Source organism: Acanthochromis polyacanthus, chromosome 18 (genome assembly GCF_021347895.1).
Source record: "Acanthochromis polyacanthus isolate Apoly-LR-REF ecotype Palm Island chromosome 18, KAUST_Apoly_ChrSc, whole genome shotgun sequence".
NCBI classification, from domain to species: Eukaryota; Metazoa; Chordata; class Actinopteri; family Pomacentridae; genus Acanthochromis; species Acanthochromis polyacanthus.
Genome location: NC_067130.1, coordinates 20506088 through 20650266, shown reverse-complemented (window position 1 = coordinate 20650266; position 144179 = coordinate 20506088). Strand labels below are relative to the sequence as shown.

The 144179-nt window shown below is 40.7% G+C and overlaps 5 protein-coding genes across 6 annotated transcripts; 3 read left to right on the top strand and 2 right to left on the bottom strand.

The window, feature by feature from the left end:
• Positions 1 to 6582: 6582 nt before the first annotated feature.
• cldn5b (claudin 5b) lies at positions 6583 to 8272 on the top strand. Its single transcript, XM_022202879.2, has one exon. It carries the CDS (start codon positions 6598 to 6600, stop codon positions 7396 to 7398), a length of 801 nt encoding a protein of 266 aa, XP_022058571.2. The 5' UTR covers positions 6583 to 6597; the 3' UTR covers positions 7399 to 8272.
• A 4276-nt stretch (positions 8273 to 12548) lies between these two features.
• On the bottom strand, positions 12549 to 25215 carry acads (acyl-CoA dehydrogenase short chain). 2 transcript variants are annotated; one of them, XM_022202859.2, is made up of 11 exons: positions 25059 to 25215; positions 21736 to 21896; positions 21137 to 21286; positions 20397 to 20508; positions 20023 to 20174; positions 19737 to 19907; positions 17838 to 17975; positions 15649 to 15744; positions 15515 to 15571; positions 15276 to 15430; positions 12549 to 13004 (listed from the first exon to the last, which is right to left on the bottom strand). In XM_022202859.2, the coding sequence occupies exons 1-10, from the start codon at positions 25084 to 25086 to the stop codon at positions 15278 to 15280; spliced, it is 1218 nt and encodes a 405-aa protein (XP_022058551.1). In that variant the 5' UTR covers positions 25087 to 25215; the 3' UTR covers positions 12549 to 13004; positions 15276 to 15277. The 2 variants fall into 2 exon arrangements, with proteins under 2 accessions (XP_022058551.1, XP_022058552.1); XM_022202860.2 differs by having other exon boundaries at positions 12549 to 15430.
• Positions 25216 to 28204: 2989 nt separating this feature from the next.
• crybb1 (crystallin, beta B1) lies at positions 28205 to 32513 on the bottom strand. Its single transcript, XM_022202878.2, has 6 exons — positions 32446 to 32513; positions 32022 to 32165; positions 30673 to 30791; positions 30334 to 30466; positions 29457 to 29599; positions 28205 to 28600 (listed from the first exon to the last, which is right to left on the bottom strand). The coding sequence occupies exons 2-6, from the start codon at positions 32142 to 32144 to the stop codon at positions 28423 to 28425; spliced, it is 696 nt and encodes a 231-aa protein (XP_022058570.1). The 5' UTR covers positions 32145 to 32165; positions 32446 to 32513; the 3' UTR covers positions 28205 to 28422.
• Positions 32514 to 41468: 8955 nt separating this feature from the next.
• cryba4 (crystallin, beta A4) lies at positions 41469 to 44031 on the top strand. Its single transcript, XM_022202877.2, has 6 exons — positions 41469 to 41540; positions 42113 to 42156; positions 42495 to 42613; positions 42762 to 42903; positions 43498 to 43640; positions 43791 to 44031. Exons 2-6 carry the CDS (start codon positions 42118 to 42120, stop codon positions 43936 to 43938), a joined length of 591 nt encoding a protein of 196 aa, XP_022058569.1. The 5' UTR covers positions 41469 to 41540; positions 42113 to 42117; the 3' UTR covers positions 43939 to 44031.
• Positions 44032 to 48868: 4837 nt separating this feature from the next.
• Positions 48869 to 143758, top strand: grk3 (G protein-coupled receptor kinase 3). Its single transcript, XM_051938761.1, has 21 exons — positions 48869 to 50930; positions 71053 to 71129; positions 100703 to 100776; positions 100924 to 101025; positions 104153 to 104227; positions 106944 to 107005; positions 107103 to 107154; positions 109423 to 109514; positions 109612 to 109711; positions 112878 to 112956; positions 113494 to 113624; positions 115937 to 116031; positions 116529 to 116636; positions 122121 to 122187; positions 127796 to 127896; positions 128276 to 128342; positions 130608 to 130703; positions 134102 to 134264; positions 134340 to 134476; positions 138785 to 138898; positions 139715 to 143758. The coding sequence occupies exons 1-21, from the start codon at positions 50818 to 50820 to the stop codon at positions 139874 to 139876; spliced, it is 2067 nt and encodes a 688-aa protein (XP_051794721.1). The 5' UTR covers positions 48869 to 50817; the 3' UTR covers positions 139877 to 143758.
• Positions 143759 to 144179: the final 421 nt, after the last annotated feature.

Here is a 144179-nt window from a genome sequence, read left to right as displayed (position 1 = left end):
ACTAAAGGGAGATGCAAAATGACAGTAAAAAGACCACAAAGTGATGCAAGATGATGACAATGACAAAAAGACACTAGATTGAAAGTAAAAAAAAAAATCACAAGATGTAAAATGACAATAACAAGGCACAAAATGACGATAAAGAGATGCAAAATGATGAGAAAAAAAGACACAAAAAGATCACAAACTGATGTAAGATGGCCACAAAAAGACACCAAATGAACACAAAAAGAAGTAATTTGACCACGCAGATGCAAAATGACAAGAAAAAGGCCCAAACAGACCACAAGGTGATGCAAATGACAATGAAAAGACACAAAATGACCATATAAACATGCAAAAGGACATGAAAAAGACACAAAAACACACAAAGTGATGCAAAGTGATGATATAAAGATCACAAAGCCAAACAAGATGAACACAAAGACACACAAAATGACCACAGAGACACAAAACCGCAGCAGACAATGTTGTTTGTCTCCAAATGGAACTGAAGCTTTGGTGTTTTTCTGTTTTTTCTTTCTTATGTTTTGCTGTTGCGCAGAGAATGCACTTTTACTCTGCAGAAAGTCAGTCAGAGTTTGTTGGATCAGAACTGATGGTCAGCGTCTCAGCGGTAAGGAGGAGCTGGAAGTGTTTTTGTGTAGCTATAAACACTCAGCCACAGAAAGAAAAGAGGAAGCATCTGGCTTTCTGGGGAATTTTACATGCAGACACAGCATGTACATAGAAACACACAAAGATGCATGTGCACACAGCACGTTGTTTCAATCAGCGTCTTGGTTCTGCTGGAGCATTAGCTGTGATTAACAGCTCTCATGTTGTTGGGCCAACAGGGACATTGTTGTCATGACCTTACTTACCACTACGTGACATCATGACTTATGCTCCTGCACACGCATGCGTGTTTGTGTGTATGGTTGTGTGTGTGTGTGTGTGTGTGTGTGTGTGTGTGTGTGTGTGTGCGTGTGCGTGTGTGTGTGTGTGTGTGTGTGTACTCATGAACTAATGATCTTTCCAGGCAGTGAGCTGATTGTGTTTATCTGAAAGAATGTTGTTTGTAGGCGTGTTGACGTCCATGCAGGACAAACACCTGCCACCTCTGTCCCAAATGAGAAAACATAGATCTGGCTGCACATTATCAACAAGAAAAGTGTTCAGAGAGTGCAGTACTCTGCCAAGGCTGCTCAGTTATTGCATCATTTCCGACAGCTGAAATCTTGAAAAAAAGTTTGTGGAGGTAATCACAGCACTAAAGAATGTGGCTATTTAATATAGATGTACCCACGAATAAAATGACCTTGTACACAGGTGTGTGTCATTCCTGTGCACGTTATGAACAGATACCGAATTGAGTGACCTACATAGTGGGCGGTGGGAATTGATGGGACTAGGAAACAACCCCACTATTTAACCAATTGTTCCTTGTGTCATTTCTAACGCATAAGTCCCAATAAGTCCGCAGCAGCGGATTTTTAGTAGAATCGCAATCATGTGATCATCAGCAGGCAGCTGACGCAGTGTTCATTTGTAGTCATAGCTACAGTGATGCCATGCCACTATTTCGCAATGATACAATCTTTAACAAATCCGTAGATCCAGACTATAAGCCACACCACTGTCAAAATCTAAACAGGTGGTTCTTTTGTCATTTCTGACCTTCCCTGAAAATTTCATCGAAATCTGTTAGCCTGTTTTTGAGTAATGTTGCTAACAGACAAACAGACAGGCAAACCAACTCCAATGATCACATAACTCCTTGGCAGAGTAATCAGCTCAACTTCTATCTTCCCTGTTAAAAGGGTGTTTTTCCTTGCCACTGTCGCCTTTGGGCTTGCTCTGGGGGTCAGGCATATGGGTTCTGTAAAGCGTCTTGAGACGATTTGACTGTAATTGACGCTATATAAATAAAATTGAATTGAATTGAATTGAATTGAATCATAATGTGAACTTCATGGACTTAAAACTGTCAAAAAACATGCAAAATGTACAAAGGAGACAGTGATTTATGCTTCCGTATCCTTCAAGCTGCAGGGATTAGTTCTTAACATTTAATTTATGACTCATTTTAAACAGAGACACTTTCACAGGACACATAAAATTTGTAAAAACTGAGACATTGCAGAGGTGTGATGGGAAAGCTGCCTCGAAACAAGTGCATTCTGTCTTGCTTTGAGACTTTCAGTGTGAAAAACACTTTGGATTGTTACCACATGCCAAAATGGTGTGAATAAGTCTTTACTGGAAGATTCTCAATATCTCCACAGACCTTTATAAATCAAAGACTCAAGTGCAGAAGTAGAATACATTTCTTGACAGTGTGTTCACGTAAACTGTCTGTAATAGCAGCAGTGCAGATACAGTATACAACAGAAGTGAGTACATTCCTGTGAAGAATTTGAATGCCATATGATTCAAAATTAGATAATTTCTTTTGAAGCTGAACGGACGAGTATTCCTTCTGTTATGCTTCATAAAGATGAATAGTAGGATACAGGAAGATCAGGGGCTATCTAAGAATCTGTAAGACACAGTTGCAGCAGAACTCAGGAAGCACAGAACGATCCACAGTACCACTAATCACTCAGTCCTCGTGTTATTTCTGGCCTTCCCTGAAAATTTCATCCAAATCCGTTTGCCCATTTTTGGGTAATGTTGCTAACTGACAGACAAACAGACAGACAAACCAACACCAACCATCACATAACTCCACGGTGTTCCTTGGCAGAGTAATTATGATGAGTCATAATGATGTTTGAGATATCTGCAGCTGCTGATCTGACTGGCAGGACAAAACTACAGACAAAGATCCTGATCTACCACATCAAGAATTTCAACTCGAGGTTTTTATCAAAGAATGAGTGTCTGGTCTTAATAAACCTCCTGAACTCTTCAGTTTGATGCAGCAGAAGTAAAGCACATCTCTGCTCAGCAGCCGTTTCTTTGTCCATTTGGAGAACTTAGAAGGAAAAAAGAAGGACTTTATCTTGGCACCACAACTCTTCCTCTTTGTGTTTATCTGCTGTGGATGATAAATAGGTGAGTCAACAGGCCGCCCTCTGATGGCAGCGCTCTCATTCAGTTCTGTCTTTGAGGGAAATGGAGTAGCTTTGTGACTAAAACATTGAGATTGTGGGTCCTCCTCATTAGCAGATTATAGAAGGTGTGGTCAGCTTCTATCAGCATGCATCGCTTTCTCTGCAGTAAACACTAAGAGCAGACACACACACCCACACACACTCTCTCTCTCTCTAGAGGGCTGACCTCCACACGTGATGCCAAGGCTGCTCAGTCATTGTAAGCCACATCACTGCCAAAATCTAAGCACTTGGTCATTGTGTCATTTCTGACGCCGATGGTCACATAACTCATTCCTTGGCGGAGCAATGAATCTCAGTGCCTCATGATACGCACACATCCAGCATGCTAAGACATGTACAACACATTTCCACAGTCAAACCAATTACAATTCAAATAGTCTCAAGATGCTTTAGAGAACCCATACGCCTGAACCCCCAGAGCAAGTCCTAAGGCGACAGTGGCAAGAAAAAAGACTCCCTTTAAACGGTAAGAAACCTTGGCCGGCGGGTTGAGAGGGATAGAAGCGGTAGAGTAACCTTGCCAGCAAGTTGATTTCTCGCAATATTTGTGAGTTCACAAATCTCTCAAGAAACCATCTTGCACCGCTCCCGCATTCACTGTTCGTACAGAGCCAAGTTGGCACGGGCCAATCACGCAGCAGTATTCGTGTATGGGGCGGGATATCCGGGTGTGAAGACGACACCAAGCGCCAGTAGATCAAAACAAACACGGCAACGGAGGACAACGATCGTGTAGATGCTGCTATTAAGTCAGTTTCAGCTTTGAAGGAAGAACAACGAGAGGCGCTTTGCGCATTTCTGGATGGTAAAGATGTTTGTGCTTTTTTACATACGGGTTTTGGTAAGAGTTTAATCTACCAATTGGCTCCGCTCGTTGTGAAGATCCCGCGATTGGCTAAAAACAAACCTGTCAGAGGCAGGACATACTGTTGCATTGCCCAATCCGTGCCTCTTTCCTCCGAACGGATTTACATGGAGCGGTCTGGCTATTGCCAGGTTAGCGGTAGAGGGGGACAAGGAAACATACAAAGCACATTGGGATACATGCATGATAAGAGTAACATAGATGATACATACAAAGTACAAGTCAATATTGAAACTGATTCATAGTTTACTGTTATGGTGTACGGCTCTGGCATTAAATATACTCCATATATAGCTGGTAGTAAGATTCAAAGAGTGTGTAGATGAGTAAATTATGTATGGTTAGGGCGATGCAGAGTAGATTGGTGGAAATGGGCAGCTGGAAGCAGTGGACTGGAGGAAAGACAGCGGCAGCATCCCACAGTGGACATGATGGAGACTAGGTTGTGTGGGACAGCAACCGCAGATCTGATGCTTCCAGTTCCAGGACCAGGGACACTCGGAGGAAGAACACGGGGGAAACAGAGTGAATGCAATGCAATAACAGTATATAGTAAATATAAAGGTAATTAGAGAAGGGCTCAGTGCGTTAAGAGAGGTCCCCCAGCAGCTTAGGCCTACAGCAGCAGAATTAGGGGCAGAACTAAGGGACATCAAAGAAGAAGTCAGTTGTGCCCCGTGCATGCAGACTCCAACTGACGCCCTCAGGGTCACCCGAGTCAGCCCTAACTTTAAGCTTTGTCAAAAAGGAAGGTTTTAAGCCTGGCCTTAAAAATATTCAATTCAATTCAATTCAATTTTATTTATATAGCGTCAATTACAGTCAAATCGTCTCAAGACACTTTACAAGATGGTGGAGACACCTTTGTGTCTGTATTTGTGTCGAGAAAAAAAAAAGATTAATGCAACAAGAAGGAATTTTAAAAAAGAACCGGCTCCATCTCGCTTTTTCAGATGCGCCGTTAAATCCAGGTGCACGTTTCACTTTTCTGTGTGGGAAGCAGATTGAAGGTTTCCACCAGGACAGATGTTTCCTTCTTGGTAGAGCTGTGTAGATTGAGTTATTACATTATTATCGTTATCACTATCTTGTTGCACACGCACGCGCTCCTTCAAGTCCAACCTCCCATTCTACTTTTTGAAATTCTGGGAACAACAAGAAAGCCTGCAGTCTGAGAGCAAAGAGTTCTGCTCGGATGATACGGTACTGTAAGGTCTTTACGACACGGTGGAGACTGGTCGTTAAGAGCTTTGTGATTTTAAATTCTGATTTCACAGGAAGCCAATGAAAAGAAGCATAAAGCTTTTCCAAAAATACAAAGTTCACTGACCTATTTAAATGGAACATACTGGGATGTGTTTCACTTTGAGCAGGGCGTAGTTGGGTGTATTTTTGTACCAGCAACCATCAGTCAGCAGCGCTTTGAGGATATGTTCCTTCCCTCAACTCAGGCTTCACCTCTCACTGGCTGACTCCACTTAAAGCCCAAAAACACAAAAGGAGATTGGACTTTTCAGCAAAGCAGTCAGAGCACAATGGAGCCAGTCAACATGGTCGCCTTGTTCTCGGCTCTGACTGCATCCTGCATTCCTCTGAGTGTTTCTGAAGCAGAACAAAATGGGTTAAAATATCAGAAAACGATGATGGTGGCAAAATCATTGCCACAGTTTTAAATGCACTCTCAATGTAGCAACTCAAAGACACCCATCATATGAATGAATGAATATTTGGACTAAATGGATCTGTTTTCCTGTAAAAACTTATTCTAATGTTTGGCATTAATAACAATTAGAAGTTGTTGGATTCATGAGAAAGAGAGAAAGTTCTGTTAACTTACTAAATGTGTCAAAAATCAAGATGTGTATCCCTTGTTTTTGTCATGCTGGGATTTTTGTGTCTCTTTTTGGTAATTTTGTGGGGTTTTTTGGGTCAGTTTGTCCATTTAAGTTGTCATTTTTCAGTTTGTTTCAGTGGTTTTGTACCTCTTGTTGGTAATTTTGTGACTTTCTGGGTCATTTTGTCTATTTAAGTTGTCATTATACAGTTCTCTTCAGTGGTTTTGTCCCTCTTTTTGGTCATTTTGTGTCTCGTGATGCTTCTTTGTAGTTATCTGTCTCTTTGTGATGCTTTATGTCTATAGTTTTTCTGTGCTGCTTTGCAGTTTTATAGCTCTTTATAGTTGTTTTGTGTGTTTTGTAGTCATTATTTGAGTCAGTGTGATGATTTTCTGTTTCTCTGTGGTAGTTTTGTGTCTTGTTTTGTTGTCATTTTCATCACATTTGGCCATATTTTGTGTCTCTTCTTGGCCATTTCGTATGCTTTTGTTGCCCCTTCATATTTGTTATGAGTGTTTTATTTTACTTGTAAGGAGCCACAAAAGTAGAAAACAGTAGAAACTGAGATATTTGCATATTCTATATAAAAAGGGGTCCAGTTAGTTGAAAACACCAAGTTTCTGTTTCCTCCTGGAGCCTAAAGCTGTCCTCATCCCAGACTGAATCACAGGAAGGCACCGCGCAGTGCGCGCTCCTGCTCAAACTGCTCTCACCGGTGCGCACACACGCACGCGCTCCTTCACGTGCGCATTGAGGCGCTGGTGCTCCTTCACGCTCCTCATTGGCTGATACAAAGATGCGCTCACCTCTGATTGGTCTAAAGTTTGTGTGGAGGCGCAGCAGCAGCGTCAGTGTGATAAATGAGGAGCCTCGGAGCGCAGCGCCGTCAAACCCACTTCTGAAGACCTCACCTGTCGGTCCGGACCATCAGAGCTGTAGAACCGGAGCCATGCTCGCTGCCTGTCTGGAGTTCCTGGGCCTGGCGCTGTGCGTCACCGGCTCCCTGCTGGTGATGGTGGCCTGCGGGATGCCCATGTGGAAGGTGACCGCCTTCATCGACACCAACATCGTGGTGGCTCAGACCATCTGGGACGGTCTGTGGATGTCCTGCGTGGTGCAGAGCACCGGCCAGATGCAGTGCAAAGTGCACGACTCGGTTCTGGCCCTCACTCAGGACCTGCAGACGGCCCGAGCCCTCACGGTCATCTCCGCCGTGCTGGGCGTCGTGGCGCTGACGGTGACGGTGGCCGGCGCGCAGTGCACCAACTGCATCAAGGACGAGACGGTGAAGGCGCGGGTGGTGCACGCCGGAGGGGTCATCTACATCATCAGCGGGCTCTTCGTGCTGGTGCCTCTCTGCTGGATGGCAAACAACATCATCGTGGACTTCCACAACCCGCAGATTCCTTCATCCAAGAAGAGGGAGATCGGAGCCTCCATCTACATCGGCTGGGCGGCCACCGCGCTGCTGCTGCTGGGCGGGACGCTGCTGTGCTGCTCCTTCTCCCAGGGGGTCCGAGGGTCCTACCCCATCAAATACGTCCCCACCAAGACGATCACAGCCAACGGGGACTTTGACAAGAAGAACTATGTATAATATGGAGGTCCAGTTTGTTCCGGGGACGTTAGTTTGGGGACAGATATGAATCTCCACTGGACGCTATGCCGAGTGGAGCTGTGAGGTGGAGCTCAGATGACATGAAACTGTCTGTGGATGCAACTGTCAAATATGTGCTTCTCAACTGAAAGTATGTTCATATTTGTCAGGCAGCAGCAGTTTATTTATGCTCCTAACCGGCTTTTACGCATCACAGGGGCCACTTCCACTGTCAAAAAACTTTAAAAAACATTTTTAACTGCATTTTTAAAAAACAATGTCATTTTAAAAATTTTCCATGTAACAGCTGTCCACACCAAAAATCTGTATTTTTACAAAAAGAATTTTTTTGTTTTACAAAAGGTGACTGAAAAATAAATTTACTGTATTTAAAGCAGCTATAAATATCCTTATTTTCTAAATATTTGATATTTTTCTTTTGTTACAATTTTTGAATGTTACAGTATGTCATCGCATATTTTTCTGCCAGATTTTCTAATTTTTTTTAAACAGGATTTTTTTGTTGTTGAATCAAAACAGTGTAGAAATTGGACAGAAGCTGTGGTTTGTTGCCAGCAGGGTTTTCTCAGGAGGTTGCACTGGGGTTGTTGTGCAGGTTGAGGCTCTGAGAGCTGCGGAGCTTCTTTGTAAATAGTTTTTTCCTCTCTGTCTCCCAGCGGACTCATTGTGAAGCTCGTTTGATTGTTTCCCACAGTGAAACGTGCAGCAGGCAGTGAAGCCTTTTCACACCGATGTGCACTCATGTTGTGATCAAAGAAGGGAATTTGCATTTGAATACATGTACAGTGTTTTGTACTTTCTGTCATGTTTTTCTACTCTTTTAATACTTTTTCTAATAAACAGTTGAACTGTCTGCCCTCGTTATTTCTGTCCTGGTTGGTTATATGTAAAACAGAATTAAACAGCTGGTTTGACATACAGCTAATCTCTATTAATTTCCTGCTATCAATGAGTCAGAGAGTACAGTACAAAAGCTTTACTTATTCAATATGCAGAGACAAGCAGAAAAAGTGCTGATGTCTTTCAGCCATGTTTTCAGGTATTTGCATTCCTACAAAACGGAATGAAACCACTTTACATAGATGTACTACCAGTCAAAAGTTTGGACACACCTTCTCATTTCATGGGTTTTCTTTATTTTCATAACTATTTACATTGTAGATTCCCACTGAAGGCATCAAAACTATGAATGAACACATGGAATTATGTATTAAACAAGAAAGTGTGAAATAAATGGAAACATGTTCTGCAAAATAGCCACCCTTTGATTACTGCTTTGCACACTCTTGGCACGTACAGACCATCCCTTCACCCTTCCTGCATCTCATAAAGACATGGTGGGTGGACCCAAACATCTCAAATTTGGACGTATCAGTCCAAATCACAGATTTCCACTGGTCTAATGTCCACTCCTTGTGTTTCTTGGCCCAAACAAATCTCTTGTGCTTGTTGCATTTCCTTAGCAGTGGTTAGCAGCTATTTGACCATAAAGGCCTGATTGGTCAGTCTCCTCTGAACAGTTGATGTAGAGATGTGTCTGCTACTAGAACTCTGTGTGGCATTTATCTGGGCTCTGATCTGTGGTGCTGTTAACTTGTCATTTCTGAGGCTGGTGACTCTTGGCCTTCCTTTCCTGGTGTGGTCCTCATATGAGCCACTCTCATCGTAACACTTGATGATTTTTGCGACTGCACTTGGGGATACATTCAAAGCTTTTGCAATTTTCCAGATTGACTGACCTTCAATTTTTAAAGTAATAATGGACTATTGTTTCTCTTTATTTACCCGATTGGTTCTTGCCATAGTATGGATTCTAGCAGTTGTCAACTGTGTACCAACCTGATTTCTGCACAACACAACTGATGGTTCCAACCTCATTAAGAAGGCAAGAAATTCCACAAATGAACCTTGACAAGGCACACCTGTGAGGTGAAAACCATTTCAGAGGACCACCTCATGAAGCTCATGCAGAGAATGCCAAAGGTTTGCGAGGGAGGGGGGAGTTCACTCCTCTTCAGTGGCTGTGTGAAGTTGTTGGATATTGGCAGGAACTAGTACACGCTGTCGTATACGCCGATCCAGAGCATCCCAAACATGCTCAATGGGTGACATGTCCGGTGAGTATGCTGGCCATGCAAGAACTGGGACATTTTCAGCTTTCAAGAATTGTGTACAGATCCTTGTAACATGGGGCCGTGCATTATCTTGCTGCAACATGAGGTGATGTTCTTGGATGTATGGCACAACAATGGGCCTCAGGATCTCGTCACGGTATCTCTGTGCATTCAAAATGCCATCAATAAAATGCACCTGTGTTCTTTGTCCATAACAGACACCTGCCCATACCATAACCCCACCGCCACCATGGGCCACTCCATCCACAACATTGACATCAGAAAACCGCTCACCCACACAACGCCACACACGCTGTCTGCCATCTGCCCTGAACAGTGTAAACCGGGATTCATCGTGAAGAGAACACCTCTCCAACGTGCCAGATGCCATCCAATGTGAGCATTTGCCCACTCAAGTCGGTTACAACGACGAATTGGAGTCAGGTGGCGACCCCGATGAGGACGACGAGCATGCAGATGAACTTCCCTGAGATGGTCTCTGACAGTTTGTGCAGAAATTCTTTGCTTATGCAAACCCATTGTTTCAGCAGCTGTCCGAGTGGCTAGTCTCAGACCATCTTGGAGGTGAACATGCTGGATGTGGAGATCCTGGGCTGGTGTGGTTACACGTGGTCTGTGGTTGTGAGGCTGGATGGATATACTGCCAAATTCTCTGAAACGCCTTTGGAGACGGCTTATGGTAGAGAAATGAACATTCAATACACCAGCAACAGCTCTGGTTGACATTCCTGCTGTCAGCATGCCAATTGCACGCTCCCTCAAATCTTGCCACATCTGTGGCATTGTGCTGTGTGATAAAACTGCACCTTTCAGAGTGGCCTTTAATTGTGGGCAGTCTAAGACACACCTGTGCACTAATCATGGTGTCTAATCAGCATCTTGATATGGCACACCTGTGAGGTGGGATGGATTATCTCAGCAAAGGAGAAGTGCTCACTATCACAGATTTAGACAGATTTGCGAACATCATTTGAGAGAAATGGTGATATTGTGTATGTGGAAAAAGTTTTAGATCTTTGAGTTCATCTCATAAAAAATGGGAGCAAAAACAATATTGTTGCGTTTATATTATTGTTGAGTGTAAGAAGCCAGTGACTGAACTAGCTGTGACCAACAGTCATGGGATAAAGATTTAGAGAGTTCTGAGATGAACTGCAGGCAATGTAAATTATTTATAATATGTAAAGCCTTGGGCAAATATGGTGCATGTATTGAGAGGTGCATGCTTTATATTAGAGTGAAAAATTAGCCTACAGTCAGGAAAAATTATATAAGGAGAAAAATCACTCAGAAACAGCTCATACAATTAATTAATGCAGACATCACAGTTGGAAAGCACAGATTTTTCCCTGCTTTGCCACAGCATAAACATAATGACCCAAATCTAATGCTGCCTCACTTTTATAACGAGGGCAAAGTTCACGTGACAAGTTTACTAAAAATAGGGGTACATAATATAATGCATTCGTGCACATGCGCTTGTTTGTATGTGAGAAAGAGGAAACAATTAAGAGCCAGAAAATGACGTCAACATAATCATGTCCCTGGTTCACACACCCCAACGGGGAGCTAAACGACCGGTGTGGCCCTGCACGGGAGCAAGCGAGGCTGGGTGGAACAATGCAGCCAGCAGACTATCACCAGGATCAGCACAATCAGCAGGGTGCACCTCCAGCCTCAGGAAGCTTGGCCTAGATGTGGACCAGTGGAGCAATCAGTGCCCTCACGTGGATAAACAAAGAAGAAGAGCGTGCACGGGCGCACACAAACACAATCAGGCAACAACAACACACAGTGAAGTGGGTGGCGCCTCGCACACAAACAGGGAGATGTGCAGCGAATGGAACAACTGCCTGGGCTTTTCAAAGAGGCTGATGTTGTCGTGGGTTTGAGTTTAGTTAAAGATCACACAAACTAATTAGACTGCAGAATGTTTGAAGTTTGTAAAAATGAACATCCCCTCCTGCCTTCACCCTCTGAAGCCAAAAACCTGCCGACAGGTTTGAAAGAACTGTCTTTTTCTTTTTTAAATCACCAAAATGGCATCCTTTATCAGCCAGAAACAGTGAAAACTGAAAGAATTATCAGATAACGTAGCGTGTGTGATGTATAGTTTCCTTTAAAAAAATCAACCAAATTTTAGTTTAAAATCCTGACGTTTCATCAAAATCATGTTTGATTTATTAACACTGACCTACAAGCAAAATGATTCCAGAATAAAACAAGGAAATAATAAAAATAAAGAAAAACCAAGTCAAAATTGATGGTTGGCTCGAGTTATCAAGGTACAGTAAAACCTCAAATATTGAAATTCTTGACAAAGTAATGAGAGAGCATTTAGTAACTGAAAGGAGATGTGTGTCTGAGCTACAAGTTCTGACTCAAAGCATTTCTGCAATGCAGAACATATTCATGTATCCCTCTTTGACATATTATGCACTTTGTTACAATTCATGAGCCACGTCGAGCATTTGTCTACGTCATATGTCGCAGCTTTTGTTAGTGTGTGACACTTTAATCAAATTGTCTCACATTTGTTTACCTGAGGAACCACGGATGCCTGGAAATTGTTTTTTCAGATTTTTACTACGGTAAATAATAAAATAATCAAAGAAATGTCTTTTTTCTTTTTCATTATTTGACATTGTCACACTGCACAGAACATATTTTTAGTTCCCTCTATGGCTGTTCTGTTTCCACAGAGGTGCAGGACTTTTATTATATGTGCCCATAGTGATGGACCAAAACAAAAAAAAAACATCCAAAATAATTCTTGGTCTCCCACTAAGACATGACAGTGAGCCACTACAGGTATCCTGGAAGTAGTTCAGATAAATAGACTGCTGTCATTATTGTTGTCAGTGCTTTTTCTGCTCTGATGACACAAACTATGTGAAGTGAAAAATGTCCGTTCAGGCCTGATGATGTGCTGTAGAGGCTATTAAATGCTTCCTGTGGCATTTCTGCGGTCTGTCGCACACACAAATATAATCATTAAAGTTGCTCATGTTTCATTTTTAATGTCGAAAATCCATAATTTATGTGTAGCATCTACAAAGCATTTTTATTGTGTTATCATTATCAGCACACAATCAGTCACATTAAAGTATGTACAAGATATTGAGGCACTGACATGCTGCATTTCATTACACAGCCTTGCACAGCATTTGACAAATTCACATAATTGGCACCAAAACTGCATTGACCAAGAATTTCCTCCAATTAACTACCATCTCCAAATGAGTTACACTGCAGAGCAGCAAGAGCGTACATTCTGAAGATGAGTGTTTGATGAATCAGACTGCAGGTGATGAGACAGAAACGTGAAGGCACAGAGTCGCCCCCTGGTGGTGGAAGCTCCTCAGAGAGCACAGAATGGGACGGGAAAATGTAGATGAGTCAGTGTCCGGACTGTTTGTAGCGTTTATCATCTCAAAGGGTCAGTTCACTCTAAAAAAACAAAAAACAAAAAAAAAACAGAGTACTTTGAGAGGGGAATTCATTCTATTTATCCAACTGTGATTGAAAACTATTAAACACCTGCTGCTGAGTTTCTTATTCTGTTCAAGAAAGAGTTGTTTTTTTTAAAAGTCTGCATTACTTTGAGCCTGATCTCATTTGAAGCCAGTCAGGTTTATTTCATTAACTGCTGTGGAGTGCATTAACTAGGCTGCACAGTGTTGTCAGAAGGTGGCGCTGTAGGCAATACAACTGTAATTAACAGTAGAAGAAACTGGAAACAAATTTAGTTGTTTGATCTGCTGAAAAAAATTGAAGAAACACGATGTCCATCTAAGAGAGAAAAATGAAAAGTCTTCAGTATTTGTTCTCCATTGTTAAAAAGTGGTCATTATTCTTTCATGTCAGCTGGTATGTGCCAGGTTTATGTTGTTTGCAAAGACAACAGCAGAAAGAGCTGTTCAGTAACTTGCTCAGTAAAGATGTTGCGACCTCCCACAACGCTCATTAAGGCTTAAGAAAAAGCAGAAAAACACCTCAAGCAAGTGTAAATTAGAGAAGTTTTTTTTTTAAATTTGGCATTTTCTAATGCTATACTTCAAAAGCACATAAAAATATGAAATGTATATAAAATTACTGTTGCTTCTTTTCAGGTAACTAGAAGTGTGCCTTGTAACATGTGGTCAACATTGTGAAAAGGTGTATTTGAAGCAAAACCAGGTGCCTAAACTTAACCTAACAGCAAGTGGAAACCAAGCTTGAGTCACAAAATATAATGAAGCTAAATGATAAAAATAAGAACGCAAACCTCAGTGTCCTTGGTGAAAGTACAGTTAATTATGCCACATTGTGCCACGTGTATATACACCCCCTCTCAAAAGTTTTGAGACAATTTCTCATTCAAATAAATTAGAACCCATCTCAAAACTTTTGACAGGCGGTGTATATATATATATATATATATATATATATATATATATATATATATATATATACATATATATATATATATATATTGAAAAGCTTGGGGTAATCCAGACAATTTCATGGTTTTCCTTAAAACTCACACTTTTATTCATGTGCTAACATAATTGCTCATGGGTTTTCTAATCATCAATTAGCCTTTCAACACCATTAGCTAACACAATCAGCCGTTTCCAGCTAGAATAGTCATTTACCACATTAACAATGTCTAGACTCTAGACTGTATTTCGAATGAATTTAAAGTTATTTTCATTGGAAAAAAAATGCTTTTCTTTCAAAAATAAGGATATTCGAAGTGACCCCAAGCTTTTGAACGGTCGTGTATATGTATATATATATATATATATATTTATATATACACACACACACGAGAGTCAAAAGTGGGTGGCACCAATGCCAAACAGCACTTTGTGCGTATTTCTGTGATGCCAGCGACTTAGACAACATGGCAGCATGAAAAGGGGTTGGCTTTAACAGTCCAGATTCTACACATTTACAGGTTTATAATTATATTTTGGAGTCTCCTAAAACATATTTACAGGCTTTAATGTTCAAAAGCACATTTTTTTGTGTTGTACACAATGAGACTGAAATGCTCAGTCTCTTCTGATTGGTTCGTTTGCCCATGAGGAAATAATGGTAGATTACATGGCAGTTGCTCATTATGTGTCACATGGTGGTGTCAATCAGTGAAAGAAAAGCCTGGACTTCAAACACGGTGTTTCGTACAGAGTTTTCTGTGGGAGTGAATAGCTCCCTTTGACCCGAACTCTGGGCGGTCTAAGTTTACAGACCTTGTACACGCAGAAAAAGCAGCTATATAAGACTGAAGGGAGGAACATAAAAGCAGAATATGGACTCTTTAATCAAACTGAAACTATGACTTTATGTGCAGACTCAGCTCTGGCCAGTGGAGGTCATTGCAGGTCCACTAAGGAGCAGAGATGTGAACCTGAGCTTTAGTAGGGAACAAATTGAACTGACCCTTTAAACTGGCAAAGTACTGATATCATCTCAAGGCAGCGGAGGTAAATTACGTAGCTTTGAATCCTGCATTTTCTTGAGATGCCAGACGATGGAGACGTAAAATCAAGTGAATTTCCTCTGAATCTTTGCAGCGTCATCTTCAGTCTAACCCTGATTCGATGGCTGGTCGCCAAAATGTGTAAAAGCTGCACCTTGATCGCACTGGCTTCCTTATCTTTATGGATGAGGCGAGGTCTCTGACAGATCTGGGATTGTGTGTCCGTTTTATACCAAAGTCACCAACAGAAGCACCTTTATGACTGGTACTCCTTCAGAAGCTGGCCGGCGATAACCAGTCTCTGGATCTCACTGGTGCCCTCGTAGATCTCTGTAATGCGAGCGTCTCGGTAGTGCCTCTCGGCGGGCATGTCCGTCACGTAACCCATCCCACCCAGAACCTGGATCGCCTGATTTGAAGCGCAAATAAAAGAAAAGTTAAAAAGCTAATCAGAGAGTTTGGAGTTTTCCTTTTGTTGCTTTAGGTTTGTTACCTGATGTGAGCAGTACGTGGCGGCTTCAGACGCTGCCAGCTTGGCCATGGCTGCCTCCTGTAGGAAAACAAGAGCTGAGTTGAATGTATAATTCTGCGAGAAATGTCAAATTTAAATCAGAGTTGACTGTGTACCTTAATGAAGGGTTTGTTTGAATCTTTAAAAATGGCAGCCTTCCAGGTGAGCAGGCGAGCGCTCTCCACTGCCACAGCCATGTCAGCCAGTTTGAACTAGACATGAAGAGAAAAATACAGTTACTGCTGGTACGAAATACTAAAAGTAAAAAAGATGATATCATTATGGTAGAAGCTGTTAAACTGAAGAAAGTGCGTGTGAAATACATCATGATGAATAGTCTAGTAATGACTGATGTTTTGATGGTATTGTGCATAAGTCTGTGGAGGACACACACACAGCTGGAAGATCATATAGTTTATTATATTTTTGGTGTGAAGACAAATCATATGCTTTGTAGAAAAATGAAACACGGAGTACTGAACACAATGGTGTCAACTTAAAGTGATATAACTATTTAAAATGTATAACAAACTTAATACATAATGGTATAATATGCATTAAACCTGTCACAAATGTGCAGGGGGCTAAGGGAGAGTCTGAACATGTCTGGGCATGCTGTCTCTAAAACATGACTTAATGATAACCTAACTGAATCAAAACTGTCTTTCCCATAATAAGCGCTATAGGCGTGGCAAAAATTACCAATTCTCACAGCATAAAAGACGATGCACAGCTCAGTATCTGCAGTACTTTCTTCTTGTGGTGTTACCACTGCTTAGAAATGCTCCTAGATTTTCTGTCGACATTAAATACCGCTACCCTCGAATGCAGACTTCTCCTGGTGATTTGTGAACACGGTCAAGTCTTAGACTTTGACCTATGATTTGGGACTTAGTTTCCACATCACAATTATCTCATTAATTCTGAAGCTTCAGTCCTTTACGCGTGATGTTTCACTGTTTTCTGTCTAAATGCCAACGTCCTCTGATTGCCATCCGTCTTTTGACAAACCAACACCAAGTCTGGGAAATTCATGACCTTTTCACCATCTCATGCCTAATCAACAAGAAAAGCACTCAGAGAGCGCAGTATTCCGCCTCGGCTGTTCAGACGTATGAAATTTTGAAAAAAAATTGTGGCAGAAATCACGGCAACATATTTAACATAGATGTACCCACAAACAAAATGATCTTGCAACGAGCACAGGCGTGTGCTATGCATGTGTACGTTACATACAGATATCGAATAGCGGGACGTAAACATGTAGCGGGAATTGATGGGACCTGGAAACACCTTCATAATTTAATCAATTGTTCCTTGTATCATTTCCAATGGATAAGTCCCAATAAGTCCACAGCGGTTTATTTGTAATAGGATCACAATCACGCGATCATCAGCAGGCAGCTGATGTAGTGTTCACTTGTCATAGTTACAGTGATGCCGTGCAGCTATCTCTCAGTGATACAGAAATCTATAACAAATCTGTGGATCCAGACGATAAGAGGCATCACTGCCAAAAACTAATCCCTTGTGTCATTTCTGACTTTCCCTGAAAATTTCATCCAAATGTGTTGGTCCGTTTTTGAGTAACGTTGTACGCCGATTGTCACATAACTCCACCGCTCCTTGGAGCCATTAACGCTCTAACTATCAAGCCATTCTAGGTCTTTTTTTTTCTTTTTTTTTTGCTGCTGACACCATTTTTTACTTACTATAGGCTCTTTTTCTATTTAATATAAAACCCTACACCTCTGTGGAAATAAAAGAACCATTGACGGGATCAGAGAGAACTGTCTTCTGTGCAGTATGACATGGTTAAAATGCCAAGAATCTTAAAAAAAAGAAAGATGCAGATGTTACCAGTAGTGGGAAAAATCCATGGCTCCACATGTTATAAATATTTAACTTCACATTTTCACACCACTCTGCTCATGAGCTCTGGAAGATGCGTCGCTATGCAGAATGCATCTCCTAACAACATGCTCTTCTGTATACTGTTTGAGCCGTGGTCCAGTAGGTTTAATTTCCTCTCAGTCTCTTTTGTTGTATCCAAATACTACAATTTCAAGCTGAGATTTGATCATGCTTCCTGATGAACACATCTACCACAAATGATACTATCAAGGACTTCCAGAAAGCTGAAAAATCAATGATTCCTTCCTTTTGACAGTTTCAGGCTGATAAATGGTGTAACTTTGGTGATATTTTTTGAAGATAAAATGCCTTTCACACCTGTGGTTCAAAGTCCAAGGAGGCATTGTAATGTTTAACGCGTCATACAGTTTTGAAGTTGAGGCCGTGTTACCTGTATGGCCTGTAGTTTGCCGATTGGGGCTCCAAATGCAGTTCGTTTGTGTGCGTAGTCGGCAGCACAGTCCAGAGCAGCCTGGGCGATACCGAGAGCCTGAGCAGCAATGCCGATCCGTCCACAGTCCAGGGTTTGCTGTGGGGCAGAGACAAAGATGTTGAGTTACTGTTCAATGTTTAATGCTCAATGAGATGTGACATGAGTGTTTGCTTGTGAGATTACCAAACAGAAAAGAAGCTGCAAAACGCTTTCTGGAGTGTTGCCCTCTGAACAAAGATGAACTACACAATCGATGCATCATCAACGTACAAGTCAAGTCTCATTTATTTCATTTTTCAGGAAATATTTTCAGGAAGTGACTTTTGTCATAAGCTGCACATTCAGTCCTTGTATCTCTCCGGCTGTGTGGGTAAGTGATAGAAAAAGACTTCTTTAGATTGCTTTTCAAGTACACAAATATTTGCTTCAACCAGTTTCACACATATTGAGTGAAAATGACAAATTCAATTCAATCAATATACAATTAATTCACAAATCAGAATGTGACAGATCGCAGTAATGTGATCATCAGCAGGCAGCTGATGTAGTGTTCACTTGTTGTCATGGTTACAGTGACGCCGTGCCGCTATCTCACAACGATACAGAATTCCTAAACAAATCCGTGGATCCAGACTATCAGCTGCATCACTACAAAAATCCAATCACTTGGTCCTTCTGTCATTTCTGACATTCCCTGAAATTTTCTTCTAAATCCATTAGTCTGTTTTTGACTAATGTTGCTCACAGACAGACAAACCAACAGCGATCGTCACATAACTCTGCCGCGTTCCTTGGCGGAGTAATAAATAAGACATTAAAGCAATCTTAAAATTAAAGTGGCTACAAAAATGCCAACTCCTCCAGTGAACAGAATTTCAGTGTTTCCCTGTTATATACGACTAATACAGCCACATCTTAACAAAATGAATGAAACTTCTGGCTGTGAAATGGAGAAACAGCACTGGTGTGAACATGTTTACTAGTTTGGACAAATCGCATTGATCAAACCAACTGTCAGCAAGCAGTGCTTGTTTGAGAGTCTTTCACATTGCCCTTAGACAGCGATAAATTCTTGTTATGTCAGTGTGTCACACTGAACAACTGCAATGTTTTGTCACGATGGTTGTTGGTTCTTCAAATTCCATTCCCAGACCGTATAATAATGATGTTACTTTTCTTGCGTAAAACAAATCTAAATATCACATTCTGCAGGTGTCTATATTAGAAGGTTACTTTATTTTACTTTAACCCTTTAAGCTTCAGTCAATTCCAGCCGTTTTCAGTACAAAAAAATCGCTAATATTCTATTTTTAAATAAAAAAAATTACGAAAAATACGGGGAATATTGGACGCGCATCGGGAGGTGCATTTCCTTGAAAACGACCGATTCGGGGATTTTATACCGACTTCAGGACATGTTTTGGACAAAATAGTTTACTGGCTTGTGTCATCTGATGTAAAAGGTTGGATTATGGCCGTTTTTTGTGGAATCTTTTTTTTGTGTGTAATAATAAACCCTGAAATGTGAGTCGCGCTGTGTGCTTTGAAGCCGTGTATAGAGAACGGATGGATGAATATTTGTTTTTGTCGGACAAATGTGTTTTTCTCACCCGCTGCGGTAATCGCATCTGAAAGTGGTTTATACCGGCGGATTCATGAGAATCTAAGCTTTCCATCGGTGTATAGTGTTTGTATAATCGCGTTTGCACCCGTCGGACATTCTTGAAATTCCTATGCAAATTAGTAGGTGTACCGCCGGCGGTACACTGAAGCTTAAAGGGTTACGGAATCATAATTAGAAGATGAGTCTGGTATTAAAAATAAAAAGACCTGACTGAACAAAATGCATTCAAATACCATGGCAATTTTGAATCCTGTACCACGTGGGCCCAGCATGTTTTCCAGAGGTATCCTGCAGTCCTCCAGGATGATGTTGGCGGTGGACGAGGCCTTGATGCCCAGCTTGTCCTCCTTCTTCCCCAGAGAAAGTCCTGGGTGTGGCATTGGGACCAGGAAGGCGCTGATACCCTGCAGACATGGAACACAAACAGCAGCTCTAGGAATTAAAAAGCTTTCACTATTGTGCAGCTACAATCCACTTCTCGTCTCTGCCGTAAGAGGATTAAAGCGCGCTCTGTCTTGCCTTGTGTTTGAGCTTCTTGTCTGTGGTGGCGAATACGACGGTGGCAGAGGCGTCCCAGGAGTTGGTGATCCAGGCTTTGGTTCCGTTCAGCACCCACTGGTCTCCTTCCTGGTGAGCTAACGTGGAGGCTGCACCCGCATCACTGCCATTCCCTGGAATTTAAATTGGGTATTTTAATAATTATCTTCGAAAATAAATTCTTCTGAGGGATAAAATATTGCTTCTTTTTTACATGTCGTTATATTTTCATGGAGAAGGTTGTTTGTTTTCTAGTACATAAATAAAGCACAATTATAAAAAAATGTAAAGGTAAAAATGGGCAGCAGGACCCTTTAGTTGCTGTAGCTGAACACACGGTGAGGAGATATATTTACCTGGCTCACTGAGGGAGAAACAGCCCACCTTCTCTCCGGTGGTGAACGGAGTGATCCACTGTTTTTTCTGTTCCTCTGTACCAAACTTCAGTATCGGTCCGATATACAGAGACTAAGAACAGAACCACAGGCCATTAACACACAATCACCTGAGCTGTCACACCCAGTTCTATGCATGATCTGTGCTGACTAAATATTGGCATTACTGATTATTGAGGCCGATATTTGTCACTTTTTTGATTCCTGAATGTTTGAATTGACAGATTATTGTAACACTTACATTAAATGTGCTCCTTTAGCTCTGATGCAGCAGGCTTTCTCACACTGCACTCTGTGGTCTCAAGACAATTTTTTTTAAACTTTATTCATTTAAAATAGCAGCTTTACAAGAAATGCTGCTGGCAGGTCCCTGCACTTTTTGCTTTAAGATAAATGTCAAAATAGTGTCTTGCATTTACACATACACTACCAGTCTTCAGTGAGAATCTACAATGTAAATAGTCATAAAAATAAAGAAAAGACATTAAATGAGAAGGTGTGTCCAAACTTTTGACTGGAAGTCTATGTAGAACATAAAAACACAAAAGTGTTTCAACAAAGATGCCAAGATTAAAATGTTTGCTGCAGGTTCCAATTATCGGTTATCGGCCTCCCTGATTACCAATAATCAGTACTGACATCAGGGAATGAAAAAACAAAAACAAATCAGTGGATCCCTACAGCTGACACACTGTACTTACATTGTTAACAGAGACTACAGCTCCTGTGCTGGCGCAGCCTCTGCTGATCTCCTCCATGGCCAAACTGTAAGCAAGATAGTCCATCCCAGCTCCGCCCAGCTCCTCCGGTACCTCCATCGCCATTACGCCCATCGCCCCCAGCTCATGAATCTGGACAGAAATATATAGAATCTGAATTTTCAAATCTGCACTAAATGATTGTTTAGAACACCAAATTCAATGTTTTTTATCCTAAAAATAAAGAGAAATATCAGGCTTTGACCTCCTGACACAGTTAATCTCGGTCCAACATTCACCTTTTTTGTCATTTTTGGGCTCTAACACTTCCTCAGCAAATCATCTGGCTCTTTTAGCTGCAAATTCAGCTGATAATGTATTGTAAGTCACATTATTATTTCTTACAATTTTATCATGAAAATGTCAATAATAGTTCCTGCACAGTGGTCTTGCTCTCAAGGGTCATAAAACATCTCCATGTTCTTTTTATTTTGACCTGCTTAAAAACTGGTGTGCAACTAACAGTAGATTTCAATTTATATCCAACTCAGGATTGAGGAATGTCCATCGAAGCGTCACACTGTGCAGCTGTGTGTGGGTACCTGTTTGGCAGGGAACACATGCTCTTTGTCTAGTTTGCCAGCGATGGGCATCAGTTCTCTGTCCGCGTAGTCTCTGCAGGTCTGTCTTAGTAGCTGATGAGTCTCTGGTAACTCTGCGAGCTGAGTCAGACTTCGACAGCCACGGAGACACAAGCCAAGAGCTGTGGGAGAAAAGTAAACAGGTTTCAGAGCTTAACTACCATCCATCTTTTGAGATGTGACTCTATGGATCTGACACTTTGGGCCAGACTAAAAAATCTCAAAAACAAATGGGTTATTTATTGTATAGAAATATTTATGGTCCCCAGATGATAACGTCAACCACCTTTGGTGACTTTTCCTGTCTATTTGATGCTACTGCCATGATATTTATGCCACCAAGGAAGGTGGTGGAGTTTTGTGACGATCGGCATTGGTTTGTCTGTCTGTCTGTTCACAACATTACCCAAAAACGGACTAACGGATTTGGATGAAATTTTCAGCGAAGGTCAGAAATGACACAAGGGCCAAATGATTAGATTTTGGCAGTGATACAGACTATAATCTGGATTTCTTGAAGATTTCTGTGTTGCAAAATAGCATCACTGTAACTATGACAACAAGTGAACACTACATCAGCTGCCTGCTGATGATCACATGACTGCGATCGTACTACAAATCGGCCGCTGCGGACCAAAAATTTCTTAATGATTCCATCTGTCTGAAATCATGCAACAACTTAGCAGCCTTGGTGGAGTACTGCTCTGAGTGCTTTTCTTGTTTAGTTTGGATTCAAACTTCTCCACAACTATTGGACGGACTGTCGTGAAACTTCACTGAAACATTTGTGTTCCATTCAGGATAATAAGTCTGTGTGAGATTACAACTGAGAGGAAAAAAAATTCTTTTGTCCAAGACAAAACCAAAAATGTTGAATTTACGTTCAATAGCTATAGAAAAAAAAAGGAAATTATCACATCTGAGAGGCTGAAAGCAGGATATTTGTATTTTTAAAACCTGTGTATGCATGAGTTTCTTATTGATTGCCCACACTATCAACACCAACTAATATCATTTTGATCTTGAATACTTTGGTGTGATACCAGTAGCAATCTGACGGGGAAGACATCAAATCAACCTTTGGTTCACCTTGAAGTTTTATGACTTTTATACAAGTCCCATTGAAGCAGCGTGATTGTTTGATTCTATATTTTTTTCTCAAGCTATAAAGACAAGTTACATGGTTTATAATATCAGACACTTAAATTTCCCATTGGAATTTTGGAGAATACACATAAAAATTCTACAGTACAGTATTCTTTCTCTGTGTAAGCCATGACACAGTGGTGAGTCAAGTATATTTCAGAAAAGCCATGACTATCTTTTCACTGTGCTCTATTTGCAGAAAAATTTTTGCAAGGAGCATTTAGTAAGTAAAGATTTACTGTATACAGATAGACATCTATACAGTCATTGGTCTATTCCTTAATATACTGCAAGTCATGTGATCCTTTGATTAATTGGTTTGATGATGAATCTGACGATGCCCAATCAGCCAGAGGCTAAACAAGAAGTTACTACACCTGTAATGATTCACAAAATTCACAGTTAGATGTGATTTTTTTTGTCATGGGGTCTGATGTAATGTGCTGTTAGAACAAAAACTTAAAGCGCTGAAACTGAGCACCTACACACAGTGGGAGAGAGTATAGATTATCTGTGTTTGTTACTGGAGCAGTGCAACACAGGGTGACGTAGATTTGTTTTTTTGAATACTGTAGTATTACAATGTAGTACTGGGTTACACCTGAAGAATCGGCACTTTGATCATTCTAGATGAGGCCATGAGAACCACATTAGAAATGATGGTCATTTAGTGCTAAAGAAGGACACTTATCAGTTTACATACGACATGAATGAGTGACATCTTTCAGCACTGGAAGAATAGAAAAGGAAGTCAGTGATGTGACATATTAAAATATAACTGTAAGATACAAAGGCTTAGAAAATGGTTATTTTCATTATGAACTAATCCACTGACAAAATTTTGATGAACTCATTATTTGTTTGAACTATAGATTGATTTTAAAAATTCAGCTGAGCTCAACAGTGTGATTAATAGTTATCTAGATGTACAGGTGTGGATCATTCCAATAAAAATACAACTACAGAAATTTAACATAAATATTTAAGTATGTATTTATCAGTGTATTTCCTCAGAATAAAATCTTATTATCACTCTTTAGTCTTTAAAATGACTGTAAATGGTTAAAACTGACTAAACAAAGCTTCATTACTGATGCATTTCTATTGCTGTTGCTGTCGGTTCAACACAACAGAAGACAAAGTTAAGTGATCATCAAAGCTGAAACTGTTTACCAATCTTAATGGATTAAGTACTTTCTCAAGAAAAAAACACTCTAAAATTTGGAGATTTTACCATCACAAATTTGAAAAAGTTGTGACTTTTCCTTACCTTATATTAAAATAAATCAAAGACTATGGTCTCCTGAACTTTTAAGACAAAACAAGAGATGGATGTCTTCGTCTTGTACTCTGCGAGCCATTTTCTGATGTCTAATCAATAAAATAACCAGCAGATTATACTTGAAAGCCTGAATGAAACTGGTATAATCAGTTTTATTTCAGGAGATGAGGATTTTTATAATTTGTTGTGTGAATGATTTTGTACCTTAATTTAAAAAAGGGCTCCATAAATTAAGACTATTATTATTATTATTTTTTACTATTAACAGTAGCAGTATAACTATTATATGGCATATTTACTTTCCAGACGGTCATGTTCTCTTTATTCTGCAGCACTGTTGAGAAGCTTTAGTGTCTTTGAACGCAGCACAACTCACTAGTTAGCTTCATGTTATTCAGGTGAAAGGTCACCTTCACCTCAGTGTGACACATTAAAAACCTCTCAGAAACAAACACACTTCTTAGACTGCTTCCCAACACATCCGCCTGATGTTTTCTCTCATAGTCAACTGGTATTATTGATATTTTTGTTAGCAGCGAGCTAACCTGTCACTATATTTAGCCAATGAGCTAACAGTCAGACACACAAGTATCATTTAACTAACCAACGAAATGACCAAAAGATACAAACATTCGTATTTTTTACAGCTTGGTTAACAGTTGTGACGCTGAATGAGACTAGTCACGTTAGTTTAAGAAGGTCATGTAACTGCTGGTTATGTAGGAAGCTAAGCTAGCTAATAAGACATTTCCATCCAGCTAGTCTGAAGCTCACATCGGCTTCGGGTCATAAATAAAGTTTCTCATCATCAATACGCATTGCATTGTTCTGTCGTTCCTTTGTTAATTGTACTCACCTTTTCTAGCTTTAAACAGTGCAGCCATGACGCCTTCCTCTCTGCTTCATGCACAAACCTCCAACTGACAGTTAAACAAGGGCTGTTATGAAGCTAACTGCTGCATTTAAGGCCTGTCGGAATTTTTGTAGATTTTTGACAGGAGCGCACTGTATGTAGTCATTAATACGCTGTAAATATTAAATACACTAATTTAAAGTGTCTTTCATCACGTTATGTTGTTACAGAGTCAGTTTTGTTGCTACTAACTACACAAACGGCATTACAACGTCCGACCACAGATAAAAGGACTTTCAGAGTCCATAAAGGCAGCACGTGGCCCAAAATGACATGATGGTCAGAAGTGGAGCAAAAGTCACGTTTTATTCAACAGTTTTAGGCTGTTGCATGTTTTTGTTCACGTAAATGATAAATGGTTTAAAACTTCAGGTTCCAAAGTGCTTTCCACTGAGTTTGCCATTCACCCATGTACACACACTAACAATGACAGCTGAGCTGCAATGCAATGCATGTAGTAAGATAGTAGATCCTTTCACAACAAAATGTGTCTTTTTGAATTGAATGTCTGAGTAAACAATATGTAAGACTTAAAAACCTCTTTCATTTGAAATTACACACAATACTGAGGTAATGCAATTACCAACTTTATTATGTTGACCCAACAATCAAAATAATATTTCATACTTAAAGTTTTTTTTTCACTCAATCAGTCAATTAGATGTTTTCTCTTGACACCACACCTTTAAGTAAGTGGTGGAAATGGGTGCCCTGAATGACTTTTTAGAGTGGACATAACTACAGTTGTGTCTGATATAACACTTTTTTGAGTCCAACATCTACAATGACTTTTTTTTAAATAATTAATGATGTTAATATATTTATTAGTGTAGACTTTAAAAATAAATAAACAAGGTCATAAAATAAAAACAACAGCCAAATATTATATAAAGCCCAAAAACACAGTAAAAGAGAAAAAAAAAGTACTAAACAAACCGCTTTCAAATTATAAATGCCAAAACCAATAAACCAGATTTTCTCAGATCAAAGTCAGAGAAAATCACTGAAGGCGGTGCTGTATAAAGCAAGTTTGGAACCTAGGTTTAAACTCTGCCCGCTGTATTTATTGGTATTCAAGAGCCTCCAGCTCTCATTTTAGCCAAGAGACTGGAACAGATCTCAAAGATCTCTTTCAAGAAGTACTTTTCAATATGTTTCAAAGCAATCATAAATTATTTTTAAATACCAAATGAACTTTCTGTTTTTGTTAAACAATTCCCTCGTTACTATGAGGGAACATCGAAATTGCATCCTTTGCTTAGCTTCATGCAAGATGTGTTGGTTTAATTGGTTTGAAGAAACACAAACAAGCCAGAGTGTTTTTCTCCCGATAGCAGAATTATGATGAGGACCCTTAACAATACTACAAAACTGGATTAGCTCCACTTGTTTAATGTTTATGCCATCGAGACATAGTACCAAACATTGGCACCTTGGATGTGTTATTTGTTTTACTGACAGTTCACGAGAGAAAACTTTAAAAATGCTATATTAGGTAAAATTTCAAGGGTCACATCACTATGTGGGTTAGATAGTTGGTTAGAACAAGGTCAGGCAAGCAGAGAGCATTGTGGGAGTTTAGCTTGCTATGGGTCAAGACTTCTATGATGCTTCATGACATCCAGTCAGCGCATATGTGTTAAATCAAGTCAGGGTCATATTTGATTGCCTCGTTTCCTCCTTTTGTTATTAACATGTACTGTTAACATGTTGTGACTGCACAGTGGTTCAGTGGATAGCACCTTTGCCTTACAGCTAGAAGACCTCCCTTCCCGGGATCTTTCTGCATGGAGTTTGTATGTTCTCCCTGTGTATGGGCGTGGGTTTTCTTTGGGTTCTCCAGCTTCCTCCCACAGTCCAAAAACATGCTGAGGTTAACTGATGATTCTAAATTTTCCGTAGGTGTGAATGTGAGTGTGATTGTTTGTCTCTATATGTAACCCTGTGATAGACTGGTGATGTGTCCAGGATGTCCCCTGTCTTCCCCCGAAGTCAGCTGGGATAGACGCCCAGATAGCAAACTATGGGTGAATCAATGTTGAATCTATGTTGAGACCTAACGTCGAAATTATACAGAAAGCGCAAGGTTGATAAAGTGTTGAGTCAACGTTTGCTTACATAGATTACATGTTTGCAAACATAGATTCAACACTAATTAAACATTGACCTGTCAAACATTTTAATTAAACCAAAATACAATGTAGATTCAATGGTATCTTTTAAACACAAACTTCAGTGTTGACAAAATGTTGTTGAATCAACGTTGATCCAACCATCAGTCTTCAACCGTAACCACAATTCAACCTTCTTAACCCTAATTCAACATTGATTTAACATCTTTTGCTATCTGGGTAAAGTGTGATTTATGGTTGAAAAGCAAACGTTGACTCAACATTTTATCAACCTTGCGCTTTCTGTATAATTTCGACGTTAGGTCACAACATAGATTCAACATTGATTCACCCATAGTTTGCTATCTGGGACTCCAGCCCCCCATGACCCTAATGAGGATTAAGCAGTGTTTAGATAATGGATGGATGGATGTATACATGTTGTGATATTTTGAAATTTGAGAAACTAAATACCCCCTTTACCTATGCAGTGCACTTGTTTTCTAAATTGCTTTAAAAGAAAGGCCGTCAAAAAAAAATTTTTTCAGAAATTCGAAGGCCCTTTAATTTCAATAAAAGTGATAACAAGCCACCTACACTTCACAAATTTGACCTACTTAGGAAATTTCTGTGATTTTACCTTTTTAGTCTTCTATGATAAGAGCCCTTTGTATTTTCCCCATACACAGTACTAATCAGTACAATGGCCTAGTTTAATTACCGTGTTTCCCTTTTGTTGTTCTCGTACATATTTGCTATTTGACATTTGGGAAAACAAGATACACTAATTAACTAATAAACATGTAACTATGCTGTGCAATTATTTTTTTAAAAATGCTTGAAATATCACCTCAAAATTGAATTATGTCAGACCAAAGAAAATCTTAAAATAGCGTGAACAGGTCCCTTAATTTCAGTAAAAACCACTGACACTCCCTAAATTTCTCAGTATGAATAAAGTTGATCCAGCCAGAGAGGTTTCAGGTTTTTCACATGTTTATTTTTAGCACCATAAAAAGTCACTTAAGGTTGTCCAGTGTATTTGCTCTCATTCTGTCTTTCCTGTGGGATGGAGCGATGATGGTGGAGATTCAGGAAAGGACTGGAGATTGGAGAAAGGGCTCGTTTGGAGAGATAAAAAGCTGAGAGGAGCTGCATGGCGGCTACGACAGCACCTGGCGACCAGCAGGCGTCGTTCACTTGCTGGCGGAGGTGAAGGTGAAGCATCCTCTCTGGTGGAACTGCATGTCCCTGATACGGCGCATGGACTGGATCTGGGGCTGGAAGGCGCAGAAGTCGTTGTAGTGTCTGTAATCACCGCACTCAAACAGGTACTGGTAGCCTCTGTATCCAGGGTACTGGTAACCCACCCAGCTGAGGGAGACATGGAGAGGGACACATTCATTTTCTGCACAGGCACATGTCATAGTTTGCAATAGCAGAACTCGTGGTTTTTACTGTATTTAAATGTTCTGTATTTGTATAACTTCTGTTCCTATAGGATGTTCCTGTAGTGGTATTTTTGGTATGAACTGGTAACTCTATAAACATTCTCATATAACTGCTGTTGCAGGATTAATTTGGTGAATGAGAAAGTTCTAGGCATCATTTAGGAGGCTCTTCATGTTCTTTCGGCAGGCCTAGAAACATTCTAGCAGATTTAATGGTGATTGAACAAGTTTCCAAAGTTGTCATTATTAGTTGTCACTTAAGAGGTTCTTCAGGGGTGTCAGCAGTCCTTCATGGAGGTTCTATTGGTCATCAGTGAGGTTCTACTGATCACTAAACAGCTTCCAGGGGTACCTTAGAGGTTTCGATTGAGCCATTCAAAGAAGTGTGAAGTCTGGGAATATCCTTCAAATGAATGCAGTAAGTTCCACACATGGAGAACCTTTAATTAAGAACACTGGGGCTACGGTAACAGTAAAAATGAACCCTGGAGACATAATAATGTGAAGAAAATGTTCTGTATAAAAATACATGTTTGTAAACACAACAACATGCAGTTAGCCTGAAGCCTTGTCATCCTTCTTTTTATGAACCACTACATTGTAGTGGAACTGTGGAGGCCTGAGGGTTCCTCTCAGGCTTCATCTGAAACAATGTTTACAGCACAGAGCCTTCACTTTGTTATTATATATATGGAAAGTGAGCAGATGGGCTTATTGGGCAGCTCTGGGCTGTTTTCTATCAATTTCAGCAGCTACATATAATAAATGTGTGCACTTACGCTCCACCAGGGACCCTCACGCTGCCCACTCTGTCACAGAAGCCGTGCGCCCAGAGGGTGGGCACATCATCCTCTTGGATCTCCATCTTGTTGCCCTTGAAGTCGGAGAGCTCATACAGGCAGATCTTGTGCTCCATGCTGTCCTGCAGGGTGGAAGCAAGCACAGTCAGTGAGAGTAAATCACATGAACCACGTGGAGACCCTGTTGATGTGTTGTAGTGACACTGTGACTCTGCAGGTGGCAGTGTTGATCTGTGTGGCCAGCTGTGAAACTCAATGCAGACATTTGCAATACTGGACTTCATAAATCCCTGCTCTCATCTGCTGCACTGCGATGTGAGAATTTAAATGATGATGTTATCATATAAAATGTCTAGTATAGTATTAGCATATGAAATTAACTATTTTATCAAGTAGATGAATTGACATCTAAATTAAAATTAATAGTTTGGGGGTCACCCAGGCAATTCCATGTTTTCCATGAAGACTCGTACTTTTATTCATGTGTTAACATAATTGCACAAGGGTTTTCTAATCATCAACTAGCCTTTCAACACCATTAGCTAACACAATGTAGCATTAGAACACAGGAGTGATGGTTGCTGCAAATGTTCCTCTGTACTCCTATGTAGATGTTCATCAAAATCATCTGTTTCCAGCTAGAATAATCATTTACCACATTAACAATGTCTAGACTGTAATTCTGATTCATTTAATGATATCTTTGGACACAAAGGATTTTCTTTCAAAAATAAGGGCATTTCTAAATGACCCCAAACTTTTGAACGGTAGTGTATATTAAATAAATTATGTTCTAGCCTTCTTGCTGGGGAAATGATCTCTCTCTACTGGGAAGCACTTGGGCTCATGGACGTACCATGCGGATGGGCCTGAGGGACATGAGGCAGTCACTGCGGTAGGAGTTGCTCCAGGTATCCCAGCGAGGATACTCTCCCTTCTCCAGGATGAACATCTCCCCACGGAAGTTAGTCTGCTCAAAGGCAACAAAGCTGGAGGAGTGGGGGGGGGGGGGGGGGGGGGGGGGGGGGGAGGGATGCAGGACACAGGGGGAGGCACAGGGGTGAGGAGAGAGAGAGCAGAATTAGCGGAAAGACCACAGTAAAGAACAGTGGAATAAAAGTGAAGAGAGGTAAATCAGAGTTGGTCAGATTGCACTGAAGCTGCTTAAATCAGGTTTGTTTACGTGTCCACTTACGGGCCGCACTCCACAATGATACTACGCACTCTATCCATGCCACGGTCACACACGTTCATACACTCATTCTGGACCTCGATCATCCTGCCCTGGAAGTTCTCCTGGTCGAACAGCATGATCTACAAACAGGACACATAGAACACATGTTACGGTCATGAAATACAGCATTGTAGAGATCTTTCTTGTTCAGATAGAAAGCCGTGTAGAATAAAAACAAGAAGAAATATCATCATCTTTCTCTTATTTCTGACCATTTGGTAATAAAAATGTCTGCTATGTATGAGTAACTGAAACCAAAATTTTAAAAACAGGTTAGAAATCATGTCTGTATTTACAAATTGTCAGTATTTATCATATTGTTGTTGGCAATTTTCCTTTAAAATGGGATTAAATCTCTTTAGAGGAAACAAACAGTCCCTCAGTGCAGGTACAAACTCTGCACATTGTTCAACTATTTCAAATGAATCTGTGTTTTTCAATTTTCATTTCAACAATCACAGATAAAGATTGGAAGAAAGACAGAAACAGTGTTATTTATCACAATTCCTATGAGTAATCATGTGGCGCTTTGGTGGGGCCCGACCCTTAGGTTGGGAACCAGTAGACTAAACTGCATAACATATTAAAAGCAGTTCCACCTAAAGCAGTATTATTAGTTTTGCAGATTGAATACATTCTGCTGATATTTTTTTTAACTTTTACTTAAAGTTGAGTATTTATTGCCGAATTTTTCCTTGAGTCTTTTAATGAGAACAGATTAAATAATGAAATCCATCTCAAGTAGTCTGATATTTTCATTTATATGAGGCATTGTCACTGGATACACTGTAGTATAGTAAGTTATTCAACATGAACTCCACCTCAGTTTGCAGTAACATTAGAATAAAATGTGTATGACAATCAACGAATAAAAACATTATGATTATATAATAATCGTGCTTGTTTTTGACCTACAGCTGAGCATTCCTCTATACATAAATGGTGTTGCTGTTGTTTTAAAATCCATGTCATTAATAAAAGCACTATTGAGGAAAAACAACAAGCTCCCTTTTCTACAACCTCAGTGCAATAATGGTGAATGTTGTTTGTGGTGAATCTATAAAAAACTCTGTGTCTATAAAATGATTCTGGTCACAGTTTTCCATACTTAAACCAGGTTTCTACCAAAAAAAAGAAATAAAACTTACTGTTTTTCATTCACCACCATCTAAAATCCTATGTCTATGTTAAGCAAATAAATTAAAGATCATGCTCTTTGTAATTTGTGTTAACAGACCCTTCAGATAAAATGAAACAAAATGTTCAGGCAGTGCAGAAAGCAGCTGTCTGACACTGCAGCAGTGACTCACTCTGTAGGATCCCATGCCAGGCTCTCCGGTCTTGGTGGCCTTGCTGGAGGCAGCTGGAGCTGGGGCTCCCTTGTCCTTGGCATCGGTGCCCTGGCTGGAGGCGGACTTGGCAGTCTGAGACATGGTGAGGGGCTTCAGGAGAGTCTGGGCGAGAGAGATGGGATGAACAGAAATAGAGGTGTAAATGGAAGTGACAGGATTACAGACGGGGAAAGAGAAATGGAGGTTTAACGTGGCCCAGGCAGCGAGGTGTCAACACTGTCAGAGGGGTTGGAGTGTTTGGGGGGTTTATGTGCTCATTGGCTTCTGTTTGGGCTGCCTTTCCCCAGGCAGAGGGAGCTTTGGCAGGGACTGAGCCCTGGCTCTGGATGTGTCCCTCTGCACTGTGCTGGATGTTCTGCTGCGTATGTCTGTGGGTCCTTACCTGCGTTAGTCTAGCTTGCAGTGCCGTGTGAGGGAGGCTGGCTCGTGCTGGTCCCGTCAGCGCTCGACCCAAGCTTTTATACTCTGGCAAAGGCCAAACGCAGAGGCTCACAGCACAATAGAAATCCTCTCGTCATCACAGTTGGCTTGCGCCAAAGCCACCGGGTCATCGCATCGCCTAGAAACGCCGCCGGCCCCTCTGGCCTGCCCGTAAGCATTTCACTGTCAAAAGAAACCACTGACTGAGGCATTTTTCATATGTGTTGGGCTGCTGGGCCTGTAAGCTATGGTTGTATGTAGAGACGAGGAATGCAAAGGTCCAGAGGACACAAAGAGGTAATCCACTCTCTGTCACCTACACAACAATATTCTTTAGCTTTGGACCTGAAAACAAGTCTGCGCTATTTAAAATCATTTCCATTTCTGAGAAAAAACAAGCAGAAAACAGGTAAAAATTCACCTATTGACCACATTAATGTCTTAATTAAGCACATTATTAGTGACATTGAAAACAAAACATAGCACTTTGATTTGTAGGCGTTTTAGTTGCTTAAAAATAAATGAAAGCAAACTCAGACAGCTATGGCTTTCCTCCACTTCAGTTAAAAACATTAGAAAGGACTTTTCCTAAAGTTATGACACTAAAAGGTTTTGTCACTACTGATTAATGGTACCAGTCCCGTCTCCCATAAACGATATTCCTGCTTAACCAAACTGCATTCTCAACTTAAGTTTCTACTTCCTCCCTGATTACATTGGTTTGGGACAAATCCCAAAATGTTTCTTACCAATATATCTGTGCCATTTATTCTATTCTTTTACTGTCACTCCTTCTCAGTTGATCATTAGATGTTGTTGGATAATATTAGATGTAATGTGATTCATCACCCTGGTAACCCAGAAAATGTAAGAGAAGAATCAGAATGTGTTTTCTTGTCACATCCAAGGAGTTTAATGTAGTGTTTTGGTGCATTACAGTAAAACACTAACATGTGGGAATATGTTAAAGAAATATACCCGTAAAAACTATAGTTGTAGATTAAACATACAGTAAGTGTTACAAGATGATAAGAAAGAAGCGGTAAAAGTCAAATAAAAGGCTAAATCAAAGCGTGATATTTTCCTAACTCTAACCAAACGGAGAGTGAAAATGGAACTTAACCCTAATAGGGTGACTGTGTGGATGTTGAAATTAATGTGAATGCTTCACTGAAGGCTGCTCCCAGATTTCAAACCAACATCATGTAGAAACTTAAGGGTTTCCACAGGTGTTGAGATGTGCTGGTTGCCCCTGAATAGCAACCGTGTAGCACCTCAATTTTAAGGAAATGAGGAAGTGCAGAGGAGAAGCTCCCTCTCTTCAAACACAACATGCTGCTACCAGAAAGTATTTTACAGCTGCTTACATGGACAAGAATCTAAAGAGTGGAAATCCTAAGGACACACAGTGTCTGTGTGACGTAAATTTTGTCATCTCAATAAAGTCTGTGGACCTTATGAAAACCTCTACAGAAAATGAGTGTCTACGCAGTCAGTACTCTACAACAGCAGTAATGTGCATGGGCAGAAGACACAGATGCTGGTGTACTGCAAGTGAGTGAAACGGATTTTTTAAAGTGGGGAAGAAAAGTAGGACAACAATGACAACTATGCGTCCATGGTGTCCTCTGACGTCCCATGTGCTCATCTGCAAGAGGCCGCTATTATACGTTCCATGCCTCAGAGTCTATATGACATAGATTTTGTTCTCTCCAAGTTCACAAGAGTGCCTTCTACTCCTCGCACATGTACACTATACTGTTCAAAAGTAGTAGTCATTCACAATGTGCATGACTTATCAAGGCTTTAATGGCCAGGGCTATATCGTCAGTGTCCCTAATAAAAAAAAGACTGAACCAAAGTTTGTGTCTGCATAGGGACTTCACTACAGGCACAGCGCATATGGTCGACAGCATTGTGCATAATGCTGAGGAATATGTAGACATATAACAAGAAAAGCACTCAGAGAGCGCAGTACTCCGTCAGGACTTATCTGGATGGATAAGTCCTGGTAAGTCCACAGCAGTGGATTTGCAGTAGGATCGCAATCATGTGATTGTCAGTAGACAGCTGACGTTGTGTTCACTTGTTGTCATAGTTACCGTGACACCGTGCTGCTATCTTGCGACGATACAGAAATCTTTAACAAATCTGTGGATCCAGACTATAAGCCACATCACTGCCAAAATCTAATCACTTGGTCTTTGTGTCATTTCTGACCTTCCCCGAAAATTTCATCCAAATCCGTTGGTCTGTTTTGAGTACTGTTGCTAACAGACAGACAAACATACGCCGATCGTCACACAGCTCTGTCACGTTCCTTCCTATGTAGCCATGGTGTCTGCAGCTGTCCATGTGTACATCCACACCAAAATATAATAATGGCTTTAGACCAGTGATACTTTCATTCGTGCGCAGCCCAAATTTGAGTCAGCTTCCCTACAAAGGTTGTGGTGTACTGGTATGGATTATGTAGATATCATCTACTGTACATTTACAGACTACAAAGTAGTTTATTAACAATAACTATGGATCTGTGCCCTCATCCACAAGAGAGTATAATGAAAGACACTTTCCATATTTGTGAGTTTGCTAGTGTCCACGAGACTTAAATGAACTAATCTCCCCAAGTCCACAGAGCCCAAAACTTGTATCCCACAGTGCAAGTATTCTACAAGGTCAACAGTGCACATGTGTGGCATTCATAAGTTAGGTCTATCGTGAATATAATGAACAGAGTCCTCAGAGCAGGCAAGAAAAACAGTACAACAACAACAGCTGTCTGTTTGCACATCTGCACTGAATAATGGTCCAACATGGAAAAGGGGGAAAGTCCTGTGTGCACATATGCTTAGATGTTGACCTGCAGTGCATGTCACACCAAAACACAAATGAGAATATAGTTCAAGTGTGCAGGAATGTCAATTTTTGGAGACAGGATTGGCTTAGCTGACATTATTAATTAAGTTTGTGGATGTTATCACTATTCTGCTGTCGCTGTTTAACATCTTTCCAATTAATGGGTAGCAACTTACAACAATTCCTGTAATTATCCCAAAATGTCAATCCAGCACTCACAAATGTCTGAAAGCCTATGCTACTATCCCCATATTTAACACACCCTCTCTCTATGACCGCTGGCTGTTCTTCCTGCCTCAGTGTGTGACAGTTTGAAACAGTTATGAACATTTTCGCAGAGAGGAAATTGTATAAACTTTGCCTCTGCCAGCATAACTCCACCCTACTCTCCATTTTACCTACTGTATGATCACAGTTGCTGCTTTTCAGCCACACTAAACAGAGCACAGGTACGTTTTACTTGTTAAATGAACAAATTATAGATGTAACTGAAGCGATATATACATGTAAGTGTCATAGTTGTAACGCGGTTCTAAATGAGAATCCTCTTCATTGGATTTTGGAGGTTGTTGATGATGATGACGGTGATAATTCTGGGATTACATCTGACGGATTATTTCTGGATTATCTCACCTCAGCTGTGATTATTTCCAGGATTAAATTGACATTTGATATGTGCAGATTAGGTGTGAACTAATCCTGCTGTGTAATCTCTTTGGCACCAGTTAGACTCTGTGATGTAACCTGGGCTGGATTTCAGACTTCAGGGATTTTTTTGGTGATAATGTGTCCGTAGTCCACATCTTGTTCTCAAGCAATTTTTCTGTTTTTTATTAATTTTACTTTTGGAAGGACAGTGCAGTATTGTTCCTGGGCAGGTAAACAAAAACAATCATCGATTACATAATATAAATCAGCAAGCAACCAAGCAATAAAAAACTGGTGCAGAATGCCTTTGCAGATTTGCAGTCTTGTGTACATGTCTTAGTTTTGCACTGTATTTACAGATAAATTTAGACTTGATGTTATTGAATCAAAAGCAAAATTCTTTTTCAGTTTGGTTTAAAACAACAAAAGCATTTAATTTGTTAAAAGCCAGGGCTTATTAATACATCACATAGAAAGCCAGCAGTGTGTTAGTTAGTTTTTCAGTTCTTTGTGACTTCCCTAGTCTGGGTGGAAATCTTTAAAACACTGCAAAACAAAGAGTTTCATTCACAGCAGCTGCTCATTGTAGTTTGAGGCAAATGATCATCAGATATGAATAAAGAGTGCATATGTTGGAGATTATTTACGATGATAGGTGATTGATCCATATTTTCGGCTCTGACAATAATAATAGAACTGAATTATTAATAAATAATGCATTTGGGGCAGCAGGACATGGATGTAGGACTGAGTTTAAATAAACCATAGCGTTTACTCACTCACTGATCTATTTTCACTAGCTTTCGGACAGGGGGCTGCACAGTGGTTTAGTGGTTTGCACTTTTGCCTTGAAGCTAGAAGAACTACGGTTCATGTCCAGGCCTTAGCGGGATCTTTCTGCATGGAGTTTCCATGTTCTCTCTGTGCATGCGTGGGTTTTCTCCGGGTACTCCGGCTTCCTGCCACAGTCCAAAAACACGCTGAGGTTAACTGGTGACTTTAAATTGTCCGTAGGTGTGAATGTGAGTGTGATTGTTTGTCTCCATGTGTAGCCCTGTGATTGACTGGTGACCTGTCCAGGGTGTTTCCTGCCTTCCCCCTAAGTCAGCTGGGATAGGCTCCGGCCCCCCCATGATCCTAATGAGGATTACAATGTATAGACAATGAATGAATGTCAATGAATAATATAGATTATACCAGAATATCAGATGGGTTTTCCTCAGAATTATGTTCTCAGAGTGTTCTAGTTTAGTAGCGATGCTTTCAGATTTAAAATCAGGCAGCATCTTGCCGTGGACATTGAAGACGCCTATTGATTTATAAATCCATTGATCCCTGTGGCCTTTCGTCTACTTGCACTGCAACAAAATGTTCAGCTCACGTTTGAACTCCTAAATGGAAGCAGAGTATTGATTTCTGACACCCAGTGACTTTTCCTTTCTCCACAGTCTGTTTTCTGATGCTGTTTCAGAGGAGGAGTTCTTCGTCATTACTGATAATCCCTCCGTCTCCTCCTACCTGATTATGTTTGTCAGACAAGAACGTTGTCCTCTTCAGCCACCAAGACATCATGTAATCCGGCTTGTGTTAAAATCATCCTGCCGACATGAAGAGGATATTGATTTTTCTGACCCTGTGACCTTTCCTTGCATTTGCTGTGAATAGACTTTTTAGGTTTTTATTTACCAGGATTCAGGATGCCGAAATGTCAGCTGAACAAGAATTCATTCATCCCATCCACCATCAAGACATTATATACCATCAAGTGTTAGCACTATTTCAAATCTTTGAGTCATTTCAACATTTACGTGTTTTTATGATCAGGTTTGATTATATCTTATTTATTTGTTTAAATAGTCTCTTATTTTCAGAATCACTGATTTGACCATAGCGGCTTTTTGATGATACCTATACTTGTCATGGCAGTTTTTAGTACCTGGAACTGGCATACACTATTGCTCAAAAGTTTGGGGCCAGCCAGTGAATTTCATGTTTTCCATGAAAACTCACACTTTCATTCATGTGCTAACATAATTGCACAAGAGTCATCAATTAGCCTTTCAGCACCATTGGCTAACACAATGTAGCATTAGAACACAGGAGTGATGGTTGCTGGAAATGTTCCTCTCTACCCCTATGGAGATATTCTATTAAAAATGATCCATTTCCAGCGAGAATAGTCATTTACCACATTAACAATGTCAAGAACGAATTTCTGATTCATTTAATGATACCTTCAATGAAAAAACTGCCTCTCTCAAAAATAAGGGCAATTCTAAGTGACCCCAAACCTTTGAATGGTAGTATATGTGTGTAATTAGACCAGTTTTTGTGTATGAACTGTCGAATTGTTGTACATGTATTGTACTCTCATGAATGGACATCAAGATGTTGTTGGCAGTCACTGTGCTGTGTGAGGCGGTAGCATCAAGCCACAGAATAGACAGTAAAGTGTATAATTATCTAGCTATCTACCCATCAGTTCTTTTCATTTTGAGAAGCTACTATAACTTTTACTCTCAAAACCCGATTTTGTGTTTCATTTACTGTTTGATGCTCCAAATTTCAAGTGGCAGTGAGAATTTTTTAGAGTGTACTAAACTATATGTAGAAGTGGCTGAAATTCCTTTGGACTGGCTGTTGTTTAGAAATTGTTGCTGCCCAGTTGAGTGCCTCTGCTCCCTTGTTCACAAGTGCATGATTATGTAAGACACACACACACACACACACATACGCAGACATCCGTGAGTGCTGTTTGGTCACACAGGATAACACACACTACAACAGTCTTGTTCAGACCTGGTGGACTTCGATTTTTTTGTTCATTGTGTGATAGGAACAATAACGGATGGTATTTTGAAAATTTGAGATGTTTAGGGGAAAACATTTCAAGCACTGAGCTGATCTTGTGTAATCTGCCAGATATTGTTGCTGGAACTAATTTTCTCATATTATGAAGTTTGCATTTAATAAGAGCAGAGACACAGATAGTTTTGCTGCATTCAAGTATTGGTGAGCAGGCCTTTTCACAGAGGAATTAAATAATGTCCTACATACAGTGTCAGACAAAGTACTGATAGATCAAAACATCTTCATGAATAACCTAGACATTAATTTTTCTGATGGCATATATACAGTCCTGCTTCAGCAAACACAGTCTGCACAGGATTTTTCCTTAAATAAACATCGCACAATGTATTTTCATATTTTATGCTGCCATATAAGGTTTATGTTCATTTCTGTGGGTTTGGTTGATACAAAAACATTGGTAGCTGCATGGAATTTAAACTCATGTATACGCTTTCGTAATTTAAAACTAATTGATGAAATAGAAACAAGAAAAGCACTCAGGGAGCGCAGTATTCTGCCAAAGCTGCTCAATCGTATCATTTCCGATGGCTGAAATTTTGAAAAAAATTGTGGCAGAAATCACAGCTCTTTAGAATGTGGCTATTTGATATCGATGTACCCACGAACAAAATGACCTTATGCTGAGCACAGGCATGTGGTATGTATGTGTGCATTATGTACGGATACCGAATTGCGTGACCTAAATATGTAGCGGTCGGCGGGAATTGGTGGGACTGTGAAACACCCCCACAATTTATTCAGTTGTTCCTTGCTTAAATTCTGAGTGATAAGTCCCGATATGTCTGCAGCAGTCGATATGTAGTAGGTTTGCAATCATGTGATCATCAGCAGGCAGCTGACGTGTTGTCATAGCTACAGTGACACGGTGCCGCTATCTCAAAATGATACAGAAATCTTTAGCAAATCCGTGGATGAAACGGACGGACAGTTAAACGTATGCCGATCGTTACGTTACTCCACTGTTCCTTGGTGGAGTAAAGAAACAGGCTTATTACTTTAAATTTCTTTACCTTAATTTCAAAATTTTGAGTCTCCTCCCCTACCTACTAACCATCCCTAGACAATTTCCTTATACTCACAGTTAAGACTGGTAAATAAAACTACTTTTATTTTGAATAAAAAACAAATTCATTTGATATAATAAATAACATCAAATGTATAATTGTTCAAAAAAACTGAATACGAAGTATTAATTCTTAATTTTTTGTTTGATTTTTGTACTTTTTTATGTTACCTTATGTCAAAACACTTTACTTAAAAAATCTAAATTTTATGGTTATTTACAGATACAGGTTTTAAATGTTATTTTACATTAGACATAAAAATATGCTGTCCATTGCTCGAATTTTATTATTGTTATTACTGTGTGTTTCAACAATATGGAAAGATCTGTAAAATAAAAAAGGGAAAATTCTGTAAAATTACAAAATTATTTTTAATTTCTTAATTAAATATATTGTTAATTGTATCAATTTGTGTATTCATTTGGACGCTTTCTCATCTGTATTCTATTAATTCATTCATTTTGCTGCTGTGAAAATTTGATCTAGTTATGCCTGTGGTGTTTCCTCGTTGCATTCATTGAATAAATTACTGCAACGGACAAATTATACAAAATGTTATTTATAAAATAAAAAAAAATGTAAAAAAAAGGTTTATATATTCACAAGCATGAAAATGTTGTAATTTACAGGCGACAGTTGCAGTTCACGTACCAGTATTTTGCAATACATTTCCCATTCAAGAATACAATACAGGAACACTTTCATTCAAAAGTCTGAGGTCACTTAGAAATGTCCTTATTTTTAAAAGAAATGCATTTTTCTTAAATGAAGATAACATTAAATGATTCAGAAATACAGTCTAGACACTGTTAATGTGATAAATGACTATTCTAGCTGGAAACAGCTGGTTTTTAATGGAATACATAGGGGTACAGAGGAACATTTCCAGCAACCATCGCTCCTGTGTTCTAATGCTACATTGTGTTAACACATGAAAGTGCGAGTTTCCATGGAAAACATGAAATTGTCTGGATGACCTCAAACTTTTGAACAGTAGTTTATTTCACAGGGATTCATTGTTTAATACTTGCAACCACAGCTGCTGGTATTTAGCTGTTATTTTACAAAAAAAAGTTTGTAACAGTGTTTATTTATGACAGTTTCCATAGCGGTTTCTTATTGGATCCTTTATTTATGACATGAAGTTAATGGGATAATTGGCAGTATTTTTTTTTCCATATTAATTTTTTCTCTGTAAACCACCAAAAATTAAGATAGGAATAAAACAATAAGTGATGAGCTTGAGCTCTGGAAAATATTTTTATACCGTTTTATGACAAATACTTGGAACCCGACACTCAAATAAACAGCTGCATCTTTTCTCTCCACCCTCCAGCCGTTCTCACATCCTTGGCCCTCATATTTTCTCATCCCTATCTTGTCTCTTATATTCCTGTGTCCTCCGTGGCCACTGCCCTGGGTGATAATGTGGTGTCTGCACTTCTGCCCCTCCACAGATTAGCCACGCTTTTGTCGGGGGGACAAAGAAAAGCCCCTCCCTGCTGCTGAGCCGGGGCTTTCAGCATGGCCCCCTGCCAGGGGAGGCTTTAAAAGGGTGGGGGCGCGTGGCTCCTCTCACTCTCACGGCAGGACAACCCAAGGGCATCAAAGCAAGGTGAGTCCCTGTCCCTCACCCAGCACAGCACAGCACAACACAGCCAGGGTACAGCAGCCCCCTATATGCACACAGCTGCTCTGGAAACCCCCCAAACACAGGAGCCGCCTGGGCTCTGAGGCCCAAAGGCCATCACTGCACCCAGTGGGTGACATAAACCAGGGAGGAGATGAGATGAGGAGATAGAATGGGCGGCAGGAAGAAGCCTTGATGAAGCCTGCGGCATCTTTGACCCTCTTCATTTTTGTATACAAACTATAACTAGACGTTAATGCTTTCAGTCCAGGAGTTATACATCAGACTAACTTTGGTATTCTGGCTTTTCATCTGAACATACACACTGTTGCACTTGATCAGGCCACTGAACAGGCTATGCAGCAACTTAGGCGCAGAATAACACTAAAGTTGCTCCATTTTTGGATTCCAGGCTCAATGCTGCACCTTTTATTTTACTGGTTAACTATGAATGTCATCATCAGCCAAATTTTGTTTCTGCACCAGAATCAAATGCTTGTTTTACAGCTTGTGAACACAATCCTTTCAGTCAACTGTCCGATGTTTCTTCTTTCCAGACAAGATGACTCACCATTGCACCAAGTTCTCCGGCCACTGGAAGGTGAGTCTACAGATGGAGGAACAGATTTATACATCATCTCGGTGGCAGGCCTTTCAACCTTCAAGTGTTCCCTAAGATGTGACCTGTTGCTTCTTATAAAAGATGAAAAGGCACACAGTTTAATCAGCAGAGAGTGCTGCCAATAAAAGTACACCACATTAGGACACAATGACAACTAAATAAGCATTTTTATATCACTTGGTGGTGCCTTTAGCCTTGTTAGAATTCTTCCAGTTTGGTGCACCTCGCACTCAGAGCTAACTCAGTTTAATGTCTGTCAACTGGGCTGCTGAAGCGATATCTGACAATAAGTTTGTGTCTACACTTTCCCCCATCAGATCATTGTGTTCGATGAGGAGTGCTTCCAGGGCCGCCGCCATGAGTTCACCTCTGAGTGCTGCAATGTGATGGAGTTCGGCTTCGAGACCGTTCGCTCCCTCAGGGTGGAGAGTGGAGCGTGAGTGAAACAGAGAGAATGCTTTTGTTCAAGAAACTCCGTAGGGAAATAGACACAATGCTAAATATACCATGACATGATGTTGACGAGCTGTGGATCGGTGAAGTTGGGTAGGTTTCAAACGAGTTTCTCTCCTTCTTCTCCCCAGCTGGGTGGGCTACGAGCACGCCTCCTACCAGGGACAGCAGTTTGTCCTGGAGAGAGGAGAGTATCCCCAGTGTGATGCTTTTGGAGGTAGCAATGCCTACCACATTGAGAGGATGACCTCCTTCAGACCTATTGCCTGTGCTGTAAGTCCAGCTCCTGAGTTAGCTTCACAAAATGGAGTACTGTTTCTGTGTAACCTATCTATCTATCTATCTATCTATCTATCTATCTATCTATCTATCTATCTATCTATCTACCTATCTACCTATCTACCTATCTACCTACCTATCTACCTATCTACCTACCTATCTATCTATCTATCTATCTATCTATCTATCTATCTATCTATGTACCTACTTAGCTATCTACCTAGTTGCTAGTTATCTACATATTCAGCTACGTATAGCGAGATAGCTATCTCTAGCTATTTAGCCTCCTATAAAGCTAGCTACCTACCTACCCAAATATAGAACTATATATTTATTTTAAATAAATATCATAGTTCCTATCCACCTGCCAACCTATTTAAATACTACTGCTTTGTACTTTATACTTAGCTTTGTGTTTTTCTTTCCATAAATGAAGATAATTCCACCATAAACTAGAGCGCTGAAATTCACCAGAATGCCTGTGGAACTTCCAGCGCTGTCTTTGGAACTCAGATAATCAATGTGGTCTTGTCCGACCAGAAAAGCAACTTATTGTTTGCTCTTTTATTTTTTTGTCCCCTCCTCCAGAACCACAGAGAGTGTCGTATGACTATCTTTGAGCGTGAGAACTTCCTTGGCCGTAAGGGTGAGCTTAGCGATGATTATCCCTCCCTCCAGGCCATGGGCTGGTGCAACAATGAAGTCGGCTCTCTCAGGATCCAGTCTGGAGCGTGAGCAGCTGCTTTCCTTCCACTTTTCTGTTTCCTATTCACCTTCTTTTTTTTCTTTTTTTTGTCTGCAGCTCCAAAACAACAGCAGTTTATTGCAACATTTTATCTGTACTTCCTTCTCTTTCTTTCCTCTCTGGTGTTTCTCAACAGATTTGTGTGCTACCAGTACCCTGGTTATCGTGGATACCAGTATATCATGGAGTGTGATCGTCACTGTGGGGAGTACAAACACTTCAGGGAGTTTGGCTCCCACTGCCAGACCCCTCAGATCCAGTCCATCCGCCGTATTCAGCAGTAACAGCCTATTCCAAGCCCCTTTCTCCCATGTGACCTTTCACCTTCAACCCCTGCTGCCTCCCAGTGCTGAATAAACTGTTTTTCTTAAACCTTACTGACTTCCACCATGTATCGGTTTATCTAATACACAGATAGATACACTGAGGTGCACACTTCACGTGCTTTTTCTGAATTACAATCACTCCAAAAAAAATGCTAAAAATAGCGCAAAATTTGGCATCAATCTTTTGTTTTCACAATTTTAGTCAAAATGATAAGAATGGAGATTTTTTTAAATTCAAAATGTTGTTATAAGTTTTGTCGATTGGGGTTTAATTTATTGAAGCATAACAGGCATTTCTTTTCCTGTATGATCATGCTAGAAAAGAAAGCTCTGTGTAGTTTACTCTCTGCCCAAAATACAAAACTAGAAACTGTGCAACTGTGCTGCTAGAACCTCAAAACCCTCAGCATGTCCTTTTTTTCAAAACCCAACTCCACATTTTTTTGAATTTATTATTATTATTATTATTATTATTATTATTATTATTACCTTGAGTCAAAAATGCACCCTGTAAAAATGACTGTGTGGAATGCTTTATTGAAAATAATCAACATATGTAATTTATTTTACATAATAGAATGTTTATCACAGATTAAATTATCCACCTCGACCAGCCACAGTTCTTAAGTGCTGCTTAAATTTCATGCATTTGCTTTAATCAAAATAACAAAACAAGATCCATTTTTTCAGCAGAATGAGCGCTTTTCATGCTTAATACATGGTGCATACTTGATATACAGATGCATAGGCTACTGCTCAAAAGTTTGGGGTCACCCAGACAATTTCATGCTTTCTGTGAAAACTCACACTTTTATTCATGTGCTCGTCATCCCATCCACCATCAGGACATTAAACACCATCAAATGTTAGCATTTGAAATATTTGAATCATTTCAGTATTTACCAGCATTACTAGCGGGTTTTATTATATCTACCTGTTTTATTTATCTATTTATATCGTCTCTTATTTTCCCATTAGAACACAGGAGTGACGTTGCTGCAAATGTTCCTCTGTACCCCTATGTAGATATTCCATTAAAAATCAGCTGTTGCCAGCTAGAATAGTCATTTACCACATTAACAATGTTCAGACTGTATTTATGATGAATTTAATGTTATCTTCATAGAAAAAATGCCTTTCTTTCAAAAATAAGTAAAATAAGTAAAGTTTATTCATATAGCACCTTCACAGATAAAAATCGTAAAATGTTTTACAGTAAAAGAAAAAGTAAGTAAGACATAAAAATACAGTAAAAGATATTGTTGATTGTGATAGTGATAAATCTGAAATTACATCAGAGAGGTTATGTTTGGATAATCTGATCACTTCAATTGTAACTATTTCCTAGATGGACTTGTCAACTGGTTTAAAAAAATAATTGCTTTTGTTATTGTCAATGTTCCTTATTTTGGTGACGGTAATTTTTCTCTGGTGCTGAGTAAAACCTTTCTGGGGGAACAAAAAAGTTCTTTATGGAGGGAAAACGCCACACTGAACTGAGTAGTGCAATCACTCCTGTGCAACATCACCTAACTGCCAAAAAACATAATAAAATAAAATAAAATCACAATTGCATCACCACAAACTAATTGCATTACATCTACATCATAATAAAAAAGATAAACAGAATTTGCTCACATGTAACATTAAAGTCTAACAGTTTAGATTTTTTTTCATTGAAAATTAAGGTCCTTAAAGTGTAAACAATGGAGCAAAGGTACAATCACTGAAACCAAACTGAGTGCACCTTTGACTTCAGTCAGCCTAACTGCACAGACATAGCTATAAAACAAGGTGTGAACAGCAGAGCTTCCTCAGCTTTGGACCTGGTGTCTATGTCTATCCACGTCGGCATCATGGCTCCAAATAGACAAGAGCAGTCAGAGGAGATACAAAATCTGACTATGAAACGTCACAAAGATGGAAGAGAATACAGGATGATCAGTAACCAACAAAAAAATGAGTGGAAACACAGTGCCAGCAGTTATCAGGAGGTACAGGATGAGTCATAGTACCACTGATCAGAGCTGCAGTGGTCATGTTCCTGAAATGTCACCAGAGACAGAGCTGTATTTGTACAATCTAGTGCTGAAAACCCAGCTGCTTCAGACTTAGCCGCAAGAGTTAACAATGGAAATCAGAGTTGCTGTGAGAGGTCAGTGTGAAGGACAGTTCATAACATCAACCTCAATGGACAAAATATGAAAAAACAACAACTTTGCTTACCATTTGTTACAAAACTGCAGGATGAAACTTTGCTAAACACCATGAAGAGATGCCAGTTTCATTCACAGATGGCACCATAAATGTCTGTGGATATAGTAGAATACTGTCTGACAAGATGATTTCCAGTCTGCAGAAGCTTGGCAAAAGAACAATATTCAAGCACTATAACTATCCAAAGCACAAATTCACACAAAAGTTTCTATAGAAGAAAAAAAGTGAAAACAGTGACCTTGGCAAGTATGTTGCCTGACTTGAATCCAATAGATCAGCTTTGGGGTATTTTAAAGAGAAAAGCAGAACAACACAACCTATCCATCAAAAAGCAGCTGAAAAATGTAGACTTTTGGACTCATTTTGAGTTTTTCCTGGCTTAGAAGGATCACAATCAGATCTACGTACAGTAAAAGCAATGAGTCTGTGTTACCTTATTTGACTGAAATATCAGCATTCTCATACCATTTTTGATCATTTTATCGTTGACTAAAACCTCTTTGAGGATGAGAAAATCTCTGCACTGTATTCAGTGTGCTATCGTGGATGACAAAGAAAATGATCTGAGAATGAAACAAATTAAATAAAATGAATAAAACAGCAAAGATTTGCAGATTATCCTTCTGTTCATGGATCCTGGTGATTACTAAAAGAATATGTCTTGCACTTCTGGTGTTGCTTTTTCTGCACTGCCACAAGCTATCAGACACGCTTGTTGTTCATGTCTGACAGTGTGTAGGCCTACTGCAGCCTGTAGGCTTTTCCAGTGCAATGCATCAAAACAATGTAAAACAGAGGAACATTCGCTTGTGGTCTCAGACTTTTGTACTTCACTACAGCATTTATCTTGTTTCAGCATGCTTGGTAAGAATACTACATACAGTAAAGACGATGAAATCTGTGTATGGTTCAGATATTTCTGGCCATTAGACAAACCAAAATGTCTTTCGTGTCTGAGTAAATGTAACCCCAATCAACCAAACCGGGTCAGGCATTAAATTAATATGATCATTTCCAGTTCTGGACTGCACAGTGGCACTGCCGCCTTGCAGCTAGAAGATTCCTGATTTACGTCCCAGTCTTTCTGGGATCTTTCTGCATGGAGTTTGCATGTTCTCCCTGTGCATGTGTGGCTTTTCTCCGGGCACTCCGGCTTCATCCCACAGTCCAAAAACATGCTGATGTTAATTGGTAACGCTAAATTGTCCGTAGGTGTTAATGTGAGTGTGATTATTTGTCTGTATATGTAGCCCTGTGACAGACTGGTGACCGGTCCAGGGTGTCCCTTGCCTTCCCCCTAAATCAGCTGGGATAGGCTCCAGCCCCCTACGACCCTAATGAGGATTAAGTGGTGTCTAGATAATGGATGGATGGATTTTCAGTTCTTATCAGTTGGCTCAGGTTATTTTCCTTTGGGTCTTCCGAAAATCTCTTTGGAGGCACCAAAAGTTAAGCTATGCAGGAAAATCTGCGCACTTTATTCACTTTGCTTACATATATGAAAAAGAACTGGAGAAAAAATTCTTATTCCTTGGAACAAAAATCAAATCAAATCAGCTTTATTGTCATTTAGCTGTACATACAACAGTAGTGCAATCACACACACACACACACACACACACACACACACACACACACACACACACACACACACACACACACACACACACACACACACACACACACACACACACACAAACATCCCTAAGATGTTGTTTTACAAGACTGACAAAATTGACAAAATTGGCAGTTGAATTGTTCTTAAGTGTTCATAGCAGCAGCCTGTCATGTGAAGTGCACAACAGTTGAAGTGAACTTGTGGTATGGTAACTCATTTAAATACTGAAACTAAAACTAAAAATACTAAAATTAGGTTAAAGTGCAGAAGTGTGCGCAAATCCAGATCAGCAGTTCAGCATTCTGCCAGCTTGGGGGATGAACCTGTTTGAACAGTCTGGTGGTTCTGTTTTTAATGCTCCGGAAACTGATGGCAGCAGTTCAGAGAGTTTTTCCAAAGGGTGTGAGGAATCCCTGACAATGTTGAATGTTGAAAATGACGAAAATGAATAAATTATGAACAAATGTATGTTATTTTTCTGTTGATCAACAGATATGATTACTTGATTACTTGATTCCTGGTGCCTTTTCTGCACAGTCACAGGTGTGACAGTGTGAAGGCCTCCAGCAGCATTACCACTGCTGGCCAGGAAACGGCACTGCGTTTCCACCAAAACAACACGTCCAAGCATCCCAGTGGAGCAAGTCAACGGAAAACGTAGTGTGTTGTAATATTAATTGTGAGAAGCTGCTGCTTCGTGACTGCTCGGATACAATGTGGAAAAACAACTTATAGATGGAGCATGAGGGAGATAAGGGGAGCGGGTTTGTGTGCAGAATTTGCTGCAATGAGGCTGCAGCTTGCTAAAATCCAAGACCTTAAACTGTGCCTGTTCCAAGTGTCCTCCTCTGGGAACGCTTCTGCAGGCTCACTTGGGCGATGCTGCTCCCACAACATCTGCAAAATCACACAAATCTAAAAGCTGAGGAGATCATAATGTGCTTATATGAACATGAGGATAGCTTAAAGGGGTTATCATTTCAAAAAACAGTATCATAATAGTAAAAATACAGCTAATAATGTGCTCCGGCTCCGGCCAGTTCCGAGCCGCTCCGGGTTTTACGAGCCTCTCCCCGCCGCAGTGGGAGGAAGTCGGACCACAAAGCAAGCAGAGCCACTGTGCTAGCAAAAAAACACAGAAAAACACTTCGAAGGGGGGACTCCAGCGAAACATGTGCTATATCGGAGCTGAAAACGCTTAGTCGAAAGCAGCGGACTGGCAGCATACGGCTCCGGAGCCAGCGTACGGACACTAGGTGAAAAGTAGCCGAGTGTGGGCTCCCCCAGCGCGGAAAGCCTGGTAGGCAGGAGTCGGTCGGGGCTGGCGCGGAGCACGACGACCTGCTTGGTTTTTATTCCGCCTCCAGCGGGGTGTCGTGTCACTTGTTCAACATCTACCCAGGCTGGTTGAAATCGCCCCTCTCGCCTCGCCTTCCCGGTTAACCGCAGTTTACGGAGGAAAAGTTACCGTTTAACGAGCGAACTACCAGGCGATCTTCATCCCAGCGCTCCCTCCCCCTCCTCCGCCATCAAGCGTCACCGTCAGCCCACAGTCGGTAGCTCAGAGCTGGGTCTCCAGGAGAGGAGCGGAGAGGGAAGAAGTGGAGGATTCAGCCCTTCTGAGTGATAACCCAACTAGCAGCCACGGATTATATTTATCTCCATTTTTGAGTCCGGCGGACGGTTGAAGACTGATTCTCGGAAACGCTGCGAGACTTCCCCAATAGGAGTCGCAGCCGTTAGCTTGAATTCGAGCCAGTGTTAGTGCTCAGCTAGTGTTTGTGACTGCAACCAAGCTTATTTTAATGAAAAATCCAATTCGAAACAGTCAAGCTTATTCAATTGTAGAGTGTTTACCCGCTCTGGGGCTTATTAGCCTACTAGCTAGCAGGTTGGATTTCGCTAGCTAGCGCGGTGGCTAACTAGCAGACAAATATCGATATCGCCAGCAGGCTAAAACTAGTTAGCGCTCTCTCGGACGATTTGGCTACTGATTAGTTAAATACAGCCTCTCTCCTGGACTGGATTAGGTGCTAAACCTCTTAAGGTGGCCGTATTTGCTTTTTACTTGCTTGTGTGTGTGTGATTAATGACAGGAAAGGAAGGCAGCCAGCAGCATAAACAGCAGCGGCGTGTGGATTTTACGGAGTCCTGGCTCGTCTTGTGCTTTTATTTGTGCCAAAACGCGGCTGTCGGGAGGGATTTGCATTTCACTGGTGCACCAGCCAGCCGAGACATCGAGGACAGCGACCCCCGGCACCCCGATGGTGTACATCTCAACCTGTCCACCCCACCAGCGTCCTCCCTCCTCAGTCTCCCCCTTATTCTCTGATCGCTGTTGGAGAGGCAGTTACACGTGTCCCTGTTTTATTCCTGTAATGTAAAGCTGGTTTTCTGCAAAGAAGAAGCCAGTCATTGTTTTTTCTTCTGACTGCCACTGTCTTTTACTAAAATTAGAACATTTCCCCCCCTCCCTGCTGCACAGTGTTTACATTTTAAAGGAAAACCCCTTGAAATACATGCAGCTCTGGAGACAAACCAGTCGTTTGGACACATTTCCACTAAAGAGGACCAGGGAAGTCCCCGGAGACCTGTCGGATCTGACAGCTGCCTTCAGACACATCACAGTGCTACAGAGCGAGGCCCTCTTTTCCTGTATTTATTTGCTCACCAACGCGCGTAAAAACCTGCGTTTTTGCACCTAAATGGGATTACAAGCCTGGTGATCTGTTTCTAGAGTACCCTGTCACCCAGATGTCTTCCCTCGTGAATTCCCTTTTTTGTGTCACAATGCTGCTGGTTTGAAGTGCACAGACTGTACAAGCCGCCAGACAACGACGCCTCTTTCCAGCGGATGGTCAGCCCCGCCGTGCGCCAAACGCACCCCGGCCCTTGATGTTGGTGCTATCTGCTGGAGGAGGACATTGTTTTGTAATTCCCTGAAACAAAAGCCATCCCCCGCCCGGTTGTTCTGTCGATTTTGGTCGTGCCAGGGTCGAAAGATGGCGGACCTCGAAGCAGTGCTCGCCGATGTCAGCTATTTGATGGCGATGGAGAAGAGCAAGTCTACTCCAGCGGCCCGGGCGAGCAAGAAAATCATCCTTCCCGAGCCCAGGTAAGCACATTTACAGGGGAGCTTTAACGCAGCGCTGCGGCCAGGAGCCCGTGTTTGTTTGCTTGTCAAATGGATGGATGTTTAGTGCAGGCTGTGCAGCCATACAGGGAGATGAAGGCGTGCTTCCTCTCAGACCTGAGACTTACTGTAGATGCTTCAACTGAAATGACTGTGGAGCTTTTTGTCAGGGGAGATTTCTGCAGACATTCAACAACCGTGCAGCCACTTTATTTATACTTGAATTCGCATCCTGCAACTTACCAAGAAGTTAAGCCAGTGCTGGCCTTTCACAAAATCTTACTACCAAAGCAGGTTGTGATGCAGCAGCCACTTTTTTCATGGTAGCAAGTGTGAGTCAGTAATTCTCTCAGAGGGCAAAAACTCCAAACCCTCTGACTGCTGATCACTGTGTTTGGGTGTCTTTCCTTCTCTGTGACAGTAAACCGAATATGTTTTGGTTGTGGCCAAAACAAGACATTTGTCAGCTTAGGTTTTGACTGACATTTGGCCAAGCAAATATTGATTAATCAAGAAAATGATCAACAGAGTCATCAACAATGAAAATAGCTGTTGGACTTGATGTGCTTTTCTTGATTTCTCTTCTATCAGGTCTTTTGAATTTGCTCACAAGCTTACCTGACTGACATGTTCATAAATATGAGCACCACAATGAATAAATTGTGAGCTCATGAATTCCTAATCACTTATTTTGATAACCCAGTACTTAGTTTGAGTCATTTCTAAGTGAAAAAGTCAACATTTTCTGATTGCACCTTTATTAAATGTCAATATTTTGCGATGATTTCCCACCTCTGTGAGCGTAAACAGACTGTCTTTCTCATCGTGGGCATTCAGTGACAGTTTCCACTGTTTTCTGACATTTTATAGAGCAAACAACAAAGAGAAAATAATCTGTTGTCGCAGCCCTAGTTGATGATGTCCTTTCCGTGATATGTCTTTTGTCAAGCACCTTTTCATTTGCTCGCAGGCTTGCTCAACTGTCAATCCATGCATAAATATGTCTTATGCGGCCTGTGCAAGACATTTAGCGAAGCTCGACTGTTGTGTTGTGTTGCTGTAAGCCCCTCTGATGCAGTTACACTATCAGTATGTGCAGCTCTTGATCCAACCCCCCTCCTCTCTCATCCATGCTGTTTGCAAGCACCCAGCACGAGTAGGCCATCAAACAAGACTACAGGCATGAGCTGATTCGAATACTACACCCCCACTCCCCCCAACCTTTACCATCTACACATAATTGCACATCCTTTTGTCCCTGCTGCGCAGCTTATCAGAGGCTTGAAAGTGTCTCTTCAGACCTGGTTTATGGCATGTAGCGTGCAACTTGATTGAAGAGGATGTGGTTTAAATTTGGTTATTGAGATAGTTGCCGTTCATGCGGTACTTGTAAATTTGACGTCGCCATTTGAGTTTAGTCAAATGTTAAGCCATTGTGTGTGCAGAGGGGATCTTAGCCGGTGGCTGGCACCACTCTCCAGTTGTGTTTTCACCTTTTCTTAATCACAACCGTTACCAGCATGTGTGTAGCAGCTCTGCTTGGTTGCCTGCTGTGTGTCAATGTGGGCTAAACTAAAATAATATTTAAACCAGGAGTGATGTTTGGAGGAGGAGGTCTGGTAATTTTAGTTACTCACTGACTTGTCTTTGCGGATCAGCAGAAATCAGTGATCCAGACAGTTCATTACACACAGTAATGAACGTGTAGCTGCTGATTATTTCAACTGAAATGATGTGATTAAAGGATGTTCTGTAATAACTAATTAAATGTGCATGCCTCGATAAACTGTTATTCATTCATTAGAGGTTAGTATGTTAGAAATGAATATATATATTTGTCAGAAATAGCAGAAATGCCCTGCCCACTGACAGCTTTCCCACACAGACAAAGACTCTCAGGGTTTGTAATGAATTCTCACCTCTGGCAGTGCTTGACAGCAGCAGCTGAGAGCAGCTGGTTATTTCCCTTAACTGGAAGCTGTCAAACGTAACTAGTTAACATCAAAATGCTCAGCATATATCATATTTTCCAGAACAAAAGTTAACAACCACAGCAGGATTTTCACATTGTTTAGTCCATTTCATTGAAATCGCATTAGCTTGACATCACTGCTAACCATTAGTGAGGCTCTGCAGGCTGATAAATGTGTGTTTCCTTCCTTCAGGCTGCTACTGGTTTCACTTCACGTCAGTGTGGTACTGAAATGAACCTGCAGAAATCTGAAGCTCGTTCAAGACCGCCAAATCCATTACAGTGAACATACTGTCGCATTTAATGGTCGTCAAAACAAAATTGTGTTAATGTTGCAGGATAACACAGTTGCGGTGTGGCAGCTAATGCATTTCCTGGGCTCTATAGTAAATATGACCACCACTCTGCCTTCAGAGTAGAGGCGTAGCAAACACAGGAACTTGGTCAGCGTAGCTAAAGAGACTGACTAGATCAATTGAACGAATTCTAATAGGATAGTTTTCAGCCAGACTTGAGTTTCAGAGCACAACTTTGTTGGCTGGTTGACTGACTCAAACAGATTTCCCCTAAAGGAGGAGGAGCATGGCTGCTGGTGGGCCTTTTGGCCTGCTTTCAGACCTCAAAGTTTGCTCTCAAAGGTTTGTAACTTGCATGTAAATGCAGTTACAAATGTATATTTAGTAACATTTTGGCATTTTTGAAGGGCTGAAAAATTGATCACGATAAAATGTTTAATTTCAGTCTGTTGAGACTTACTGATCATTTTAATGATCTATTTTTGATTAACAGGATAATAAAAGCGTAGTCTGAGTATAACTATTTGAACATGGGTTTTTGTCATGAACTTTCAAGGCAGTTTGCATCTGATGAATTTAAGCGAAACTAGGAAACCTTCTATTGAACAATTTTCTTACTGTTATTATTGGTGGAGCGTCTGTAGCTGATGCGAGTTGTCCTTTGCTCTTACATAGGTTACTTGCATAGTGAAGGTGTGTATGCAGTATCAGTTTTGTATAGTGGTGCAACGGATCACTAAATTCACGGATCGGATCGATCCTCGGATCAAGAGTCACGGATCGGATCATTTTTCGGATCAGCAAAAAGCAAAAAAAACCTCCCTTTCTCCCTCATTTCTGCTTCTATCTCCTTATCCCTTTAAGCTGCAGTCAATTCCAGCCATTTTCAGTACAAAAAAATCGCTAATATTCTATTTGTAAATAAAAATATGACGAGAAATACAGGGAATATTGGACGCGAGATGCATTTCCTTGAAAACGAACTATTCGTGGAGTATATACAGACTTCAAGACATGTTTTGGACAAAATATGTTACTGGCTTGTTTCGTCTGGATGTCCAAGGTTGGATTATGGCCGTTTTTTGTGGAATATTTTCGTCTGTGTGTAATAATGAACCCGGAAATGTGAGTCGCGCTGTGTACGTTGAAGCCGTGTATAGAGAACGGATGGATGGATATTCGTTGTTTGTCGGACAAATGTGTTTATATTACCCGCTGTGGTAATCACATCTGAAAGTGGTTTATACTGGCGGATTCATGAGAATCTAAGCTTTCCATCGGCGTATAGTGTTTGTATAATCGTGTTTGCAGTTTCAGACATTTAGCAAATTGCTTATGCAGATCTCAAAGTTTACCGCGAGCGGGACACTGAAGCGCAACTGAAGCGCAACGGGTTAAAACACTCTGCATTCCTCTGCTGTTTGCTGTCTAGTATGGCAGTGATGTTTTTCTCAAGAATAATGGCAAGAAAGTCTCTGTCTCCTCTTCTGTCCACACGTACCGCGCCATGTTTACTCCGAGAGAACTGGTAATGTGACCAGGTACGTCACGTCCAATGACGTATAATTGCGGAAAAAGTGTTTCCATTGCGCTTTTGCGATATTCTTCAATATCGACACGTCTGAAAAACCACCTCATGAGAGCGTTAAAAACTTTTTAGCAATATTTTAGTCCTTTTTCGAAATTCAGGTGTTTCCATTACCAGTTTTTTATTGCGCTATTTACATTTTGCGCATATCTAAGGGTAATGGAAACGCAGTTTGAGTGTCGAATTGGAAACGAGTTGTAACTGCCATTTCTGTAAGTCTTTTCCAAGCCTTCATGATTAAGGCAAAAAATAAAAAAATATAAAATCATGAATATTTTGATCAGTAACGAGATCAAGATTTTTATTGATTTTCAGGGACAATATATCTACTGCACTTTCACATTTAAATAGATAGAATGCAGCTGTCAAATACTTTCCTGGTAATGTACAAATCAGTATAAAAATCGGATTTAAAATAATTCTGAGAGTCTCCTAGAGGATAAATAGAAGGTAAGTTGTATCCAGCTGTGCACAGAGAAGCCTCTAGTCTCCACTGCAGCAGTTAAGATGGCTTTGTGACTAAAAATGACTTTGAAAAGAGTGAAATAATAGTAATAATTTAATATCAGGTTTAAATTAAGTGATTTTTATGGGATATTTTCTACAAGTAGAGTATTTTAAACATAAGTATCACAGTTGATTGTGTTTGTTTAGATGTCGGAAACCAAAACTGTGACTAACATTCCATTAATTGTGCAGCCCTACCACCTGCTATCAATCAGTATTTGGTATAAAAACATAGCTGTTTCATTCCTTTAATGTGCTCACAGCCGTTACTTTAAAGCTGTTACCATTTTAATTTTAATGGTTATGCTGCAGTAGGTGTACTTAATATTTACTGCCAGAATTTCATACTGCTATAATCATTCAGATGGTGGACTACTGCATGGCATTCTTTAGTGCTGGATACCGCATTTAGAAATGGTTTTTAATGAAAGAACAATACACTGTTTTTCTGTTTCTTTATGTAGTAAGTATGGCAGTCTGCAGAGTCTGACACATGTTCAAAACATATTTTCTGTAAGTGCGAGAGAAAGTTTCTTTCGGACAGAACCTGTTGGGTGTTTCGGTGGACATCGACCTGTAGTTCTCCGTAGAGAAATTCGAAGTTAAAGGCGGTTTGATATGAATGTTTCTGCTCTTTTGGTTGTGCTTGGGGAATCACTGGATATGCTCTGGCAAGATTTTTCAGCAAAACGACTCCTGCTAAAAGCTCTCTTCTTTTAAGGTGTACATGACCTCAAGCTTTTAGCAGCTTGTAGCGTTTTCTAGCTGTGCTGTGTTGCAGGAATACAGATCTAAAGCAGTTTCCTCCATCGATTGTCAGCTGTGTTAATGAACTCCAACTGATCGATACTGAATAGCTTCTAAATTAAATGCGCTTTTCCTTCATGTATGCTTTAAAAACTCGACATGGACGATATTCAGAGCAACAGAGGTGAATGATTTAACTGATACATATTAAATGGGACTGCACAGTGGATTGGTGGTTAGCACTTTTGCCTTGCAGCTAAAAGATCCCGGTTCACGTCCCGGCCTTCCCGAGATCTTTCTGCATGAAGCTTGCATGTTCTCCCTGTGTATGTGTGGGGTCTCTCTGGGTTCTCCGGCTTCCTCCCACAGTCCAAAAATATGCTGAGGTTAATTGGTGATTCGAAAATGTGAGTGTGATATTCTGTCTCTATATGTAGCCCTGTGACAGACTGGTGACCTGTCCAGGGTGTCCCCTGCCTTCACCCCAAGTCAGCTGGGATAGACTGCAGCCCCCTCGCGACCCTAATAAGGATTCAGCGATGTATATGGATAAATGGATGGATGGATATCATTACGTCATCATGTCTCAACAAAACCTAGAAGATTAACACAGCAATGTAGCCAGATGCATAGACAGTCTTTTCTGTATTAAATGCTGCTAAAGTTGCAAGGCACACAAAGCAAGATGATTAAAGCTTGCATCAATAATCACGTTTTAACCAGCAAATGCCTTCAGTTTATCAAGTAGGGACATATGAATAGTCATTGGTTTAACAATATGTATGTCTGTGGCCTGATGTGAGTGGTTTGCTGAATCAGTATACTCGCAGTGGTTAGACAAAGAAGTGAACGTTCTGAGCTTATTTTGGGTCAATGTAATTGTACAAATGTAATAAAGTAAAGGCAGTGAAATTACCCTGAAAGCCTCGTGGGTCTCAAAGGGTTACTTGATCAATGATTTATTGCATTTGTAGTTTGAATTCAATGCGCTAATCTCAATCTTAAGTCCAATAGTTCCTTCCAAAGACAGCAATCTTTAAAAATCGCTTTCTGGCTGTACAGTAACAACCCTTAGTTAGATGGATTAATCCATATTTGGTGTTCTCGTCACGGTTTTGTCTAGCAGTACGGTCTGAAGATTGAGTAGTGCTGAACGGATCCAAATATTATCAAAATTGCAACATGGCCAAGTGCAGTATCCACATTACAGGAGTTTCAGTTTTTGGATAAAGATAAAAGCACTTCATCCATTATTATCATTATAAATGAAGCATTGCGGTGCTACAGAGATGTTTTGACCAACAAATCATCATATTCATAATCTCGAAACATAAGAGAACATGCTTGTTTGATACAGACTGTGACAAAAATCACATCATCAATTTTAGATTAGTTTCAGTGGAAAAGATACTCAAAAATGTTTTATTTTTGGCACAACGGTCAGCCTTAGTTCATGATTACGATGGAAAATGTCACCCAGTTCAAGAGCGTGACTCACTGCTGTGTTTCTAATGGTTTCTGGACAACTGTGGAGCTCCGCGGCACAGAGGAATAACACATATCAGACTCTGGATAGAGTTGGTTTTGGCCTTTTCCTGGAATGTATTGGCAATAAGAAAATAAAATATTACAGGTCACCTGCCTTCTTTTAAATTAGAAACCACTTGAACTAACAGTTCAATCAACATGGTGATTTTTTTTTGTTTAATGACTGCAGAGCCTTGGTGCTGCACCCAAACATACAGATTTAAGGCCCACACTCGATTGAATTACCAGTAACCACTTTTATTAAATCTATAAATCTGTATAAAATTGTTTTGTTTTTTTTCAGAAAATTAAATTGCAAAACCTAAGTCAGGGTAGACACTTAATTGATGTGTGTGGAGAGGCTGCTGCCGTGTGTGAGCACTCTCCTTAACTTACAGTATTAAGCTGTTAGTGCTAAGTTTAGTCTTTGTGTTAAATCAGGATTTGCTTGTGTTACAGTAAAGCTGTGTATCACGCTACCCAATCATTACACGTTAAAACAAGAGTCCCAAGTTGTGATACATTGACGCTAGAAGTTAATCCAAGGATTGGTAGACTGATTTCAAGACTGCAGCAGGTCATTTGACTGATTATCTGCCAGAGAGGTGGAGGTCAGCGGGGATGTGGTGTTGGAACTGACACCTCAGTCTGGCAGAGCTGTTTCTATTTGAAAGAACACAAACACTGTCAGTGTACTGCTTTTGTGAGCGTGGTTTATCAAATGGTTTTATTCTACGAGAGATATGAGCTTTATTATTTATTACACCCTCTGATACAGGAGCTGCAGAGATAAAAGCATCAGCTAATGGTCTTGTAAAAGCACTATTGCACTGCTGTTGAGTAAATCAGACTCGTAGTAATATGAAAATATACTTAAAACATGTCAGTAAGACCATTATTATTCCAATAATGTGCCCAATAGAACTGGATGAAACGATTGCATTATTTTTTTTTTTTGTCTGAGCAGCCTTAACCCACATGATGTTGTTGTGCTTCAGAGTAATTACTCCAATTTGGAATGGATTGCAAAAAGAAGGATGAACACAAGAGAGGAAGGGGAAGGACAGTGACTGTGAAAGTCCCTCCTAAAAGCAGCCGAACCCGATACAAGACTGTGTGCAAACTTTCATGCATGTGTGGCTTTGTCAGTAGCAGTCGTGCATGTGTGGAGCTTTCTGCTGCATGCATGTCGGGGAGGCAGTTAAATGTGGCACTTTGGAGATAGCATGGTGCTGCAACATTCTCGGCGGGCCAAGGCTAGGTCCTCTGGCAGAGAGGTGAGATTTTAACGGCAACGCTGGAGGCAGAGGGGGAGGGCGATCAGACGCCCCACTGTTACAGAGAAATCCGTAGAAGAGATGAGTTTACAGTCAGTGTTGCCCTCGGTGCTGTGAGACTTGTGCATCTTTCCAGCTGTCTTCAATAACTGAGTTTAGCTAAACTATGAAATAAAATTGGCTTTTATCGTATAAACATGCGTTTTAAGCTGGTGTGCTTGTATTGAAGACAGAGAGAGGCTGCTCTGTCCACCTGAAAATTTATAAATGAGCAGTTTTTTCAAAAACCCTTTCTAAAGGTGGTGATTCTGGTGGTTCTAACAATGTAATAGCTGTCTTTTTCCTGCCATAACTTTTAGAATTTTCTAAAAATATTTTTATTTTAGAGATAACAGAACAATTTTACCAAAGAAAAACAAAACAGCAACACTTCAAAATCAAAATAGGCCGACAAGAAAACAAGAATGTCAATCCTTTTTCTAATGGAACTTTAAAAAAGCTAAATTTAGTATCAGTTATGTACAAAATTAAGAGATTGAATGAAACATAGTCGTAAAAACTATTTATTTGTTACATTAATTACTTTACATTCAACGTGTTTATTACCCCGCAGAGAAATGTGTTTGGGGGCAGAAATTTGAATGTAAAGAAAAAACTAGCCGGCTAGTTAGCTATTAGCTAACCCCATTAAATCCTTCTCATGTCCATAACAGTTAACGTTCTTAAAGGAGCTATCATTTTTCCTGACAAAAAGTTTAACTGAACTTTGACCCCAATTTATAATTCCTGACATATTCATAGAGGCTGCACAGTGGAGTAGTGGTTAGCACTTTCGCCTTGCAGCAAGAAGATTCCTGGTTCAAATCCCGGCCTGGGATCTTTCTGCATGGAGTTTGCATGTTCTCCCTGTGCATGCGTGGGTTTTCTCCGGGCACTCCGGCTTCCTCCCACAGTCCAAAAAAGATGCTGAGGTTAATTGGTTACTCTAAATTGCCCGTAGGTGTGAATGTGAGTGTGATTGTCTGTCTGTATATGTAGCCCTGCGGCAGACTGGCGACCTGTCCAGGGTGTCCCCTGCCTTTGCCCAAGTCAGCTGGGATAGACTCCAGCACCCCCCGTGACTCTAGTGCGGATGAAGCGTTGTATAGAGAATGGATGGATGGACATATTCAGAGACAAGAAAATATATGGTTGCCATCGGTAAAACAACGATATCTTAACAATTTTTGACTGAACTTTTCCTGACAGGCGCATTTTGTTGCCATCTCCGTTTTGTCTCCGCATGAAAGCAAAGTTCCCTTCATCCCACCCAATCACTTGAGATATCATTGAAAAGGCCAGGATGTCCTCTATTAAGCACGGCAGGATTTAGTAGGGTAACTCAAACGAGTCAACAGATATAGATCAAAAACAAATGTCCAGTACAGAGGACATAAATGAATGGGCCGGGCCTCAGGAGGATAACTTGTTACTACTTGTGTATTGCCTGACAGCTAGTGTGAGTAGATAATAAATACAAATCAAAGCAGGAGATATACATTATAAACCATTTTCTTAACTGATAGTCAGCCTTGCTAACAATGTTTAATGAAGTAATGCTTTACAGCAGGAGTGTCAAACATACGGCCTGTGGGTCAAAACTGACCGCCAGACGGTCCAATCCGGCCTGCGGAATGACTTTGCAAACTGTAAAAATTACAGCGAAGACATTAACTTCAGATTGTAAATTTGTAAAACTGTATGTTTTTAATATTTTCTAGACCTCGATAAGTTGTTTTGGTCATAAAGAAAAATACTATATTGTTCAGATACTTGATGTTTTGTGCCTTTTGTAGACACACTGTGATCTGTCAGTTGCAATGCACATGTGGAAATGATGAACTGAGGCATAATATTGTTGAAATTGAACTTATTTTCTTCAGAAATTTCAGAATGTTTATAATGTTTTATAAAAAAGAGAGTTCATTAAATGCAGACATTTTCAGAATGTACTGTTTTGCACTAAGACAAAGGGAAGCATTTGGAATTGTGGTTGTTTTTTAGGTTATTATGCTCTGATTTTACTGGTCCGACCCACTTGAGAACAAACTGGGCCGTATGTGGCCCCTGAACTAAAATGAGTTTGACGCCGAGGTGAATAATACACAGAATGAATCGCTGGCGCTCAGACATAAAATCAGCTCGGTTGCATTAAGAGTTTAAACAGAAACAAATAAAACAAACACCAAGTTACTGAATTAAACATTAAAAAGCAAAAAATAATGACTTGACATTGCTATTGAATAATTGCTCACAGTTTTAAACACAGCAAACAAGCCGTAGTCTTCCACAGTAAATCTCTTCTCGGTGCTTTGATATTAGAATAATCCTCAGATCTCATCTACATGATGGAGTGATGCGAGTCCAGCTGCTGGAAACAGCTGCTCAGCTGGAACACAGGGAATTTTTGCATCGGTTGGTTTTCCATTTAATATTTAAATTAGTCAGGTAACGTGTGTTTGATATGATATTGTAGGGTTCTTAATCTGAATGTTTAAACTGGTTGGGAAAATTATTATAACGACCCTTTTTTTTTTTTTAAAGAAAAAAAAAGTCTTGTATAAATTGCGTTGAGTTGACTATCACTTCTCCTGTTACTTTAATCTTTTGTTTACTGTTCAGTTTCCCCAGAGTGTTCCTCTTGGGTAAAGTCAAGGATTAGGCGGCCTGTTTGACCACCTCTAAGTCAATTCTTCCTCAAACACCGGAGTCATTGTGCCACACATGAGACATATGTACAATTGTGAGGGAGCATGCTACTGCCACACTTGACTTACTGTGACTTCTTGTCACCTCATAGTCACCTCTTGTCTTCAGTTTGAGCCGGTTAGTCAAAATGTTTGCGAGCTGTTGTGGATAGCAGACAGGATGCAGCGTTGGTATTGGGGTTATGAGGATTTGATCTGTGGCACATGCTTTGTTAGAAATGGGACACCAAATCAGCAGGGTGGAGCCAACTTTTGAGTTCCCTTTTAATTATTTTTGCCTCTTCACCTCAGGAGGAGAAACATAATTGCAACAATGGTAACCTGTGCGGGCCAGACATCGCAGGCAGCCGCCGAGCACACTGAAGTATTTGCAGATAAGCGATTCATTTTGAAGTTTGTATTGAGACGGTGAATTAGGACAGCCAGTGATTATTTTTGTAATTATAATCTGCCAGTTCAGCTGAAGAATAAATGGTGCCATCGTGTTATAATCACACAGGGTGCTAAATCCTGAGAGTGACATTGTTACAACTGCTGCTTTTCAGCCAGATAGCTCTGTTTTTCTGCAGAGAAAACACTGGAGCGTGTAGTTTTAGCGAGGATAAACTCAAACTAATTCTAAATCATTTGAGTCCAACTGTGAATTAATAGGAAAGGGTTGCTCGTGTGAAAGCTGCTCAGTTTTTCTTGTAGATGTCTGTTCACACCCCCTGAATCCACTTGATGCAGTCAGACAACGGCAGCAGCCAGAAAGACAGGCTTTAGAAAAACTAGTTTTCCTGTTAAAGACAGCAATTACCTGTCTAGAGGCTAAAATAAGCTGAAATAAGTGTTCTTCCCTGCTGCTCAGGTCATGTTTGTATTGTTAGACATCAACTCAGCATTCTTGAGAGATACTAACAGACAGCACTGACGAATGTAATGCTCCTGCTGTGTGAGATATACAGACACAGGCTGAAACCTATGGGCGACGCCAGCGTGTCGTCATTTGCTATGGTCACGTGGTACAAGACTGCTACTGGTTGACAAGAACCGGCAGTAACATAACGGCTTGCTACGAGAACGGTATCGGGTTTGAAACAAATACGTAAAGTTATCGCTTTTCATGAATGAAATTGCACATGTATTTACCACAATGGTAATAGCGTGCGTAGTTGTTGGTTGTACGAAGCGTTTTGAGAAGGGATCAAGCTTGAAATTTCACCGAATGCCGATGTCAGGAGAGAGAAGATGGCGGTGGCTTCAGCCATCAACAGGAAAAATTGTACCCCAGTAAGCAGCAGAGATCGTGTTTGTGGCTCCCACTTTTCTTCAGGTAAACTATTCAACAGTTTAGCATGTTTAGTATGTCCAACTTTGAGCTTGTTTACCAAAAGATATTGATTTAGTGTCGCATCCTTCGCGTGAAGCGATCTCTACACTTTCGGTTTGGTTCAGTGTTGTCATGTGTTACCGATCGCTTTTTAGGCGATGAAAGTATCCTAAAGTCGAATGAAGCATATTCAATAACATCTCCTTAAGCCAGCAGCCTCCTATTTGTAACCATATTTGTTTCTGTATGCGTCTAGCGATCGTTTTTTTAGAATTGTCCTATTTTCGATCACCAGTGCTGTGGGTCTGTTACTGTTACATAGAAGCCATACTGCAGACAAAAAGTACAGCAACTTCTTGACGTTTCTTTGACATCTTGTTGAAGATTAACAGAAGATGTATTATTTTTAATTCATAATTATATATTTTTGGGTGGGTGAACTGCCCAGTGGTGTCAATCAATTAAAAACAAATGTCGGTGAAGGAAATGTCCGGCCACAATGAAGGATCGTCAACCCACTCAGTCTTCAAATTGTAGGGATCTGGCAAGGTTTTACTGTTTCCCTGATATCTCATCTTACTCACGTATCTTTGTCGGGCCTCAGGTGATAAGGATTGAGCATAATCGGACAATTTCACGGAAGGATAGTTCGCATTGTTATCATCAGCCATTGTTCCTCTGGTTCCTCTTGCCAACCAGCGCGGTAATCACGTGACTTCGTGACGTCACTGTAAACACTGGCGTCTCCCATAGAGAATCTAAAATAGATTTGAGGCGGGTCACATCCTTGGCACTTGTCACTACGTGGCATGTTATCAACACAGTTCAATTACATGTCCACAGAGCCGGCTACAGAAAGGCCAGTGACATCCTGTTAATATGTTAAATATTTACACATCTGCATACTTCCTGTAGTGTGAAATTGTCACCAGCACAACACAAGGCTGTTGCAGTGTCAGTGTGTACATCAACACCTATTGAAGGCTGAGCATGCGTGCCATAACCCTCTATACCTCAAAACTCACCGGGTTCAACAAAATGACACCATTTATCAGAGCCAGAATAGTCACATTTTTAACTTAAAATACAAACAAATAAAATGAACTGCATCTAAGTTTAAAGTTGAATTAAAATCACTTTAGTTTACACGTCTCATTTAAAAATTTGCCACTAAATAAATCATTTGCACCAGATCCTGTAAAAACATGCAAGTAGTCACACATAATCTGCTTGTTAGAGTTTGATCAAAACAATAAAGGGCACAGAGGTTAGAGCAGATGGAGATACAGCAGACAGTTTAATCCTCCCTCAGGGAAAACTGCTGATAAATTTGAAAGGCGTCCTATTTTTTTTTAAATAGCACCAAAATAACAATATTTCTCAGAGCCAGAAGTTGTAAAAACTTCAGATTTTCAACTTTGCGTGAACCAAAGCACAGCTTAAAATTAGGATTTTTCACGTTATTCTACACATCTGATTAAAAGAATTTGCCAGAAATAAGCACGGTGGCTCTAACCAGATTGTGTAAGAAAAACGACAACTTCTGAGCTCCTCGAGCACAACAGTAAAACCATGACCGACTGAGATGTGACCAAATGTCACGTGATAAAAATTGAGCAAATTTAGAGGTCGTCTGCAGGCTGAGAGAGAGGAAACGACAGAGACGGAGAAAAATGAAAGCTTGATTAATAAGATAAATGCAGCATGCCTCCGAAAAGGTAAACAGATGAGCAGGGTGGTGGAATATGTTTTCACAGTCGTTTCGCCTACATTCCAAAAATAGAAATTGTTACATTTCTGTAGTGTGTGGCGCCACCATGTTCCCCCACTGTTAACACCAGTTAGCACACCTCAGTTTTAGTGAAATGCATATTCAAAGAATTCATTTTCCTTTGAATGCTTAATCACATTTATACTGCACAGAGGACATTTCCTCTGTACTTCTAGTCACGGTTGTTCTGTTTCCATTGAGGTGCAGGACTTTATATGATAGAGAAAAATGAACCCACAGTGAAGAAAGATATGACGGGAACAAGTAAAAAAACTGATTTGAGTTCAGAGAGTTGGCTGGCACTGACCTAAAAACAAAGATGTGAGTGAAAGCTTTGCTCAGAATGCTTTACACTGCATGCACTCTGACCTTTAACTGCTGTGCTCAGAGTTACTAAGACCTATGTACAATGTGTGTGGGTTTTGAAACCCATTTCACCCACCTCGAGCTCAGGGTTGCTGACACATTTTCAATACTAGTGTCACGTCAGGTTAGTTGAGTATAAAAAGCAGATTAGCTGGTCCCGTCCACGTAGTGATCATTTAATTTAAAACAAATGTGGGCTGTGAAAAGTATAAGAATTTTAAGCGAACATTGAAATGCTGCTCAGGCTGTGTAGCGAGGCATGTAATTAGGTCAGTTAACATCAGAAGGGTCTCCCACCACCAGGATGCTGCTTTGTCATCACAGAAATAGCTGTTGGGGGTTTAATAAAGGTCACCTAGAAGGCAGAATAAGGTTTATTGTATTATTGGAGCCTTTGCTGGAAAGTACGCACACACTCATCTAACTGTGCTTGGAGCCACCCCATCATGCAGTTAGCATGTAGCCTTCTGTTAGCAAGGGGGCCTTTGAATAGCTTTGTTTGCAGAGATATAAATGTTGCTATTTTTTTTACACTAACTTGTGTTTTCCTGTTTTCTTTCTCCTCGCTGTGGCAAATTTTCCCTGTAAAATTACAGTAAAAGACATGAAGCTCTGGCTGCCAGTAAAAATTAAAAATGCATGTCGGTCATTCCAGAATTGGAGGACAGTTGGGCTTCTCTTTTACAATTTTTTTGCTATATATATACGTCAGTAACACAGTGATTGGCTCAGCTTCCACATCAGTGGTTCAATTCCATGTTTTATGTGTTGTTTGCTAACCGTACTCACAGTAATAGGGTTGCTAATCCATGCTAATGTTAGCTTTTTCTCAGGAGTAGAAGCTAGATATTTAGCTAGCTGTTACTGCTGACCAAGAGGACAAACTTACTGACGGAAAACAGAAAAGAAAAAATGCAAAAGAATTTGTTTTGTCGTGATAATATGCTTAACAGGGTTGCATGAGGTAGAGTGAGCCATTCAGTCACGGCTGACAATGTTATGAAAAATAGAAGCGAGGACATAGCTTTGCTCTATACATTCTTTTGGGAAACTGTTTGATGTTGTTAATTCTAGCGTATCATTTGATCCACTGTTTTCTTCTTCTACCAGCTAAAAAGGTTATGCTAACAGAGTTGCATTCATGTTGTGGGACACACCTTCCATACATGATAATTTTTTTTACATTATGTCGATTAAAAAAAGTTCCCACAATTACAAGAGACATTGATGAAAAAATAATACCAAGAAGGAGATTTTAATTTCATTTTAACTGTTTTGAGATTGAGTTTGGTCATCAGAGGGGTGGGACAAGAGAAACATGGCATTTTAGGCAGAACTCCAGACTTGTATGGTATTTTAAAAATATATTCAAACCTTCCTAGTTTTTTTTAGGTTGATCTCAGGACAAGAAAATTTACATGACCATTGCATGTTTTAGTATTTTGTACGTGGATTATTTGAAATTTGATGGGTGGGATGTAAAATGTCCTCCAATTCTGGAATGACCCATATAGCTCTAAGACAATGAAAGATAAGGCAAGGTAAGTTTATAAGGATTGTTCATATTTCTTCAGAGGCATCAATGGTTGACAAATATTGTCTATTACACGTATTTTGGAAACAAAGGAAAAATAAATGTTTGAGAAAAGGCTTATTATGGAGCATGTGTGTAAAATTAGCAATAATATTCATATCCGCCTAAATCACGCTGTTCTACGGACATGCTGGATGCCTGGGCGAACACCTGCTCACGGATATGATGGGCTGTTTATTAGCCATGGAGAGAAGATGTTTGGAGTTTGTTCATGCAACTGAATTTCTTAATATGTGCTTTCGGGTCTGCTCGCATTTGAGTAAAACTATGAAATGTTTCTTTTCGACGATGGTCTTATTGCTGTTAACGAAGTGTCCTTTATGGGCACTTCTCACTGTTGTTTTATTGCCCAGCTTTGGGACGATGTACCATGTGAGCATGTCTGAAAGGTGAAGCCTCCCTGCAGTTTGTTGATTACCGTTTGATCGTATTTGTCTTTGAAGCTCTGTGAGGGCCGCTCATAATGCAGGAAATGCACACCAGCATTGGTGCTGCATTCATACAACCCACCACTCTTGAATTCTCAGCGTCCCCTGTAGATAACATTGCCTTATTTATCACTATGTGCCGGCAGTCATTCTATCACTCAAACTGCGCTGTCACAGCAGGAGCCTCTTTGTTTTGCGCTCTGCTCCGGTCATCTGCTCCCGTAAGCTAATGTTGATGTGTAAAGCTGCGGCTGTTACTGACTGAGGTTTGCTTTGGTGAGAGACAATGAAAACTGTTCACATCAAGCTCTGCGCGTTATCTAGACCATCTGGAGCATTGTTTTGAGAAAGAAAAATGTCTGTTAGAGGTTGTTGTACCATGAAACAACAGACTGTTTACCTCCTTTGTGCTTTGATGGCAATGGCAATCTCTATAAAAAAGACATTTCAGTTCAAATGCGGATAATCTGCATGGCTGGTGTTGAAAGTGCAGTCTGGTACATTATCTAATTTTTTAATGCACCTGTGTTTTATTACCAGCACCATGACCTGCAGCTGTCTGTGCTGCAGACACCGTGTCACCCAACCTCACAAACCATGTGTACTGTAGCGGAAACTTTAGCACCCCCATACATGTTCTAATAAGCCATGACTTTTACGGTAAATTGTACCCTTCGTCTCTGTGTGGTGTCTGGTCTGAAGCAGTGAGGTTTCACACAAATAATCCAGAGTCAGCTGCTAATGATTCAGTGAAGCAAAAAGGCCTCCTGCAAAAGAGGAACTGTTTACTTCCTAGCTTTTTGTTCCTGTAGCTGCAGTAGAAGTGTTGTGTTCACTGCTGATTCCCTGTGGACCCAAGGTTACATTCATATCGCCCACTAACAGCTTTCATCTGCAGGGGTCCTCTGTGATTATTTTGGGTACCCGGCAGCCCCAGTTTTGGCCTTGGTTGAAGTGTGATATTGTTTGCACTGGATCAAATATATATACTACAATTACAGCACGTCATTGCCTTTCAAATGGTGGAGCAGGTGTTTCTGTGAAGCGGCAGTCCCACTCATGTTGTCACTTTTTTTTGTTCCCCCGTGGTTCATGCATTCATACATTCAGAATTACCTGCCTTTTCTGTGTTTGTGTGACCAATTTGTGGAACTGATTCACAAATAAAACTGCACCTGTTTGCAGGAGAAACACTGGTCTGATCCAAACTGAACATGCTCAGTATTGCTCGATTGTCCCTACGATCATTAGGATGGGCAACATGTATAATAATGGAAAAGTGTTGCTACTGTCGTGGTGTGTTACAGGTAAAGTTTAATCCAATGTAGTTCTTGTGAAATTCAGACCTTGTGCACAAGTACATGAGTTAGTACTCCGCCAAGGAACGCAGTGGAGTAATGTAACGATGGGTGTTGGTTGGTCTTTTCGTCTGTCTGTTCGCAACATTACTCAAAAACGGACCAACGGATTTCAATGACAGGGAAGGCCATAAATGACACAAGGACCAAGTGATAAGATTTTGGCAGTGATGCGGCTTATAGTCTGTTTCCACGTATTTGTTAAAGATTTCTGTATCATTGCGAGAGAGCGGCACAGTGCCACTGTAACTATGTACAGGGATGGGATCAGCATGTTCTGATTCCAGTGGAAAGTTGTTGGGGGGGGGGTGCCGCGGCGGTGCAGCAACTTCCAATCGCTGGGCCGTTTACAATTGAACGACGTTAACGTCGTTACCATCTCGCGGGAGTATCAGCGACAATAAAGTGTTCAAACTTGAAATGAAATACGCTGAAGCATCCGCGGAACTCCGCGGAAGGCTCCGCGGAAAATTCCCATCCCTGTATGTACTATGACAAGTGAACGCTACATCAGCTGCCTGCTGATGATCACATTATTGCGATCCTGCTATAAATCGACCGCAGTGAACTTATCTGGAGTTATCCATCCAACATTATACAAGGAACAATTGATTAAATTGTGGGGGTGTTTCTGAGCCCCATCAATTCCTGCTGCCCGCTACATGTTTAGGTCATGCAATTCGGTATCCGTACATAACATACACATGCCTGTGCTCAGCACAAGGTCATTTTGTTTGTGGGTACATCTATATTAAATAACCACATTCTGTGTTGCCGTGATTTCTGAGCATCAGTAACTAACAAACAAATGCTGCATTTCTTAAAAAAAATAACTGCATTTCTGACAGTGCCACATGGGGGAATGAGCAGCCTTGGCGGAGTACTGCCCTCTCTGAGTGCTTTTCTTGTTTTCCACACTCGGATTTTCCTTCTTCACTCTCAATAAAAAAGACAACTAAAAACTCACATGCAATTTTCAAATAATTTTCTGAACTCATAGTCTGCTCCAATTCAGATCAACACAAGCCAATCTATAGACAGCTTGCAGTGTTTACTAACACAAGGTATGTGCGCGCAGACCCGGTGCAGGAAGTGAAAAGTTTATCTGCGCGTTTCATATATACAACAATGGCACAGCCGAAAGTTATTGTTAAGAAATCGTACTTTGACGAGCTGTCACCTGCTGATCGTACCTGTTACTTAAGCAAGTTGACACTTAGTACAGGTACGCAACTACCGGACCCGTACTCATTGCCGCAACAAGAGTGGTTACAGGATATGAGGCAATGTCCTAATATTCAGTGGCCAGGCATCTATTTATATTTAATCAACTCGCCAAGCGAAAGAGAATTTAAAGGCATACAAATTCCTTGATGCTGTTAATTTCGTGCTTTGCGGTCACGTACAAGAACTCACATACCATCCAGTATCAGAAACGTGGTGTGAGTGTACAAATTACCTGTCAGTTTTGTTCTTAGCTTTGGTGCTGTTGGCACTGTCACGCCTGTGAGGAAATACCGAAGGCACGAAATCAGGACTGTCTGAACCGTCAGATGCATGACCTGTTAAAATAGTATTTATAATAATTATTAAAGTCCCGTAAAACAAAATAACAAGGCTAAGTCAACAAACATATTCATTGCGGTAATGACAAAACACCCTATTATCGCTCACATGCACGATAATGATATAAAGGATTTTACAAATATAAATCAAAACTGAATGACCGTTTACCTGAAATGAAATGTGCACTGCAAAGCCGTGCATTCTTTATTTGTGCCTCCAACCAGTTATCCCGGTTGATCGCACATAGCCACAGCTGCCTTCGATTTTTTAAAAATGGATGAGCCCCTCCAGGTATTGAAGAAGACTTTAAATGAGGGTTGTTTTTACTTCGATTCTGACAGCCGACAGCACAACAAGAAGGCATATTTAGCGTAATATGTGTATATAACGTGTATAAATATCCCGAGTTGGCTGGCTAAACAAGCTTTGTTTTGCACAGGGTCTGCGCGCGCAACTGCCTAATTAAGTATGCATACGTCATGTGAAATCCATCTATACTTAAACTCAGTAAAGAACAGGGGCCATTATTCCTTATGTGGATATTTTTGATCAAACAACAAAGCCCCATCGCGTGAGTAAAGAGAGCTGCGTTATCAAAATGTAAATACTGGAGCAATAAGGCTCCAGTATTTTGCTTTGCGCATGCTCAGTGTGCGTCTTCACAGGTGTTTGTAGGTGAAGCCATCCTCCTGCTTTCCTGCCATGCATGGCGAGTGCTGATACAGTGTTAATGGGCCTATGGAGGTGGTGCTAATTGATTCATTCTCCCCGCTCTCTTTCTCATTAACACCCGTTCCCTGGGTAGCATGTATCTCTCCAGGTCCCTCCGCCACCTCCCAAGTGTCCCTCTTTCCTCCCCCCCCCGCCATTGAACTCTGTCAGGGAACAGACGGCAGAGAGAGTCCCAAACCCGGGCCAGGATCTCAGGTGGAAGGTGGAGGTGGAGGAGGACTGACTCTGCTGGGATGCAGTAATGTTGCATGTGGTAATGGTACTGTATGTTAACCTCCGTCTCCTTCCTCTCCCCACCACCGCCTTGTGTTCGCAGTATTCGCAGTGTGATGCAGAAGTACCTGGAGGAGAGAGACGAGCTGACGTTTGACAAAATTTTCAACCAGAAAATTGGTAAGTTTGAACATTTCTATTTTGTTAAAGGACAATATTTCTTTCAAAGGAACCGGCTGAAACGCATATTTTCATAGAATTGCCTGCATTCAATAGCACTTCTCTGACAATTAGAACAGCAGTAGAAATGTCATCACAGACACAACCTGATGCATTGCTTCTCTGAGCGCGCTCTCTAGCTGCACAGAAAAATGTCTTTACTCGAAGTGAAAATGTTCAGAAATCAGCTGATGGAGGTTGTTCTGGGATTTAGCCTGGAAAAGTCATCAGCTGATAAAGACTGTGAGATGTGGCTGTATTTGTAGCTTCAGTGATGATGTCTTTTACAGGCCGATATTTGTTCTCACGCTTAAAGAATCCAGTTATGATATATTTGTGAATGTTTTCACATAAATATTCACAAACTAGCTTTGATAAGGATTCTTAAAGGAATTTTTTTTAAGACAAATTACAAACGGCAACATGGATGGACTTGGGATTGGAGAGATTATTTCTAAATGAGCACAAACAGTGTTCAGAGCTAAACTTTTTTTGCATGTCTGCCAGCCAGATATGTCTGAGATGAGTCAATATCAGCTAAATTCTGTATTTAACTCTATGCTGGGCATGAATGTACGGCTGCAGTCTAGGACAAGAGCTGCTCCATTATTAGGAAAAAGTCCAACAATTTTCCTGTACAAACCACAAATGGGGCAAAACTGCAGCAAAACAGTAAGAAGATCAGGAGTAGGTTGTGTCCTGATGCAGCATTTAATTCTCACACCAACATTATGCTAATATTGATTAGCCTCCAAACCGTGTTGGTACCACCGTTGGTTCAGCTGAGGTATGTTTACATGATGTCAGCTTGCTTAGCTGGCTAACATAGACAGTAGTTACTCCACCAAGGAACGCGGTGGAGTTATGTGATGATCGCCATTGGTTGGTCTGTCTGTCTGTTCGCAACATTACTCAAAAACTGACAATCGAATTTGGATGAAATTTTCAGGGAAGGTCATAAATGACACAAGGACCAAGTGATTAGATTTTATAATCGTACAACGACTGAGCAGCCTTGATGGACTACTGCTCTCTGAGTGCTTTTCTTGTTGCATATGTAGCCCTCTCATGGCCTTCACCTCTGTCAGTAACTTAATATCAAAGCTTGTTAGAGGGCAGTCTATCTATAAGCACTGGATTCTGAGCCAACCTGGTCCCGACACCAGTCACTCGGCCTCTCTATCACTGAAATGGACGACCCACCTCATGGTCCTCAGAATGAATCCTATTGGCTTTGATCTTTTACTTTCCCTCTACTGCCTTAGAGAAGCTATTAGTGGTGTTAAGGGTGTAACAGTGCACAAAAGATCATAGTTTGCTTCTTTTGACTTGTTTTTTTTAATTATACACTGGTTAACCAAACAGTCAAAAAAATTGATATAAAATAAATCATTTTTATAAAATTCCTTCAAATAGATACACTACTTTTAAAATTTTGGGGTCACACACCATTTCAAGTACTACATGAAAGCTCACACTTTCATTCATTTGTTAACATAACTGCACATGAATGAAACCATCAGTTAGCCTTTCAACACCATTAGCTAACACAATGTAGCATTAGAACACAGGAGTGATGGTTGCTGGAAAATGGACCTCTTAAAAATCAGCTGTTTCTGGCGAGACCAGTCATTTACCACATTAACAATGTCTAGACTGTATTTCTGATTCATTTAATATTATTTTCTTTGGAAAAAAATGCTTTTCTTTCAAAAACAAGCACAGTTCTAAATGACCCCAAACCTTTGAATGGTTGTTGTATATATTTAAGTAAATGTGGATAAACTGTTCTGTCTGCTTTAGGGTGATTTCTAAGAAATTAGCCAACCTTGCATCCTGTAACCTTGCGTTTACACGGTAAATATTCTTCATGCAGCTTGAAGCACTGCACTTTTTAAGTATGTCCTTACACAGTCGCCAGTGTTTTTAGCATCGGTCAAACATACACTGTCTTTTGTTATGGATGTTTTTACCCTCAAAGTCGAACAGATGCACTATGTGTCAAATTTTGCAAATATTTGCCTGGTTTTTCTCCTCTACAAGTATCCTACTGTATGTGAACAATTCAGTCAATAGAATGACAGTTATTTCCATGAGGCACTAAGCACATATTGTAGATATTCCATTAAAAATCAGTCATTTCCAGCTGGAATTGTCATTTACCACATTAACAAAGGCTAGACTGTATTTCTGATTTGTCTAAAAATGTCTACAATAAAAGAAAAAAAATGCTTTTCTTTCAGAATAGGGACATTTCTAAGTGACCCTAAATTCTTGAACGGTAGCATGCCTGTATATGTTTTGTTTTTACTCCCTTGGCCTCATTTTTTACTGCAGTATAAATTCCTGCACCTCTATGGAAATGGTACGGTCATGACTCTGTTTCATGGCTGGAGGCAGAGAGAACCCCGAAATGTCTTGTGTGCGGTATGACACCAAAGAATTACAAAAAAGGGAAAAAATAAGTTGAATTTCTTTTTTTTGTTTGGTAAAAATTGAACATGGAAAACTTGGAATCACTGTCTACTCTACATTTTTCCAGGTGGCCACAGGTGTAACCGATACTGGAATAAAACGGGCACTCTACAAACTAGACATTTCACTACTCATGTTTTTAATTGTCCTCCTTTCTTTTCTCTTCTCTGCTCTGTGAAAACACAGCCTGCAGTTCACTTGAACACTCTAAGAATTTTTGATTGTCTCAGGTGAGTCACTATTGGTTTCCTGGTTGTGCTGAGGAGCGATCAGTGAATTATTATTTTTGTTAAAGAATAGTCTGGTTGAAGCAGTAGTAGATTTGATTTCCCTGCACAGCAGATGTAGAGTGACTCTGTTAAATAATGCAGTTTTGCTGGTGTTTAAAGATAACATGCTGTTCAAATCATTCTTATCTTGGCTTATTCACGTCATCTGCAGGCTGTTAACTGTAATCAGGTTCCACTTGAAATTATAGAATTTCCAGCCTGCTCATTGAATCTTATTGACTTTTTTACAAATAGCGAAATCTTTATAAAGTGGATATAGATATGATGGAGTGCTATTGAATCAGTCAGTGCGACTGCAGGCAGTGTGCACCTGCATCTACTCGATATTACATCCAGCAGCCTAATGTGTTAACTCTGTTCTCCCGTTACCGCTGTTTTCTACCACCATACCCTTAAAGCTGACTGGACAAACTCCGCAGTTCACAAACTCATCACTCCTCTCCAAATTTTATCTCAGCGTTGCCAAGAATACACTATGTAAATGTCACACAAACAGTATTCTTTAATTTATTCAGTTTTGCTTTCCCCCAGAGCAATGTGAGACGCAAATCAGGGTTTTTCGCTTTCTCTAGCAGTTACACAGATGCCTCCCGTCACTCCTGCATGCATGTGATGGCGAGGCAGCCTTGTTTGTGTTCGGTGTCGAGCGCAGAGCGTCACGTTTTCCCGCTTCCTCCTGCCCTCCAGTCGGTTGCAGCGCCTCGGTGCCGGCTCCTCCAAGTGTTCCCGTTCTGAGCAGGCAGGCTGTGTGCCAGCAGTTGTGACGTACCAGGGGACCACGGCCGCCCTGCAGGCTTCTACAAGGTTTACTTACTGTTCTCTGCTCTCAGCCCCCTTGAGAGAAGAGACTGCGTTAATTCTCCCGGACTCCTTCTCTTTGTCTTCAGCTCTCCTCGTTCCGCCAGACTTGTTGCTGTCTTTACTTCTCGGTCCAGTTTTATCACCTCATCCCTCTCCTCTGCTGTCTGCGTGGGTGTGCACATGCTTAGTCGACACCTTTGTGAAACCCTTGACACTCTGGCAATAATGTGATAATACTCCAATAATGTTTTAGTGCTTTCTAGGTGATATTTGGGCCCAGTTTCTTCATGATAAACAAAAAAAACTCAATTATACTCTCTTTAGGACAGCTGTGGAAGCAGAGTTATTATGCCACTTTCTCGTCTGCTGTGAGGACACATTCCCCTACATGCGCAGTCGATAAGTGCCTATGTATTCCACAAGGGTGGTACATTTTGCAATATTTTCTAGAGCATTATCAACTAGAAAAGCAGTCAGGAAGCGCAGTACTCAGCCATAATTTAATCAATAGGCTCTAGTATCATTTCTGACAGATAAGTCCACAGCGGTCGATTTGTAGTAAGATCGCAATCATGTGATCGTCAGGAGGCAGCTGACGTAGTGTTTACCGGTACTTGTTGTCATAGTTACAGTGATGCCATACCGTTGTCTCACAATGGTACAGAAATCTTTTTACAAATCCGTGGATCCAGACTATAAGCCTCATCACTGCCAACATCTAATCACTTGGTCCTTGTGTCATTTCTGACCTTCCCTGGAAATTTCATCCAAATCTGTTAGTCCGTTTTCACAGACAATTAGTTAGTTCCTTGGCGGAGTAACTAAATAATCGATAACATGTACTGAGCACGATAAATACTTTTCCATATGCTGAAATGAAACGACAGAAAATCAGCAAATCCTCACGTGTGAACAGGCAACCAGTAAAAGCCTTTTTTGTTTGAATTGTCCTGAACTGCTACCTTTGTTTGCCCTGCCTTTTATCTCTCTGCGTATCTACATCTTCCTTTGTAAAGTTCAGTTACACAACAGGTATAAAAGCCCTCCATTGCAATGTGAAGTCCTATAATAACATGCGTGTCAAGTCTCGTCGTTTACATTTAAGTGCCATTGCTCATTATTTGTGACAGGAAAACCTTACGTAGCCGAGTTTTAATTGTCAGCGCAGGGAGATGCTGCCAAAAAGTATTCTTTCATTTTGCATTGCTGTTCCTTTCTGCTCTCGTAGCTCAGTCCATTAGCAGATCTGAAAGAAGTGACGGCGCTGCATGAGGTGGCCCAGCTTTAGGGAAATAGCTGTGAGCTGGACAGCACGGCACAGAGCCGACGTTTGAATGGCAAATGGGTGGCTTTGCATGTTGCAGTAACAAGAGGTAGCTGTCCAAACTGGCTCAAACGTGACCGTAGAGACGTCCATGCAGCTGTGTAACGGTTTTAGCAACGCAAACAAATAGTGGTGCGGCTTTGCCTGTACAAACAACCGAATCTAAGCTAAAGTTAATTAATCCGAAAAATTTTATTCTGCGTGCCTCTTTACAAATTCTCCAAAGAAACTGTCCGCTGCTCAGCAAAACTCCGTCTTGGAAACGTGATTCTACTGTTGACTGACCACATATTACATGCAAAGAGTAGTTTTTAATTTTGTTTTGTTCTGAATTTCAGCTTTACATGAATTAATCATGTATGACCTGTGGTTTCATTGGGGGGAAAAACTAATCTAAAATGTATGTCTCTTTTTAAAAAAAAAGTGGCAGAAAGAAGCCTTTTACTCCACCCAGATCAAGTGGGGAAAAAAATTAAAAATTCTGCATTCTGAGCAGAACTTAGAAGCCGTGAAAGACTGAGCTGTGACCAACAGTCGTGGGACAAAAAGTCTGAGAGTTTTTATATGAACTGAAAAATAAAACGTACTGCATCAATAAAATAAAGGTGGTATGGTGCACAAGTGGTACACCGAGGGACAAGTTGAAGAATGCAATACGTTCAGCATGGTGAAATATCTTTCTAGAGTTGATGTGGAAAAAGATGTTGTAAAAATGTTCAAAGTTAGCCAAGGAATGCAGCAGAGTTATGTGACAGTTGGCGTTGGTTTGTCCGTCTGTTTGTCTGTCTGTTCACAACATTACTCAAAAATGGACTAATGGATTTGGATGAAATTTTCAGGGAAGGACAGAAATGACATAAGGATCAACTGGTTAGATTTTTGGTTCATAGTCTGGATCCGTGGATTTCGTAACTATGACAACACGGAAACACTGTCAGCTGCCTGCTGATGATCACATGATTGAGATCCTACTACAAATTGACATTGTGGACCATGAATGTTCTAAAGATTTTCATCCGTCGGAAATCATACAATGAGTCATGTGCTCTCTGAGTGCTTTTCTTCTATAGTATGTGAAATCATTGTTTTCCAGGATTGGTGACATCTGTGGGCACTTGGAGAAAAAAAAAGTTGATTCCAGGTTTTTTAACATTTTTGTGGTTTAAATAAAGAACTTTCACTTTTTCTTTTCATTGTTATTGCTGTTATACTGCGGTATCTGAGTTATGAAGACATTTGACTTCTAGCCAAGGTTAAACTGTTTCCATAGAAGTGCAGGACTTTTGTTGCAGAGAAAAATGAGGAAACCTAAACGGAGCAAAAACATTACCTTGGAACTGCTTGGAGTCCAGAGGGTTAAGTAACTGGCTGTCTAAATACTGAATGTGGCAAACTATCACCACAATCTGCTCTGACGTGATTTTAAAGTTTGAAAGCACATTTCAGTTACTTTGGTTCTTTGTTTGCATTCCTAAAGTAAGATCTCCCCTGTCACAGCAGGACAAAGAGAGACTCATTCATGCTTTAATAATCAGTCTGCCTCTATTACTGAAATCCCCTTCAGCTCATTTAAAATGCCTCAGCCGTCACACAGAATTGAGAGACTACGACACACCTGCCTCATCTGACTGACACCGACTGCCTTTGTCGGCTCAGATTGATTTTTTTTTTTTTTAACCTATTTTACAGTCTTTGGAAATCTGTCAAGTGATTCTGGCACAGAGCACTCGGATGTTTGGTTTGTATTACAGTCAGATGCTGTTTGACCCGTGCCACAGAAATCCGAGTTGCTGGATGCATCCAGGGATTCAGCTTGCATGTTTGCCGTGTAAGCCGTGATTCATCCTTGGTCTTGCCCTGCATATATTATATCAGTGCTTTTTAAGCCGACTCACAGCTTCAGAATTGGACGTCGGTTGAAATCAACAGTTGTGGCCGGGCGGAGAGTTTGCTTTTGATTTTAACACTCGTAGCAGGCCTTGTCCTTGAGCTCAACAAGCCTTGTTGACTGTCATGACAACCAAGGTCAGGAAGAAGACACTGCAGTGCTGCTGGAATGTTTATCCTCAAGGGTAGACGCACACTGTCGATTTGTGCTTTTTTTTTTTTCATTTAAAAAGCCGTTTTCCTGCAATAAATTGCCAGTATGTGTCATACTGACAAGTCTGTTAGTTAGAAGTGGGGCTGTCATAATATCAGATTTTTACTGCATAATTAGTCTGACCAAGAGAATTCAGTATATCAATATTACCGTGATATCTATTGAAAATAAACTATTAGGTTGAATTCATCTTTAAGTTTGTTTACTGTGTGTTTTGCCTCTGTTGGGCAAATACATTACACTCAACTCAGAGTCTGCTAAGTCTGTTAAATAGATCCTGGTGGCAAGTTTGATAGGGATTTTCCTGTATAGAAGAGATTTCAGCAAATTTCTTTAATTATTTTTTCAGAAAAAAACAAAAAGAAGAAAAGCAATCAAAGACCACAGTACTCTGCCAAAGCTGCTCAGGTGTTGCATCATTTCTGACGGATGAAATCTTTCAACAATTCGTGGTCCGCAGCGGTCCATTTGTTGTAGGATCACAATCATGTGATCACCAGCAGGCAGCTGACGTAGTGTTGCCGTGTTGTCACAGTTACAGCTGCCACAGAAATCTTTAACAAATCCGTGGATCCAGACTAAAAGCTGCATCACTGCTGAAATCTAATCACTTGGTCCTTGTGTCATTTCTGACCTTGCCTGAGAATTTCATTGAAATCCTTTAGCCGTTTTTGAGGAATGTTGCTAACAGACGAACAAACCAACGCCACGTTCCTTGGTGGAGTAATGACCTAAATCCCAGAATGTAATGTCCACAGGTGTTAGCCGGTAGCCCCTGCTGTAGATACTTCCATTTTTACAGCCATGACAAACTTTTTATCCCACTCTGCACATCACTCCTGTAAAGGTGTTTCACCAAGCTGAATGTATCGTCCAACAATTTGATGACAACTTGCTTCTTTGTACCCTGTTTTTGAGTCATGCTGTGTTTATTTATCGATCCAGTCTGTTTTATTTTCCTCTCAGTCTCACTGACTCTCTGACTGTTGGTCACAGCTGAGTTAGTCATGGCTTCTTGGTTGCGTTCAGGAGTTCAGAATTTTTTCGTTTTTTACGGATTCTGGTGTTTTATTGTTGGTGAATTTGTAAAGGAGCTGGGTGGAATAATGTGATCGTGATAAAATATCACACTTTTAAGGTCATATTTTGTTATACTCGCACATTAAAAAAATATTTTAATGGATTCTTTGTTTTCTGTTGCTGTCTTAATGAAGATAACATGCCTTCTAAAGCAGCAGATAGGTTTTGGGGTTCAGATGGTTAATGGGGTTTCATTTACTCAAGCATAGTGGATGTTGTTCCTCAAATGATTAAAAAGTTGCAGGTAGGAAAAACCCTACTTTGTTTATTACATGAATCAAACATCTGAAAATTCAGTCAGTTTTTTTTTTTTTAAAGTTTCATCTGGCGGCTGCCCTTTACTGTCTTTGTCCATGCATGAACTCTGCTGTCCACAGTCCTGAGGCGAGGAGAGTCAGTGGCCTTGTTTTTGGCCGCGTCATTAAGCTGAAGGCACTGGTGTTGAGGAGATCCACCTGTCCGAGCATCAGCTGGTCAGTCAGTCCCGTGTGAAAGTCTGTTCTGAGAGGACTCCTCCTCGTGAAGTCCTCGGGTGCAACATAATCAGGGTCAGGCAGGGTGACATTATGTAATGGGCGTTCTGTGCGCTCTAAATATAGCGTTGAATAGCGGCCACCACTTCACCTTGATTCTACATTTTATTCACATGTATGATTTTTCTACAGGGTCATTTCAGATATAGTCAGCCAAATCTCAAATGGTCCCACTGACCCCCAAGAATCAGCTGAATTTTTTTCATGTACACTAACTTTAGTATATTTAAAGAGGATGTTCACAACTTTACTATAAAATGCTGTTTATTATTGAAATATGTAGTATATTTATTATTTAGATATGTATATATATTTTTTTCATACTGTGAACTTTTTTCAGTTCATTTCTGCTTTTCGAACTTACACTACGGTTCAGAAATTTGGGATCACTTAGAAATGTCCTTTATGTTGAAAGGAAAGCATTTTTTTCAATGATGATAACATTAAATGAATCAGAAATCCAGTCTAGACATTGTTAATGTGGTAAATGACTATTCCTGCAGGAAACGGCTAATTTATAATGGAATATCTGCATAGGGGTACAGAGGCCCGTATTATTTATTTATAGTTTATTTTTCTATTTATTAATGAATAATAAACAGAGGTGAAGGTAATCAGTGCTCAGGGGATGTGCATTATATTATTACCCAGGGTAGTGAGTCCTATTTGATAATCAAAGTAGTAATTATTTTAATATTGCCTTAGCAGAGGGAATGTGCCTGCTGTTTGTCACTAAGTTTTAAACTACCGTCCTGAATTGATTAAAGCACAGGCAAAGGACTGATCCTGATGAAGACAGGCCATTGGCCATGGAGGAGGATGCATCTTCCAAGTGCCCTTCGAGTTTTTATGAGAGATTTGAAAGGAGTCTTCTTCTTGGTGACGAACCCTCAGAGCGCTATCGCCCAATTCAGTCTGCTTTCAGCTCTTTGTTTTGGTTTTACGGCCCACTACTTTGCATTGTTTGAGTCTCATTTGGAGCTGTAGGAGGGAACTCTGGTAGAATTTGCAGACCAGGACTGCACAGCACATTGCTTCAGCATCCACACTGCGATCAGGAGACAAATTAACATAACGCCACATTTTTTTTTGCTACTTCATACAAAATGGAAACTTGCACAGTTCTATTTTCTGTGACTTATCTTCAAGAGAAAACCAAGATAATTTAGTCCGCTTTATGGGCCACAGCATGTTTTTTTCCCGGCTTGCCACAATCGCATGTAATGTTACAGCCAATCACAGGTTTTCTTTATCATAATCACATGATAAGTATCGGAATATGGAATCGAAAGACCAGGCTTATTTTGATACTCATTACTACCGAAACATTTCGGTCGGTGCCATTAAAGAACCGAAGTTCGGTACTCAGCCCTACTCATTTTAGAAAGATTTAGTATTATTTCAAAAAAGTTAATCAGGACACATGGTAAAAATTTCTGTATTTTTCTCATATCACAATTTCAGTTTTCTACAGTATTATTCCGGTCTGTTCCAGACAGTATCTGTAATACTTTGGTAGTCTCAAATCACTGCAAACATGACTTTTCATTAATGTCATAACTTATTGCAAATCACATTGCCCAAATTGGGACAATAAAGATTTTCTAATCTAATTATAGTAAAGCTGCACTGGTTAAAATAGAAGCGTCCCGTCAAATTTTAGGACCTGGGTTGTCTCGAATGAAGTCTGGGTCCGGTCTTGGACTGCGGTCCGTCATTTCATGACCCGGAGTCAAGCTTGTAGTTGATTAAACGAAGCTTCGATTCAGAGAATTTTGCCTCGAGAAATTTTAGTAATTGAATTACGTGAATAAATCGAGGAATCGTTTCAGCCCTACTACATTGCGTTAGCTAATGTTGCTGACAGGCTAATTGATAATTAGATAACCCTTGTGCAGTTACGTTAGCACATGACTGAAAGTGTGAGTTCTATGTATGTAAGCGTGGTTGCAGAAAGTCTGGATGTCTACCAGAAGCAAAATCTAGGCTTAAGCATGGTGGAAATATGTTCTGTGTGAACAGTCAGGAGGAAAGATAATGGTGTGAATGTGTTTTTAAAGAGGGCAAGGTCAAGCTAGAGCAAGTTTCATGGAAAGCAGTAACTTAAATTTGCTGTCAGAATATGAAATACTTTTTTTGAGCTTTGATAAACCACTGACTGCTTCTGACCAACCACCTCCTACAGAGGCCAGTGTTGTGATCAGCCTGTGTGTGGCGCAATATGTTTTCATAGTTGCATGATTCCTTTTTGAACTTAAAGCAGTTTCTGGGTATTTTGTCACTCCTGTCTCGTTTTACATGTGAGCTCTTCCTACACTTTTATGAAAAAAGCATGACCATGGCTCGGAGTGGAGAGAACTCAAAAATGTCTTCTGTGCAGTACGACACAGTTATAATACTGTAAATTGTTGAATTTCTTTATCAATTTATTTTCCAAAATATAAAAAAATGGAATTAAAATGAACAGCTTTGTATAGCAAGTGTCCATGGGTGTTAACAATACTGGAACTAAAATGGTGACCCTACATACTTTTGGTGTTTACCTATTTCATTTATTTCCGTCCTTGTCTCCTCTCTGCTCTTTGTAAACTCAGTCTATACTTCACCTCAAACGGGCCTCAGATTTTTTGTCACATGACTGTTGGTCACAACTGAGTCACTGAGGACTTCTCAGTTCTGCCGAGGAGTGCAGAGTTTTTTTTTCTAGTGCAGATGGTTTATTTTTAGCCAATTTGTGAATGACACATTTAGATTAAACAAATTTAAATGAAATGTTGTGATTTGGTCAAACATTTTTCACAGTTATATTCATGTATAATTTACAGAAACTTAAAAGGAACTGAATATTATATCATTGTAAAAATATGAATGCAATAGGTTGAAGCTTTCTAGCAGATAAAGTAAATGGATGTGAGCTGATGGACTGAAAGGAATCCATATGCACAGAGGATTATTGACAAGTTGATTGGAACTGCTGTCTTCTTCTTCATCCGTTTTCTAATGTTCCCCCCTTCTCTTTTTCTTTCTCTCACTCTCTCTCCTCTTGGCATTCTCCCTTTCCATCTGTCAGACTTCTGGAATGGATGATGGAGAGTTGTGCGTTGCCTAGCAACTGTGGTTGCCACAGCAACCGCGCCAGAACTGCTGCATTTGCTTGTCGACGGGGAGAAATGAAATTGATTAAAGGGGGAATAAAATAGGTGATGAGAATTGGAGAGAGTTCAGATGGGAAACAAATGGAGAGGACGCCGTTAAGGGAGAGAAACAAACGAGATAGAGCCATTCGCAATAATAGTTTCCCAGAATGCAGCGTTTCTCCTAGAGGCCAGCATGTGTATGTCAACAGACTGTCCACGCCTCCAGTCCTTCTCACGTCTGTCCTTTATTCATCCATCATGATTCACACTATCTTCACATCAAAGGAATTTTCAGCCAGTTAGAGTTACTGAATGCTATCAAATACAGATTACAGGAGCTGCCGCTGATAGAATTAGAGCTGTATTATGTTCAAAAAGCATGTCAAGTCGCACTATTGTGCTGTCCAGTTTTTATACAGCAGCATATTAAATAAACACTGCAGTACATACTGCAGGCATGTAATTGTATTTGAACCCTTTAGACAAACAATGCAGCTTTATTGTTCAAGAAAAAAAACACCAGAACATGCTTATTTGTTTCAATACTCAGTTCAAATACAAACATTCTGAATAACAAGTCAGTACAAACACAGAGTGAAAACGCCTACCCAACACAATAAGGTCAACACCTGTAAGCCTGTAAGATTTACTACAGAGTGAGGAATCCGTGTTGGCTGGGACCAAAATAACAAACACCTAATGTGTTTGACTGAACCGAACCACAAACTGCAGCTTCAGAAATACATCTGGTCAAATTCCAGGGCTCCTGCTGCCTCGTTCATGTTCCTTTGTCCACCTCTGTATGCACAGCCAGCAGTACAGGGAAGGAAAGCACGTTTATTTATATAGCACCTTATCATACACAGGAGTAGTCAAAGTCATTTACAGGCAAAGGTAATACAGTACTGACACGTTGTGTAACACGCACTTTAAAGGATAATTTAAACTGATTGGCTAAAACCAGCAGTAAAAGACAAAAGATAAGAAAAATAAAAGCTATCCTTTACACCAGATTATGCCAAAAACTAAACAATCTGCACTTCTCAGCATGACTGATCGTCCAACTGGTGACAAAAATTCAGAGAGTTTCCAGATTAACTGCAGCTGTGTTTACACCAAGCAAGGAGAAAACGACAAGAGGAAAATAAAACATACTACACCCCCTGTCAAATGTTTTGAGACACGTTCTCATTCAAATAAATTAGAACCCATCTCAAAACTTTTGACAGGGGGTGTATAACAGTACAAATATATATATATATATACACACACACACACACACACACACACACACACACACACACACACACACACACACACACACACACACACACACACACACAAAAACAGCATGGCTTAGAAACAGTATACAGAGGAGTAACTTGTTGGAAGATACATTCAGCATAGTGAAACATCTTTCTGGTTAGGTGATTTGTAGAGTTTTCCAGAGTGTTGCCAACACCTTTTCACAAAAATAAGTGATGAGTCATTTTCCATTTTTCTGCTACACCTAAAACCCACAAAATTCAACTTTAGTTTGACCTAATGCTGGGCGATATGACGATACATATCATGGGAACGATAGAAAAGTGTCTATCGTGCCATTTCTCTTCAATCATTTCTAACCTAATTTTATAAATTGACAGCAAATATATCATTAAATAGCCTGCAACGATTGTATTAGTGTTTTCCTTGTCAATATGCATTATCTTAGTTTATATAAGTGAACATCAAGAAGAATAAAAACAAGATTTTTACATTACTTAATTCATGAGTGCTGAACAATGGATGTGCAACAGGTTGAAGTTTCATGCCTGAGGTCTCAACAGACAGAGACCGCTACGCAGGCAGCCCAAGAAGAAGCACTTCTACTGAAAAGAGGGGATATGTCTGTGATTTGGTTACATTTTGGGTTCAAGAGGTCCAACATGGAGCAGAAGACAGACGGCCATATACTACAAGACTATTCCCGCGCCCGATGCCAACACAGCAAACCTCTTCTATCACCTAAAGAAGGTCCACGAAAAACTTGTGGTATTGTGATATATATCTTTATCATGATATAAAATAATCCATATCATGATATGATTTATTTCCATATCGCCCAACACTAGTTTGACCTGTTTTAGGGTTTATGTCATTACTCCGCCAAAGAATGCAGCGCAGTTATATGACGATCAGTGTTGGTTTGTCTGTCTGTCTCAGTCCACCTGTTTGCAACATTACTCAAAAACAGACTAACAGATTTGGAGGAAATTTTCAAGGAAGGTCAGAAATGGCACAAGGACCAAGTGATTCGATTTTGGCAGTGATGCGACTTGAAGTCTTGATCCACAGATTTGTTAAAGATTTCTGTGTCATTGAGAAATAGTGGCACAGACTCACTGTAACTATGACTACAAGTGAACACTGTGTCAGCTTGTAGTGATCCTACAAATCGTCCGCTGTGGACCACAAAAGTTTTAAAGATTTAATCCATCGGAAATCATGTCATCAACCACTGCGGATATATCACATCTTATTATACGCAGACTGAATAGCCTTGGCGGAGTACTGTTTGGTCTAAGTGCGTTTCTTGTTCTGTCACACTGCAGAGGACACTGAGTTCTCTACTTCTAGTCATGGTTGTGCTGTTTCCACAAATTTGCAAGACTTTATATTGCAGTGAAAAATGAACCTGCAGTGAAGGAAAGTGCGACTGAGGCAGAAAACACTTTGATTAATCTCTAACTTGCTAACAGGACAGCAGAAAATCTGAAAAACACCCGCTGCCATTTGCTGTAGCACATGGGAATATCAAGTCAGATCAGTGTAAAACTCCACAATGTTTCTTTCTTCTTCTCTTACTTAATACTCACATTTTAGAAGCTGCAACAATGAAGTTTGCCACTCTTACTTGATAATTTTCTTAACCCGTTAAGCTTCAGTGTACCGCCGGCGGTACACCTACTAATTTGCATAGGAATTTCAAGAATGTCCGACGGCTGCAAACGCGCTTATACAAACACTATACGCCGATGGAAAGCTTAGATTCTCATGAATCCGCCGATATAAACCACTTTCAGATGCGATTACCACAGCGGGTGAGAAAAACACATTTGTCCGACAAAAACGAATATTCATCCATCCGTTCTCTATACACGGCTTCAACGCACACAGCGCGACTCACATTTCCGGGTTCATTATTACACACAAAATAAAGATTCCACAAAAAACGGCCATAATCCAACCTTTTACATCCAGATGACACAAGCCAGTAAACTATTTTGTCCAAAACATGTCCTGAAGTCGGTATAAAATCCCCAAATCAGTCGTTTTCAAGGAAATGCACCTCGCGATGCCCGTCCAATATTCCCCGTATTTTTCGTAATTTTTTTTATTTAAAAATAGAATATTAGCGATTTTTTTGTACTGAAAACGGCTGGAATTGACTGAAGCTTCAAGGGTTAAATAACCGATCAATTGTTGGCCATGATATTTCTATTGACTCCCTGAATCGCTCCACAGTAATGGGCTTACATGCTATAGTGGTTAATGTTACAGCATAGTTCCAGTCATTTCACTGAAGTTACACTCGACTTTGTATGTTTTGTACGAAAGCAAACTGTCGCTGTTGCCTTCAGAGAAAGTACTTGTTGTGTTCTTCACTTTAGCTGACTCAAGCAGGAGGATTGAGTCTCTAAGCGGAGCAGAGTTTCTGCTGCTCTGCTCTAAAAGCTGCATCTTTCACACACACAGAAACTCTCACCTTCTCACCTGCAACCTCAAGGATGGAAGGTGTCGCGTCAAGGTTTTGTTTGATGATAAATGTTCTGCGTTGAGGTCTGTCACGTGCAAATGAAGAGTGTTAGTTGCATTTGACAGATCTTTAGTCGCACATGTGAATTAAGGCCGTGGAAAGTAGCTGCTTTTAGTTTGTGCGGAGAGAGTGAGTGAACTGGAATAACTATCCTCGTGATCTCAGTCGAGTTGGTTGTGAGGTGGTGAGGAGACTAAAGCTACATTAGCTGCTAGTGACATGACACATCTGAATGATTTGACCAATCTGCCGGTGATCAAATTGCATCCTGGGTAATGTAGGAGCCACTTTTTGTCCAGAAACACTTTTGGTGAGATCTCTGGTTCTTCTGATTTAGATCTGATGATGCTGAACTGGGACTCGCTCTTTTATAATCACTGAGATGGGTTTATATGGACTGTAGCTCTTGCCCCAGCAAACAATAGCCTTCGTGGGGCGCCATGTAAATGTTACATTTATGTTGCTAAGGTGACTGTTTGCTGGGGTGAGTACTGCAGTCCACAATGAGCTGCCTAAAGCATACCATAACCTTCAGGAAACTTTCAGGGACCATTCATTGAATGTTCTGTGAACATTCATGGAACTTTCTCTGAACAATCCCAATTCCTTGATGGTAACTGCTTCCTGAACCTTCAGGAAACGTTCCCTAATTGTTACTGTTTGCTACGGTGAGTACTGCAGTCCATATTAACCAACCTGCAACAAACTGTGACCCTCGGGAAACATTACCTGAAGTTTCCTCTAAAGGTTTCCAGAATGTTACTGAACCTTCAAGTAACATTCAGGAAACCTTTAGAGAACGTTCTTTGAAAGCTACTGTTGGCTGGGATTAGTGTTGTAGTTCATATAAACCAGCCTGCCGCAAATAGTAATTATGAGGGAACTTGTATGGTTCCCAAAAGGTTACAATTTGCTGAACCTTCAGGTAACATTCAGGGAACCATCAAGGAATGTTTTCTGAAGGTTCTTTGCTGGGCGTAATATTTCTCCTCTGTGCACTGTACAGAGGCAGATGTCAGCTTTTCGCATTGTTGCTCATTTTCCATTTTTCTTCTGACCCATACTGTCCATGTTTTTGTAACACAAATGTGTGAATTCCACGTGTGTGTCTTTCAGACAGGAAGTCTTTATGTGTGTATTATTAATTGTGTGTTTGAGCTGTTTCACATTGCATATGTCAAACACAAAAAGCACTAAACAATGCACATAAAATCAAAATTAGAAACCAACAATCTTCATACAGAATCCAGGGAGTCCTGCACTAGATCAGAATTTGACAGCGTGATCTGTAGTCAAGTAAAGGAGTATTTTATTTAGTTTTTGTGGGGTTTTGAACCTTGCAGTGTAAATCACACCAATAAATTTACATTATAATTAACAGTATAGGGTTCGGACCCCCACATTTAAACTTTTTAGGTTAGATTTAGGTGACTTTTTTTTTTTTTTTTTTTTACTTTCGAGAACTCAGGCTCAAATAGCTGTTGTTTTCTATATGTATTATAAATAATGGTGACTTTACTGGACTCTTTGTCTTCATCTACTCTAAACATGAAACTTGCCAGTATGTTAAAGGTTGTGCTGTCTGTTGGTGATCACATCAGTCTCTGTGGGGTTCCGATCAGCCCCAAATATTACTTTAAATGAAACCAGCGTTAATGTGCAGGTTGAGTTGATAAAGCTGTTTGAGCTCAGCCAGGAGGCCAGCAGACACTCTCCATATGCTCGCACTCTTTATTGTTGTGTCCTGTGTGTTTAGTTAGCCAATTAGGTTGTAACCCACATATATAAATCATCCTTTGTCCTTAGCGTGTGTGGGCTTGCTAACCCCGCTTAGCGTGCTGTTTGTGGATGTATTTATTTTTTGTTAAAGTGTCAGGGTGTTTACATGTCAATGTAAGTTGCTTGAATTCACTCAGCAAATTCAGTAGGTTCAGATTTTGAGGGCCGAGATAGTGTTGTTCAGCAGCCTGAGTGCAGCAGCCTTTGTAAACAGAGTTGTTCCAGGACGAGACATCCGCTTTTTAATTTGTTCAAACAGCCCCATGCTGATGAAGTCAGAAGCTGTCTTGAAAGCATTGTTTGTTCGTCATTTTGTTTCTATAAAAAATTGACTTCTAAACGTTGGTTGTCGTGGTCTCATTTTCATAACAAAAATGCCTTTAAAATTAGCAGGGGACTCTTTGTTTTAAAGGTAATCATGGAACACTGAATTGTTTATACTATATTTCAGGATATTTGTTTGTTGCAGAGTCATCTGATATGTTTAAATACCCTCACATTAGAACTCAATCATTTAATTCTTTTTAAATAAGAGGTTTAATCAGTACAGCCATGGTTTTGTGTGATTCTATTTTATTTTTATCACCTAAATTTTGTCATTTATCAGGAACTGGAAACTATATAACCAGAAAGAACCAGCGGATTTTCAACTTTCCGATAGTTGTTCAACTTTTGATTTTGATGGCGAAAACTACCAAATCTGACTTAACATATCGTTAGCCTAATAGCATAATTGCTATTAGGCATTGAAGTCGTCCTTCAATGCTGACTAGCAGATTAAAGAGCCCTTCCTGTGACAGACTTTTCAAGGTCACAACTGGTGCTTTTTGGCCTTCATGACTTAGGCAACTATGCTATTAGGCTAACGATATTGTAAATTGAAATAAACTGTTTGCAGTAACCATCAATCATCTGTACACCACTTAATATTCATTGGCAGTGTCTACAGATACGGACCCGTACCCGTAGCCTGTGGCCTACGGATACGGCACTTTACCTTACCATAAATATTAATGAGACGTACATGAATATTAATGAGCCGGCTGATGAACGCGCTTTGTGATTGGCTGGTAATCCGACGTACATAAATATTAATGAGCCGGCTTGGTAATCCGAGTGATGAAGGCGCTTCCGTGATTCGAGGTGAATCTGCGTGCCGAGCCTGTCATGTCAGTCATCTGCTGTTCTCTTTTCTGTCATGCATAATATCTTATAAATATCATTATCTGACTTTTTCACGGACAGCGTTTTGGGGGTTGAAATCAGCACTACTTTTAAAAATAGCAAAAATTTTTATTCACGTGACCCTGTTCTAATAAAGCACAAACAGCAAACAAAACAAATGGCGGAACTAACAGCCAGCAAACTACAAGTATTTTTTTTACCTTCAAAAGTAGCGACAGACTATTACATAATAACAACCTAAACAAAACCCTGACGTATTTTCGACGTCTTTCAACACAGACACTGCACGTCAGTCACTTTAATGTTAGCGGACTCTGTTGAATGGCAAAGTTACATCACCACAAACAAATCTCACAATATCACAGTAAATCGAGTTTGTGGGTTTTTTTAATTCATGCCGAATTAAAGAGCTGCTCCTCACCATTCACAAGTGTTTGTTTCATATTCGACATCCTTAACTTTATCTTGTAAATTAGCGTCCGAAATTAAATGGGAACATTTGCAATGGAGTTCGTCAGCCGCTTCCACCACTGAACGCGGTAAACTAATTAATAGGAACTGGACTTCAAACAATTTATACACGGCGTCTAAAAGCGTAAAAACTGCAATGTCTAAAGTGTGAGAGGAGACGGTGTATTTTTGGTTAAATTATACAATGTTCGCCGTCAAAGTCATTAATATAAACTGCCTGTAATGTGCAGCAAATAGTTAACTGGCGCCAGCTCTTCAGTGACCTTAACGGGTCCGTACCTCTAGTACAGATGCTACAGGTACGGGTCCGTACCTGTAGCATCAACCATATTCATTAGGGTCGCAGAGGGGCTGAAGCCTATTTTAACTTGTTTTGACTGATAGTATAGCGAACAGAGAGTGGGGGAAAGACATGCAGCACATGACCATGAGTCGGACTCAGACTACAGCTACAATGTGCACCCATATCCCAGCTAATTTGGGACAAAAGCAGGGACAGGTCTCGAGTCTATCGCGGGGCCACATGTACAGACAAACAATCACACTCGCATTCACAGCTACAGATAGTTTAGAGATACCAGTTAAACTCGGCATATTTTCAGACTGTCGGAGGAAGCCGGAGTACCACACATGCACAGGGAAAACTTGCAAACTGCATACAGAAAGATCCCGGGAAGGCTGGGACACAAACCGGGGATCTTTGCACTAACTGAATGTTGTAATAAACAAAAATCTCCTCAGCACAACTGATTCTCCATGACTGGTTCAGCTGCGACCAGCAGTCGGGTGACTAAAACTTGGAGAATTTTCAGGTGCACTGCAGGATCTAGATCAATAAAATCAATGCAGCATGTCTCAAAAACAGCTTAGTGAAACTTGTTTCTCGACTTCATTTACAAAATAATTGGTAGTAAAATATTTTATCATTACACATAAGCTCTTTCTTATTGGTGGCATTCTAACTGTATCATATCTTCTTCTGTCCTCAACTCAAAGTTATTCAGTTTACTGTCAGAAAGGAGGAAATTAACCAGAAACACATTAAACAAGCTGCAAACACAGAATTTAGACATTTCTGTTTAGTCAAACAAATGAATCAGTCCTTAAAGCTGGAAATTACTTCAGCAGTTACAGCTCTAGTTTATGCATTCATGTATTACTGACAGATACCTGCCATGAGTCACACTTGAGGACAAAGGATAAATACTGCACAAAACCTTTTTGTCTGCTTGGCTGCAGATATGTGAGGAAGAAGTGCACTCTTGTAATTTTTTGGAATTTTTAAAAATCTGAATACGTGCCTTTTGTAAACGTGTTTCTTTTCAGTTTATTTCACTGCAAAATTTCCTTTTAGTTTCAAATGACTTTGTTAGTAGACAATAACAGCAACCTTGACCATCTAAACTAGGTAACAATACATATATTGCTGCCTACATCCTCAACAACTGTATTTCTGAGAACTCCTTCTTAAGGCATGTAGTGATCGCTATAAAAGGTTGTAAGTAAACCTGATAAAAAAAGCTGGGTTGGGTTGAAGTAGTCCACAGTGCAACGGAAAGCAAGAACTACATGTGTTCAGCTGTAGCCATTTTGTAGTGGATTTATTTATCAGGCTGTGGTAGTGTTGTCTTTGAAACCCATTTTATGATGTCACAAATCAAGAGAAATCGTCAGAGCTCTGTGAATGAGCTAATAGGGAGGGTCTACCGTCTGTGCTCACACCCTGGGGCGGCAGAGCAGCACGGTTGGGAGAATACTTAACATTGTTTGCTGATTCTGAAGTTGTGTTTGAATGAAGATCTGCCACATTGTCCAGCGGACACAAACACAGTGTGGTGTGCTCGGTGCCGGCTCTATTCCACAAGTAAAGGTCAGCGTATGTATAATGCAATACAGCCAAGCCATCCCCTCGCTCACGTCACCCTTCAAAAGGATATTTTGTTACTTTACCATAAATCGAGTAGATGATATATGGAGCAGGTTTTTCACCTCAGAATATAGAGCTGCCTCTTTACATCTTAAATCCAAAGTAAGTTTCAATGAGCTGTAAAAGGTTGTACATTCACAGAAGTGGAATCATCAAGGTAGAAGGTTTATGGTTTTATTTTGTAGAGGTATGCTGTGTACTAAATGTTTCTGTAATGCATCTGTTATGTGTGTTGACCCAGCTTATATGAGACAAGTGTAAAAATGTGGTTAGGTGTGCACTTCCTGAAAGATAGTATTGACAGAGTAGACAGAAAATGCGAAGCAAAATTATAAATTGTGACAGAGATAAAGGAAGTCTGATACACTGTTTTGTTATATTTCAAATAGCGGCTTCGATATTTTTAAGATTATGCAATGGGTCCCTAAAGTCTGGATACATAGGAAATCTCATTAAGTATATATTTTTTAGCCTCCACAGACGAAATACGGCTTTGTCGAAAGAAGAGTGGAACTAGTACTTCTTAGTGGACGTGAAGAATGGACATATGGAAAGATAGGAGATGAATTTTATGCACGTCATCCAAGGAGGATTCCACTTGGCTTTTCCACGGTGGGGAAGATGCTTATAAAGTTTAAAGAAACAGGCAGTGTCATGGACAGTGCACGTTCTGGATGGCCAAATGTATTAGCTGAAACTAAAGAATTAGTTATGGCTGAAATTCATTGTAGTTCCAAAAAAATCACTTACCTAACCCTTTCCTTCGATATGTCCATCCTTCATGTCCACTGAGAAGTACCACTTCAATTCTTTCTTCTTTCGACAAAGCCATGTTTAATCTATAGAGGCAAAAAATATCTTTAATGAGATTTCCTACATGTCCAGACTTTAGGGACACCCTGTTTCAGATTGGGTGATCATAGTGTCATGTATTCTTACTGTGACTTGGCTAAGAAACTTGACAGACTACATGTTGGTCTCCAGCTAATCATGCGTAATGTTCTCGAGGAGGACCAGCTGCCATGTTTGGAAAGGCCTATATAAGGAGGGAAAACAACTGTGGAGCCGTCTGTGGTTTGCACAGACACTGTCCTGTTGGTGTTGGTTTTCTGTCCTTTTGCGTCTTTAGCTTTGCTATGTTGTATAAAGAAGACACCTGGGGATATCCCTGATCCAGTTGGAGTCATTAATTATTTAGTATCTCCCGGTTCAGAATTCCAATCTGCCACCGTTTCCCCAGACAATACACAGTCAACATCAATTCCACGTTGCTAGACAACCGAATAGCTTTGCAATGCATTAAGAAAACAAATTGCATGTCTGCATCCAAGCTGTTTCTTAGTATTACTTGGGTTGTCATTGAACTTGTTGTACAACTCCGGTAGGACACTGTCTGAATTGTAGTGTGTAGAGGATGGGCTGTACCATGGCTCCACAAGCGCTAAAAGACGGAGAACACCTGTATACTCTGCATCAGAAAAGGTGCAGGGTTATTCGAAAAGAATAACCCGATTTCATTGTGCGATATTTTAGTAAGGTAAAGCAACAGCAAACTCCAGCCAAGTTACAAGTATTCTATTCACAATCAACTTTCTTTCCTGTCTCGCAAGTGTTCAATGTGGCCTCCACCTGCAGCATGGCCGACATCAATACGTTACGAGAATTCCTCCCAGACACTTCTCAGCATATCATGATCCACTGAGTTGATCGCTGTTGTTATTCGATGTCTTTGGATGACCTTGAACATCAAATAAAAGTTGATTGTGAGTAGAATACTTGTGAACTTAGCTGGAGTTTTCTATTGCTTTTCCTTATTAAAATATTGCATAATGAAATTGGTTCATTTTTTTTGAATAACACTGTATTGTAGATGAGCTGCAGTAGCTGGTTGTTCCAGCAGGTGGAGCTTCTTAGTGTTGAAGCTGTAGCAGCTATGAACAGTTGAGTGTTAGCAGCGGACAGTATTGTAGGAGTAGAACAGCAGGCCAACTAAGTCCAGCAGTTTGCTCCAGATAAATGTGTTCATTCATCATGTATGATAAGATATTTTGGCATTGTTTTGGTTTAAATAATACAATCTGTAAATCTACTTTGAGTCAGAGAGCCATAAAATGGAAGGTTCCTCAAATGCCAAACACTTCGCAGCCATTTATAACATGAGGCGGGATTTTATAACTCCCAGAAGATATCATGCAATAATCTTTTTTATCCTCTGCTGTGCTGATTGCCAAGTAAACAATGGACACATGTTCCTGCTACCAAATAATCCGCAATACATTTGAATGTATGCACATATTACACACATTTTGTCCACTTGTTTATGTAGAGCTGAAGTGTCACAACATTCATTTGTTGTAGTTTCACAAATGAGAGGATTTGATGCCTTGTTAATTATTTTTATAGTGTAATTCAAATATTTTGGCCGTTTGTGGAGTTTGTCAGACAGAACAAGGGCTTGGACTCCAGGAAATTGCAACGAACACGTTAGTATTGCTCACATTATAATAAATGCATATTTTTCATTATTTGACCAGACATTCAATGGCGTCGCTTTGCACTTCAGGAAATATTGACGAGTATTTTTGCTGGTGTTTCATGAACCAAAGCATTAATCAATGGTGAAAGTAATTATTCGCTGCTGTCCTGCTGTAGTGTCAGAGGTGATGCAGTCGGAAACGTTGCAGCCAGCTCACCTCCAGCCCTACCTGTTCCACACGGCCAGGCCAGCTGTTGCCCGTGCTGATGGAAGACAGAGGCAGCAGCGAGAACAAGCCAGCTCAGTATTTTTAGACAGTTCAGGTGATCTCGCTAATGAGACAAAGCTCAGAGGAACCAGCGTCTGATTTGAGCTTGAAGTGTGTGTGTGTGTGTGTGACTTCTCTGGAAGAGGCCATTTGTTGAATTAGCTGGGCAGTGTTGAAGTGTTCAGCGATTAAGGTTAATCCTCGAGTCTTGGTGATGTAAGGGCTGCCGTTTTTCCCCTCTCTCCTAATACCTCGCTCGCACGTTTAGTCCTCACTGCTGAAAACCTGTTTGTGTGTGTGTGTGTGTGTTTTTTTTTTTTCGGGGGGGGGGGGTTGTCAGTAGCACCCGTTCTGCAAACAAGGATGCCCTGTGCACTCGGCTGTGTACATACGCCATGTGTGGATGCATGTGAGGACGTTTATTTGTATGAGCCTGAGTGTCAGCGCTGGAGCAGAGGGGAAATGATGCATCACGTCTGGAGCAGAGATAAAGCAGAGGGGAAGAAGTGAGAATGGATGATAGGAGGCGTGAGGCCCAAAACAAATGGCTTGTGCTCCGAGCTGGTCTCAAACTGAATCAGTGAGGGCACTAAATTGAAACAAAAGCCGCTTTTTAGAAGCTTAGAAGCTCATTTTGTGTTTGTTCTGTGTCTGATTTCAACAGCTAAATGACACTAAAGGCTTAAACAGTTGACGCCTTTCTTTGTCTCGGCTGCAAGGAGAACAAGGCCTGTTTCAAATAAAGACTCACTCTACTTATTTACTTTGTTAAAGCTTATGTCATATTTAAAATATGAAAAAAAAATTGAAGCCTCCCTTTTGTCTTATCTACGTCGAAATTTAGCTGCTAAGTAGTCAACATTCACAAGTTGTAATTTCCTACATGTTTGTTTGGACAGTACAACTAGAATTTACAGCACGTACAAACGTTTTTTTCCTACTTGCTTTAATGGAAAAGTCAACAATACATTGATGAAGACACATTACCTACGAACCCCTGAAACCCAAGACATGCTAGCTGGTTTGAAAGGCGTATCTTCTTTTTTAAAAATCCAAAATGAAACTATTTGTTATAGCAAGAAGATCTAAAACATGACATGCAATTTCACCATAAAAAAAAGATGAAATAAAATGCTGATATTTCATTCTAATTATTTGTTCAAAATGTCACATATCCAGGCCGTCGCAAGAAACAAAGCATTTGTGCCATCAGGCTGCTAAATCACCGAGTCACCTGCAGTATCTATAAATAGTAATGTTTTGCACTTATTTCCTGCCTTTGTGTGTATCATTGTCTGTTTACATATGACAGTATTGCACAAGATGCTAACATTTGTGAAATTAATTAATTTTTTAAACTGTTTTTATTTTACTTTATCGCATTTTTCCTATATTCTGTTTTTCTTTTCTTTTTTTCATTTTATTGCTCCACCAAGGAGGCGGAGTTATGCGATTATGGTGTTAGTCTGTCTGTTCGTCTGTCTGTTCGCAACATTACTCAAAAACGGAATAGCGAATTTGAATGAAATTTTCAGGGAAGGTCAGAAATGACACGATGACCAAGTGATTAGATTTTGGCAGTGATGCGGCATATAGTTTGGAACCATGTTTTTTTGTTTTTGTTGAGATTTCTGCCATCAGAAATGATGCAATGACTGAGCAGCCTTGGCGTAGGACTGCGCTCTCTGAGTGCCTTTCTAGTTTTATTTTTTACTTCAGTTGTGTGAAAGGAACTTGCAAAATAAAAATTTCATTATTCAGGGTAACCACTGTTTGTGCTGCATCTGACAATAAAATTCTTGAGTCTCGAAACTTCACATCCTGCAAAATGCAAAACAAGTCTGAACTTCTCAGCACAACTGAGAAACCATGACAGACTCAGCTGTGACCAACAGTCAAATTCAGAGGTTTCAGGTGAACTACAGGCTCCAAGAGATTGAAGTACAGAGAGAGAAATCAAACGTCCTCTCTACTCCCAGCCATGGTTGTTCTGTTTACATAGAGGTGCAGGACTTTATATTGCAGTGAAGAATGATCCCACAGTGAGAAAACATGAGACAGGAACACACACGCCCGGGGTTCAGAGAGTTAATCCCTAACAGGTGATGGATGCATATCAACTCCTAAATCTGCCTGGAACTGACATTTTCTTGTAGCTTTACTATAAAAATATCAGGCTTTGTATCTCACATACTCTCACGTTTCACTTTATTAGATACACATAGCTAAAGCTACTGTGCAGTCTGCAATAAATCTTCAAGATTAGAATGTTCAGGTGTTACCTAGAGGGAAGTCCTTCTCGCTGTAGCTGTAGCTGGAATTGTCTCTGTTTTTACAGTTTGTCGCGCTGATAAATCGATCATTTTCAGTCATTTTGGCTTTTTAAACAAACACAGAGAGGAGACCACAGACCCGGAGCGTCCATTGTGTATTCTGCTGGTTCATACATGCATCTATGGCAAATAATGTAAAAACCAGCCCAGTACCAGAGCTGTTGAATGACTTCACACAAGAATGAGTTATTTGAATACCCACTGTGCTCGCACACATGGTCTCTTTAGGAAGGTTAGACTGACCGTCCAGAACCATGATCTGTGTCTGCGAGATCCTGTTAGCCGTCTATTTCTGCTAATACATGACACTAATCGGATAAAGCTACAGAGAGGACGACGTATGCAAACCCTGCCGCTGTGGTACGACAGCACGCAACATGTGCACACAATTAAATTACAAAAGGCGTCTAAGTAAAATGTTGGGCCGCCACGTACAGCCAGGAAAGATTCACTGCTCCTTGACTTTAATTCCCCAGGTCTGAGCTCTGCTGGACAGGTGGGACACTGTTCTTATTCCCCTGTTTGGTGTTTTGGTGATGGCGGTAGTGGGGCTCCAGAAAGTTCCTGTGAGTGTGGGTTGACATTCCACCAACTTTTTAAGTCTCTACCATCACTATTTCGCCAAAATGATGATGTGAACTTATTTGTAGGAGCACAAAAGTTGAACTTGAACAATACTACCTGTATGTTTCCATTTTGTCATTTGGATACAGTTGGAAGCATTTTTTTTATTTGTTGGGAGTTATATTTCTGAAGATATTTGACCCTTAGCATGGCTTTTGAGCATAGACTGTATACAGTCGATGCTTTTGAGGAAAGATTGGGTTTTTTGGGTGGAAAACATAGTAAATTCCAACTCTGAAAACATAAATTTCTGGGAAAATATTTTACAGAACTTATGTTTTGAGTGGGAAATAACAAAAACTCTGAACAAAATCTGAGATGGTAGAGCAACATATTTCCTGAATTCTGCCACAGCTGACACTGCTACTAAACTCCGTTAACATTTCTTCATCACTGGATCTTTTTTTTGCTTTCAAAACATGACAGCCACGAAATTTATTGTGGAAAATATCTCCATGTTTATTCTACAATATTGTGAGTTATCACTTGGTGCCTGAGCTTAGTGCTTTCCTTTAAATAAACAGACATTTGCTTAATTTGATGCAGGAAAAAAATTCACGTTAAGGGGGGAAATGAAGTGTCTGATGCTTTTCCTTTAATGTGTCACCAGTCTGTACACTGCTGCTTAGCTCATTAGCCCTCTCTGTCTCTTGTCTCTATTTGTCTCTGCCCCCTTGATGTGCGTCTTTGTTGTGACCACAGGTATCTCTGAAGGCAGTGATATGTTCATGTTACATAGCAGGCAGGGAAGGAGTCGCTGCTGTCGGGTCGTGCCTCCTGGAGAGCGCCACAGTCTACTGTACTTCTCATCTGTGTCTCCACAGCATCGTTCACACATAGCTGGTAGCCACGAATGCAATTACCATGGCAACAACGCATCTCATCTCTGCGAGCAGGGTTGATGCGCCTTTATTGCCCCCACCTCTCCTCTTCTTCCCCAGATTGATGTTTCCCTGAGTGTGGATTTGGGCGACATGTCGTGAGGTCTTTATCTTCCGTCGGTGCATTTGAGAGCGGCACGGAGCGTGTGACGTTCAGCCAAATAATGCCCCGTGCCATTTTTAGTAATTACGACCCGTGTGTGGGTACATTTGTAGACCGGAGAGAAGAATTAGCTGCTGTACGAACAAGACAACCTCAATCCATTATTAAGGCTAATACAGTAAATGGCTCTGCCCTTCTTTCATGTTTATGGTGTTTACTTCATCCTGCACAGCACCTGTAATACTCTGACTGTCATGTCCCCGACAGCCTCTCGTATTTGCTTTCAGAATACATTTTCAGCCTCTAATCTTATATTAAATCATTAGTCTTTATTTTACGTGCATCCCTGCACTGGAGCCATGTCACTGACAGCTGCATTTCTCATATTTTCTGCTCCTTTCAGACACCCTAGTGCCACTATGCAGTTTTATTTGTTTGTTGTTTTTACATATTTTTGAAGAATGCAAATCCTTGTTTATAAAAGCAGCCTCATCCATGGTCAAATATGACAACCACACAAACCTCCAGGCTGATAAGCACTTCACCGTGGTACAAGTAAACCTCTCAGGGAAAAGAAAGATTCAGGACAAGAACACAAAGTTGTTGTTTTTTTTTGCATGGAGGCTGAGTGAGAAAATCTTGGTCAATTGAAATCACATCTACTCTTCAACCAGTCAATTGGTTCAATTGATTTAGATGAATTAAATGTTCCACTGAGTACACTCTGCCTGCTGTACTTATTAACCTACACAAAACAGCATAAGCTAGCATAAAAAAAAACAACTAGCATTTGCAGCATATTAAATCATTTGAATCTGGCCATTTTATGCTGGAATGATAAGAACAGACTGGAAAGACACCAGCTACATATATTCAGCCGCACCGACGCCTTCTTTAAGGCCCCGTCCACACGAAGACGAAATGCTGAACAGTTTCAAAAACGATCGCCGTAAAGACAAAGGCATCTCAGAAATTGTGTGCGTCCACACAAATGCACTCGATACGCATGGAAACGCTGTAAAACACATGCCAGACCTCTAGGGGTGCTGTAACGATATGACGGAAACACGCGCAAACAGAAGAAAAAAACTGTGGGCATGCGCACTTGCGGCAAAAGTTGTAAACAGAGAGCTTCATCAGCACATTTGCTACACTGTACGCCGCCATTGTTGTCTTGGCCGCGTGTGGCGCATGCGTGTCAATGATGATACAAAACTATGACGCAAGCGTTTCTGAAAAACAGCGCATCGCCCGTACACATGGAGCTTCGTAAACGGAGTTTCAAAATCTTTCCACTCTGGAACCCGTTTTCAAAAATGATTGTTTACAGACCCCCAAAACGCCGTCTTCGTGTGGATGATACGCAGATTCGGCAAGAAACTTATACGTTTAAACCTCGTTTCATCTTTGTGTGGACGGGGCTTAACACTGTTTGGAGCCGACTCTGCGTAAACATTTCGTAAATGTCACACCAGTCAGACCTCGCAGTCTTTTTGGGTTGAGTTGTAAGTTGTGAAGACGCTTGGGTGTGAACAGTTAATTTCTTCCTCCTGCCCCCAAGAATAGTGGATTCATCCTTGAAGGCTGTTGATGTTGAGCTTTTTTTATGGACCATATCATTTTTTTTTGTGATAAAAGTGATAGCGACCGTGATATGATAGGCTGTTTGTGAACCAATAAAGGAGCACTCTAGGAATTTGTTTATACAACTGAACTTTACGCAGTTTCCGGACAGCAACAGTTTGTTTTCATAGTTGAATGCTGTCTGTTCACAACAGTTGGTTGGACATATCCTCTCAAAGCTTTTAATGAATTTAATGCCCAACAGTTAATCACACAGTTAGAACAACGGAGCCACTCTCTTTGGCGTTGCCAATAAATATACGGAAAACAACGATCAATATCAGGCTTGCTTCTGATCACTGTTTCCCCCTTTGTGTCTCATAGGCTTCCTCCTGTTCAAGGACTTCTGTATGAACGAGATCGACGAGGCTGTGCCACAGCTCAAGTTCTACGAAGAGGTAAGTCTGCAGTGTCCCGAGTGTGAACGGGATTAGAAGGCATCATGGGATGTGCGAGAGATTAGACCTCCGATTTAGGCCTCCCAGGAAGCGCTTTGTGTTGTTTTTGTTGTGGCGGTAAGCTGACCTCGTGTATGTCCGTTTCAGATTAAGGACTACGAGAAGCTAGACTCGGAGGACGAGAGGCTGAGCCGCAGCCGGCAGATCTACGACGGCTACATCATGAAGGAGCTGCTGTCCTGTTCACATGTGAGCGCGTCACTCATTCTCTCTGGGTCGAATACATGCAGACGGAGCACAGACACACCTGAGGCTGCCGTGGTTCCCAGCCTCAGGGTCGCTCCAATCCCTCACCTCATCAGTTACAAGATAAATCTGAAGACTGTGCTGATCAGAATAAGAAAAGCATGTTTTTCTTGTGAAATCTTGTATCATTAAATATATCTGAGAATGGCAATTAAAGATGCAACTAAGATGATTTTCTTGAACATTGAAAATTTTGATTCTAAATGCCTTACCTAAATGTTTGTGGAAGGCCAAGGAGATGCCATCAGATAGTGAGAAATATTAAAAAATCCTGAAAGTATTTCCACGACAAAGAGCAGGAAATCTGTTTTTGACATTTCCACTCTACAAAAATCTATTCTCAGGCTGGTTTCAGACATACACACGTGGACAAAATTGTTGGTACCCCTCAGTTAAAGAAGGAAAAACCCACAATTCTCACTGAAATCACTTGAAACTCACAAAAGTAACAATAAATAAAAATTTATTGAAAATTAAATAATCAAAAACAGCCATTACTGTTGAATTGTTGATTAACATAATTATTTAAAAAAGCAAACTAATGAAACAGGCCTGGACAAAAATGATGGTACCCATAACTTAATATTTTGTTGCACAACCTTTTGAGGCAATCACTGCAATTAAACGATTTCTGTATTTGTCAATGAGCGTTCTGCAGCTGTCAACAGGTATTTTGGCCCACTCCTCATGAGCAAACAGCTCCAGTTGTCTCAGGTTTGATGGGTGTCTTCTCCAAATGGCATGTTTCAGCTCCTTCCACATATGTTCAATGGGATTCAGATCTGGGCTCATAGAAGGCCACTTTAGAATAGTCCAACGCTTTTCTCTCAGCCATTCTTGGGTGTTTTTGGCTGTGTGTTTTGGATGGTTGTCCTGTTGGAAGACCCATGACCTGCGACTGAGACCAAGCTTTCTGACACTAGGCAGCACATTTCTCTCCAGAATGCCTTGATAGTCTTCAGATTTCATCGTACCTTGCACACTTTCAAGACACCCTGTGCCAGATGCAGCAAAGCAGCCCCAAAACATTACTGAGCCTCCTCCATGTTTCACCGTAGGGAAGGTTGCTCTGGGCTCTTTGGATACAATTCGAACGATCCGTCTCTTCAATTTGTCATCAATTTTCCTCTTGCGGCCACGTCCAGGGAGGTTGGTTACTGTCCCGTGGGTCTTGAACTTCTGAATAATATGAGCCACTGTTGTCACAGGAACTTCAAGCTGTTTAGAGATGGTCTTATAGCCTTTACCTTTAAGATGTTTGTCTATAATTTTTTTTCGGATGTCCTGGGACAATTCTCTCCTTCGCTTTCTGTTGTCCATGTTCAGTGTGGTACACACCTTTTCACCAAACAGCAGGGTGACTACTTGTCTCCCTTTAAATAGGCAGACTGACTGATTATGAGTTTGGAAACACCTGTGATGTCAGTTAAATGACACACCTGAGTTAATCATGTCACTCTGGTCAAATAGTTTTCAATCTTTTATAGAGGTACCATCATTTTTGTCCAGGCCTGTTTCATTAGTTTGTTTTTTTAAATAATTATGTTAATCAACAATTCAAAAGTAATGGCTGTTTTTGATTATTTAATTTTCAATAAATTTTTATTTATTGTTACTTTTGTGAGTTTCAAGTGATTTCAGTGAGAATTGTGGGTTTTTCCTTCTTTAACTGAGGGGTACCAACAATTTTGTCCACGTGTGTATTTCTGTTGATCAATTGATTAGTTATGTTCTCCTGTTCTTTTCTTAATCTGTGGATTGATTTTTAGGTTTAAAGCTATCAGATTATATTGAAATATGCTGATTTACCGCAGTACTGTGACATCCTCTCATTGTTTTCCCCCTAAATTTAGCTTGCTCTGATCAGCATCCCTGGAAAAAGTGAAAGAACATATGAAAAAGTTTTGAGCTGACCTCCTCTGAATCAGCTGATTTTTTGTTGCTTTCACATGTTTAATAAAGCCATGCAAAATGTTACATTCATACAATGAGTAGTTTTAGCCATAGGAGTGGGTGGTAATTCTGCATTTCTAAATTTGCTGCATTTTTGCAGCACTTTTTAGCTCTGTTAATGCATGAAATGGTCAGGACTGAAAAGCTGAAAAGAATAGTTATGAAATTGTTTGTTATTAATCAACTGGCATTCCATCTTTACCATTCCTAGTGTGAACTCTATATGATCGATTTCTTTACTTTCATACCCCGTCGTGCCCAACCATCATGGGTTTACAAGACATCAATATACTAGCATTGGAGCAATGCATCCAAGACACATATTACTCTGCTGTCCAGTTCTCAAACAAAATATGTAGCCCTTTATTCCAGGCCTGGCAAAGAAATTCTACCATGAAAAAGGTTCCCATTCTAAAACATAACTCAGGTTTTTCACGGTAATCCACCCAAAAGAAATCAGCATAAACAGAGGACATTTTACTGTAAAGTACTTGCCTTCCATCTTCATATGCAGGACAGTAAAACATAAAATGATCCTCAATCTCAAATTCACCTAAATTCTGAAAGTCTGTCCTCCCCTGGAGCAGCATTAAACCTTAACTCTGTACATGCCTGTTGTGGACATAATTCTGTCTGAATAAAGCCAACAGCAGTAAAGACTGAGAGTGGAAGGATGTACGAGTAATTTACTACCTCTAAAATCATAGATTTAGTGTTTGGATACTCTGTGAAGACTTTGCTCAGAGGGGAACCCAGAATGGTGATGGGAAATCCTTACAGTGTTTTTGGACTTCTGCAGGCTTCTCGTAAATCCCTCTGCCTCGAACACCACCGGCTGGGCCGAATCCACATTTACACAAACAGACACACATCACAGCTTTTGTCCTACGAGGCAACAGTTTGGGATGTAAAGCAAAGTTAGCAGTGCTGTCCGAAGAGAGGAAGTTATAGGACATGCCGCCCACACACACACACACACTGATATTAGTCTTGGTAGCAGCTACAGAGCAGCTCATGTTACACCAGGACATCCTCGCTTCAAGAAAAGAGAACTGAAAGTACTGGTAAAGCTGCATTTTTAATGACCTTTCATTTTATTTCCTCCTCTGTGTCGCAGCCATTTTCCAAGAAAGCAGTGGACCATGTGCAGACTCACTTGACAAAGAAGCAGGTTCCCCCGACTCTCTTCCAGGTAAAACGACTACCAGCAGATGTTTGTGTCTGAACAGCACAAGAAATGCGGACAACATAGTTATAGGTCATTCAGTCACAAACCGATATGTCTTTTGAGTGGTCTTCTCATTGAGTGATGCTCTGCTCCCAGTGCTCATGCAACGCTTCCTATAAGTCCTGCTCTGTAAAACATGTCAAACACCATCTGTGATGAACGAGCAGGGTCCTTAACTGTGTCAAAACAGCGACTATCGAACTTGAATTTGATTTCGAGGAGGAGGGAGAAATCACAGGGAGACAAATGTGGCAAGTAAGGCAGGTGGAGAGTGTTGTTTGTGTTGTTGTGGCCAAAAAACCTGATGTAATCCCTACAGGGTGCATTGGCAGGCCCGCATGCCATCACACCACAGCTCAGGTCATTTGCACTGCATATTCTCCCTCAGGATGTTACAGCAAAACTCTCCATTGACAGTCCGACCCTGGGTAATGAATTCACAGTACACAACCGCATAAATGTTGAAGAAAACTCTGCCTTGTGCTTCTGACCTGGTGTTCCTTCACCAGTCTTGGAGACTGTGTCTTCCTCTGTGAAAACTGAAGGCGCCTTTCTCTGTACTCAAGGAAAATGTACAAATGTAGACATATACACACAATACACATTAAAAAAAACAATACAAAGGACAGATGGGATAGACAGTGTTGAACAGATGTGTTTTGAATTGGGTGGAGGGGATGGACAGATGTATAGAGGAGGAGGATCTGAGGGAGTGGGAACGTGGAGGAGGTCAGATATAAAGGGGGGGGCGAGGTTGTGGATGGCCGTAAATGTGAACAGGAAGATTTTGAATTGAATTTGGAACTGAACCGGGAGTCATTGGAGCTGTTGGAGGACAGGAGGGATGTGGTGGATGGAGGGGGTTCGAGTGATGATATGGGCAACTGAGTTGTGGACCAGTTGAAGTTTATGGATGGATTTGTGAGGGACGCCAAAGAGGAGACGGTTACAGTAGTCCAGATGGGAAGTGATGAGGCTGTGGACAAGGCATGTCTGTGTAACGGCAGATTTTTCACATGTTTTTAGCACTGAAAAAGCTACAGAACATTCAGATTGAGAAGCCTTGGCCTTTGTGACATTGAAAGTTCTGGCTTTTGACTCAAAATCCCTCACTAACCCTTAACCTCACTTTGTGGTAAAACTCCTTAGGTTTGTACCTGTGTAATAGGTTCACATATTCAAACAAAAAACAGAACTTGTCGGGATCAGAATCAGCTTTAGTGCCCAAGTATGTATACAACATACAAGGAATTTGGTTTCAACTGCTGCTGTCACCCTAGGAATAAGGAAAGGGAATAATCTTGGCCACGTCGTTATTAACTAATCTGGTAAAAAAAAGGTTACATTAAAACCAAAAAAAGAAAACTATAGAAAGAAGAAGAAGGGAGGGAGGGGGGGGGGGGAGGGGGGAAAAATGAAAAAAAATTATGGTAATGATAAAAATAAACAGATAAAAAATATATACAGATATTTTTTTGCATATGGAAAGAATATTTAAACACAATAGTGCAAAATGGTAATTGCTAGTGTTATTACAGTGCAAAAGCAGAAAATACAGTTTTTAGTGCAGAAATAATGTACATATCCACTGGTATATTGTCTGGGTGTGGAGGAATGGCTCAGCCGTTTATGTAGGGTGATGGCCGTGGGGAAGAAGCTGTTCTTGTGTCTGCTGGTTTTAGTGAACATGACTCTGTAGCGCCTGCTGGAGGGGAGGGGGAGAACAGTTTATATCCAGACTGAGTGGGGTCTCTGATGATATTCCCTGCCCTCTTCCTGGTTCTAGTGGAGTACAGTTCCTGGATGGAGGGCAGGGGGCTCCGATGATGGTTTTTTTTCTGCATGGATCCTCATGACTACATAAACACGCATACAGAAATTCTCGCATTTCTCTGTTAATCCACAGCAGCTTTACAGGCGACTCCTCAGATGGTGCGCTCATCGCCTTGTCTTTCAGTCTGACCAAAAAAACAAAACAAACCCAAAGTCACACGTGTTGTGTTCAGCTAACTCCACTCCTAAAAGGTCGTCAGATGATTAGTTGAATATGAATTTGTTCGTGTGACTCTTCAGAGTTTCTCGAGACGTTTTCGGTCGGTAGAGTTTCCACTTCCTGGAGTTGTATCTTTATCATGTCATCCAGTCACGTTTTGAATGTAGCATGTTTTCCAGCGTTATTTTTAAACTCTGCTTTCTCAGAATTATACAGCTGCTAATTTAACATTTAGTGTAAAGCATCAAGTGCCCAAAGGCCACCCACTACAGTAAATTACAGAGCAACATGGACAAGAGTTGTCTTTGAGCAGAGTAAATCTAATCAACAATGTCCTCTTTAAGACAACAGCGTGGTTGTTATTCTGGGCACAAAATTATCCCCAGTGACGAAATATTCAAAGACATGACATCAACCTGTGAGTATTTCCTGTGTATTTCTTTGAATTTTATATTTCCCTGGAACATTGAGGCGTCTGTGGGGCTCACAAAAGAAGGGCAGCATAACCTCTTAACGAGGCCGAACCCCAGAAAACCTTCATGCCGCTAACAGGAGTCCAGCTCTGCCATGATAACAATACACAGAAGACACATTCACAGACATTCGTAAAGAATTTTTATCACATCGTTATTAAGACGCCCGAGCAGACGGTGAAACCTGAGCTGCCGTTTCTGTGTCTCTCTGCAGCCATACATAGTGGAGATCTGTGACAGCTTGAGAGGGAAGATCTTCCAGAAGTTCATCGAGAGGTGAGATGGGGAAGATTGAGGGAGTTTCAGCATTTGTTGGCCTTGTACAGTGCATTCACATTTTACCCTTTGTGTGCCCCCCCCCTCCCCCCTTCAGTGACAAATTTACTCGTTTCTGCCAGTGGAAGAATGTGGAGCTCAACATCCATGTGAGTAAAAGCATTTCAATTCATACCTGTAGTTTGGATACTTTGATCCAGGTCGCTGTGGGCTTCCTTCCTGTTTGTACACACACATTTAACATATGGTATACATATACTGTGTATGTATCTAACTAGGTAGATGTTCATGTTCCAGAGGTAATCTACTTTAGATTACCGTTGTAACTTCATTCCATTGACTTATTGCAGCTGAAGTGAAAGGTGTAAACATCACCTGATGTGGACTGACAGGTAACTCAGTGGGGCAGATTTGGTGACTCATACTGGATCAAAACAGCCTTTTTCCAGTGTCTGACAAGTCATGCAGCATTTTACTGCACCCAGTGTCTATATTTATTTTCTCAGGTGCTCCAAAGACATATGTCATTATAGGCACTATTTGTCAAGTGCCAAAAGTGTGATTGCTGGAAAAGTCAGCCTGTGCCTCCCATCTGACTCCCTCAGAATCTGCCTGTATTAGAAAATGATTTTGACACAGAAGGAATCATGGTTAGAAGATGAGACCTTTGATTTGATGCAACATGTTTTGACCAGCCCCCTGTCCCTCATGGTGATATGACCTTCAAAAGCTTGTCTAAAATGAACTTTGAACTTGTTCATTTTCCGAGAACACATCCAGGGTACCAGTGCCTGTTTCCATAACTCTGTCATAAACATCAAGTCGGTGCAGTTTTGACGTTGATACTATGATATATTCATGATAGTGATGCTCAAAGTTGGTTAGAGGACAATTAGAGGTGAACAAAACCGTATTTTGTCTTTGCATTTTGACACCTGGAATGGATTTAAAATTGATTTGGTTGCAGCCTTTTGAACAGAGCTCAAATGTGTTTTTCGTGCCTGAAAGTTTCCCGTGTCGGTCTCCTGTCCTTAAAAACAAGACGAATTTGAAAGCACCAAGTTTCAGCCCACCTCTGTGCAGTTTAAGGGTCTGGATTTTTTATTTTTTTTTACAGTATTCATAGTATGAAGGTAAAAATCTGCATTGCTTCATTAAATGTACTGTGCATTCAAAACCGCTTCTTGTTTTTTGAAATGACCCGCTTTGTCCTAGAATACCATGGATGGAAGGATGGACTGAAGACTGAGACTTTACATTGGGATCACACCTTAATTATCCCAAATCACAAGATAAAATAATAAAAAAAAAAATAGGAATATGGTGCAAAAGATGCATTCTTCTTCTTATTTTATTTACACACTAAAACATTTAAAAACAGGCATTTTTAATTTGTGTGTATTTACAGACCCCTCCTCTTGACATATTTTAGGACACATACACAAAAAAAGTACACGAAGTTGTGAGTTTTCTGTTAAAAGTCGCACTTTTATTCATGTGCTTACATAATTGCACAAAGGTTTTCTAATCATCATTTAGACCAGGGGTGTCAAACTCATTTTGGTTAAGGGGCCACATACAGGCCAGTTTGATCTCAAGTGACGTGTAAAAATCAGAGAATTACAACCTATAAGCAACCACAACTAAAAATGTTCTCCTTTTTAGTGCAAAAAAGTGCAGTCTCCAAATGTTCACATTTCATGAACTGTCTTCTTACAAAATGCTCTGAAAAAACAGAAATTTCTAAAGAAAAATAAGTACAATTTCAACAACAGTGTGTCTCAGTTTGTCATTTACACATTACAACTCAGATCACAGTTTATCTACAAAGACACAAAACTTTTAGTCACAGGTCTCAACAATCTCGTATTTTACTTCGTGATCAAAACAACTTGTCACGTTCTAGAAATAATTTTAAACTTCCACTTTTACAAATGTACAATTTGCGGTTAATGTAAAGTGATTGGATGCTCCGGTGGGTCAGTTTTGGCCCACGGGTCGTATGTTTGACACCTCTGAATTAGCCTTTCAATACCATTAGCTAAAACAATGTAGCATTAGAACACAGGAGTGATGGTTGCTGGAAATGTTCCTCTGCACCCCTATACAGATATTCTATAAAAATCAGCCGTTTCAAGCTAGAATAGTCATTTCTAGGGGACCCCAAGCTTTGGAACAATAGTTTATATCGGGGAAATACTTGAGCTCAGGTGAAATCAGGCTGACACCATCCTCCAGGCAGCTTGCAATCAGTTTAGTATGAATCAGACTTGTATTAGCAGCTATCACAACAGCCTTTAATGATCTGAAACAAACAGGAAAATCCAGTTGGTTTGCTGTTTCAGGGGTGAAAGCACTTCTAAAAGATGTTATTTGCATTCAAATGTCATTCTCACACATTCTCTCTCCTCTCTCAGCTGACCATGAATGACTTCAGCGTGCATCGGATCATCGGCAGGGGCGGCTTCGGAGAGGTGTACGGCTGCAGGAAGGCCGACACGGGGAAGATGTAAGCAAAACAGACTGTAAAAAAAAAAAAAAAAAAAAGACGAAATCGTTGCTGCCTGCTCGTGTGTAATCTGTGCCGTTTGACGTTTGAATGTCAGGTATGCTATGAAGTGTTTGGACAAGAAGAGGATCAAGATGAAGCAGGGAGAGACTCTGGCGCTCAATGAGAGAATCATGCTGTCATTAGTCAGCACAGGGGTGAGTTACACATCACACTAAAGCTGTTAATAAGTTCAAACTTTACCTGCTTTGTAAGTGGAAAATAGGTCACAACGCAGAAACTTGCTTATATGAAATATTTACATCCTGCTTTTGCGTAGATAACTGAAAGAGCCGATAAAGCTAATGTTATTCACAATGTTGTGATGTATTCAGAGTGAGGAGGAGACATAGTATTATGGAATACACCTGCCATGTCTGAACAGTGACTTTAAAAGAAGGCTAAAGAAGAACCACAAAGTACCAAGTACTGCCCCTGTTAGGTTGGTATACAGTGGTCCCTTGCCATATCGTGATTTACTTTTCACGGTCTCACAGTATTGTTTTTTAAAATTGCATTTGGTATTATGAATTTTTCGCAATAGCACAGGATTCAAGGTACACAGGTAGTTTTATATATTTATTTTTGTGTCGAGCTGCCTTGAAGAACAACGCTAGAGAAAAGGTATCGGCCTTTTGTGCCCTCTGTAATTGGCAGATGCTTTTATTTTGATGCACACAGAGAGTGGCACAACTGCAAATGTGGCAGGAAGCCATCAAACACACGACACTTCACACTCACGGTCCTGACAACATAACACTTACCCAAACTACCTAGTCAGACTAAACCACATAACACAATAAAGCACAAACACTAATAACACTGCAACACTAACATAAACCACAACAATGCCATTGAAACCCCCAACACCCGGTACTCCCATGGTGCATTGCAGCACAACAGTTTAGCCATAGCGACCGGCTCTGCGATCGCTACATTATTTTGATTATTTTTGCGATAAAATAAGTGTTTTCTACGCCAAAAAATTTAAAACAATTTAAAAACCTATTTAAAATAATGTTTATAACATAGTAAAAGAATATTCAATTGAAATAAAATGCGTAGCGTACAACGCTGGGCTCTGATTGGCTCAGCGACCGTAGCATCAGTCTCCTGCATCTCCAGTGTGTAGCAGCATTCAGCATCTCGCCTCGTCTGATCGCTGTGCATAGTGTTGCTCTGTGGTGTTGCGCGGTGTGTGGGAAGGGTTTATAAAGCCTTGAAATATATTTAAATAATAAAATAAGTATGGCTGCTACTTCCTGGAGTTTCATCTATCACGGGAGAGTCTTGATTGCAAGCCCCACGATAGACGAGGGACCACCGTAGTCACATAATTCCCATTAATTCTAACCTGTATAAATAGTGTTCACACTAAAATACTTTAAGTTACAAAGAAATTGATTGTGTTTAATATATAATCTGCATCACTAAAACTTATGACTGCAAACACGTTGACGCTCCTTTCCAGTGACATTTACTTGACAGATGTATGTAGTCGCTATTTACTTTAGATTTTTTCCTACATAGAGGAGTCTTTGTTGCCCTGAAAAGTTTTCTCCTGCACAGTGATGGCAGTGTGTCTGAAAGGCATTATTTGACAGAAATCTCTCCATTATCCTGTTTTTTCTGATCATTTGATAAACAAAAATGTTCTCATTTCCTGTCACTGAAAAAAATCCACCACATTTCTTAACCAGTTCTATTAGTTTGGATTTCATTTACTAAACACACGATGGTTAGAAATGCCACATGAGGTAACACATATTCATCCCCTGTGCTGTAGGCGGACAGAACATGCCTATTGTTTGCCATTGTTACCCAGGGTTCTTATTTGTGTGCCTACATCTTTTATTTTCTTACTCTGGAATACTCCACTAAGATCTGCGGTTTCAAACTGTCTCAGTGATATAAACTGCTGCATGGCACTACATTTTCTTCAACTAAATGGCTAAAGATCGGAAATCATAATGTTCAGGCTAACAAACACAAAAATCCATCCCGTTGATAGTAGTCTTGGTTCTTTATCCGCTCACTTCAAGCCCACTGCCGGAAATTTGGGAGTACTTTTGATTTAGATTGAGGCTTTGAAGCACGGCTCAGACAAAACGTCCGGTCCTGCTTCATTCAGAGGAGAAGCATCTCCAGACTCTAATCATTTCTCTCACAGTCTGACCTGAAAGAATAATAATTACTATTTTTATCTGGCACCCTTTGAAAAGAAGGTTGCAAAGTGCTTTACAAAAGATTAATTTCACAAACGGTGATACCAAATTCAAACAAAACAAAAAGTCCTCAGCTTGTTTTCTGTATTTTTGTGAAGCATATTTAATACAGCAGTCTTTGTGTAAAGTGCCCGCCAATAAAAAGCAAACGTATCATTAATTATTGAACTTCACCTAGCTAATAGGAACATTATGGCCAAAACCTCACAACACTGGCAGTTATGGAGATTAGATCATTTAGAACTAACTCATCAAGGTCTTCCCTCCAAGCTATGTAACAGAAATGTTGACCCACTATGAGCCAGTTTGCTGCCGACAGTTCTTTTTATTATTACTCCGCCAAACAATGTAGCAACATTATTCAAAAACCGACTAACGGATTTGGATGAAATTTTCAGGGAAGGTTAGAAATAACACAAGGATCGAGTGATTAGATTTTGGCAGTGATGTGGCTTATAGTCTGGATCTATGGATTTGTTTAAGATTTCTGTATCATTGCGAGATAGCGGCACTACGTCACTGTAACCATGACAAGTCATGTGATTTGGTATCCGCACCTAACATACACATGCATAACACACGCCTGTGTTCAGCACAAGGTCATTTTGTTTGTCTGCACTTCTATATTGACATGATTTGTGATCAACAGTAACTAATAAACTGCTTTTTATGACAATGTCATATGAGGGAATAAGCAGCCTTGGCGGAGGACTGCGCTCTCTGAGTGCTTTTCTAGTTTTATTTATATTAATTCGTGTTTATTCTATTTACATTCATATTCTGTATTTTGTATATTTTCTGTTTCTAACTCTATTTCTTCTCTTTTTAGTTCTCTGATCTTTTTTCTTCCCGTTTGGCCTGGCTGTCTGTCTGTTGTAATGTTGTCTGACTGAGTATCATCTTTTTTTGGCTTGTCTGTCACTGCGCTATGTTAATTTTGTTCAAGGTGCTCAATAAACAAAGCATGGATTATTATTTGTGTTGTTTCACTGTAAATGAAACCATACCAGGTTTAAAAAAAAAAAAAAAAGATTGACTGAATCTTATTACATCGCGAGTTTGAAGCAGGTGACTAACTTCACTCTTTGGGCCTCTGTAGGACTGCCCATTCATCGTGTGCATGACGTACGCCTTCCACACTCCCGACAAGCTCTGCTTCATCCTGGACCTCATGAACGGTAGGATAACCCTCCCCCTCCCCCTCCCCCCACCTGGCTTAGATTAAACCTCATCCTCATTCAGTCCATCTAAGACACAAAGATTGGATTACATAGCATGTCGCCGGCCGCTCAGGTCACTCCTCCCCCAGAGAGCCGCAGAGTTGATAGGATTTTGACCCTGCTGATGACTGTATAAGCCTTCCCAACATCTAACATCAGCCTGCTTTGAAGTTTTCTCTTTAGCGAGTCCCCAAGCTTCATCAGAGGCTTTGCTCAGTGTTTCACAATCGCGACCTGACTCACCTTTGACACAGTAATCACCATACAGCGTGTATTGCCAGGCTTTGGCCTGAGCGCTGCTATACAGACAATCAATGCATGTGAGTTCTGAGACAATTGGGGCGCAAGAATGAGCGATAGAAAGCCTCCCATTGATTCTCATCTTCTCCCCTGGGAACGTTACCACAACATATTGATGGATATTGATTAAGACCGAGGTGCAATGAGGTCATTGCATGTGTCTGCACTCTGAATTGTATGTGTCTGTGTGTTCAGGAGGCGACCTGCACTACCACCTGTCTCAGCACGGCGTCTTCAGTGAGAAGGAGATGCGTTTCTACGCGGCCGAAATCATCCTGGGTCTGGAACACATGCACAACCGCTTCGTCGTCTACAGAGACCTCAAGGTGGGTCGACCTCCTCCTGATTGAGAAACATTCCTGCAGCATTTAATAAATCATACTGTCGACAAATTTACAGAGACCAACACACACTGTTAATGAGTGTGTCCTGCTAACAGAGCAGAGATACAGCTCTGGAAATATTTATCAGACTTTTGGATCTTTGGTGGTTTCATATAAATTCAAGCAAATCAGAAAAAAAATTCCCAACTGGCCTCCTCAGAGTCAGCTGATTTTTGTGCTCAGTAACCTAACTATATTCACTCCGCCAAGGATTGCGACGGAGTTATGTGATGATCGGCATTGGTTTGTCTGTCTGTCTGTTAGCAACATTGCTCAAAAACGGATTTTGGTGACATTTTCAGTGAAGGTCAGAAATGACACAAGGACCAAGTGATTAGATTTTGGCATTGATGTGGCTTATAGTTTGGATCCACGTATTTGTTAAAGATTTTTGTATCACTGTGAGATAGTAGCATGGCATCACTGTAACCATGACAACAAGTGAACACTACGTCAGCTGCCAGCTGATGATCACATGATTGCGATCCTACTACAAATCCACTGCTGTGGATTTATCGGGACTTAGTCGCTGGAACTGATACAAGAAACAACTTATTCATTTACTTATAAATTTGTGGGGGTGTTTCTGAGTCCCGTCAATTCCTCCCTTCCGCTACATATTTAGGTATCGTGATTCGGTATCCGTACATAACATACACATGCATGTCCCGCCTGTGCTCAGCGCTAGGTCATTTTGTTTGTACATCTATATTAAATGGCTACAGTCTATGCTGCTGTGATTTCTGATCATTAATAAATAATGACTAAATGCTGCATTTCAAATTAAAATGCTGCATTTCTGACAGTGCCATAAGGTGGAATGAACAGCCTTGGAGGAGTACTTCGCTCTGAGTGCTTTTGTAGTTTATGAAGATATGCTAAATTTTATCTACCAAGATTACACATGGTCACCGTTGATGCCTTCTACTGGACACCTGCCTTTAGAGGTTCTTAAGCCTCCAGCCACTGAGACCCAGAAGCATCCATTTTGACCAAGGATTCATCGCTGCTAACCAGCTAGCCCCGTCCTGTCTCGTCTCCTTTTCTCTACCTGCAGGTTAACTAAGTTGTTGTTGTTGCTGGTTCTTATTGCCTCCAATGGAATCCAACTCCATTATCTTGAACTGCAGCTGGTGACAGTAGTCCTTATTGTGCTCTCTGAGCTGGAGGTCCACTCCAATCAGAACCTGCAGCATGTGGACAACTGGTTCAGTTTGTAGCAGCCGAATGACATCGAAGAATGTCAGTGACCTGGCAGCCTGCAGCTGGAATACACAAGATCAGACAAGGTTAGCTGGCTAACAGACAGTGACATCCCTCTTAGCCTGAACTTGAAGAAAAAAAAATAGCAAAAACCTTAGTCAGAGATTTGTTTTGTGGCCCTTTAGCCTTGACTTGCAGTGGCTTTATGTCCAGACAACCATATACACAACTAATCCCATGAGTTCAACTACATCTGTGGGGCGTATTGTGATGCAGATCATGATTCTACATCAGAACATCGTCATATGATTGTTTGGTCAGCCTTCCCGCCCCTAATCTGTGAGCCGTTGTACACAGATTTACATCGTCAGTTGGAATCGTTGTGCTCGGAGCTGAGAGACACAGACAGAAAGTACTGAAGCACATGGCTGACCTTCAGTCTTTGAGGGGTTTGGTGACAGTAAGAGAAATTAAAATACCAACAGAAATCAGAATTATTACATTATAAGTGATCAGTTAATCTACAAATGGAATCTAAATGATTGTTAATTGTGCTTCTGTTCCATAAGGCTGCTATTTCATGCCACTTTGTCTTTTGATGAATGTGTGATGTTTAGAGTTGTGTGCTTACCCCCCCGACTGATCCACCACCACACGTACTCAGATGCTGTTGCAAAGCGACAGATTCATATCAGCCACGTCCTCTGTTATTTCTCCAATTCCCCTGTTTAGACTGGTTGCCATAATAATAGATATATTTTGCTGGAAGTCAGGGAACAGTTTTAGGGCTTCAATAAACAGTGCAGCAAAATGCAAATAATACTACGAGCGTGAGCATCACAGGGGAAGAGTGCGTCACGGTTTTGCCAAACAGCAGAGGATAACCAGGACAGGAGCATTTCTTTTCCTGCATGGTCTTCTTCTGCTGAGAGGAAATTGTAGCTTAAGTCGTGAATTAGTGAGGTCTCCAGCATTGTTACCTATGCTCATGATCTTATCCTCTGCATTCCCCATCAGTATCACTTTCTACCCATGTGTGTGTCCTCCCTCAGCCAGCTAATATCCTGTTGGATGAACACGGTCACGTTCGTATCTCCGACCTCGGCCTGGCCTGTGATTTCTCCAAGAAGAAGCCCCACGCCAGTGTGTAAGTGTGCACCTCTCTGTGCTAGTCTCCATTTGTGTTGGCTTTATTTCCCTAGAGACAGGAGGAGGGGGATTTAAATGTTACCTGTGCTGATTACTGATACATTTAAAGAGTTTTCACACTTGTTTAGTCTTGCTGAGTCTCATCAGCTGCAGCTAATTAATACTAATTGCGTCCGATCAAACTGTAGTTTTCTGATTAATTCATTCATCCAAGCCACTGACTAAAGTCTGCCGAAGACAGAGCTTTGTTTTCTTTTACTATTTTGTTATTTTGCAGACATATTCCGTACATTTTTGTCATATTTTTAACATTTCATATAGATATCGAGGAGCTTAACATTGCCTTTACCTGGAAATGATTTCAAGAATGATAGTAAAGCAGTCGGTGTTGGGGGTCACATGGTTTCTTGCAGCCTGTCGCTGTTCTAAACAGTTGTAATTGTGGAGTGCCTTCGAGTACGTGTTTGACATGGAGCTGTGGTGTGTTTGTCGCAGCGGCACTCATGGCTACATGGCTCCAGAGGTCCTTCAGAAGGGGACGGCGTACGACAGCAGCGCCGACTGGTTCTCCTTAGGCTGCATGCTCTTCAAACTCCTCCGAGGGTAACTACTCCAGCCTCTCATCTTTTCCCTTCTTCCCCTCCTAGGCACTCTTCGCTGCCGTCGTGTCCTGACTTCACGTCTGCTTTCAAACCTCTTCTGCCACTCTGAGTAAACCTCTTTGAATCTGCTCGCTCGCCTTCTGTTTGGTGTGCGTTTGATCTTGTTTGCGTGCAGGCCAATGTGTGTGTGTGTGTGTGTGCGCGCGAGTGTTTGTTTGATCTGGAGTGTGTAAATGCCAGAGGTCTGGGCCCAGTAGGTCAGAAATCAGGTAAAAGGTGGAAGTGTGTATGTGTGTGTGTGTTTGTAGCGCTCGGCTGCTCGGCCGGAGCGAGCAGAGAAGTAGAGAAGAGCGTGACGTGTCCTTTCATTGATGTTTGGGTCAGTGTGTTTGAACACTTTAAAGAGGAAGAGTGTGTTGCTCTTTAGTGAAAGGTTGGCTGCATGTTTCAACACTCCAATCTAAAATTCACAGTCTTGTAAGTGAAGCCTTTTTATAAAAGCCTTTTCAGTTAGAAAGATTTTTATTCTATGCAGTATTTGATCATTTTCCCTCAATTAGAATAAGGTTTAGCTCACACGGTTACTGCTAACATTGAGTTTAATCTCAGTCCACTAACACTGAAAGAGTCCTCTAAACACAGTCATATGTTGCATCAGGTCTTAAAGCGTTAAATTGTGCTTTCAGCTTTGTGAAGGAATAGTTCAGCATTTTTGCAAATACTAATTTATTGGACTTCGACTTAGACTGACTCCATTAATTCAGTTGTTAGAGTCAAAGAGGTATCAAAAGTTAGTAACAAAGGGAAAAACACTAAGACAACACAGAATATTATTGTAGGGTATAAAGTGAAGATAAAATAAGAATAAAATCTAGAAAATATAATATAGAAAGAAAATATGGACAAAATATACAAGAAAATATAAGATTGATACAGAAATGTGCAAATGAGATGGTGCTTAGATGTGCAAACGACAGGTAGATGCAACTAAGTTCAACATATACCATATTTTCCGCACCATAAGGCGCAGTCTCGATTACGGGGTTTATTTCTGTACTTAAGCCATATATTAGACCTTCCAGAAAAACACGGTAAAAAATCCTTGATTATGCAAATAAATATGCGGGGTTTTCATGCCATTTTATGCGGGGAAGTTGCGGAAAGTTGCAAAATATGCGAATAGTTGTGAAATATGCAAAAATATGCGCGATTCACCTGCCGTCTGGCCACGGAGTGATGTGTCCTCTAATCAGACACTGGGACTGCTGCGGGGTTACTGGACTGACAGCCTGTGCTTTGGGAGGGGGAGAAGCTCACAGCAGCACCTGCTGCTCGTTGAAAACAGTAACTGCAGAATGATCCGAGTTTTCCTGTCACAGTCTCCAAAACGGCAGAAAAAGTCGCTAGATTTCCCGCTAGTCGCTTTTGACAAAAAAAGTCGCTAGGACGCTTTGGAAAATCGCTAGATTTAGCAAGAAAGTCACTAAGTTGGCAACACTGGTGCCGCGCCCCGCATCAGCTCGTGCTTCTAGTGTGTGTGTGAATGCACGAACTGATGACGTCAGGCCGGGCGTCACATAAAAACTCACTCACAACTCCATTTATATTGGTTATAGTTTTCTTATTTTATGCAGAAATTGTGAAATCAAGCGGGACCCGCATATTTCTCTTTTTTTCGTGGAAATGTGAGATTCTTGCGGGGATTATGCGGCCTTTTGGGAAATAACTGGCCCCTGCATAATCAGCGGCATTTTGATGATTAATGCGGGAATTCATGCAATCGCATAATCGCGTTTTTCTGGAGGGTCTAATATACAAGGCGCACCGTATTGTTGGGCGCATGCTAAAACAAGGAAACTGAAGAAAAACAGTGAGTTTGGTTGAACTTTATTCTACTACGTATTTAAAAATACACTCACATTATTTTTTGATCAATCTTTTGTCACAAATCCATCAAAGTCCTCATCTTCTGTATCTGAATTGAACAGCTGGGCAATTTCGACATCAAACATGCCGGGTTCACTCTCGTCATTGTCGGAGTCAGTCTCGTTGCCGGGTGGATGTTCAACAATGATGCCGGCTTTCGCGAAAGCTCGGACAATAGTCAGTACTGTACGTAGCTTTAGATAATGTTCTCTAATAGGTTTATCGCTGTGTGTGTAGCGTACGTATTACGTCCCTATGTCGTCGGGAAATGGTCCGACAGTCAGATTTTGGAACTCAGTGCACACATAAGACGCACCGGGTTAAAAGGCGCACCATTGATTTTTGAGAAAATTAAAGGCTTTTAAGTGCGCCTTATAGTGCGGAAAATACAGTATAATGAGTGACATCAGTATGTAAAGTGGTTTCATCAGCAGGCATACTGATACTACCATTGGAGCCTAGCTTTGCATAAAGACTAGGGGCAGGTTGAAAAGGCTCTCCTGGCTACTTCTAAAGTTCACACATTTACCAGTGTGTCACACAAACTGTTTTTAAATTTCAGTGCGTGTTTCAATTCACTGGACAAGATGGATCACATTAATACGTTGTCCTGATCCCAACCAAAGACCAGTTGACTAGCTCTTGCACATTTTTATATTAATTTAATTATCTAAATACAGATTTTTTTTTAACCTCATGCCAGGGCAAATATAGAAATATAAATGCAGAGTGTTGGAGAAAATGCGGATCTTTAGAAGCAAATCATTTTCATATATTTTGGGAATGTCCCGGACTGCATCAATACTGGTCTGGAATTCATAAAGCTCTGAACAATATCTTTAAAGTTCAAATTCCTAATGTTTTTAGCAATCTATATATGGGTCTGGTTCCAGCCTTGGACAGAAGAAGTGATATAAAATTGTTGCAAGCACTCTTACCAGCCAGTAAGAAGTCAATTATAAGAAAATGGCTTCATTCAACCCCACCAACTCTTGACGATTGGTTGGGAACAGTTAAGGAAATTGTTACAATGGAAAAATTGACATACTCTTTACAAAATCAAAAAGACAAGTTTTACCTAATTTGGGACAAATGGATTCATTTTATATCCCCTATTCCTAATGACTTTATATGACTGAAACCTTGACCCTCCTTGCATAATAGTAACACTGTATTTTCTACTCATGTATGTATTTCTTGGTGAGAAAATGAGATGGCCGTAAGCTCCCAGTTCAAGTTTGTTGAATTGTTTTGTTTGTTAAATTTTTGTTATATAAAAAAGAGAGGACTATGATAAAGATGATAAAATCTTTGTAATGTTGTAAACCCTTCTAATAAAAATCATAAATTAAAAAATAAATAAATACAGATTTTTTTTAAATTTGAGTTCCAAGGCTGAGAGAGAAATGCTATAGGTAGTGTTGTGCTGCATTACAGAGGAATGCAGAACACAGTATGTCTGGAAAAGAAAACATTGCACTAAGAGAACCTGAAATGCACTGGAGAGCTGATCCTGTAGAGTCTGGAATAATTCTGTGGCTTTTATTGCTGCTTGTGACATTTCCTACATTTAACATAGATATTTGATCACTGCTAATATAGAAAATATTGATGGCTGCTTTAACACACAGACAGACTCCTAGAAAAGAAGCAGATGAGTGGTTTTCTAAAGTTTTTTTTTTTCGGTGTCATCTCAATATAATGACAGGCCGTTGGAGCTTCAGTGTATCTTTAGAGTCACTATCTTTCTGCTGGAAATTAAACATTTGTCCAGACGGTTTCTGCGGAATAAATTCAGGCTTCACTGTAGTCCATGCAGCACCTTTTCTTAACATAGTTATCGATTAACACTCCTGCAGCCTTCAGCAGTTTATTCTGGTGTCATTTGGCTCGGACTGACCAATTAGACCATTAAAGACATGGTCTGGAAGCTGCTGCTCTCCCATTAAGGCTGTTGTTTGATCACTTTCACTCAGTTTTGGATGTTGGATTGAGATGAGTTTGTCTGTGGAAATCTTTTCAGCATAACTTCTTCAGGCTCCCGTAAAAATCCATCCAATTTAGCTGCTGCTAGGATCGCTTCTCGGCATTTGGAGGAATGATTGGGTCCCAGATGGCTTCACTGGAGCTCTGCGAAAGACTGGAAAATATTCTTTATCATCCTTAATTGATACATATGAGCAGCAGCAACAGGGGCTAAATGAATTTAATAAGAATCTTGTATTGCAGTAATTTAAACTGTGCATCCATTTTAACATGTAATATACAGTTATCCAACCGTAAAATTACATAATGTAATGAAGATGTTGATCATCCCACAATCCTTCATTCATGTCTCACTATTTCTGGCTCTTCCCTTCTTTCATCTCCAATTTGGATGGAACCTTTATTTACTGCAGGAGAGAAACCTGCCAATAAAGTATGGCAGCTAAATATTATCATCACAGTGAGCCAGTTGATGGCGAACAGAAATATTGTCGGATTTAATGCACTGAAAAGCAATCCAAATTAACCCTCTGAACTTCAAGCAGTTTCTGGGCGTTTTTTTCTGCTCATTTTTCCTCACTGTGAACTCCTTTCTAACCTCCATGGAAGCACTACTACTATGGTGGCCTCAGCCGGGCTCCAACATGGATCCTCCAGACATCGCGGTCCATCATACACGTGGCCAGCTCCCCCTCACTCTCAACTCCAGTATCCCTCATCAATATATCGATGTAATTTATTCTTCTCCGCCCTCTTGTCCTATTCCCATGCATTGGTGCCCAGAGGATAAGGTAATTCCTTGTGACGAAAGCAATGCCCTGCCAGCTGCATTCTCCGAACAGCCACCGTGTCTCCAACTTTGTTCATTCCCTTACATAGCTCGCTGTTCGGCACGTGATGAAACCACTTTATATCGAGGACTGCCCTCAACATATGGATGTAGCAACCATTAAGGGATTTCTGTAAGGCTGGAGTCATTGTCCAAGCCTCGCATCCGTAGAGTAGAACTGATTCCACGGTCGCCCGAAAGAGGCGGACTTTGGTGTCCCGCGACATCTTAGACTTCCAGATGCTCCTCATCTTGTTGAGTGCCTGCCAAGCGAGCGCCTGTCTGATTTTCAGGTCTTTTTCTGTGGATTCGACCCATGATCCTAGGTACTTAAAGTCCTCCACACTTCTAAGTTCTGCCCCAGAGGTCGTTCTGAGATGAAGGTGGTCTTTGATGTTGTATCAAAGACCACCATGGAAGCAGCACAACCATAACTAGAAGTAAAGACAACTTTCTGTACAGTAAGGACACAGTTGCAAAGGTATAAATAATGAAAAAGGGCAAAATCTTTTCATTTTCTTTAACAAAAACTGAAAAAGCTTTCGTCTCCTCTCGGCTCTGTTGAAACACAGCTTTGGCTCAAGCAGGATTGTGGATGTATGAAGAGGTTTGAAAGGTCTGATCGCCAGAGTGTGTGTGCTGAGAATTCCTGCTCACATCCTTGTGTGTCCCATTTCTTTACCATCTTTCTTTTTTTCTACTAATCTGAAGTATCTGTCTCTCTTGTTTCTGTCTCCTGCTTAGGCACAGTCCCTTCAGACAGCACAAGACCAAAGACAAACATGAGATTGACCGCATGACGCTCACCATGGTAAGACACATTCACGCTACATGCACACGAAGGCGGACACACACACTGTAAGGCATCCCTGTGCAAACGAGCTGCAAAGCACAACGGCAGCATGAGTCTTTGCTTAACTCTCAATATATGGCTTTGGCCTGTGTTTACCATATAGTAATACTAAAAGCACACACGCGTTTACATCCCCGTGCATACGGTCCTGTGTGTGAACAAACGGCGTCACCACAGATTGTGGTGCAAGGTTTTCCCTGCAAAGATGAATGTCTTTGTTGTTTGAGTTTTTGGGTCATCCTTGAGCGTCTCTGCCTGCTGCCATCCAGCACTCAGCTGTCTGTTTACTTTGCTGTGTCATGGGAAGACGCAGAGAGATGAGGCATATGACAGAAACCCGGTGTAGATAAACTGCAGCCAAGCTGGAAAGTTAACATTACGCCGCCTGGGTCGAATGGATTTGTAGCCACATGGAGACAGGTTTACAGCTTTAGAGGTCTCTTGTGTCTTATTTTTGTAGTCTTGGCCTACATTTTCTCTTCTAGCACCACAGTAACAGCTGAGATCTGCAGATGTCACTGCAGTGAAGTCAGATCAGTGCAGACAGATGATCGATTCAAGGAGAATGTGTGATAGTCAGCGGCTAGTTTTTAAAAATGTAACTGTGGGCCTGTGTTTGTGATTTGCATTAACTGTCCGTACAGCTGGGGTCTGTTTCAGCTGTCCAGCTGGGTCAATACACCACAAATCAGTCTGTCCCTCCACCTCACCACCTCAGAATCAGCTGATTTTTCCTCTGCCAATGAATGCCGTGGGGTTATGTGACAATCGGTGTTGGTGTGTCTGTCTGTCTGTCTGTTTGCAATATTACTCAAAAACGGGCTAACGGATTTGGATTAAATTGTCAAAGACAGTCAGAAATGACACAAGGACCATTTGATTAGATTTTGGCAGTGATGCGGCTTATAGTTTGGATCCACAGATTTGTTGAAGATTTTTGTGTTATTGTGAGATAGCAGCATGCTGTCACTGTAACTGACAACAAGTGAACACTACATCAGCTGCCTGCTGGTGATCACATGATTGTGATCCTACTACAAATTCACTGCTGCGGACTTGTTGGGACTTACCCGTCGGAAATGATACAAGGAACAATTCTTTAAATTGTGGGGGTGTTTCAACTTTAAGTAAACCTTTGTTTCTAGTTTGTTCAGTGCTGCATCATACAGTAACACACAATTTGTCAGAATCAAATGAACTCAAATGAAATGTTCATTTTGCTCTTTTGGAATCAAATGATTCATTTAGATTATTCAGTGAAATAGTTGTTGGCGGCAGCTGTAAACCAGATGTCCTGACGGGCTGTAGTTTGTCAAACATGCACAAACGCAATAATTCAACAGATAATTAGCAAAATCAAACAGTTTTCTGGATCACTGCTCCTCAGAATCACTATCACCTACTGCTTCATAATTTTAAGAATGATGCTCAAATAGCTACGTTTTGTCTGAGTGTCTGCCTTCATTTCACACAAAACATAAAATGAGACATTAACTTTTCAAACAATCATTTCAGAGAAATAAAAGCTGCATGTCCATGTTGGGCAAGACGGACACATTTGGGTCAATTCAAGGAAAGAAGTGGGTCATTTTATAAAAATCTGTGCCTCCCTCCTGTCTACTTATATTGTTTTGACCCATCTATATGTACTTAAAGGGCTTGCAACTCTGAAAATATTCCTAATTTAAAGGACAAATCTTGCGTGTCCTTATTAAATATACTAAAATCAGCTAATTCTGAGAAGGTGAGATGGGAACTTTTTCCAGTGAATGACTGTAATAGGGTTAGATACCTGGACAGTCTAACAGCAACACGACTCTTCGGTATCTTTATTGTGCTAGTGTCTGTTAGAGGAAAATGCCGCTGAGCCTTTGGATGCCACGGGTCAGATCCAGCAATGAATTTGTCATGAATGGTGCCCATTGAGCCCACCCAGTGACATATCTGCTGCCACCCACCTCTTTCTCCTCGTCACGACCGAGCCAGAGTCCTGTGAAGGCGACATGTTATGTTTGAGCAGTTGTAAAGGGAGTTTCAGCATCGCTCTGCTCCTCTTCTGTCTGCCAGCTGCAGCAGTTTGTCCATCGCAGTGGAACCCGTCCAAATCTCTGTGTTTTGTCGGGACATGAAGTCAATTGGGAAGGTTAGCTGCCCCCTCCCTCGTACGCGGGCCCTATTTGGCCGAGCCGTACCTCTAAACAGAGAAAGTATGATCTTTCATATCACAATAAATCCAGATTAGGATTTTAATCCAGCCACTTAATCTGGTTTATCCCCTTAATCCTCGTCTGGGTGTGTATGTGTGTCGGACAGCCAGAGAGAGCGGGAAAGGCTGTGATTCAGCCCCGAACAGGCTAAAAATACTGCTCTATATGTCTTAGTGTTTATTAAAGGTGATGAATGGTTTCATTACATAAACACGATGGAAGCAGACAGCAGAGAGAAGGCTGAGCGTTGAGCAGCAGAGGCAGCAAGAGATGGATGGAACAGATCCCAATAGATGGCACTTCTGCTCACTGAAACATCCACGAAGCAGCTGAGCAAAGCCCGTCAGCGAAAAAGGAAAAGGACGGAGGCTGGCTTGTGCTGTAGCAGAGGTTTTCAAACCTCCCTGGAGGGGGCCGAGGTAAAGATCCTGTGTGAGGTGAAAGGGACAAAAACACCTGGAAGTTAGTTGGAGTAGTTTGGCTGCTGCTGTGTCCCATTTATCAACACGACCCAGAGCTCCAGAGTAACTTTTTACTGTAGTTGCACTGCTGTGTTGAACTTTTTTGTTTAGTGGAGCTCAAACTTTTTCAGATATAAAAATAAGTGTGTTGTTCCTTTTCTTTAGGATGATCTGGGACTTAAAGTTGGTAAATAGCAGCTGTTCATTCAATTCAATTTTATTTATATAGCACCAGTTACAATTCAGAGTGTCAAGACGCTTTACAGAACCCATATGACCTGAACCCTTAGAGCAGGGGTGTCAAACTCCGTTCCTGGAGGGCCACTATCCTGCATGTTTTAGATGTTTCCCTCTTCCAAACACACTTGATTCAAATGATCAGGCTCGTTATCAGGCTTCTGCTGAGCTTGATGATAAGCTGATCATTTGAATCAGGTGTGTTGGAAGAGGGAAACATCTAAAACATGCAGGATAGTGGCCCTCCAGGAACGGAGTGTGACACCCCTGCCTTAGAGCAAGCCTGAAGGCAACAGTGGCCAGAAACAAAACTCCCTTTTAACAGGAAGAAACCCTGAGCAGAACTCAGCTCATATGGGGGGACTCTGCTGCTGCTGGCTGGCCGGGTTGAGAGGGACAGAAGAGATGGAGGGGGAGGAGAGGGACAGGAAAAGATGGGGATGGGTCACAAAGAACACACATTGGCATACATGCTTGGATAGATGATCCATACAAAGTGATTGAATACAGAGTGACTGGGGATATACAGAACAAGCCAACATTGGAAATGATTCATAAGTTTACTGTCATGGTGTAAGGCTCTGGCATTAAATATACGACAGATATAGCTGGTAGTAAGATTCAAAGAGTGTGTAGATGAGCATATCATATATAGTAAGGGTAATGTAGAGTAGATTGGTTGAAATGGGCAGCTGGAAGCAGATGGTTGGCTATATTATGAGCACTGTTTTGTTTTATAATCATTTGTGACTCCTCACTGCTTCAGGTTTGCCGCTGCATACTGTTGAAATGTGCAGCGGTGGTTGGCTGTTCAATAAATGCATTACGTCTCAGTGTTACTCACAGGTTGAGAATTTACTCTTGGTGGTGGGTGGCAGTGTGACCGATGTGCATGGAGAGGTTCATGCGCTTTAGAAGCAGACAGTGTCACCCAGGTTGTGTTCTAAAGCTCCAACATAGAAATGTTCTCGAAATGCCTCACATGCAGACTATCAATGCTTGACATGCCTCAGTAGATGCTGCTAATCCGCTGTGCACCGAGAAGACTCCAGTCTCCACTCAGTTACTGCAGCTCAGACAGCTGTGAGACCAAAGACTTGTTTTGAAAGAGTGAAATAAGATGTTTTATTGTCAGATTTGCTGTTGGGCAGCACAGAGACACACACACAGGCCTGCTACATGTTAGGAGCACTGGTGTGATCAATGAAAATGTTGCCCCTGACAGATGTTGGGTTGTATGCGTGGCTGAAAACTGTTTAAAAAAGATATCTTTAATATCCAGTGCAAAGTAATTAACACTAATGTAGAAAGCTTAGAAATAATGGTGGGACTTGCCTGTAAATCAGCATGTTTTTACATTTTCTTCAGTATCACGGTGAGCCAGTGATAGCTGCCTGTACATGCATGGTAGCAAAACAGCACGAGTAACAGCAAATTGGGCAGACGTTCAATCATTTAATGGTGTTAATTTATCGAAATGTGTACAATTAATGGCTTTGCCACATACACTACCATTCAAAAGTTTAGGGTCACTTAGAAATGTCAGAAAATGTAGGTTTTTTTTTTTTTCAATGAAGATAATGAATACAGTCTAGACATTGTTAATGTGGTAAATGACCATTCTCGCTGAAAACAGCTGATTTTTAATGGAATATCTACATAGGGGTACAGAGGAACATTTCCAACAACCAACTGTGTTCTAATGCTACATTGTGTTAGCTGATGGTGCTGAAAGGCTAATTGATGATTATGAAACTCTTGTGCAATTATGCTAGCACATGAATAAAAGTGTAAGTTTTCATCTAAAGCATGAAATTACCTGGGTGACCCCAAACTTTTGAACAATAATGTATGCTTACAGAACGTCCCATTGACATGCAGTGTACTAAATTCACACCGACAAGGATTAGCTCCGTGTCAACTCCTTAAACTGTGAAAGGATAGATGGGGTGTCTGCAGAGAGGCGTGTGAAATATTCTGTACTAAGAGTAAAAGGTGGAGATGATGTTGATTTTATTGTTGGATCCTTTTTCCATCCATGAATGTCTCACTTCTAATATGATCATTATCTTTCATGTCCACCACATGTCTACTTTGAAGTCTCAGTAGAAAGATGCTTATGGCTGCACAGCTTGCCTGGGAATCATCTTGTTTTTCGATTTTCTTCAGTGTCTCAGTGAGCCGGTGATACCTGCCTGTGCATGCATGGTAGCACTGCAAACAGTGGCTAATTCAGCGCACTTTTGTTCTTCTAATGGCTCTTATTTTATACAGTGTGACTAAATTTCAGCTTCCTCACAAGCAACATCTGTTTATATCCACCAAAACGATTTATTGAAGCTGTAGCTCTGAGTATGTAAGATAAAGAGTAATAATAGCATTTAAAATCTGTAATAAATTAACCTGCTTGATGTTGCGTTATCAATATTTATTGGCATTAGTTAGCTGTAGAGTGCTCCTTTGACATGCAGCCCATTAAAGCCACAGTTATTAGTGCTGTGCTGGTGTTCAAACTGAGGAGGTAGAGAGGAGGTGTTAGTTTTGTCTGCAGGGAGGGGGAACAGCACTTGAAAAGTTCTGTACCGTAGTAAAAGGTGTGAATTATCTATTTTCAAACCCCTGTTCTCACTCTGACTCCCCCTCTTCCTCTTTTCTTGGCAGAATGTGGAGCTGCCAGACTCTTTCACCGCAGAGCTCAAAGATCTTCTGGAGGGGCTTCTGCAGAGAGACGTCTCCAAGCGACTGGGCTGCCAGGGCCGAGGGTACGACACACAAGCAAAACGTCACATTAACCCCCGTCTTATGTCGCCGCCAGTGTCCACAGGCACGCAAATGACTTCATCAGTCAGATGAGCTTTGCTAGATGTGCTCATTAAGGCTGGAAACGCTGGGTGGTGTAGTTTGCGGCGCAGTGGAGGCGAATAGAGACCGACGTCTAGTGAGCCGATAGAAGCCGAGTTCACAACTAATTTCATCAGCGCTGTCATTTTGCATCAGCATATGACTCAAGCAGAGTGACGGATCACTGTCTGTACCGGCTAAGCAGTAGCATGATGAGTGTGGAGTATTGTAGCCAACGCTGCCACCTAGTGCACAAATGTATAGTTGGTGAGAAATGGTGTCTGTCTGTCACACATGCAGAGCCCCGGAGGTGAAGGAGCATCAGTTTTTCAAAGGCATCGACTGGCAGCAGGTGTACCTGCAGAAGGTGAGCCAGCTTTATTCCTCCATCAATCCGCTTTTGTTCTTTGTTCTTTTTGGAGCGGGTTATTGTGGTTTGACGTCAACAGGCGGGTGGTTTGTTTTTGGGGGTAATCCACTAATTTGCAGAGTGATTGATCTGATTTGATTTATGCTGAATTGATCTTTTACTGTGTGTGTTATTAATTGTTGTTGGTTTTCTCTTTGATGCTAATTGAGCAAAAAAAAGTAAGCTGTCTGAAATGTTTTTAACCTTTTGTCACTAAAAATGGATGTATTTTCTATAAAAAATATTTGTTTGTACACAAATGGGGTGCATAAAGGAAAGGATTATCGTTGTAGATCGTTTTCACAATAAATTCATTAGTTGTTTGGTCTACAAAAGATCAGAAAGTTAGAAGAGCTATTGAAGGGAAATGTTACACTGCTGAATAAAATAAGAAGAAATCTGTAAGAAATGCAAAAGTTTTGGACACACCTACTCATTCTGTGGTCTTTATTTAATTATTTTCTACACTGTAGATTCTTACTGAAGACATCAAAGCTATAAAGTAATACATGTGGAATTATGTTGTAAGCAAAAATGTGTTAATCTTCATTATTAATCTACCATGTAGAAAATAATACAAATAAACAAACTTCTTTTGACTGGTAGTGTATGATTGATGTGATTAATGGTTGAACAAATACAGATTTTTGTTTTTAAAGTTATTTTTTTGGCCCTTTTTGTACATGTTGTTGGAGGGACAGTAAGGAAAGTAGGGAGAACCAGTGCTGCTGCGTCAGAATAAATAGCTCCTGTTTATGGGTCACCTGCTAAACCTGATGGACAAATATAGAATTTAAATCATTTTCTGAAGTATAATTGCCGACAAATTACAAATGCTGTACTCGAAAGTACTTGGTATTACTGCAAGTGTTACTATCAAAAACTGCAGAAAAATCTCTCCGTGACTCGTATATTTATTACGTTTGATATTATTTTTAATACTGTTGCATGGTTGTGTAAACAGGATTTTACTGCTTCATACAGTCAGCCTGACGGTCGGGTCCCTCCAAGTCAACTTTTAAGGATCATGAGATGCTTAATGGGAGAGGAGCGCTAAAAAACTCAATTTTGGTACACACGTGTGTATTCATTTTTTAGAATTTGTTGGATCCATTTTGAGAAGGAGCATCTCTTTGGTGGAACAAATGAAAAATGTCAAAAACATGAGAGACAGTCCCCAATACTTACTTTTTTGTGAGTTGACAGGCAAAATGTTTGTGAGCCAACCTGGTTTAATCTCAAGAATGTTAGAATCTACAGGCTTTCATAGGTTTTTGATTGATTCCTGAGTTCCACTGTTCTTCCTGATGTTGCTCCTGATTATAACCAAGTCTAATAATTATTTCAACATGTGTGTTATGTGTGTCTGAGTGTTCAGATTTACAGGGTCATGTGCACTAGGGCTGTCACTTTACGAGAATAACTCACATTTGAAGAGCAACTGAGAGTTAAAACAGGATCTAAACTACAGTTGTTTCTTAAAAAGGCAGCAGTCAAACACCCACACTGCGTCACTGTTCACTGACAGCAACACACTGACAGATTGACAGCACATTTTAGAAGCGCCCCCCACCCCAAAGTGGCTTGTAATTTTTCCACACTGCAAATGGTTAAGTGATTCTTCATATAAAACCCTTCTGTAGCTTCCAGGATGTTTGTGTCATCCAGTTGTGGGCAGCCACTCCCACTGATCAGTGAAATAAACTGGAAACTTGAGATCATTCTGAAAGCCATCACAGCAAACATCAATCACTGAATCATTGCTCTTGTCTTCAGTGTTCCATTATGAGCTGCATGCTGCATTCACAGTCAAAGGGAAAAATATTGGCAGCGTTAATTGAACTGCTTTCAATCACCAGTGCTAACAGATTCCTGTAAGTCCTGTAAAGGACAGTGTGGTTAGTGAGATGCTAGATCTGTAAGCGGTTTGTTTGATAATGTGTTTCCAGTTAAAAGCAACATTAGGATCTTTTATGCGCTTATTTATGCCTCAGATCAGGTCAAGTCCTGGCTCTCTGTTTAAAGCTGCTCTGGATGGAGCTACATTAGTCATTAGTCCACTGCAGTTACTGTTGCCATGGTTACCCCATCACTTGAGGGAAGCATGGCTACGGGACTGTCGCCTTGTTGTTTCACTCACTCTGTTTCTGCCACTTGTTCCTCGTTTCTTCCATCATTGTACCTCTCTGAACACCTCCTCTGTTCTCCCTGTCCCTCCCCCAGTACTCTCCTCCTTTAATCCCTCCCAGGGGGGAGGTGAACGCTGCAGATGCTTTCGACATCGGCTCCTTTGATGAGGAGGACACCAAGGGCATCAAGGTAAAACAAACTCTCACGCATCCATGTGCTACATTTAGCCGCCTCGTATCTTTAACTAAAGGAGCCGACCGAGCACCGTCACTCTAAGCAGGTGTTCACTTCCATCTCTGTGTTTTATATTCTGATCAGAGAAGACGCTTAAACGTATTCATAACCTGAACATGTGAGTTTCAATATCAGTGACTACTATCTGGAATCTGCCGATTTTTGAAAAAACAGTGAATGATTTCTGCCACAAGAAAATGCTTTAAGTCACATCCGAAATTCTCCAGTTTCATTTTCAAAATCTTGAGGATTTTTTTTCCATATTTTTGCAGACACTTTAGTTCCCACAGACTAACTGACCAGGAACTTTCCCAGGAGTAAACGTTCCTCCAGTGCATCATGATATTTCCAGAGCAGGGTCAAAGGTCCATGGAGGTTAAACAAATTAGCCTCCAATGTTCTAAACAGCACAGAAGTCTCTGTAAACATCAGTTTCATCTTGGCACGGTCACTGGTAACTGGTCACGTTCATAGTGAAACGAAAATCTCGATTTTTTAAAAAGTCGGTCAAAATTGAGCAGAAGTCAATCAAAAAGGTTGAACTTGCTGGAAAAAATATGAGAGCATTTTGAAGCCATTATTTAAAACTCTAATAACCAGGTTGGCCTCTGAGATACCTGAAAATAAAGACTATTTTCTTTGTTACTCTGCCAAGGAACGCAGCGAAGTTATGTGACAATTGGCGTACGTTTGTCTGTTTGCAACATTACTCAAAAACAGGCTAATAGATGAAGTTTTCAGTGAAGATCAGAAATGACACAAGGACCAAGTGACTAGATTTTGGCAATGATGTGGCTTATAGTCTGGGTCCATGGATTTGCTAAAGATTTCTGTATCATTGCGAGATAGTGGCACAGCATTACTGTAACTATGACTACACATGAACACTACATCAGCTGCCTGCTGACGATCGCGATTACAATCCTGCTACAAATCCTCCGCTGCAGACTTATCAGGACTTATCCACAGGAAATCATATACCAACCGAGCAGCTTAGATGGAGTACTGAGCTCTGAGTGCTTTTCTTGTCTGTCAACGTTTTGAATATTTTCTGGATTAATCAATTAGTTGTTTGCCCGCTAAGATATCAGAAACGGGTAAAAAATATTGATCTGTGTTTCACAAAGGTGACAGGTGTCTTGTTTTTAAGACATTTTATTGTCATAGAGGAGGGAAAAAACACAAAATATTCACATTACGGAAGCAGCAATCCCATCATTTTTTCTTTAACAGTCAAACTTTCATTTTTAACACTTTTGGTTAGTAATGTAAAAGTAGACGACTAATCGATTGTTGCAGCTCTATCAAGAATGTTCCAAAACGTGGCGACACTAATAGAACATCCACAATGTCTGGGATGCTGACTGTTGTTGCTCATCTCTCTGGTCCAGTGGTTATTCTGAGTCAGCCTACATGCTGCCTTGTTTCCAATTTCCAGATGAAAACACTGACAAACCACGCTGGTTTTACCAGATGTCATCTGTCCCACTTTCACCTTTCTGGTTTACAGCATACACTTTGGTGCAGAGAGAGGGAGGCTGCCGTTTTCCACGGCTCCCTCACATCCCAGCGCCTCATCCACACTAATATGGATGTTTTACAAAACAAACTGTTTACTCTCCGATGGACCTCTCATCGAAAAGGCATTTTAGGTCACTCGAACAGTTTCATGTTTATCTCTGTAGACATGTAAAATGAAGAGGTGGTCCACAGCATCCACAGTTTCAAGGCCGTACAACCTTGACATTGACTGAATGTTAGAGTGTTTGCAGTTTTTTTTTTATGCTCTCAAGTGCACAAAGATATTTTGTACAACAGTGCTCAGATCATTAGTTAGATTATAATCAAGGAAATTGACAACTGATGGTGTCAAAATTTAACACAATGCAAGTTCTACCTCTGAATAGTGTGATTATTTTAGACATGTTAAATTACAAAGAACTTATCAACACTAACCATCAGTATTGATTGGCTGCTACCTGTAATTAATCAGATATTACTGTGGGTAGAGAGCGGACGCTGCATCAGAGCCAAAGAGGAAAATGAATTAATTTCAGGGAATTTCTTTTAGAAAAGAAGAAGAAAGGTAAAATGGGATCTAGTAATTGCTTAGACCAGTTATCTGTCAACCCCTGGTGCAGATGAAGCTACTCAGTGACATGTGGAGTCATTAAGATAAGCTCCAGCTGCAGCGTTTTACTGATGAACACATGAATGAATCAATATTTAGAATCCTGTATGATTTTGAAACGGGCTTTTCTGCATAATGAGTCCTGATAGTTCTGCACCGTGCCGTTGCTGGTTTTCCTTCAGTTAAGGATCTAAATTCTCCTTCCACGGCTGCTTTTTGTGCTTGTGATTGTCTTGAGAGCAGCAGCATCCTCCTTCATTAACGTTAATGTGGCTGCAGGTAACATTTATTCGTCCTCTGATGCTCCGGCGCCGAGAAATAGAAGACACCAGCCTTAGTTTACATTTCCCCAGATGGTGCTCGCCATTAACACAGGAGTAATAATGGAAATAACTGCTGTATAGTAAATGTTGGAGTGCATACCGCCGCTTCCCCCAACGTTCACGCAGCCGACACAAACACACAAGACGTAAAGAGATGGTAAATACTACCGCAGCAGCTACTCTCAGTGGCCGCTGTTGTATTACTGAGAGCTGGTTTTAATATTCAGCCTTATTCATTATACATGGGAGGAGGGCTTGAAACATTAGAAACTCCATCACACACAAACTGCAGTCTCCAAAATGACCGTAAAGTTGAATCAAGCTGTCTCTGAGCAAAACCTGAAGATTATAACCTTCAAGATTTATTGCAGGGCTGTTGAATTAGACTGCACAGGTTCAGCTATCTAATAAACTGCAAAGTGAGAGTAAATGAAGGATAAATCCTCATGTTTTTTTCAGTAAAGCTACAAGAAAATGTCAAATTGAGGCAGATTTAGGGGTTGATATGCAAATCCAGACAGATTCATCATCTGCTAAGGTTAAACCTGCTGAACTCCAGGCTGGTTTTTGCTCCTGTAGACGTATTTTTTACTGCAGGTTAAAGTCCTGCACCTCTGGGGAACTTGTCCACAGATGTTAGCAACACTGATATGCTCCTACAGAGATTCTGTTTAAAGAAGTGGTTAAGCGTTTTGGTAAATGCATGTCGTTGCTCTGATGAATCTCAGTTGAGTGTGATCTCATATCTGTGTGTAAACACTTGAGTCAGAGCAGGATATTCAAACTCCAGAGGAAACAGCCTATTTGTAACCATCATGCTCGCTCACTGAGGAACCCAGAGCTCATTAGCCAAAAAGTTTAAGTGTCATTACTAAACATCCTGCTCTCTCTTCCTGCAGCTGCTGGACAGTGACCAGGAGCTGTACAAGAACTTTCCTCTGGTAATATCGGAGCGCTGGCAGCAGGAGGTGGCAGAGACGGTGTACGAGGCCGTCAACTCAGACACCGACAAGAACGAGGCTCGCAAGAGGGCTAAAAACAAGCAGCTGGGCCACGAGGAGGGTAAAGACCTCAGCCATGCTGAAACACAGGCATACTAGCAGCTGCAGGCTCTCTAACTGTGTCTCTCTCTTTAAGACTACGCCTCCGGGAAGGACTGCATCATGCACGGCTACATGCTGAAGCTGGGCAACCCGTTCCTCACTCAGTGGCAGCGCCGATACTTCTATCTGTTCCCCAACCGTGTGGAGTGGAGGGGGGAGGGCGAGTCGCGGGTGAGTCGGCCTCACAGCGCATGCACTTTAAAATCACTTTCACCAAATGTTCATTAGGGGTGGAACGGTACATAGAAATCAAGGTCCAATATTTAAATTCATTAAAATACTATAGCTTTCAGCTTCACACTTAGACTGTGCAATTTACACTACTGTTGGAAAGTTTGGAGTCACCCAGACAGTTTCATGTTTTTCATGAAAACATACACTTTTATTCATGTGTTAACATAACTGCACAAGGGTTTTCTAATCATCAATGAGCCTTTCAACACCATTAGCTAACACAATGTAGCATTAGAACACAGGAGTGATGGTTGCTGGAAATGTTCCTCTGTCCCTCTATGGAGATATTCTATTAAAAATCATTTGTTTCCAGCTAGAATAGTCATTTACCACATTAACAATGTCGTGACTGCATTTCTGATTTATTTCATGTTATCTTCATTGGAAAAAAAACTGCTTTTCTTTCAAAAACATGGACATTTCTACCTGACCCTAAACTTTTTAATGGTAGTATATATTTTCTCTGAAATTAAAAGGACATAATATCAACAAAAATGCAGCATTTTAGAAAAGGAGCTATTTGAACTGCTCTGTTACTGTCAGGTATGTAGCAGCCAGTATTGTAATAACAGCCAATAATGTAATACGTTTGGCCATTTTGAATGTAATAAAGCCAAAACATAATAAACTTGCCAATAATGTCTGTTTTTCTCCAGTTTGCTCATCACAGAGAGGTACAGTGGATGGCATAGTCGTCATATTCATTCACCAAGGATGCGTCTGATTTAGCTCTCACGCTCCTTAATTAAGGTTGTAAGAACCAATTTGAGACTTATGTGTTGTACAGAATCTTTATTTAGAATATTGTTTATTTGCTTAGATATGTAAATTCAGAATTCCATGTCAGTGTCTCTGTTGGATGTTGCCTTAAGAAAGGAATTGACAGCATTTTTTTCCTCAAGGAAAACAATTCAGTCCTCACTTAAAACTGCATTTAAATAACTGGACCGGCACTATAATGACACTTAACTCCAAAATATTGAAGACTATTATGTACATAATGAATTAAGGGGAAAACATCAACATAAAATTGACATTACTTCTTCCAGTAAATGTCCTTAACTTTGTACATTACTGAGAGGAATCCAGGCTTCATCCACTGGCTGTTCTCAACTAATAACTGTTTTATGTGTGAACTTAGACACTGTTGGTCCAGCAGCCTTGTAGAGCTTCACACTATGAATAGAAAAGTCATCTTCTGTCTCATTCTGGGCTCTCTGCAAGTACTTCTCTTACATATTGGAGAATAAATGCAGTCCTATTTCTGTATTATTACATTATAGCCTGCAGTTATTACATTTTCAAAGGACTTTTAAAAGGCTAAGCCATGAACATAACAACCAGCCAATAATGCAATAACCTGTTAGATTATTGGTAAAATGTTATTACTTTATTGGCTCAAATGCTTTATTATATTATTAGGATTTTTTTATTGGTTTATTACATTTAAAATGGCCAAAAATATTACTTTGTTGGCCTTTATTACATTACTGGTTGCTACAAGGTATCTTTCAGCAGCTCTGCTCGTTCACCCATCAGTCAGTCAGCAGATGTTGTTGACAGCTACAGCTTCTGTTTAGTATAAACGGCTGCTATGATTTAAATGCCGATTAGAGGGAACTTGGTGATGGAGCTCTATTACTTTTAGTATGTGTTGTGGATCTGTATCTGCTGCTGCCAATCATGGTTGAACAATGCAAAGAGGAAGTTTTCAGCAGCAGGTCGTGTACCGTAACACCTCTAACATTCACGTGCCAGGTTGATGTCTGTCTGTATGAACTGTCTGTCTGTCTGCCTGTCTGTTCTGACTCCACACTGAAGGAGAAGTGGCTAAAACATTTTAAAAAGCAGAGAGACGGGGTGAGTGTTAACACCAGGTCCAGGTCCCTGCTGTGTCCTCGGCGTCCCTGCTGTGTAGAGCTGTAGTCCACCTCCCTGCTTCACACTCACTAGTGTGTCTCGGTGTTTATGGCCTCCTCACACTGCTGCCGTTAGACAGACAACACAAAGAGGCGTTCAAGTGCAGGAGCTCTGCCTCGTGCTGGGTTTAGGGCCACACTGTATGTTTTGTCTGTTATTATGTATTTTAATGCACAAGTATTGCATTAGAAAAACATCAAATATAATATAAACATAAAATCACCCAAATCTGAAACAAGTTTCCACCCAACAGAGTGTCTCCTAAGTCAGCTGGGTTATAGACTCCAGCCCCCTGCGACCCTAATGAGGATTACACGGTGTTTAGATCATGGATGGTTACAGACATGCTGTAGAAGGCAGGATAAGTTGAAAAGACATTCTGACTGGCTAATCTTTTAGCTGAGACCTCATGAGGTGTCACAGGGTAAAAGCATCAGTTGTTTAGTCGAAAATGAAAGATTTGTTTTGCAGTTCATCTGCAGTTTGCTCATCAAAAACAGGTATAGTGGGTGGCATAGTCGTCATGTTCATTCATCAAGGATACATCCCATGTAGCTCTCACTCTCCTTAATTAGAGTTGTAAGAGCCAGTTGTTTAGCCTAAAATTAACAGCGTAGTTAGAACAGCTGTGAAAGCGATTGGGAGGAAAGAACATCTGTCTATCAACAGCATCAATGAAACAAATGTTGTCAGACAAGATCCAGAAGGAAGCTCACACGTCTTATTTGAGACTTTAAACCTTCAGACGCTACTGAGGCTGCAGACAGAGCAGCTGTTTTAAACGGTTTTTATTCTCACCTGTATCATGCAGCAGTAGATAGCAATCTTCTCATACATGGTTCTTCTTATATTTTGCTTTCTCTGTGCTTATTTTTGTACCTCTGGTTTATCATCGTGCTGTCTGTAGTGGTCCAGAGCTGTAAAATGTTATTTTAGTTCCCGACACCCTACACCTTTCAGCTCATGTTGACAGTCGTTGACCACCTATAAAGATGGACAAACCTCCCTGACGTCACTTCGGAGCACTTTAAAGGCTCCGTGTGGTGACTCACCACCTCACTAGAACATGTGATGTGCTTTTCTTAAATTTGTCACCGGTCTGTGTTAATTCTGCTTCAGTCTGAGCAGATGAGGTGTCCACAGAAAGAGCAGCTTGGCAGCAACAAATGTTATGTTTCAGCTCCGACACCAAAGTTTACTTTTTGTTTGAAACTCCACAGAGACGTCAATAAATTACCAGAACGCTGTTTAGGTCAAGGCTGTTCTCCCTGTGTCATGTTAGCTTCCAAGACTGCCAGTGAATAAAACGATTAAAATGGGGGAGCAAGGGCGCCCCGATATTTTTATGTATTTATTATTTTTATTTAAAAAAATGTAAATAAGCATTTTCTAGCCTAAAAAATTTAAAATCTAAAAAAAGAAGCATAGCAGCAGTTGTGAAATTTTTGTAAAAAATTGAGTTTATTTCAAGCCCTACGATTTCGATCAAACATTCTGCGTCTTTGAAGGCTTCTGACAATGAATCCAAGTGGGTAGATGTTTACCATCGCAGAAAAGGTGGAACTCCTTAAAATATATATTTACAGTCAAGCAGGCATTATTCATATCCCTAGCAAATTTTGACTGAAAGTTACTTTCAGATGTAAATAAAAGATTCAAAATTATTTTTTCCACAATGATGCCTCTTGTATATCGTCTTATTATCTTTTGGGAAACACCTGTGTCATTTCCAATCAAAAAAAAAAAACTTTCTGGTTGGAAAAAAGTAACTTTAAATCAAAATTTACTAGGAGTATGAATAATTTCAGGCTTGACTGTATATACATAAGTAATAAGATAAATATAAGGTCGCTACTTCTCCAATTTTCACTTTTCGCTATGGATTCTGGAACCTAACCGCTACGATAGACGAGGGACCATTTTACTTAAAAAAAAAAAAAAAAAAAAAAAAGTGGTAGTTTCCTTCCAAATAGGCTTTATTTGGATAAATTGACTTCACATTGCAACTTTTTGCATGAAAACATTCCAAAAGTTAATATAGTGACACGTTAACAAAGGTTTTCCTGCATAGACATGGTTTTCGTGTCGCCAGCACCAAAGATAAATCTCCAGCAACAAATCGATAAGAACTGATAACAACACCCTCGATAACCGCTGTAGGATGCAAATTAAAACACTTCTGGTAGATGTGCACCGCTTTGAGATACTCTCTGCAGTAAATGTAGCGGCAGTAGTCAGCCAGCTCAGTCTTGATTCTTCATTGTGTGTTTTCTGCCTGATGCACTCGACCTCTGCTCGTTTTTGATCAGCCAATTCTGTTCACAGCAAAACCTGCTGACGATGGAGCAGATTGTGACGGTGGAGGAAACGCAGATTAAAGACAAGAAGTGCATCCTGCTGCGCATCAAAGGAGGGAAGCAGTTTGTGCTGCAGTGTGAGGTACGAACGCCATGTTTTTTTAATAAACCTCTTAACTCTGAGCAGTTCCTGGGCATTTTCTGCGCTCATTATTCAAATGAATATTAAGGCCTGCACCTCTATGGAAACAGCACAAATATAGGAACACATAGCCTCTGATAAGACATGTGTATAAAGGAGGTAAATGAGACACGTGGAAAAAGGGGATTTTGATCAGATAGTGCTGATTTTCAAGACAGTTTCTTGCTTGTGTCTATTTTTTAAACATGCTGTTCAAACCTACCAATAAGTGTCGTGTCTTTGAATAAAAAAAGCACGACCTTCATAAGTGGATCACTGGTAAATGGTCAAAATTTCTTATGTATTTTTATGGAACCAATTAATTTAAATTTTTTAATGGCTTTTTTAGGATTTGCTTAGTATTTTGGCTGTGACTGTACTAAAAGAAATTGCACTTGAAGACCTAAGAGTGATTCTTCTAGCCATATTTTTCAGATGCATGGGGCGTTCGAAAAAACTTTTTTCCACCACTGTAGAGCAAGTTATAGAAATCTGGTGTTGCAGAAGTTATCTCACTTGTTTTAGTAACATAAATGGTAAATGATTTTAATCTGACACATTTTCTGAAAGATGTGATTCATTTTTTTCTCTGGAAAATCAATAAAAAGCTGATGATTGTTTCTGCTTTTACAGTTTCTTGCTGATAAATAATTTTTTTAAAGAAAACATGTTTTCTAAAGCTCCCCACTGGTTTTGCGCTTTCGAAGTGTTAGCTCTTGAACCATGTGGCTGAGAGAGGCAAACAGCTGACCCCTCTCCTGCGTCTTCTCCCTTCAGAGTGATCCGGAGTTCGTGCAGTGGAAGAAGGAGCTGACCGAGGCGTTCACAGAAGCCCAGAAGCTGCTGCGTCGCGCCCCCAAAGTGATCGGGAAGGGCCGGGCCGGAGTGGTGGAGCTCTCCAAACCTCCCCTCACACACCGCAACAGCAATGGCCTGTGAACACACACCTGCATACACACACACAAGTATACAAACACACACACACACACACACACACACACCTCGACACACATACACACTGCACCCTCCTCATCGAGACGTTCACATCCTCCCACCTGCCCACGACGCCTCCCGGTGTGTGTACGGACCACCAGCCTCTGACGACAACACACACCTGACGACGACTAATCAGAATAATTTTATTTTGTTGGATTTTTTTTTGTTGTTGTTTTTAATCCATGGGACCCTGCCAGTCACCGAGAGGACGAAGAAACGTTCGGGAGGATTCAGCATGTGAAGAACCTCCGCATGAATGTGACGCCCAGTCCTCTCTTTACCCCCCCCCCCCCCCACTACAACCACCACCACTCGGCTCTGTTTGGAGGTGTCCTCTCTCAGATCGCTGTGGAGCACAGCAGCCTGATCCAAGCAGCTTTACTGTTGGCCAGCGACGAGCAGGAGGGATCCCTGTCTCCTCCCATCTTTCTCTGTGAGGTGATGCAGATGAGACCAGGCTCTAGCGGAGAATGTAAAAAAAAACAACACACACATTTAAAGCAAAACAACAAAAACAAAACAGCTGCTCGACTGGTTCTCCTCGTCCCTCCCTGTACCCATTCCTCCCAGACGTGCGTAAAAGTGCCAACATCTGTATTTTACTTGAGCCACCTGAGCGGCCGGGAGGAGCTGCTCGGGTGGCGGACGTCGCCCCCTGGACACTCGGAGGGCGTCGGCGGTTGATCATTCCAATGCAGAGTATGGGACGGACCCTCTCAGATTGGCTCTTGTGCAGCCAGTTGCCATAGAGACTGAGATTTCATTGGCTGACAGACAGTAGCCGGTTGCTATGGGAACCATGAAGACCAGTGTACCCGAGGGGATCGGTAACCACGGGCGACAGTATTGTGTATGAAGGCTGCACTTGCAGAAAAAGAGGCGAAGTGACTCTTGAGTGTATATAAGCAACCCTTTCTCTGTGCATCTCCAGTGTTTTAGTCCAGTGTGTTTGCATTATCGGGGACTTCTGTCTGCCTGTTCGTGATTCTGTCCTCGCTTTCAGGGGAGGGAAGAAGAGGAGGAGGAGGTGTGAGGCGGGGTGGGTGTTGGGGTGTGGACAGGCAAGAGTCTGACGGCTTTCAGTCACTCGCAGCGCTGCATTACCTCAGTTGGGACTGTGTCTGTTTGAAGAACCTCTTCAAGGGCCAAACGTCGCGCTCGGCCACAATTCACTGTGGCGCTAGCACACAATCATCCCCGCAGGTTTACACGACGACTCAGCTGTTGTTGGAGGACAATAAAGAGCTGAAGCTAATTAAAGGAAAAATCCACCCTCAAACACAGCTAGCTATCTCTTTTACACGCGACCCGTCACGGTAAAGGCCTGTCAGGTGTTTCTGTGTTTTTGTTTTGTTATGAAGGGTTGAATTTTTCTAGTTTTTGCACTCATTCCAGCCTCTAGAGAGCGATCAGTTGAGTTTCCATTTATTAAAAACAAAACAAAACAAGAAAGTCGCAAATGCTTACCCAAACTGCGATTTTCACTGCCATTGTTCTCGCTGATTGATCTGCCAATTGCTTTCTTAACTGTTTGGTGTACAACATATTGAGAAAACACTTGTTTTACTCAACCCAAATGTCCCAGAATACTTACTTTCCAATCAGAGAGCATCATGTCTTTGACAAGTTCCAGCCAGGGACAAGCAGGTGTTTAATAATTATTCAAATGTAGCGCAATTTTGTTGCACTCCGGGCTTATAGAGTCCTGAGCAGCTCCAGCGTCTAAATCAATTCTACACTTCTGGTGCTAGAAGTGAGCAGAGCAGATTTTTGACTTTATCAAATCAAACTGTGCAGGTAAAACAATCAGAAAAGACTGTGGCCGTACACGTGCAGCCTCTGCATATATGATCAGATTTTACCAAGAATTAAAATCTATCCTTTTTTTAATGTTGCCAGCATTCTTTTTTGCAGTTCGCCTATTGTGTGCTGAGAGTGCGGTGCTCTCAGCATGGATTTGATTTCATTTCTGCTGCTTAATTTAAGATGTTCTGCAGACGTGTACCTGCAGCCCAGAGGGAGAGCACGGAAGTGTGTTACTGCCACACCAGAAAAAGGAATTTGTAACATTTTACAGCGTGAGATTGTCTTGTTATAACGTGAAAACATCTCAGTATAAGCTAGAAACTACTTGTTACAACATGAAAGCATCTCCTTAAAACCTGAAAGCATCCTGTTATGTCAAAATATCTCTCAATACGCTTTTTTGGTGGAGCTTATTTGAAAACCAGCTCAATAAGAAGCTAGCAGAAGGTAATTCTGAGTAGTTGTGAATGTGGACGTCTCTGGAACAGACCCTCCACTCTTTGACTTTGGCTCTGCATCGGCTCATTAGAGTAGATCTTCACTTGTAGAGTTGACCGGACTCCTCAGCTACAGCATAAAGACGCATCGACCGCATGAATCCGCAGCATGCGTTTATGTCCCGTCACGGTGTTTCAGGGTGGAGTTTTCCTCAAAGTCTTTTCACGAATTTCCGTCTTTATTTCTCCTGAATGTGACGCAGCTCAGACGAGGCGTACCGCTCTTATCGTCGGGGGCTCGAAGTTGAACAGAAGGACAGAAAGTCGCACAAAGTTAAAGGACACGCAGCCGAGGAGGAGCAAACGGTTTGTTGTTCATAAATTTCAGGGCTTTTATTTCTCATGCAGTACAGTGTCCTTGTCTGTGATGTCCATGCATTTCCAGAGCTGTGATGTGTGACCTTCAGTAGGAAAGAGGTTGATAGGGGTGCATCGTGATTGTTTTTTTTTTTTGTTTGTTTTTGTTTCTTTGTAGCCTTTACCAGTCAGGGGGAGATATTATCGTCTTATAGAGAAATGTTGTCACCTCTCAAGGTGTCTTTTATTTTTGTAAACCAAAATGGTTTTTATTGTTTTCGTTATGTTGTTGCACCTTTTTAGCCCGATGTAATAGTTGTTAAATGTGCCAAATAACTGTTGCTGATCGAGTGGAACCAATGGGAAGCCTCCTTTTTCGGAACCTTCAACCCTTCGGACTCAAAAGTCAGCTCGAACACACACACGCTCGAGTTCACACGCAGGAACTGTGCGGCGGTGGAAGTTTTGAAGGGTACAAAACTGTGACCAAACGTTTTTTTTGCCGCCGGTGTGTGCGCGGCTCGGAGACAAACACCATCCAGCTCTGTGTACTAAAAGTTTCCTTTCACACTGTATGTATGTCACGTGAGCGTGTGAGCCTCATTATCGCTATCCATTTTTATTTTTACACACAGATTCTCTGCTCAGACACACAATTTAAAAAGGATGGCATATAGGAAAAAAAAATCAAAGTATATATAAATATATGTGTATATGAAATGACAAAATGCTCTAGGTTTATTTAAAAGATTTAATGTAGAAAACAAAATGAAATTGTTGCGGGGAGGTCGGGGGTTTTGATGTGAGTGTAATTGTTTGTGGTGAAGACTTCAGCTCGAATCTTGCACATAAAGACTTATTAGAGATATCGTACCTGCGAATTCCAGATAACTATTTTTGTTCGGACTCTTTGCTCTTTCATATTTATTGCGTGAGCGGGGAGCTGCCTGGCTGCCTCCACGCTGTAGAAAATCCTCCGGTTTACACCCATCAGAAACTCTCTTTTGTTTTTCATACGCCACAGACAAACACAGATACTACTGGCTTTGGGTTATTGAAATTAAGGTCATGATAATACTGATATATAATTGATATTATTCAGTGATTATTATAAAATTTATTTTATTTTAATGATTTTTTTTGTTTTGTTTTTGAGACAGGTAGGAAGTTGCGTGTTGGACTGCTTGTAAAAACAGTTCATGAATAAAAATCCTTTTTCCGTGTTGCCTGGTGTCATGTTTCATTTGCTTTGGATGAATGTTTGTCACATGAGATTTAATTAATGATGTAAAAATTTAGTTCTAAGCTTTATGTTGAATTTGTTTTGTTGTGTTTTATGAAATACTACAATGAGTAGTCAGCTGAGTAACCAGAAACTGTTCCAACTTAAAGCTGACTTATTACTCCACCAAGGAACGCAGGAGTTATGCGACGATCGCCGTTGGTTTGTCTGTCTGTTCACAACATTACTCAAAAACAGACCAACAGATTTGTATTAAATTTTTAGGGAAGGCCAGAAATGACACGAGGACCATGCGATTAGATTTTGGCAGTGATGTGGCTTAGTCTGGATCCACTGATTTGTTAAAGATTAATGTATCGTTGCCAGTTAGCGGCACTGCGTCACTGTAGCTATGACAACAAAT

Bases quoted from the DNA above. Each gene is read 5' to 3' on its own strand.
- cldn5b (XM_022202879.2), top strand. From the start codon at position 6,598: ATGCGCTCACCTCTGATTGGTCTAAAGTTTGTGTGGAGGCGCAGCAGC.
- acads (XM_022202860.2), bottom strand. From the start codon at position 25,086: ATGGCTGCACTGTTTAAAGCTAGAAAAG. The intron at 21,287-21,735 runs GTACCCACACAC...ATTTCTGTCCAG, and splicing joins ATGTGTTCCCTGCCAAACAG to ATTCATGAGCTGGGGGCGAT. The intron at 20,509-21,136 runs GTAAGTACAGTG...TTCTGTTCTTAG, and splicing joins CTGTAGTCTCTGTTAACAAT to TCTCTGTATATCGGACCGAT.
- crybb1 (XM_022202878.2), bottom strand. From the start codon at position 32,144: ATGTCTCAGACTGCCAAGTCCGCCTCCAGCCAGGGCACCGATGCCAAG. The intron at 30,792-32,021 runs GTGAGTCACTGC...TCCTGTTTGTAG, and splicing joins CTGGCATGGGATCCTACAGA to ATCATGCTGTTCGACCAGGA. The intron at 28,601-29,456 runs GTAAGTGCACAC...TGTCTCCCTCAG, and splicing joins GTGAGGGTCCCTGGTGGAGC to CTGGGTGGGTTACCAGTACC.
- cryba4 (XM_022202877.2), top strand. From the start codon at position 42,118: ATGACTCACCATTGCACCAAGTTCTCCGGCCACTGGAAG. The intron at 42,157-42,494 runs GTGAGTCTACAG...TTCCCCCATCAG, and splicing joins AGTTCTCCGGCCACTGGAAG to ATCATTGTGTTCGATGAGGA. The intron at 43,641-43,790 runs GTGAGCAGCTGC...GTTTCTCAACAG, and splicing joins CTCAGGATCCAGTCTGGAGC to ATTTGTGTGCTACCAGTACC.
- grk3 (XM_051938761.1), top strand. From the start codon at position 50,818: ATGGCGGACCTCGAAGCAGTGCTCGCCGATGTCAGCTATTTGATGGCG. The intron at 100,777-100,923 runs GTAAGTCTGCAG...TGTCCGTTTCAG, and splicing joins AGCTCAAGTTCTACGAAGAG to ATTAAGGACTACGAGAAGCT. The intron at 116,637-122,120 runs GTAACTACTCCA...TCTCCTGCTTAG, and splicing joins CTCTTCAAACTCCTCCGAGG to GCACAGTCCCTTCAGACAGC.